General features: G+C 37.2%; 1 protein-coding gene and 2 long non-coding RNA genes across 6 annotated transcripts; 1 reads left to right on the top strand and 2 right to left on the bottom strand.

The window, feature by feature from the left end:
• Positions 1–7,915: 7,915 nt before the first annotated feature.
• On the top strand, positions 7,916–55,588 carry LOC102156162. Of its 3 annotated transcripts, XR_005373971.1 has the most exons (5): positions 7,916–7,975; positions 8,891–9,037; positions 10,158–10,284; positions 15,236–15,387; positions 55,267–55,588. It is a non-coding gene; the product is annotated as an uncharacterized LOC102156162 (long non-coding RNA). The 3 variants fall into 3 exon arrangements; XR_005373970.1 differs by lacking the exon at positions 7,916–7,975 and having other exon boundaries at positions 8,854–9,037; XR_005373972.1 differs by lacking the exons at positions 7,916–7,975; positions 10,158–10,284 and having other exon boundaries at positions 8,854–9,037.
• On the bottom strand, positions 20,743–40,434 carry LOC111091123. Its single transcript, XR_005373973.1, has 4 exons — positions 40,141–40,434; positions 35,501–35,571; positions 22,554–22,852; positions 20,743–20,904 (listed from the first exon to the last, which is right to left on the bottom strand). It is a non-coding gene; the product is annotated as an uncharacterized LOC111091123 (long non-coding RNA).
• Positions 54,797–104,841, bottom strand: QRFPR (pyroglutamylated RFamide peptide receptor). 2 transcript variants are annotated; one of them, XM_038564762.1, is made up of 7 exons: positions 104,254–104,841; positions 83,037–83,150; positions 64,751–64,909; positions 61,739–61,800; positions 57,566–57,801; positions 56,279–56,376; positions 54,797–55,515 (listed from the first exon to the last, which is right to left on the bottom strand). In XM_038564762.1, the coding sequence occupies exons 1-7, from the start codon at positions 104,591–104,593 to the stop codon at positions 55,175–55,177; spliced, it is 1,350 nt and encodes a 449-aa protein (XP_038420690.1). In that variant the 5' UTR covers positions 104,594–104,841; the 3' UTR covers positions 54,797–55,174. The 2 variants fall into 2 exon arrangements, with proteins under 2 accessions (XP_038420690.1, XP_038420691.1); XM_038564763.1 differs by lacking the exon at positions 83,037–83,150.
• Positions 104,842–121,896: the final 17,055 nt, after the last annotated feature.

Raw genomic sequence — 121,896 nt, 5'->3', positions numbered from 1 at the left:
TGTACATATTTATATATATATAAAATATCCTATTGGTTCTATTTCTTTGGAGAACCCTGACTAATAGAGATGGAAACAACTTTTTTTGTATCCAACACTTAGGACTATCTCTCCACTCCTCTTCCAATAAACAAGAACATGTTTATAAAAATAGCCTTAGCTGCCAGCTTAGTAAGAAGTTAGGAGGTTAAGTTACTGAATAGATGGTTTAAGAAATACATAAAAATGGGCTGTTCCTGGACTGGATCCAAGTTAACCTCAACTCAAGATGTTCTCTGACTGCATGAAGCATCACTTTTAGTTAGAAGCTTCTGCCAACTGTCCTGAGATTCTCTATTCAGAGACTCTGTCTTCAATAAAAAATTGAGATTGAGAAGTTAAAGAAAGACAATCACCCTGAGACTCTTTGAGTTTGAAAGAACAGCATCCAAGAGAACTATAAGAAAATATTACCTTCAATGTTAGAGAGTTATAAGCAGTTGAGAAAGAACTTGGAATAAGATACCTTAGAGGATTCAGAGCAAGAAAATGATAAGGGATTAGATTTGGGTCTACGTGATATCTTTTGAAGGCCATAACTTATCATCAAAACCAGAAAACTTTCACAAAAAGAGAAGGAAGATACTACTAACAATTGTTTTGGTTAAATATATGTAAAACTGGGATTTTGGGGGCAAACTGAAATGTATACACACCCTACATGTAAATCAAAGGACACTTCTTTTCGACTTTGCCCACACCAAATTCTCTCCAGATTGCCGAATGCCAAAGAAGAGATACAGGAAAGAAAGACTGATACAGTGAGCTGGAGGTAAATACCATATATATATTTATACACAGAGAGAGAGAGAGAGAGAGAGAGAGAGAGAGAGAGAGAGAGAGGCAGAGACACAGGCAGAGGGAGAAGCAGGCTCCATGCACTGGCAGCCCGACGTGGGACTCAATCCCGGGTCTCCAGGATCGCGCCCTGGGCCAAAGGCAGACGCCAAACCACTGCGCCACCCAGGGATCCCTAATACCATATATTTTTAAATGAAGTTTATCTTTAAATCAATTATAAATAAATAGCTATTATAAATAGCTATTATAAAAGATGGGGGAAATACAGAAAGACAGAAATAGAATCAACAAAGATTACAGTGTATGACTATCTGGGCTTTTAAAAAACTCATGTGTACCTCTAATCCTATTACATTTAAACTTATATATCTAATTTTTTAAATTTAAGATGTAACAAAAGTATTTCTATGTTGGCTCAAATTGTTTGAAATGTGATTCAAGGAGCTGCATAAAACCTTACTTAGTGGCAATATTCTCATTTCCTAAGCCACTGTCTTTTTTTCCCAATATTTGGATTATTTTAAAATTTTCACTACTCTTATTAATGTACAAGTCAATGTCAATGAGCATCTTGGTACCTAGTACCCTTTTCCCCTTGCAATATATTTCCTTCCTTAAATCTTTAAAAGTTAAATTACCAGGTCAAACGTTTTGAAGACTTGATACTTTTAATTTACCTCATCTTCCAAAAAAGTGTTGAATGTTCTGGCCAGTGATCTCTGAATACATTTATTTTACCTTGAATAATTTATCCACCTTAAGCATTAGCATTTAAACTTTTGCTCAGTCTAGAGGAAAAGTTATTGTTGTCTCAGCTTGCATTTCTTTTATCGCAATGAAATCAAACACTTTTCCATTGTTATTCTAACCAGTTATATTTCCTATAATATAGAAATGGTCAATTTTTTAGTTTCAGGATGCTTTTACCTCTTAAGAAAAATTGAGGACCTATAGTTTTTGTTTATGTGGGTCATATCCTTTGATATTTTGCCATATTGGAAGCTAAAACTGAGAAGTTTTAAAACATGTGCTTATTAATTCATTGAAAAAATAAATCTATTATGTGTTATAACACATAATATTTTAATGAAAAATAATAATTTCTAAAATAAAAAAAATTTTGAGAGTGGAATTATTTTAAATTTTTACAAATATTTTAAATATTTGATTAGAAGACAACTGAATTCTCATACTTGCTTTGGCATATAATCAGTCACAATATGTTTCTTTTGTTGAATTATATGCAGAAAATTCAGTGTCTCACCAATATGTACAGTTGACCCTTAGACATTACAAGCTTGAACTGTGTGGGTCTACTTATACACAGATTTTTTTACAGTACAGTATTCTACATGTATTGTCTTTTCCTTGTGACTTTCTTATTTTCTTTTCCTTAGCTTCTTTTATTATAAGAACACGGTATATAATGAATATAACATGCAAAATATGTGTTAATCTACTATTTATGTTACCAGTAAAGCTTTTGTCAATAGTAGGCTATTAGTTACATATGCAGGGTGTCAAAAGTTAAACTTAGATTTATGACTTCGCTGGGAGTGAGTCCCTAACCGTTGCCTGTTCAAGGATAAACCCTAGTTGGTAAAGAAGGGATATTTTAATAGCCTTTTCTGAAAAAAAAAAAAAATGTGTCTTTTCTTTTTTAATGATAACACCAGAACTCAACAAGTGGCTATTTCTTAAGGATTACTTATAAAAAATAATCTGAAATCATATCAATGAAACATTAATGTCCTTTTCGTTAAAATACATTAGTGTTTCTATCCTTTGAGTACATTTTTTTACTCAAGCATAATTTTAAAAATATTTCCTGCCTTAGCCATTTAAAAATATTAGTTCACTGAGTAATGCAAATTTTCTAAATGTTATATTTCATGGAAGGGGAGGCAGGTAGGGGAATGGGGTGACTGGGTGATGGGCACTGAGGGGGGCACATGATGGGAGGAGCACTGGGTGTTATACTATATATTGGTAAAACAGAACTTCAATAAAAAATATATTTAAAAATGTCAAAACTCAAACTTGTTAATATAGCCACCAATATCATTAGAAAAATGTTGAAGAACTGGAAAGATATCAAGTTCACAATGATAGTTTTTTATTTTCCAATATTCTAATTTTTACTTGAAAGCTCAGATTTTATCATTGGCAAGTGACAGGCTCACTTCCCTCAATTTCAAAAAAAAAAATGTCTGCCAAATTTTGAATAGCCATAATTTTCTTGTCATTTCTTTCAAGTAAAAATGTTTCATGAAAAAAAAATGGCTAGTTCAGCTTGCAATTTAAATAATGACAAAGTGTTTTCCCAAGGTGCTATTTTACTTTGGTACTCACAGGAAATGCTTTACTCACACTTCCCATTTTGTCACATAGAAAATTAACAATATACACCCTCAGAGATTAAGATTTAATAAAACTCATCAATTTTTCTTCTTCTTCTTTCTTCTTCTTTCTTCTTCTTCTTCTTCTTCTTCTTCTTCTTCTTCTTCTTCTTCTTCTTCTTCTTCTTCTTCTTCTTCTTTGTAAATATTTTATTTATTTATTCATGAGAAACACACAGGGATCCCTGGGTGGCGCAGCGGTTTGGCGCCTGCCTTTGGCCCAGGGCGTGATCCTGGAGACCCGGGATTGAATCCCACGTCGGGCTCCCGGTGCATGGAGCCTGCTTCTCCCTCTGCCTGTGTCTCTGCCTCTCTCTCTCTCTCTCTGTGACTATCATAAATAAATAAAAATTGAAAAAAAATATTAAAAATAAATGCTTTTAAAAAAAAAAAAAAAAAAAAAAGAAACACACAGAGAGAGAGAGAAGGGGGGGGGGGGGGCAAGACGCAGGCAGAGGGAGAAGCAGGCTCCATGCAGGAGCAGTACTCGATCCTAGGACTCCAGAATCACGCCCTGGGCTGATGGCAGCCACTAAACCACTGAGCCACCCAGGGATCCCCCACTTTTACTGTTTCATCAAGGACATTCTTCAATAAAATTGGCCTTTTCGTTTTGCTTCATTTTGTTTTGTTCTGTTTACTACAATTGCATAACAGTGAAAAATGCAATGATGATGACTTTGGTGCCATTGTCTTGCTTCATACTCAGGCACTAACAGCTTACCCACCATTACTTTTGTACAATGTTCAACATAGGGAGCCTTGGGGACCTTCAGGGTCCAAAGGCAACACAGTGAGATCACTACTACTAAAGTGTTTTTTTTTTTATGCACATCCTTTCCTCATTTGCCCATCAGAGGTTTCCTGGGTATAGATTCAACATATTAGTTTTTTTGCTATAATATTTGCTATCAAAATTATTGTTTGTTTTCACATTACAATTCTGGCTATGTTCTTGTTTTTTATGCAGATTTTTAAGCATTTATATACTCTTATCCATTGGATCTTTTTTGTGTGTCAATGCTATTTCTTGCTTTCTTTTTTATTTAAAATTTTATTGATATATTTGTCAATTCACATACAGATATAAGAAATAATACAAGAGATCTCAGGAGCCTTTTACCAAAGTTTCTCCCCAATGGTAGCACTGAGCAAAACAAAACATTTTTGCAAAAAAAAAAAAAAAAAAGGTATAATATTGCAACCATGATACTGATATTCATACAATGCATTGGTTTTATTCAGATTTTCAAGTTTTATTGTATTCATTTGTGTGTTTGAAGTGTGTGTATTTACTTCTACATAATCTTCTCACATGTGTAGGCTCCTGTGTCCAGTCAAAATACAGAACAGTTCCATCACTTCAAAAACCCCTTGTATTTCCCTTTTATAACCACATCCACTGCCTTCTGCATCCCCTTTTTCCCTATCCCTAACCTCTGAAAACCGCAAATCTGTTTTCCATTTCTAAAATTTTCTTTAAAAAAATGTTATATGAGTGGGGGTGCCTGGGTGACTGAGTCAGTTAAGCATCTGCAGCTCAGCTCATGATCCCAACATCCTGGGATTGAGCTTCACTTCACTGTTCAGTGGGAAGCCTGCTTCTCTCTTTCCCTCTGCCCCTCCTTTCTACCCATGCTCTCTCTGTCTCTCTTTCTTTCAAATAAATAAATAAAATCTTTTTTTTAAAGGCTATATAAGTGGAACCATAGAGCCTAATCTTTTGGAAGTGGCTTTCTTTCAACATACTTCCCTAAATATCCATCCAAGTGGTTCTGTGTTTCAGAATTCCTCTTTATTGCTGAATGGTAGTCCATGGTAAGTATGTGCCACAGTTTAGCCAGTCTCCCATTTAGGGGTATCTGGACTGGTTAGGTTTTAGCTATTACAAATAAAGTAGCTATGAACATGTGTACACAGCATTTTGTTTACACACAAGTTCTTATTTCTTTAAGATAAATATCTATGAGTGTGGTTTGTGGATCATGTCGTAGTTGCATGTTTAGTTTATATATATATGTGTGTGTGTGTGGTAAAAGATACATAACATGAAATTTGCATTTTAAATCATTTTTAAGTGTATACACTTAAAATTCAGTGGCATTTAGTATGTTCACATTGTTGTGCCACCTTGACTACCTCCAGAACATTTTCCTCATCTAAAACTAAAACTCTTCACCCGTTAAATAATAGCTCCCCGTTATCCCTTCTCCCCAACCCACTATATAATTACTATTCTACTTTTTGTCAATAAATGGGCCATTCTAGACACTTCCTATAAGTGTAAACAAAATATTTGTTCTATTGTGTCTGGCTTACTTAACTTAGCATGTTTTCAAGGTTTATCCATGTTGCAACATGTGTCAGAATTCCATTCCTTTTAAGGCTGAATAATAATATATCATTGTATGTACATATTGTTGTGTTTATACATTCATCCACACATGGATGCTTGCATTGCCTTCACATTTTGGCTATTGTGAATACTGTTGCTTTGAATGTGGGTGTACCAATATCTCTTTAAGTTCTTGATTTTAATTCTTTCAGGTGTATACCCAAAAATGAAATCTCTGGACCATGTGATAATTTGATGTTTAATTTTTTGTGGAACCACCGTACTGTTTGCCAGTTTGCCACCATTTTACATTCCCGCAAGAGTTCCAATTTCTCCACAGCCCAACCAGCACTTGTTTTCTGCTTTTTTTTTCTTTTAATAGTAGCCATCCTAAGGGCACTGCATATTTAGTTCATTTGAAACTGCCAAACTGTTTTCCAGAGTGACTGTGTCATTTTTCATTCGTTCTAGGAATATATGAGTGATTCAGTTTCTCTGCCTTGTCTTCAGCATTTGGTGTTGTCACTATTTGTTTTTTGTTTGTTTGTTTGTTTTGTTTTAATTTCAGGAATTGTGACAGACAGGTAATGTTATCTCATTGTGGTTTTGATTTGCATTTCTCCAATGGCTAATTATGTTGAACATCTTTTCATTTGCCATCTGTATATTCTCTTAGATGGAATTTCTCTTCATGTCTCTTATTTTCTAATTGAATCTTTAATGTTGGACTTTGAGAGTTCTTTATATTTCTAAATACTCATCCTTTATCAGATATATGGTTTGCAAATATTTTCTCCCAGTCTGTAGCTCTATTTTCGCATCTTCTTCGTTTGGTATTTTCCAAAGAAGAAAAATCTTAATTTTGATGAAGTTCAAATTATCAATTTTCCTCTTACATATTCTGCTTTGGTGTCAGTCCTATGAACTCTTTACCTAGCCTTACATCTTGAAAAAGATTGTCATTATTTTTTTTATAAAAAATTTTAAGACATTGTAAAACAATGCATATTGTGAACATTTTATGGTTTTATGCTTACATTTAAGTTGGCAAGTTATTTTGAGTTATTTTTGTATAAGATGTGAGGTTTAGGTTCATGTTCAAATTTTTGCTTATGAATTTTCAATTGCTCTACCACCATTTATTGAAAAGTTATTCTTCTTCCACTGGATTGTTTATTGTTTTAAATTGATAAACCATTTTATTATTTGTCAAATTTTCTTATATCCCCATATTTTCAATTTTATATCATGTTTTGGTAGCCTACAAAATCATTTAATTTAACCTAAAAATTTACCTTTTCAAACAATAATGCAATATACAATGATATTGGCATTTACATTTGAACATACATCTCAGTTTGCTGTTCAAATCCAGTGTCATTTAATTCATGTACCACTGAAAAGTTCAAAGAATTGAGTCACTTACCAGCTATTTCCCCTTTGATAATTGCTATTTTTTGGCTATTCTACTTTGCTGAGGAAGGTAGTCTGATTATGCCAACAATTAAAATGTTCTAAAATAGGTCCTTTTCAATATACTATAGAATAAGGGAAAGTTGGAACATTAAAGTAAACACAATTCTCAAAATTTATGATTCTAGATGTTTATATTGATGTTATTTTTCTTTGTACTTTTTTTTCAGAATAAAATGTGAATTTTGAAAGAAACAAGTTTTAAGAGCTATCTTCTCAGTGCTCATGTTAACAGGAAGAGTACTGATAATGGCTATAAGCTATTTTAACTACTGTCAAATTCTATGCCATTAAACCCACTGGATTGTTTTTGTACCTCTGTCAAAAATCAGTTGTGTATTTTTGTGTGGGTCTATTTTAGGTTCCCTACTCTGTTCCATTGATCTAAATATCTATTTCTCTGCTAATACCATACTGCCTTGATTACTATAGCCACATACTAATAGTGAGTCTTGTCCCACTTTATTTTTCTTTGTCAAGATTGTCTTACCTATTCTAAGGTCTGTGCCTATTCATATAAATTTTAGAATAAGCTGGTCTATGTTTTAAAAAAAAAAAAGCTTGCTGGGATTTTGATAGTAATTGCATTGAACCTACAAATCAATTTGGAAGAATTGGTATCTTTGCTATGTTAAATCTGCCAGTCCATGAATAGGTCAATCTTTTCTAGGTTTGCTTTAACTTTTTTATCTCATTTGTAATTTTCATCATGTGGATCCTAAAATGTCCTTTTTTTAAATACATTTTTTTAAAGATTTTATTTATTTACTTGAGAGAACGAAGAGTGAAAGAGAGAGAGAGAGAGAGAACACAGAGGGAGAGATAAGCAGATTCTCCATTGAGCAGAGAGCCTGACATGGGGCTTGATCCCAGGACCCTGAGATCATGACCTGAACTGAAGGCAGACTTAACTGATTGAGCCACCCAGGTACCCCTTAAAATGTTCTTTGAAGAATATACATAAGAATTTCATTTTTTGGAGTAATTTTAAATGGCATTCCATTTATAACTGTGGTTTCAACATGTTTAATTGTTAGTATACGGGAGAATGCTTGATTTTTATGTGTTGATCTTATAACCTGGGATCTTGCTGAATTCACTTATTAGCTCTAGGATTTTTTTTTTTTTTTTTGGTGGATTTTTTTGGGATTGTGTTTGTAGACAGTAATGAAATAATATCATCTGTAAATAGGGAAAGTTTTATTTTTTCCCTTTCCATATTATATGCCTTTTTATTTCTTTTTCTGACCTAATTATAGTTGCTAGAACATTGAGGACTATGTTGAATAAGAGTGGTGAAAGTATACATATTTCTACTGCTTTTAAACTCAGACAACTTTCTCCGTTCAGAGATTTGATAATGGCTTCTATGTTCATCTAATTTTGTTTCTCCTTTATTTTTTCACTACTTATGTATTTATTTATTTATTTATTTATTTATTTATTTATGTAATTACTTATTTATTACTTATGTAATTACTTATGTAATCTTTAGAATTATTTAAAGCCCTTCAACTTCAATATTTTCTTCTATAAAATTGGGCTATTAGTATTTGTCATTAAAGTTAGTAGAAAGGAATGAGTAAAACAAGTAACTCGAATATAATTTGTTTCAGCCAACAGTTGTTGGACTTTGAGAGGTGAAATATGATAGCACTTTACCCAGCCCAAGTTCAGTAGCAAATAGAAAAGTTGTAGAAGTCAGGCAAATGAAATAAAAATAAAACCTTTACTACTGATAAAGCTTTGTTGGTAGATATGGCTTGGGGTGGAAGTCAAATGACACTTTTGTTCTCTCTGCAAGACTCACCTTGGAATATTTACTTCCCACCACCCCTGAAAGAAATAGGAGCCTCCAAAATAGAAGCATTTATCCAGCCTTGCACTGGTCTGCAGGAAAGAGGAAGAAAGGAACAAAGCACAGGAATTTTGATAGATTACCACTGCCTATCTGAGGGACATAGACTGCTGGCTGTTAACAATCAACCAGGTAACTGTAACAGGTTTGAGGACTGTTTCCTGAATAGTAGTGGTGATTGCCTCTGTTATTATTAGTAGTACTGATAAGCTAAATAAAGTTAAAATTTATATTGGTACATTGCTTAAGTAGAGGATAGAATAGCTTTTTCTTCCAAATAGCTGGTCAGTTATACCAATTCACAAGTTCTTTTTCTTTTCCAGACATATATCTTTTAACTCCCTTCAATAAAAAATAATACAGTCTGTTTTAGGGCTTAGGTATTACTTTTGTAACTTTATTTCCAATTGTGTTGCTAATGCTATAGTTTTTACCTTTATGTATTTTAGTAGCTTATAGAACTAGCTTCTGTCGCACTGTCACTACTAATTATATCAATTATTAAGAAATTTCTTTACTACCCTTTCCTGATTATTCTTTCAGAAAATCTGTTTCTATAAAGAATATAACTTTTTATCAGTCGGAAAAGTAATTTTCTCTTTTCTAATAATAGCCTTGATTCATTGACCCATCAAATGTACTTGACACTTGAAAGAGGACATTGGTTTTGTTAGGAGGAAGCTGAAGGTCAGTTCCACTTGTCTCACTATTATAGGCTGCTTTCAAAACCTTTATTGCATATGTATGGGTTTTTCCATTTACAATGTAAATTCATCCATCACTCTCTTGTGGTTTAAAGAACCCCAATTTTCTTTCCTGCTGTCAGTGTTTGAGGTCACTCTGATGCAGAGAAATCAAACCTGCTGTGATAATTTAGGTACAACTACCATTTGCAGGTAATATGTAGTTGTTACTGTAATAAAAACTAGAGATACAAATGCTTGCAACAATGTGTTAGGTTAAGAATGTCACTGAAGCAGAAATTGGTACCCAAAAAGAAAACTTACTTATAACTCAAGGATTTCTGGCTACTGTTCCAGTGAAGTGATAATAAGATAGACCATTCATAGTGTACTTCAATTAAGGTAGAATTCTTGCTATCAGTTTATCTTGCCAAAATGTCATTATGATAAGATAATATTATCCTGAATAAATCTTGCCCTTGTACAGTTCCCTTCCCTTTGAGTATGGATGGACCCTGTGAATGTGATGAGATGTCACTATTGTGATTAATTGTGGGTTTTTCCTCCAGAATGCCACCAAGTCTTCACAGTGAAGAGTCAGCAAAGACCTCCTTATGAGTCTGACAGAGGGAAAGGAAGGGTAACCACTCTGAAATACGCTGAGAGCGTTCTCCATAAGAAAGAGCTACTATCCAGGTGAAATGCTTTACCAAAGCCTCATCCCACCAGGGAAGAGAGCATTAATCAACTTCAATCCTCTCACCTAAAAAGGAAAAAAAAAAAAATCTAAGGAACACTCATAAAGGTCATCACCTGGGGCACTGGCCCACTAACAGACTGAAATTTAATTATAAGCTTTTAGAATGCTTTCCCTTTCAATACCTTACCAAGCTAGCAATAAGACTCCAGAGTAATTACAGTGGATTACAACTAAAAGAGCTTCAAGCTTCACACTCTATTTAAGGAAGAATTTCTAGGATTCCCAAAGACAACAGGGGCAAAAACAAGAACACTAAAAGAGTTTAAAGTTTCTGGTATCTATAGTTACAAAAAAAAAACCCAATAAATGTAGGTCAATTTCTAGCCATGCTAACATGAAACCACACAATAAATGCCTTCAGATTAGTTGTTACCCTATACATCATGTCTGGCTTTGAACAAAAAAATAGCAAGGTATGATAAATGGCAATAGTTTCAAGAGGCAAAGCAATCTTCATAACTAGACACAGATAGGACAGAGGAGATTTAAAATAATTAATTATTCAAATGTTAAGAGCTCTAATGGGAAAACATAGACAACATGCAAGAACATAATGGCTAATGTAATCAGAGAGATGGAAACTCTAAGAAAGAAGGAAGTGCTAGGAAAAAAAAACATTCTGTAATAGAAATAAATAATGTATTTGATGGGCTTTTCATCAGACTGGCACATGGCCAAAGGAAGAATCAGTGAGGTTTAAGATATGTCAGTTGAAACTTCCAAACTGAAATACAGAGAAAAAAGAATGAAAACAAAAAACAAAAACCAGGACATTCAAGAATCATAGAACAATTTCAAAAAGTGTAACATATGTATAAATGGAATATAAAAGAAGGTAGAAAAAAAACAGAAGAGACCTTTAAAGCAATAATGGCTGAGAATTTTCCAAAATTAATGACAGACACCAAGCCACAGATCCAGGAAGTTCTGAGAACATCAAGAAGGATAAATACCAAACAAAGAGACAAAAAAAACTACACCTAGGCATATCATATTCAAATTACAGAAAACTAAAGATAAAGAGAAAGCCAAAGATATCACAAAACTACAGGCCAGTATCTCTGTATAGATGCAGAATTCTTGACAAATATTAGAAAACCAAATTGGACAATACATTTAAAAGATCATTCTCCATGATCAAGTGGGATTTATTTCAGAGATGCAGGGATAATTCAACACCCACAACATGGAGAAAAGGGAACCTTTGTGCACTATTGGTGGTAATGTAAATTGGTGCAGCCATTAAGGAAAACAGTATAGATGTTCCTCAAAAAATTAAAAATAGAATTACTATATGATCCAGCAATTCCACTCCTGGGTATTTATCTGAAGAAAATGAAAATACTAACTTGAAAAGATATATGGCCTTTCATGTTCATTGAAGCATTGTTATCAACAGCCAGGATCTGGAAACAACCTGTGTCTATCAATTGATGGGTAGATAAAGATAATTTATATAATAATAATATAAAGTATAATATAGTAAATATTACATACACACAATAGAATATTATTCAGCCATTAAAAATGAAATACTGCCATTTATGACAACATGGATGAAACTTGAAGGCATTATGCCAAGTGAAGTAAGTCAGACAGGGTAAGACAAATACTGTATGATCTCACTTGTACTGGGGATCTAAGAGACAAACAAGCAAATAATATCAAGTTTATAGATACAGAGAACAGATTGGTATTTGCCAGAGGCAGGGATTATATGGAGGTAAAATGCATGAGGGGAGTCAAAAGGTGAAAACTTCCAGTTATAATTTAAATAAATTATGTTATTATGATGTAAAGTATGGAGACTGTAGTTAATAATACTGCATTACATATTTGAAAGTTCCTGAGAGAATAAATCTTAAAAGTTCTCATCATAAGAAAAATAAAATCTATAAGTATATATGGTGAAGGGAGTTTAATAATTGTGGTGGTCATTTTGCAATATATACAAATATCAAATCATTATGTTGTACACTTGAAACTAATAATGTTGTGTATCAATTACACTTCAGTTTTTAAAAAAAAACGGAAAAGTGCCAATGTTTTTAAGTTTAACTGGTGATAATCTGTACAGGGTGGATTTCATGTCCTCCAATGGTGCAGGTAATCAAATACTGGCATTTTCTAGGCATATATGCAGGCTCCATGGGAACCTCCGAACTGCAGTTTCTTGACATGGGGAATACCTCCCTGACTGACCCAGATGAACCTCTCCCCAGCTCCCATCTCTAGTGGTTTATCCCTGAAGTAATCTTACCCTTGCAGGAGATCACTACTGAGTGGAGCAATTTCAAGAAGATTGAATTTACACAGTGCCTGGGTGGCTCAACAGTTGAGCATCTGCCTTTGGCTCAGGTCATGATCCTGGCTGGGATCCTGGGATAGAGTCCTACATCAGGTTCCCCACTTCTCCCTCTGCCTGTGTCTCTGCCTTTCTCTCTGTGTTTCTCATGAATAAATCATTAAAATCTTAAAAAAAAAAAAGATTAAGTTTAGCTTCCTTTGGTGGTACCTACTTGGCCAATAGGAAACTCCTCCATAAAAAAAAAAAAAAAAGAAAAGAAACTCCTCCATATTCTTACCAATAAATTTTCTCTAAGTGGGGCTGCTCTCACTACTGCCATGTCTCCTTGTCTTGCCATTATAAGCTTTTGCCATCAGCCTCCTGACTTCAGAGTTCTTCAGTTAGAAGAAAAGACTAGTTCTATGTTCATATTTCCTAACCCTAGGGAACACGCATCACTTACACTTAAGAGTTCTTCCACTGAATTCATTCATGGCTGGGGTAGGGATGATTCTCAAATTTTGAGAATTTAGATAATTCTTATTTGGGAAATCCTCACAGGCTTGAGACAGGGATGGGGAGAAAAAAAATCTAAATATTCTCCACGCCTGTGTAATCTCTTCCCTGAATTCTCCCAAAGAACTAGATGTCAGGGTGAACAAAGGACTGTGTTAGCCACCTCTGAGCAGGTCCATAGAAGTATGTCTTGCAGCTTTATTTAGACAGCAAGGGTACCTATAACCCATTCTCCATAGCTTTAGAGCCCTACAAATATTCCAGGACAACAGAATAAATGTCCTTTCCTCTGGACTTTCTCTCCCTGAGTAATGCCTGCAGTTGATGAATAAGTAGCTTTATATAATATGTTGCTAAGCAGCATTCTGTGAGCTTTACATGTACGAATGCCTGATGCCTTCTTTTTCTAGACTATAAGGATTTAGAACATCTTATAAAGATATATACAAACCAACAAAAGGTAACATAAATTAGAACTGATGTAAAGAGATAAGAAGGTAGTAACATATATTAGAGCCAGAAATAAAGCTAATCTGCAAATGTACTCCATGAAGTTCTAAATATTTGCAAAACAGAAAACTCAATTTTGGCTTTAGTTTTTGTTGTGGGAAAAAAAAAACAAACAAACAGGAAAAAAAGCATGATGAGTTTCATCAGTTATCTAAAAGATCGATGCTCAGGTGCACGTCTAATACCAACAAAAGGCCAAGGAGTTTGTCCTCAGGGTTCTCATTAGGAAGAGACTCTAAAATGCAATTCATGATTTCTCTACAAGTAAACACAGCTCTATGACTGACTATAGGTGATTAATTAATGTTATTCCTTTTCTTCCTGTTTTATTCTATGATACTCCCCGGGGTTGGGTACAGAAAGGACAAAATTAATATTGATGCCTTAAGAAAAGTCAAGGAGAATGCCATTTGGACACAGATGAAAATCAACACAGACCTTATACTTGGGAGTTTTCAAGTCTAAATAAGCTTTCTTAGGAATTAGTTCTTCAGGTAATGACAATTTTAATTGTCAATAATCTAACAATAACTCATACAATTTTAATATGGAAGCACAACTTTTGCTTCCTTTTTTTTAAAAAAATATATTTATATTTATTTATTTATTTATTTATTTATTTATTTATTTATTTGAGACATAGAGAGGGAGAACAAGCAAGGGGAGCTGCAGAGGGAAAGGGAGAAGCAGGCAACCCACTAACCAGGGAGGCCGATGTGGGGCTCGATCCCAGATCCCCAGACACCTAACCAACTGAGCCACCCAGGTGCCCCACAACTTCTGCTTCGTAAACTTAGTACAATTTATAAGACTTAAAATTTCCCCAACACACATTTCCCCAAACACTATAAGTTGTATAAGAACAAAAAACTTGCTACTTATTGAGTATGCAAATATGTAGCATTCTCTAAGCAGCAGAAAATGAGATTCTTTTACTCTTGTTATGAGTATTTTTAAAACCCACCTCTATAGTTGAAATGTCAAATTACTAATCCAAATTATTAACAACCATAATAAAATAATGCCAGAAACCGATTTCCCAAGGGAAGAAAATGTTTGAAGTTCTTAAAGGATACAGAATGAAGCTATTAGAATGAGCTGCTCTGGAGTTAGTTGGTTGTTGTGATCTAGAGAAAGAATTTCACAGGGTCTTAACTTTCAAATCCTTATCCTGCTGCCTATGAATACACCAGCTCCTTGAAAAGTACATGAATAGAGCATACACTAAACAAACAGCCTTGCATGATTACCAGCCGGTGTGGATTCCAAAGCACCATTTTCACACCAATCCTAATGAGGTAGCTTCCACAACATGTAAGCATGGAGATAGCACCTGGTTATTCATTCCATGGCTCCATTTCCCTGATCCCATCTCAGTCCCCTCTTGGCCTGCCAAGGACGAACCAACAATATAGTATAGCTATCTAGAAGAGCAGAAGTTTTGGGGTATTCTCTTCCTTTAGAAGAGTATTTGCCTTAGTCTAGTTTTATTCAAAACCCCCACATTGTATCTCCTTATCGGTTATCCAACTGAGAGCTTCTAAAAGTTCAATTTTTCTTTGACTTGATTTTAGAGAACTTCCCCTGCATGGTGTGGAAAAGAGGCTGGAAGGAGAAGACTGGCATGTCCCAGCACTTGACGGCTAGATTGTGTCTCACACAATGTTGCTAGAGCTTGCTTACAGCATCTGCCAGCTGTCTTGTTTAGAGCATGATCCTAATAGGGGTAAGTGATAATAATGTTTAGATCCCTTATCAACTGGGGAATTGAATGGGTTTATCTCAAAGGAAGAACAGTCAGGAATTGACTGCATTTTTCTCTCATCACAGCCTTTAGACATACATCTTTATTGTCAGACGCTGCTGTTGAAATCATCTTAGACCCTATAGTTTTCAGTTATGCCTCTTTCTAGTAATTACAACTTGTTTTCAGGCTTTAAAACTTCCTAGTCCAATCCAATGCAGAAGTTCAAATTTATACTCGTATAGTCAATACAATAATATTACAGTTCAGTTTTGTCCTGTGGCTTGGAAACTTCAATGTGGAATAGGGATGACTTGTTATTCCTAATGCCTTTCCAACTCTGCTACTTTCATGTCTTGCTTCCTTAAGAGTATGTTGTGGCCAGAAGATACTGGTAAGGGAAAGGCACAAAGCTCCCGAGATCCCTATAATGGATGTGATAGTAGTGCCCTGTAAGTCAGGCAGAGCCAGATGCCCTTTGAGCATATTTGTGATTTTCTTTGGGGGGCTTCCTATGTAGTTTTCCAAAACAGTGAACAACTCTTGGTTCAAATAAGGCAACGTGCAATCTTCCCTTTATTTACTCAGTAGTTCCGTTCCTGCAAGATCAGGCTTTGTTTAAAAGGTGCCAGAATTTCCGGGTGTTTACATGTGCAGTGTAGTTCTGGGTTCAGAGAATTATGAAGAGGTTTTTCACCAATGAGTTATTTGAAGGCTGTGGGGGAAGTGGGACGATTCTCTGTTGTGTGGGACTGTCTGATGCACTGCAGGGCGTCAAGCATTCCCACCTCCTCCCACTAAATGTCAGAGGCAGCACTCCCACGCCCCTTTACAGCCAAAATTACCCCCTCAAATTTCCAGAAATTCCCCTTTGAGGAGTTGTACTGCCTTCGTTGAGACCTCCAGCAGTTAATTTTTGAATATGGAGACAATTATCACCGACTGTCTTCAATCTGAGCTTTTAGCTGAATATCGAAGACAAAAGTCCTGACTAAGAAAACCACCTCGAGGGGTTTCAGATTAACCTACACTTGAGTGCTATCTGCTAAGAATATGCATTCTTACAAAATTACATGAGGTTAAACTTCTACAAGGGACCCAACTCAGAATAGTTAGATAATTTATCTGAGGTGATTCAACTACTAAATGGCAGCATTGGAATTTGAATCATACCCTTCTGATTCTAAAACATGAAAATAACTAAACTATGCTTACGTAAGAAAACCAGAGCAAGTGAAGACTAAGACCACGTTATAAAATGGAGCCAGGGATAAAGTGTATATTCATAAAATGTCTGCCATAAAGTTCAACATACTACCAGATGGACCACAAATTTTGCTCTGAAATAAAAAAAAAAAGGGGGGATCCCTGGGTGGCGCAGCGGTTTGGCGCCTGCCTTTGGCCCGGGGCGTGATCCTGGAGACCCGGGATCGAATCCCACGTCGGGCTCCCGGTGCATGGAGCCTGCTTCTCCCCCCGCCTGTGTCTCTGCCTCTCTCTCTCTCTGTGATGACTATCATAAATAAATAAAAGTTTAAAAAAAAAAAAAAAAGGGAAACATTTTTACCTACATGATTCACAAAATCTAAAAGATAAACTAAAGAGTCACTATCCCTAACTTTCTGACTTCTGTGGCTCTAATTGCCGATTGGCTTCATTTAGCATTCAGTGTATATTAATTCATACAGTTATTTACCTTGACACTTGTTTTCTCTCCTGGCCTTCACTGTAGGCTACTTGGAGCAAAGACTCTTTCTTTTCGTTTTGTATTTTCTAGCATATACATAAAAGAAAGTCTTTAATCCAGTAAGTCTTTGTTGTTGTTGTTGTTATTGTAAGAAATTCTAATGTGTAACATAGACAAATAATGTAGCTGTCCTAAGTGATGCAGTGGTAGTGGTCCAACCAACCCCCTTCTTTCACCTATTTGTGTACACACACACACACACACACACACACACACACACACACGGGCCCCTTCCCTCTCCACCCCTGTTGCAGGCACATCAAGCACCATAGAGAAGAGGGAGCACCTGCAGTGTAGTTTCAGCAGGATGGCCAGCAGCTGCACTCCTCTCCAGCAGCCCTCTTCCCAAAGGCAGGGCTTGTCTCTGCAAGGCAGAAAAAGTCTTTGCACTACCGCTTGTCCCTTGATGCTTAATCAGACTTTGTCGGCTTTCACTCTGCTCTCTCCTCTCTAAATTGTTCCTTCACTAAAGTCTTTCCAGTTCTACCCCATGAATGTGTTATTTGCTCCCTGAGGGGCTCCAACTGAGGAATAGCAACTCACCCCAAATCAGTGAAAACCTGCTGCCCAAAGCTAATTTGCTGAATTACTAAGGATTGTTTTCCTCGGGATTTTTTCTTTATTGTGGCTTCTCCTACTCTCTCTGCCCTCCAACTTTGCTGCTCTTCCTCCCCCACTCCAACCCCTGTGCCTGCCCCTGCATCTGGCCTTGACATTTCCTCTTCTGTATCTTCACTCCATCCTATACTCACTTTATGTTACTGTTTAGGAAGAAATGATGTGTTAGGGAGAAATGAATTATTTAGCCAATTGGCTTTAAATGAATGTGCCTTGGCTAATTGATTTTCAATGAACTGATTATTAGAGCACTGTTTTTTGTTTTGTTTTGTTTTGTTTTTTAATATTGGCTAGATTGGAAGCAAATCTACCAATATTAGATATTGGTATCTTATATTGGTATAAGATATATTGGTATATATATATTGGTATATCTACCAATATCTAATATTGGTAGATTTGATTTTTTTTAGAACTTCCCCTGATCTCACTTTGAAAAGTATTAGAGATATAGAAGGTTGATTTTGTGAAAAAATGATAATACTGTTGATGATGGTCTCAATTCCATAATCTCTCTAGAGCCTGCATTCTCCTCTCTGTCCTCAGTATTGCTCATTGGTATCCTGAATCTCCTTGGCACTGGCCTGGCTCCACACTGTCCCCACATTGCTAATTTTAGAAATTCTTTCTAAAATGCATATCTAACTACATCTCTTTTTTGCTCAAACTATGCCAGTGGTTTCTTAATACCTATAGGCTACAGGCTAAACCCTTATACATGGTAACAAACTCTTCTATGACTCTCTGTTCCTGATTATCTCAGTCTGATTCTATGTCCCACTCCTCCCTATATTAGCATCTATTGAACAATTTGCAGTCATAATAAGACTTTCATGGACCTGGAGGAACTTGCCCATGCTGTTCCTCCTGCTTGGAATACCCTTTATGCCCCATTCTTCTGACATGTGTGTCTTCCTTGCCTTGATAAGGGATCATGATATTACTGAAGTTTTGGTTGCTGTATGTTAGGTAATAAATAATCCCCAAATGTTGGTGGATTACAACCATAATCATTTATCTCATGCTGTTGAGTTTTCAGATGAGCTACAGAAATTCTGCTTCAGACTGAGAGTCAGGTTTATAGCCTCTCCTCATGTCTCTCATTATGGGATCTATGGATACTCAGGGCATATTTTTCTCCTGGTGAGCGGCAGATCCAGAAAAGCAGTCAATCACTAAAATAAATTTAAAGATTTTTAATACTTCATTGCTCGATGCAAGGTACATGGCGAAGCACAAAATTGCTGGAGTGGAGTAATACACTCTCCCTATTCAACACCCAGAGTACCAGTACAGTTGACCCTTGAGCAAGATGAGTTTGAACTCCGTGGGTCCATTTATACATGGATTTCTTACAGTACAGTATTATAAATGTATTTACTCCTCCTTATGATTTTCTTAACATTCTTTTCTCTAGCTTACTTTATTGTAAGAATATAATACATAATACATATAAAATATGTGTTAGTTGACTATGTTATTGGTCAGGCTTCTGGTCAACAGTAGGTTAATAGCAGTTAAGTTTTGGGGGCATCAAAAGTTACACATGGATTTTTGACTACACAGCGGGGGTGTGTGTGACCCCAACACCATGTTGTTCAAGTGTCAACTGTAATGTCTCATGAAAAACGATATGGATGCATAATTTTGTTCTAAGGAGGCAGTAAAGACCTGGAAACCATCATTCAGTTGGTCTTAATCATCTTTATGAAGCTTATCCCACTCCTCCCAGACCCTCAACAGAAAGACTGCTTCTTTCTTGTGGATCCACTTCACCACAGACATAATTTTATGATAGCATCTTTTTTTTATGATAGCATCTTTAACATATTTAGTAAATTTCCTTCCTTAAACATCTTCCTTCCTCTATTAGATGATAAAATCATGCTTTATTCGTCTTTGTATTCTTAAGGTTTATCACAGACCCTGGCAGACTTTTAATGTTATTGAATTAATTATTTAATTTTGTCACTACATACATTGAACAAAAAAGCATAAATGAATATAAATAATCTAAATGGATTGTATAAACCCTTGACCACAAAAAGAAAAGCAAGCTGTAGATCTTTAAATCAAGCTCACAAGGAAAGGAAGGTCTTCTATTATACATCTGTCTTTGAAAGTATAAAATAAAGAAATCCAAGGCAAAGGCTGTTGGGTGGATTTACTATGAGAGAGAAGGATGCTTTCTTATAGGGAAATGTAGTAAGGGTCTGTTAGGAGGAGAAATTCATTTTTTAAAAAAAGATTTCATTTATTTATTTGAGAGAACGAGATGGAGATAGCAAGAGGGAGCATGAGCAGGAAGGGAGAAGCAGGCTCCCCACTAAGCAGGTAGCCAGACATGGGGCTTGATCCCAGGACACTGGGATCATGACTTGAGCTGAAGGCAGATGGTTTACAGACCGAGCCACCCAGGCTCCTCAGGAGCAGGGAATTCTTAAATGAAAAATAGTCCTCAGACTAGACTTACGAGAATATTTTGTGTAGCCCTTTAAATGATTTAAATGAGGAAGTAGCTACTTTTAAAGGAATCAGTCTGCTGATTTCTGCTGGAAAAAAAGAAAAAAGAGACATTAATTATATGTTTTTGTAGATAATGTGACAAAAATATCTCTAAAAGATTACATAGTGTTTATTTGTAAGATGGGATTAAATAAAACTGTAAAACTTCATTTTAATTAAGATTATTTTTAATATTAACATCCTATAACATACCTGTGCACGAATGCAATAGCCATTGTTTATTCAAACTCTCTTTGGTCAATATTAATTATGATTTGTACTTTTTACCAAGTCCTCACTTATTATATTTCATTAAGTTAAAGTGGCTTGTGTGAGATGAGGGAAAGATGAATCAACAAGAAACTAAAGATTAAAATATCAAATTCCTCTGAATTCTTTTGTTCTTCACAAGACTTATTTTCACTGTATTCCAGGTCCAAGGAGGAAGAGATAATAGCGGAGACAAATTAACTTACTGCAATACTCTCAATCAAGGTTTTAGTATTTTTTTCCCCACCATCCATAAATCTGAAAAGTTGTCACTGTAGAATTAGGTCCCCTAGAAGCCAAGAGTTCAGATTGCTTAACAAAGTCCCATTTTTCCTTTGGGGTTGAGTCTTTCATCTTTCCTATTGGAAAAAAAATAAAACAAAAATAAAACTATCTTAGTCTCTCTTAAATTCTCAAACTTCTAGCAAGAGTTTGCTTGGGATGCCTGGGTGGCTCAGTGGTTGAGCATCTCCCTTAGGCTCAGGGCATGACCCCAGCGTCATGGAATCGAGTCTGGCATTGGGGTTCCCAGTGGGGAACTTGCTTCTCCCTCTGCCTGTGTCTCTGCCTCCCTCTGTATGTTTCTCACGAATAAATAAAATCCTTTAAAAAAAAAAAAAAAGAGTTTGCTTGCTTTTAGCGTCTATTTCCTCACCAATCATTCATATCTCAACCCACCTGGATCTGATTTCTACCATCTTCACTTCACTGAATCCACTTTCATCAGAATCACCAAAAACTCCTTGAGTGTTCTCGGGGATCAGCACTCAAAAGTCAGTTTTCATTATTCATCTGGCTCAGCATCTTTCCTCCTCAACAGAATATTTTCTCCATGACTTATCTCATCCCTCTCTCCTCTCCCCTCCCCCTACTCCATGGCTTTAATTCTTATCTCTTTGCTAACAATATCAAAATTCATCGTGTCTAGTGAGACGCTGCTGGCCCTGGCCCCCAGCCCCAAAGGAAAGGGCAGTCACAGCCCACCAGAGATAGCTACATGGTGCTTCCCTAAAAGCTCAAACTCAGTTTATTCTTTATAGCACATGGTGGCAGTACCATCCACGCATCTGACCAGGTCAGAAATGTGGAACTCCTTCTTGGCTCCCTTCTCTCCTTTGTTCATTACTTCCAATCGGTTATTGGTTTTCCTTCCTTAACATCTCTTGAATCAGCCCATATTTTTTGTTTTAATGGCTATTCAAAAGGGTCAGATTATCATTATCTGTCATCTGACATACTGCCTTAGCTACTGACCAGCTCACGCAGTCTCAGAAACTCCCAAAGCTTGTCTATGCTGCAAACAGGATTTTTTCCTTTAATAGAGATCTGATTTTGTTACATCTCTGCTTTAAGCCTTTCTGCAGCTCCCTATTGTCCTCACAATAGAATCAGTAAATCTTAAATTGCTCTAAAGACCCTCATTATCTAACTCAAATGTGTCCCTGGTCTCATCAGATACCCTGCCTGCCAAGCCATTTCCCCACATAAGCCTAATTTTTTCAGACATACTGAATGGCTTTCATTTCCTAAAATGCTTTCTCTTGCCAGGACTTTAAATATACTGCTTCCTTTGTCCTCCGCACACTACCCTTCCTCGAATCAGCTCAAATAGCCCCTCCTTATGCACCCCTTCCTGATTCACAGGAGGACATGCCCTACCTTGGTGTCCAGGGCTGTCTGCCTTTGCCCCTATAGCACAGCACTTTTCACCCTATACTGGTTATTTTGCTTGATTGTTTATCATCCCTGTTTATCTGTAAGTTCCTTGAAGGCAAGGAACATATCTTATTAATTGTTAAATCTTCAGTGCTTATTAAGTATTTACTGAATGAATACAAACATGAGGATATAACGAAAAGGTCGATAAGAAGCTAGATATATGAAAATGAAATTAAGCTCCTTTGGTTATCCTCTAAGAAAGAAAACATAGTGTTCACCATCTTGATGGCTACTATAAAAGTTCTTTATCTTACAATTTACAAAGGGTAGTTTAAAGAAATCAACCTACCTTTGCTTAAATAACACACATGCTCTTAATGCATCCCTTTTACTCCGTCTGCTTCTCTGTAAAATGTAACTTTTGCTTTGAGTCTCGATGTAAAATTAGTCTTGGGCCTTTATCTGCATTACCTAAGTTTTGCTATTTTTTACTCCGAACTCCTGGGACCACATGTGTGGTGGTTGTGTGGTATAGTTACTTGGGAGCACAGACTATGAAGCAGGACTATGGGTATCAGTCTTGGCTTCTCCACATACTGCTGTGTGACCTTTGGCAGATTATTTAAGTTCTGTTTTTAGTGTCTTCAGCTATGAAATAAAAATAATGGGATTATTGAAAATTTAAATGAGTTATTAGATGTGAAGCACTAAGAGCAAGATCCAATAACTAGTAAATGCTCTATATATATATATATATATATATATATATATATATATATATATATATAATTTATGCACACTTAATGCTTTCAATACCCTCTCTTATTCTCTGCAACTGCCTCTCTAGTATTCAGCAGAACTCCTTGTGGTCAGTACCATGGTCTAAACTTCTTTCTACTTCTAAGCATCTAGACTAGGAGGAGGAGCATACTATTTCACTGAATCTTGATTATTATTTGATTTGTAATTTGGGTGTACTTATTCACCAACTCAGGATACAAATATATTCCTATCTCTTAGTTGTGTGTCTACAAATGGACTTCTTCCATTTACCCTCAGGGACTCGTGCCCTCTAGAAAGAGCTTTACTTCCAAACACCAGGCAATGGTTTCTACAAGGATATTTGGATCCTATATGCTCTGGTGGCTGTAATTACATCAGCGTAGGATGTCCTTGCTGGCCCAGATTCCTATCCAAGCCTTGATGGTCAAGGCTCCAAGATCAGACCTACAAGCTCAGTCATTGTTCTTAAGTGCTAGAGTCCAGCAGAGGGTCTTCCTTACAAGCCTTGTGCAAGAATCAACTCCAGGTCATGACCTTTGGGTCATCAGTTTAGATCATTCCTTAAGGACTCAAAAATTATCTTTTGTCCCTTCAGGTTCTAGTCAGGGACACCACATTCTACTGTGCCCTATTTTCCTAACCTCAAATTGTAAAGAGCAGAGGTTGAGAGGAAGTATCTCTGTCCTTCTTTCCCAGAAGGTTTTTTGCACTCCTTATGCAAATTTATCCAGCCCTTTCCTAAGCTCTGCACAGCAAAGGGCAAGTCTCCATTTAAAAAAAAATAAATAAAAACAGGGGTGCCTGGCTGGCTCAGTCAGTAGAGCATATGACACTTGATCTCAGGGTTGAGAGTTCAAGCCCCATGCTGGATATGGAGCCTACTTCAAAAAAGAAAAAATAATTGCCTGTGAAAAAACAAAACAAAATTATTGAAAAGTCAAGAGTCTGACTTTGAATCATACCTCCAAGTTCAAGGAGTATCTCTTGGCCATTCAGAATATTTTCCTCCATGAAACCCTCCATTACAGAAATGTTGGTTAAAATGACTTGGTGGAGTCAAGGAGTTAATGGATAGCTGCTAGCCTTCTCTCTCTCTCTCTCTCTCTCTCTCTCTTTGCTAGGCTTTCTTTAAAGGTTATTTTTAACAGCCACCTTTTAAAATGCAAGATGGTTCTGATTCCTCTGAACTGTTTCTCACTTAGTATTTAATGCATCACATGAGCATGTGAACTAGACTATAAAATGCTATAAAGCAAAAAATAAAATGCTCTGTTGATAGGAGCTGGACTTGGCTGGTTTTTAGTTTTTAGTCTAGTTTTTATCAGTATGAAATTAAAATGTAATTATTGCCTCAATTCTGAGTTTTAGTCACAATATATAAATGAGGACTCTGCCTCAAATAACACTTCGTCTGCAAGAGTCATGCTGTCTTCACCCCATTCACTTGGGAGAAATGTAATTATTGTTGTTATTCTTCATATACCACACACACTTCACAAAAAAAACACTGGCATTTCTGCACATAAGTAAGAAATGAGTTGGCATTATCATGTTCCTGATTTGATGACAGAGGTAAGAAAAGTATGGAAAGACTGTTTTTTTGTTTTCACTTACATGCAAGAAAAAGCATGAATTTGGCTTAATATAGAAAGCAGGACTCTCAAGAACAGTGCTGGGTGTGTAGCTTTCTCCTTGTTAATCATAGTTAAGATGGTTCTGAAGTTGTCTCTGAAAAACTGCATAATCATTTACACTTTCCACAGACATGTTTTTTCTCCCCACTCCTCAAATTAATGGTTGAGGTCAAATTTAATGGGGGTTCCTAGGGCCTCTGAGGAAGCCAGGGAAAGAAGAAGGCATGGTCTATGGGCTGTTAGAGGGCACAGCTGAGCCTGGACAATAAAGAGGGGAGCAGAACAGACCCAGCAGCCACCTCCCACTCCTAGAATGGAGACAGTATTTTGAGGAAAATAGACAAATGTGTTTCATTTCCTCCTATGAATGCTGCTCCCTCGAAGTCCCTAGGCTAAGTCCTAAGGTCCCTGTAGGAAAGGAGAGGGCACACGCCTCCAAGAGTAAGAGGTCTACCATCAGCCTTGCCTCTTATAGGTAGCCTTTTCCAGGCTATAGCAAGACAATAGTATGAAAGCAGTCTGTGTGTATATCTAAAAAACTTTCTAACTTACTCTAATTTAAATAAATTAGATTAAATAATTTAAATAATTTAAATAAATTAAATAAATATTTAACATACCAAAATCCTGGCCTCATAGATCTAAATGGTTAAGTTTTTTGTAGGGGAATTCTTTACCTGAGAGGAAGAAGAATGGGAAGGTATGCCTCTTATTATTTTGCTGCCTTATGGGAGGAAAATGGGCATAGAGGACAAAACAGGTAGAAAGACACCACTTCCAGGAGTCCTGTCTCTGAGCAAAAGTTTTTAACACAGACTCCATGCTAAATAATTTGAAGGCAATGTACAACACCCACACACCCATACTGCTACTGCTGCTGCTGCTGCCACCACCACTACCAACAGAGACTTTTGAACTTTTCTTATTTTGGGCATGCCTAGAGTTGCCGCATGGCCTAGAGTCAAAGTTCCAAAGTCCCCATTAAACTCCGTGGTTGTGAATGTGTTAAAAACATCTTGTGTTCCCTCAGGAGGGACACACACAGTACACAGTGGCCCAGGTCAGTCAGCTTAGGTGAAGGAGGAGTGCAACAGCCACATAGGCAAATGACTCCGGATCCAAGGCCACAAGTTGAATTGGAGCCCAATCTCAGGAATAGAAATTAAACTGGTAAGAGCCAAAGTAGTGCCAAGTGGGGAAGAAGGAGCCCTGAGAAAGCTGAGTTCATTAGCCAAAAAATTCAGCTTTATATGCTATAGATTGTACAGTAATCAGGTGGAAGGAACATTGTGTGGCAGCAGAAGAGTTGAGGGCTCTACGGGGGCTGATGCAGGGATCCTTGAGACCTCCCTCTTCTCTGTTGCTATGAGGCTATCCTAGCTCCTCACTCCCCACCATACACTGTTGGGGAGTCTTTCAGTTTATCTGTTGACATGTCTCTGTCTAGAGCACTGGGGTGGGGAAGGAGGCAATTCCTGAAAACCTAAGTGGTATTCAAGAGAATATGTATATTATTAGATCAAACTTTGTTTTCTGAGTTGAACCAAATGCTTTTCTCCACAGCTCAGATAAGTAGGATCACATAAAAAGATCAAACAAGTTCTGAAAAGGAAGAAATTATATTTTGCTTGAACAGCCAAGTTAATCTATACTGTGCTATACTTCTCTGAAAATACCCAGAAGGCAGTTTCTATCCTCTCTTAAAGTGATTGACTCTTCACAGATAACTGAATCTGCTTCCAGAAATGTCCTACTTGTTAACTGATGTGCCCATTTTCCCCCAGTAAAGGTTATTGGGGTGGGGGTGCTTCATGATTGGCTAATGTTTATTTCATATGCTCTAAATTTCCTTCCCTCTAAGATGCATCCTGTTTGCAAAGGAACAAGCTGTACTAGGAAGAAAAGGATATCTACTAGTTCCACTCTTTCATCAATCAAAACAATACATGCCTTTAAAAAATAGTCTTCAGCTACTTTTCTGGTGAAAACTGATATTACAGCTCTCATTTGTGGGGCTGATCCTCTAGGCAAAGCCAGGCTAAAGCAGTCTGTGCTGGATCCAGGCCACTCACAGCTCTGTTACTTAGGGAACTTTGGGGCTGTGGTTGATTGCTCCTTAGTGACATGAGCTCCCTGCCGCCGTGACTTTAAATTCAGCAATATGAAAACAGAAACCCTGATCCACTTAGCTATATTGTCCATGTGCTTTTCTTTTAGATTATTATCTAAAATTTTGTTTTATTAAAATTTAGCTCCTTCAGGCAATTTTCATTTGACTTTGGTTGATTGAAGAGTGAAATAGGTCAAAGGGATAGATTAAATACAGACCTACATGGTCTTCATTTCTGTATTTGGTTATTACACAGTGTAGAGGAATTGAGTCATGAAAAAAGTTCACGTTTGGAAAATTATTTGGGGGGTGGACATGCTCCAGTAACTTCCTGGTATCACATTTATCGGGGCTTCTTGTTTGTGTAAAGTTATATAAAGTTAAATGTGCATTTTCCCCCTTTTCTTTATTCCAATAATAAGTAACAAGTTCTCTTTGAATGAGATGCTCCAAACCATTCAACCTCACTAGACCATGTAATTTGTGATGGCCATTTACTTATCTATCCTTCGTGAACTTAAAAAATACCTACTGAGCACTCAGTATGTTCCAGGCATAACCTCCAGAAGTTAACAAAATCTAATCCCAGACTTTGAAGAGTGCAAATAGGGAGAAGAGTATTCTAGGAATGATTGTGAACATCGTGGATCTCATTTTGGCCAAATGGTGAGACATGTAAGCAATACACCAGCCTGCATGAAATGCCATCTCTGTGTCCATGAATGAATGATTTGGGTTCTGAACAACTTGTACATAAAGTTCAGAGATCAGATCTGAATCAATGCCATAACCCCATTCCCCAGTTTATGGGTGCCATGACAAACCATTTTGACTAATTTACAAGATATTTTTGGAGTACACAAAAGCAAATGCTGTAGGTGTTTGGGAACAAAGGATGTCAGGGCAGTTCCTCTAAAATATCATTGTCAAAAAAATAATCCATGGTGTATAGCAAGAATGACCCTAATTGGTGGCAAGTGACATATGTTTGTTGCCTTTAGAGCTTTTCCTTAATTTTGTCTCCCTAATCTTCTCTATTGCCTGCCTCTTCCAGCCAGGGCACCTCCCTTACTTTCTGATTACATGCTTGCTTCTGCCACTCTTATGCTTTCTTCTAACTCTACATTCCAAATTTGAAAATCCTTTTTTTAAATTTACCTATCTCCCACCTTTTAGATTTCAGATTCTTTTTCCCCCTAAACACTTCCTTCTCACCCTCCCTCCACCGACTTCAACAGGGAGTCAGGAGCACTGAGATTTAACACTAGTTCTGCCACTGTCTGGCTGTGTGACAACTCTGGACAACTTATTAACAACGTGGGGTCTCATTAGCCTCATCTGTCAAGGGAGGGGACCTGAATCACTGGTCTCCAGGCTCCTTTCTGGTTCTCTGATCTTATGGGTCTATGAATTTTCCTGGAAGAGTGAAGTTCCAGAAGCTTTGTTAATGGTTTTACAGTCATTCTTTGATGTTTCCTAAATGCATCTTCCTCTCATCCATTGGGTAAGACAAACACAGAGCTATTGGGACCTCTGTGGCCCTTAATCTTATCTTTTGTGGCTGGTTGCTTCCTAGAATTCAGAAGGAGAAATGAAGGGTGTCTTAAATACTTTCAGACACATGAAAATATTCAATGATGAAACATATGCTTTTTTTTTTTTTCACTGCTACTTATTGCTATTCTCCATGGTATTTTTATCTGTCCAGAAACACAGGCCCTAAGACATACCAGGAACCATTTACAGATGTAGCCACCTCCTTCACAGTACCTTTGAATGGAAGATTTAAACCTCAGACTGCCTGTGTTCTTTTCAATCCAGCTGGGATTTGAACTTATCTCTGCTTCATCCTGCCTCTAGGTCTCATTAAACCAAAGCACCACCTAGGCCTGGGCTCCTCTGAGGCTCAAACTAATCCCTTGGATGTCTATGGTAATCTGAGACAGAATCTTTCCTTCAGTTTGAAAACTTTTTCTTTATACCTGGATGTCGATTTTTTAAACCCAAAGTCTACTGAGGTTCTTCCTGCTGACTGATTTCTCTTCTAAAACGTTTTTTTTTTTTTTTTTTAAGATTTTATCTATTTATTCATGAGAGACACAGAGAGAGAGAGAGGCAGAGACATAGGCAGAGGGAGAAGCAGGCTCCATGTAGGGAGCCCAATGTGGGACTCGATCCCTGGAGTCAAAGGCAGGCGCTAAACCGCTGAGCCACCCAGGGATCCCCTCTTGTAAAACTGCTTTATGCACTTCTATTTCACATTCAGGCCACAGTTCTTGAGACCTTCATTTTTCTGCATGGCTCTGACAGACCTAGTTCCAACTTTAGTCTTGATGGATGCATAGATGGACCTCTAACTGGGGCCAGAACCCCAGAATATCTAAGAAATGTGAGTTGGACCTTGATGTTGGAAACATCTGGCAGAAACTGAGTTCCAAGGAGGCTCAGATATTCTGATACAGTTCCTGAAGGGCATGCTCAGGCATCATTCTCTTGTCCCCAATCTGCTGTTAAATTTGTTCACCTCCTCTGTAAGGTTTATTATCTATGTAACAGATTGTACTTATTCAACTAATATCAAAGGTCATCATCTAATGATTAAGCTGTAGTTTGGACAGGCCTCATATAGATCTATGGGATAGTTTACAAGAAAACAAAAGACATCTCTTGTCTTCTAGTATTTTTCCAAGATCTTAGGAGGGTTATAGTTAAAGTTCCCATATATCCTAATTAACTGGGGACAGTCTCAATTCATGCCTCTTCTTCTATTGTCTTTAAGAACACAGCCTCTTCTTATTCTCTAAAGTGTCCCAATTTAGATAATAAATTATACAACCCACCTAGTTTTGGCATTGTGTAGGTGTGCTGTAAATGTGTGGCTAAAATCCTACCTTCTTATCTCTGCATGCTGCTTAAAGGGGCCCACTTAATTACATGTTGAACTTGACAAATGACATAGTCGCTCATATTTCTAAAGCATATTTGGCTTGTGATAGAAAACAAACTAGTAAAATGAGCCTTGCTAAATTTCTTTGATGCCTTGTGGGGGAAAAAAAAAGCTGAAACTTCTAACAGTAGAGAACTAGTTGAAAATAATAAACCATTCAGTTGAATCTGTTCATGAGAAGATTAGAAAGGAATTTTTCTGATATAATACAAACATGACCTGCTGTATTCCTCACCTCCCTTTGCAACCTTATACACACCCCCACATAAACCTGAGAAGGTTGTCTATGAATGTTTATACAGGCTGATAGATAGCTCTTCATGAATTCATGTTCAATCAAGAAACTACACATTTATGATCCACTCTTAGTGTATTTGGACATGATGATGAAATTAATAGTCAGTTCCACCTTTGTCAAAAAAGTAAACCATTCAGCTGAAAAGACAAATTTAAAACTTTGTTTCAACAAGCATAAATCAAATATTCTAGAGTTACAGACTTTGCTTAAATATGATATAATTGGGTGATTATGTACAACCTAGTCATCTTTTGGGAAAAAAAGACGGCTTTCTGATAATGGCCCCTATTTTATTTACAAAAATGCCGGGACATACTAATGTCAAGAGAGATATGGCTGTGTACTGAGTTGGAAAAAGCACTGCTATCTAATATTAATAATATTAACAATAACTAAAATTGTTTGGGTTTCCTGAATGTAGGACATCACACTAAACACTTTATGTTTATGTAATTCTTTCAATCCACAGCAACCCTGCATCAGACATGCTAGAGAGACATTGTGGGATCATAGTTGTCAAAGATCTCAACCTATCTACCAACAATAAGTAGTCATAATTCTTTTTGTGGATTATTTTTCAATGATGTATCCTAATGATTCTCTGCTTCAGTGCTGGGAAGTATTCTCATGAGAGGGGATTACTGTATGTGGAGATTATAAATTATTTGTATTAGTCAGAAGGTAGGTAAATGGAGTGATAATAAGTGAGATACAGTAAAGGTTTTCCCTATACATGCCATTAGATGATAGCAGAGAAGTTGCTAGTTAAAAATATTGTGAATCTGAATGTGAGGACTGAAGTATTAATCAGAGGAAAATTGTATGTAGTATTGAGTGAGAATTATATGTCAAGCAGAGAACAAGAGTTTAAAGAGGTGGGTGGGTATTACTGGAAAGCCTCAGAAAAATCCCCTACATGGGTCTGAGGCTGCCTTGACACTGCTGTCTCTGATTTTTCCTTCTAAAGGAACAAATTGGGTTCAATAAGCTATGTCTTTTATCTATTGTTAAACAAGGTATGCCATATTTTTTCAAGAGCAAAGCAAAGCAAAATGAAACAAATCTTCCTTTATTACCTGAGAGAGATGAATAAATAATTTCTGAAAATCTATTTAAAATTTGTTTATAAATCTTGCCTAGAATTTTATATATAAAACATTTATATTATATATTCTAATGGATTCATAATCTAAACAAATTTATATTATTATATGTCCCCTAAAGGGCTATGAAAGACAATAAATCTGAAGCCATTTCTCCTAGAAGTTCAAAAGAATGCTTTTTAGGTCACAGTGACTCTAATAGAAGAAAAAATGTCTGCATAGTGAAGGCATATTCTCTTATTAATCATTCCTGAGAGTAAAGGTTTTATAAAATATGTTGCAAAACTAATAAAATGAGTCAACTTTAAAATGTATGATGCTGTTCTAAAATGGGCTTAGGTATTGAATACCCTAGGTTAATTTCCCTTCCTTCCGTACAATTAAGTGGGTCTCAAATGTTTGATTGGGGCTCCTTTAAGTACAAAGTATATGTAACATGTTTGCTTTTTGGAGAAAAATCAGTTTATAGCTAAATAAGCCATTCTGGCATTGGTCTCTATGTAAGTAACACTCATGTAGCTCATATGGTTATGAAGTGGTTAAATAAAATAATAACATTTGGAACATGAGAAGTGGAATTGATGAATTGGGAAAGGAAAAGTATTCTATGTGAGCTATGATTTTCAAAAGAAAGAGAGAGCCCTTTTTCATATTGGAGCGAATCTAAAAGCTTTGTTTTCCCTTTTTGAAAGTAAACATTAAAAGAAATACTCTTCTTGCCACTAATAATATCACAGAGAGAAATATAGTCATGGAAAAATAAAGTTAATCTGGACTAATAAACTGCAGATAGTATTTGCAGAATATATTAGGCAAGAACAATCCTTAAATTCCAGCATTTCATGCTTCTGTACAGTGGCTGAAACACAGAATTTTCTCAGAACAGTTTCTCAAAACACTATTCTCGATGTGTGACATTTCAACAATTTACAAATAGAAAGAACTTTGGATTCTCTGCAATTGAAAGTTATCTTCCAACAGAGTCCTCATAACAGATAAATGGTATAAAAACCAGAATAGAATGAGAAGTAGCAGATGAACTGGCACATGCACAGACCTCAGAAAAAAATAAATCATACAAGAAACAAGAGAGAATCTAAAATACTATAAAAACACAAAATAAAATGGTGGATCCAAGGGGGACATGAGATAAAGTAGCCAATAGGTACGAGCTTAGAGAGAGTCCAGAAGTTGTGGGTAACAGTGAAGATTTTAAGTAAACATGATTAATATAAAGAAAGCTGAGGAAAATGGATGAAAAGATGGAGGAAAGCTGAGGAAAATGGATGAAAAGATGGAGGATTATAATAGAGAATTAGTTTATAAAAAAGAATAAAATATTCTAGAAATGCAAACTACAGAATTTGGAATCAAATCTTTTGATGAGTTTAAGAGCAAATAGGACACACAAGACCAGGTTTGTAGATTCAAAATGGGTCAATAGAAACTATGTAGGAGGCATAGGCAGCAAACAAGAGTGGAAGAAACCAAACGCAACATATAAAAGATATAAGATATGATTAAAATATCTAACATACACATAACTGGAGTCCCAGAAGGAGAAGAGAGGCATTGGGACAAAAGAACTATCTGAATAAGTAATGGCCAAAATTTTTTCAAATCTGGTGAAAAATAACCCACAGATTCAAGAAATTCAGTGGATTCTAAACAAGATAAATACAAAGAAAACTTCAACTTTCATTGTTCTAAAACTAATAAGAGAAAAATTCTTAAAACAGAGGGGAAAAAACCCACATTACCTTCACAGAAATACCACTCAAAAACTATGTGCTAGAAGGTACAGTTAAAGAACCGAATGAGAAAAAAACCAAACCAAAACAAAATCTTCTAACCTAGAACTCTATACAGAATGAAAATATTCTTCAAAAAATGAAGAAATAAAGACTTTTCATATAACCAAAGCTAAAAAAATTGTTGCTATAGTAGACCTACAATAGAAGAAATACTAAAGATTGTTTTTCATGTCAAAAGATAATGGCCCCAGATGAAAAAAATGAAAGTACAGGAACACAAATTCAAGAGTTTATAACTTATGCAGAAGGAAAAAATGGGACAATAGCAAAAATAATATTAAGAAGATAAATGAAAAAAAAAAAAAGAAGATAAATGAAGTTAAACTCTTATAATCTTCTTATAGTACTTAGGTCTTTTACTACTTTTTACTACTCTTGTGTTGTCATGATTGTATTTGGTATTTCTAATCTCTAAAATATGATGCAAAAATGTATAACAAAAATAGTTAACAAAACATAATAATAAAATATAATTTATTAATGCAAAAAGAAGTAGTATCCTTAGTCAGTAAAGAATAGAAGGATATGACTCTTTTTTAATTTTTTTTCTAATACAAGGTTGAACTATCTGAAGAGCTTCTACATTGGGTTTTTCATGTTTTTTTAAATATACTGTTAGAAACACTATATCTCCGTTTTCTTTTCCACTCCATATCAGTATGCCCACAGCTTGAGAGTACGCTTCACTATTAGTCTACTTATTTATTTTTAAAGATTTATTTATTTATTTATTTATTTGAGAGACAGAAAGAACAAGCAGGGGGAGGGGCAGAAAGAGGGAGACAAGTAGATTCCCCACTAAGCACAGAGCCCAATTCAGGGCTCAACCTCAACCTGAGTTCATGACCCCGAGATCATGACCTGAGATCATGACTTGAGCTGAAATCAAGAGTTGGATGCTCAGCCAAATGAGCCACCCAGGCAACCCTCTATTAATCAATTTAAATTACACACTGGTGTGTATTAGATTCTACTGCCTTCTTCATTCACTTGACACTTGATGTAATAGAAAATTTGCAACACCAAGACACATAAGTGTGCAGCATGCTCCATAGCCAGTGATCAGCTCATAAGGAATTGGGCCAACACGTCTACTACTATACTACTCTGAACGCACCCAATATTGTCTGATCTTGGAAGCTAAGCAGGGTATGGCCTGGTTAGTACTTGGATGGGAGAACTGGGCTAGCACAAAGATGATTATTATTATTATTTTTTTACCTCAAGTATGTTCTGTCCCACTTTCAGATATCATTAGAAGATGAGTAGGATTCTACTCTGAAAATGTATTAAAGTGGACTTGAGAAAAAAAGCAATTTTGATCAAGGTGTCATTAGAAGGCAATAAAGGGAATTAGATGCCAAAAATCCAAATTTTTACTTCTCACCCTCAGCCTATCTTTTTACCCATTTCCAGTTTTGTAAGTGTACTGATTTTGAAATTGTAGCCCGGGAGTATAGCCATATTTTTTCTGGTTTCTAACAGCAATTTCTTATTCCTTCTTTACAGGCCAGGCTTCCAAGACTTGTCAAAGTCTTGGAATAATTTATAGAGCATTTAGAAATGGAGATTTTCAAGTTTTGCCTAAAACGCAATTACATTGTAATCTATGTGAATGGGGTTCAGGAAATCATTGTTTTCAGATATGGAAATCATTCTTCCAATCTATGTTGTTTATTTAAAAGTACAAAAAAAGCAAACAAAATTTCTACCTACCAAGAATGTACATGTGCTGTACAAACTATATTCTGTGCCGCACATAACAGATCATAGTGCTGAGAACACAGTGGACTTCCCCCAAAAGAGCTGACCCACAGAATCATGGTTGGGTGAATCTTTACTAAGCATGTCTATTTGATAGTGTTATTAATGCAACTGCATTCCTTTACAAATATGTGGCTCAAGTAGATTTCCAAGTAACTGGGGTTTTCTAAGAATTATTATTCTTCCACCCTATTTTCAAATTTGCTAGATTTCAACAGTTGAAAGGAATGCACAGGAGCCAGTGTTTCTATTCAGTTACATTGTCTGGCTTTTGAATAGGTTAATGAGCCCCAGGATCTATCTTAATTTGGGTGTTATTGCTCACATTCATATTCTACTTTAATTTTTCTTCCAAAAATAAAGTTTTGAGGGAATGATTCATTCCATAAAGCAAAAATCAGAAAAATACAGAATTCACGTTTTGTTACTAAGGTAAGAAAGAGTGTCAGGGCAAGAGGGGGGCAAAGCAGGAGTTCAACTGAGAATGAAAAACAGCTCCCCCAGTGTCATGGCTTCCTCTCCCAGGCAACTCCTCGCCCTTCCTACAGGCTAAGTCGGCCTCTTGAGCAGAAAGGCCTATTTTTATACCAGCCCAGGTGAGCTCTGAAAGAAGCAAAACAAGGCATAAACTGGGCTGTCAAGAGCATCCCATTAAAGGTTAAGGCACTGCACCTTCTCTCTTGCTGACAAACCCACTTGTGCATTAAGCCAGCCAGATCTTTTTTGCCTTTACTTTCCAGACCGTAGAGGCAACTCGCCAACATTTAACCACAGACCAAACCTGGAAAAACTTAGCTCCGACCCAACCACGTGCTGGAGTTGCAGATGATCCTTAAAATTAACCTGTTCTGAGTCCTCTTCTTGAAGGCCAATTTTTATGCCGCTGACCTACCACTGTGCAGCAATGGCGCCACCTACAGAACAATGTGTAAAAAAATGACAAGTGCCTCAGAGATGGCGGTCAGATTTGGTGCAGAGTGGAAAAATATAATTTCTAAAAACCATACCATTTTACACTGTATTTTCTGTATGCACATGGTAAGTTTAACTATCTTTACATTTATAAGGCAGTACTGCATTTTTTCATTATCAACAGATTGCTTTATTTAAAAATGTGAAAAAGAGATAAAAATAAAATATAGAAAAATAATAAATTTGGAATGAACAAATCACAATCCATGTAGTGTGTGAGTCATGACAAAAAGATGGAGTCTTGAAGCCAACAATTTCTGGGGTAATCTCTTGATTCCTCATCTTCTAGATTGGAATAGAGAAAGTGGCTTCTAGTCAGGCCAGTTAGACTTTATGAGAGTAATTCCTGCAAATTCAGCCTAGAGCTTGCTCCTCTAGCCCTTCCAAAAGTATTAGGAGTCACCTCAAAAATGCTATTTAACCTCTTTTAACATAAATTAACTAAAGGGTGTTCTGCTGCCATCAACCAAACCCTAACTCTATATGATGACATAGAGGTGGAAGAGATTAATGACAGAAGAGAGTCAAGGGGGCCTCTGCTACAGCTGCTACAGAAAACCAAGTGCTCCCATGATTGTGTTTCTCTGCAGAGACAGCACAAGCAGCAGAAGTGGGGCTTTTCCTAAGTTCCAATTATGATCTTAAATAATTATGAGTCACAATTACAAAGGTAGATACATAAGTGTAATAGGTGTGCCTCCTAGAACCCAGGCTGATGGTAGATCACAGGAAGCCTGGCCTCTAAAGGCATCTAAGAAATGTAGTCCTTATCTTCCAGACTGCAGCGTGCAGTAAGGTCCACTTCATGCAGGTGGGAATGGAGCCAGTGAGCCAGTCTTCAGTACCAGCCTCACAGGATTTGGCCTAAAATATTTTTTGTTGTTGTTGTTGTTTTGTGATTCAGCAAATTTTTCTTTGAGAAATTATAAGCTTGCTATAACCATTATATTTTTTGTAGGGCATATTAATATAAATATATGACATTTAAGTTTCAAAATATTCAACAGAATGTCACCAAAAATTCTTGTGTGCCACTGCTGAGTACCCTAGTACCTGAAAAAGTGCTCGCTTTAGATTTAGGTCTAATCCTGCTCTACCTGTATTAGGCTCAGAAAGCTTTAGCATCCACTTTCCCAGGAAGATTCAGTCATAATGCTTATAAACAATTGCCAGATCAATTACCCAGTAGCCCTAAAAATAATAAACTATTAGATAATTTCTAATTTTTCAAAGTTTCTAATATAGTAACTGATCTCTCTGGAAATCTTATATGTTTAAATATATGTCATTTGACAATTATTCAATGAGGTAAGCTGGGATTTCACTCAGTAAAAAAAACATGGAGCATAGTTTATAATAAAGCCAACATTGGTATCAATAGAAAAAAATGCCAAAATTGCTTTCATTTTTTTAGTTCTATGCTTATGATTTATGTACTTCTCTTTCTCTCTTTCTCTCTCTCTCTCTATATATATATATGTCTTATATATATATATATATATATATATATATACACACATATATATGTGTGTATATTATACTCCAATAAAACATTTATAATAGAGATAAGTATCAAGAGATTTCATTCAAATCAACTTGGACATAGGTGGATGAAGATAAACAAGATAATTTCTATGGAAAAAATGTGCAATGAATGCAGATTAGCTATTCTGGCAGAATGAAAAGACAGCAAGAAAAAGATGCATACAACTGTGTTCTGGGAATCTCAATACAGAGTATTGTTTTTCATATCCAAGAGTCTCCTATTTTGCACATAATACAAATGGATTTGAGTCAAAAGAGAAAAATTATTGAAAATTACTCTTCATTCAGTGTTCTCACTTGGGTATTTTTCCCACTGATTTGAGTGAAGAGTGTATATATATATATATATATATTTTTTTTTTTAATTATTCCATCCCCTCATGTCATATAATTTGTTTCTTCTCCTTATGGCTTCAAGTAAATGTTTGTTGCTGTAGCATTATAGTTTCAGACATTTTAAGTGTAGGTGTCCTTTCAAATACTTGGAAAATATAAGTACTTTTTATCTCAAAAATATGTCATGATGTTGTAGAGAGGAAATTGAAGTAAAACTTTAACTGAGAACGCAAAAATGCCAATACTAGAAGCTATGCAAACATGAGTTATGTGAAGGAGAGTACAATAGAAAGTTTCTAAAAAATATATAAAAGCTGAAAGGAGCAAATAGCATGTTAAAAAAGATACCACTGGAGACAGATATTGTATCTAAAGAGAAAATTACTCTTAAAATTTGTTTACATTTCTAACTGACTAAAGTTATAAATAAAGTATAACAAAAGCATTAGGAAATCTGTCTATGTCCCCACAGTATCACCTTGAAAATTGATAAAACCAGTGTGGGCAAAACTCTGGATCCTGCTGGTAAAGATAGTCACAGAAACATTTGGTTTTTCTGTGACAGCTAATACAGTGGTATCAGGGCTGAGTTCCTCATTTTCCAGTGTGAAACAGCAGGTCATAAGTTGTCCATTCTCATGGAATGGATAGTGGCAGAAATTGTGTGGTGTTGGAGCCAGCAACAAGCACTGGCTTCCCAGTTCCCCACCTGTCAATGTTGGGTAATTAAGAAAAAAAAGGGGGGGGGGGCTTGATTTATTTATATATGTGAGGCTAAAGTCTGTATATTCTGCTGTCAGTAATTGAATCCTAATAGATGTAGGATGACAGAACAATAAAAGATTAATCATAGAAAATATGAATGATTTTAAAGTTTTGAGGAAGAATTGTGGCCCGTTTTCAGAAAATTTAGGATAAAATCAACAACCATGTGTTTTCTCATTTTAGTGGGGTCTAATTCTGGGAAACTGAAGAAAATATTAATGTATTTAGCTCTATATGTCTATGTAGTAGAATGGAAGGTGGGATATTACTATGAATTTACAGAACTAGAAAGGATCGTAAGAGAATACTATAAAAATTATACACCAAAAAATTCAATAACTTAGATGAAACTTAAAAAATTCTAAGACTTGGAGCACTTGGATGGCTCAGTCAGTTAAGTGTCCAACTCTTGATTTCATCTCAGATATGATCTCAGTGTTGTGGGATTGAGCCCCACATTGGGCTCTGCACTGAGCTTGGAGCCTACTTAAAATTCCCTCTTTCCTTCTCCCTATGCCCCTCCTCCCCACTTGTGCTCTCTTTCTCTCAAAAAAAATTTTTTTTTGAAGAAAGACAAAAACTACTGAAACTGATCCAAGAAGAAATTTAATATCTGAATAAGCCAATAATAAATGAAGAGATTCGATTAGTAATTTTTTAAAAATCTCACAAAAAATAGCCCAGGCCCAGATGGCTTTTGTGGACGAGTCCTACTAAATGTTTAAAGAGAAATTAACATATTCACAAACTCTTCCAAAAACAAAACAAAACACAGAAAAATGGGAACAAGTCCCCAATGTATTATACAAGGCCAGTATGATCCTGACACCAAAACCAGATAAAATAATCACAAGAAAATAAAATCATACACCAATATCCATTATGAATATAGATGCAAAAACCTTCAACAAAATGCTAACAAACCAAATTTAGTGACATATAAGAATTATACCAAGTGGGATTTATCCCAGGTATGGAGTGTTCATTCAACATATGAAAATTAATAAATGCAGTCATGTTAATGGAATAAAGGACAAAAGCCACATGAACATCTTGATAGATATTACATGAATAGAAAGGAAATTATTCAATCTAATAAAGGACATTTATGAAAAACCCAAAACTAATATCATACTTTCTGGAGAAATACTAATAACTATCCCCCAAGTCAGGAATAATGCAGGATATCCATTCTCACTATTTCTATTCAACATTATTCTAGAGGTTCTGGTCAGGGCATGAGGAAAGAAAAAGAAATAAAAGGCGTTCACATTGGAAAGGAAAAAGTAAAACTACTTCTATTCACAGAAGACATTAGTTTTTATATAGAAAAGCTTAGGAATCCACAATAAAAACAATCAGAGCTAATAAATAAGTTAAACAAGATTGCTGGGTACGTGTTCAATATACAAAAATCTGTTGTATTTCCACACAGTAGCAATAAGCATCCAGGAAAGCATATTTTTAAAATTTTGTTTATAATTATGTCAAAAAGAATAAAACATTTAGGACTAAATTTAGTAAAAGTACAAGACTTGTACACCAAGATTATAAAACATTGTTGAAATAAATTAAGGAAGACAAATAAATAGAAAGACATAAATAGATGAAGACATCTATGTTCATGGACTGAAAGATTTAATATTGTTGAAGTTGCAATACTCCCCACATTGATGTACAGATTCAGTGCAATCTCCATCAAAATTTGAACTTTTTTTTTTTTTTTTTTGCAGAAATTTAAAAAAATCCTAAAATTCCTATGGAAATGCAGGGGAACCAGAATACCCAAAACAGTCTTGAAAAGAGAGCAAAGTAGGACTACTCATGCTTCCAGATATTAAATTTTACTATAAAGTTTCAGTTACCTGTGATCAACAGTGGTTTGGAAGCAGATGGTCCTCCTTCTGAAGGTCAATAGGAGTCTAACACTACATCATAATGTCTCTGCCATTCACCTCACCTTGTTTTATCACAGGGGCATTTCATCATCTCACATCATCACAAGAAGAAAGCTGAGAGTACAGTAAGTTATTTTGAGAGAGATACCAGATTCACATAACTTTTATCCCAGTATATTGTTATAATTGTTCTATTTTGTAATTTAAATGTACTTGCATTCTTACACCAAATATGAATGGCTTTATCTTTTTTTTTTTTTTTATGATAGTCACAGAGAGAGAAAGAGAGAGAGGCAGAGACACAGGCAGAGGGAGAAGCAGGCTCCATGCCCCGGGAGCCCGACGTGGGACTCGATCCCGGGTCTCCAGGATCGCGCCCTGGGCCAAAGGCAGGCGCCAAACCGCTGCGCCACCCAGGGATCCCTGAATGGCTTTATCTACTTGCTATACTTTCCATTGTATTTTTTCCAAATGTGAGGCAATAAAGATATATAACATCAGAAAAATAGTACTTCAATTTTAGTGGGCAAAATAAGAATATCTCCTTTTGTTTTAGGTCTTGAGTTTTACATTCTCAATGATCTGTGAAAGTAAGGCAATCATTAGATAAAAAACCCAAAATAAGGATCCCTGGGTGGCGCAGCGGTTTGGCGCCTGCCTTTGGCCCAGGGCGCGATCCTGGAGACCCGGGATCGAATCCCACGTCGGGCTCCCCGTGCATGGAGCCTGCTTCTCCCTCTGCCTGTGTCTCTGCCTCTCTCTCTCTCTCTCTCTTTCTCTCTGTGACTATCATAAATAATAAATAAAAAAAATTAAAAAAAAAAAACAAAATAGCCACTGGAGATAGAAATTTGCTTCAGTTATTCCAATGTAAGTTATTCATTTACCTAAATTCTTTTATTTTTATTATGAAGCCCAACTCTATTCTTTTTTAGCAAAAGAAAGCTTATAGTATACCTCTTCTATTTTCATTTAATTATGTGTGTATTTTGTTGTTGTTATTTGTTTGTTTTAGAAATCATGTTCCTGGAAAAACTCACCTCCAATTGACTAGGCACTTAAATCTATACAATAAGGTACACAGTTCTGTAAAATAAAATATAAATAAATTTAATATTTGCAGATGGAGTAACCAGTGACGCAATGTTTAAAGTAGCATCCTGTCAACCTGGTGAGATAGAGATTATGTACTTAGAGTTAATTTTATTAATGTTAACTTCATTTTATCTAAAGCAAATACATTAATATGATATTCTTTACATTTCTGAGTTTTAGGCTTTAAACTTTCAACTACCACAATCTCATTGAATCTTTATACCCTTATTCTATAATAAGAAAGGTAAGATTCGAAGACATCAGTGAGTTATCTAAGCCAATTCAGCAAACAAGTGGTAGAGGTGGGATTTGAACCCCAGGATATGACTTTAGCCCATGTTCTATCCACTATTCCACAGATGACTAAGTGGACAAGAGATGGAAATGGAGTACAGGGAAGGTATTCCAGGTTGTCATGAATGTCCCGCCTCCCAGATTAAAAGGCTCTTTGGTCTGTGGCACCTGAGTGGCTCAATGATTGAGCATCTGTCTTTGGCTCAGGATGTGATCCCAGGGTCCTGGGATCGAGTCCCATGTCAGGCTCCCTGCGGGGGAGCTCCTCCCTCTGCCTATGTCTCTGCCTCTCTCTCTGTGTCTCTCATGAATAAATAAATAGAATCTTTATTAAAAAAAAAAAAAGTTCTTTGGTCTTCTTAGAATGAGCAGAAATGTCCAGATGATTATCACCCCTTGATAAAGTCCGAGTGATAACTAGTGAATTAACCAGGACTCCTCCATCTTTCAGTTGTTCCCACACACCATCCTGAATGATAGTGTTTATACTCTGACTCAGACTTTTTGTTCATCCCTAATCCAGTTTCCTAAGCTAGCTAGAACATAAGTTTCATTAATGGAAGATCTGAGACCTCCCATCAAAATTTTAAGAGTTTCATGATCAAGAGACATAAAATGGTAAATTAAGAGAACTTATTATAAATTTCTGAGAAGCAACTATTCAATGTCACAGTCTCTGTACTCCCACACAACTTTCTTATCTTCAATAAGGCTTTAATAAGTATTACATGCACGCTAAAACTGCTGGGTTTCTGCTGTGCTGTGACTCAAGTTGTTTATAAATACAAAATAAGAATAAACTCATATGACCCTTGAGGATAAAATAAGGATACATGTCAATTCAAATCAACAATTAAATATTTTACCGCTGCGAAGTGCAAAGCTCTATGCTTTGTACACCATATGTATATGTATAAACTATGTGTACATGTATATGCCACAAAGGAGCCTACAAATTAATTGGCAAGATAAGACATGAATGCAACCCACACAATATTAAGAAATAATTAAATAGCAATTTATGTAAATGATACCGCCCCCTACCCTTACATTATGTGGGAACCTGAGATCCTTCCCTCTCCTCCCACTCCCCATAACCAATGCACTAGAGAATCCTGTCTATTCAACCTGCTAAGTATCTCTTCAATCTCTTTGGTTCTTCCCATCTTGATACTAATGTGTGTCTCTTAATAATGTCTAGCCTTCCCAGTAGGCATTACTACTCTCTGCTATCACAAACAGTATCTCGTTTGTTTTACCACTTTATTCTCAGAATCTAACAAAATTTCTGATATGGAATATGTCTCAATGAATGTGTTGAATAAAGGAATGAATAAACACTCAGAAAATATTAGGGTATTAGTAAACCAGGATCCTTTTACATTTTGAACTCCAAGTAGTCAGTAACACAATCATTCAATAGCTTTTGTAAATGAATTCCACACAAAACCCTGCACACGGATGTTTAAAGAAGCTTTATTCATTCAATGCCTTACATCTTTTCACGTACAAGTGACAAAAAAAAAGTTCCAAATGGCTTAATGAAAATTGAGTTTATTAACCTGTATTTCAGCATCTCAAAAGCGGATTTCCTTTAGTGAAGCTTGATCCAGGACCTGGTTTCTTTTTCCGTTTTGTGCCTCACCTCTCAGGGGAGGTCTTGTTCTTAAGTCACTGTTTGGCATTATTCACAAGATGGTTGCAACTGCACTTGTCCTGAATCCAGCAAGAAAGTGAAAGTGTTTCTACTTCAAAACTGACAAAAATGCCCTGGGCCTGACTCTCATTGGCCAGAATTGGATCATGTGCCCATCCTTAAACCAATCACTGTAGCCTACACTAATCATGGAACATTTCCAGAGTTGAGAGTGGAGACAATTCTGGTCAAACACAGTCTAATTTGAGAGAAGGGAATTCCCCAAAAGAAATTTTTCCCATAAAAAGGATGAATGTTTTCAGTATGGCAAAAACAACAAACAACAGATGCCCACTTCAGGCTTTTACATCCACAAAATTATTGTGGATTATTTGATTTTTGTTTATTTTGATTTTTTGCTTTTGATTATTGTTGCTACCAGGGCAGAAAAATACTGTTATATGTAGGAAGCTTGTAAGAGAGGAAGAAAGAACTATAGCAAACACCACATTCCCCCAATGGTGCAGATGAAAGGTTTATTTTAATATACGACTCAATACTTAGAACAAATAAGATCAAACAATGCCTCAAATCTACAAATATAAGCCCCAAAACAAGATTAGGAAGCCTTGGAAGATGAGACTGAGGCCAGAACAACCTGGTGTAGCACAGAATGTGTTTCTTTATCCACCCTGTATAGGGTTACTATTGTCTGACTGAGAATTTGATGATTTTCTGAAAAATGCTTCCACATATATTCATATATTTACAATTTTTCAGATTCTGGTAACCAGAGTGGGTAAAATCAGGTGAGCAGCCCACTCATCCCTCACTTTTATAGAAATCTGTGTGTATATTTTCATGTTACATAAGGACACAAAAGCAAACAAGATCTCAGACAACAATAAAAGGCTTGGAAGATAAATTGAATTAGGCCAAGCTCTTCAGGGAACCCTACAAAAATGTTTTGTCCTTCCTATAGGAAGATGATGCAGGAAACAAAAATATGTGGTTAGTTGCTTCTCCCCACCCCCCAGTAAGTAATAACTTCTTGGATGTGATTCAACCATGTATTCTTATCCTATCCCTCTTGTGATATAAGTGTGCACTGATGAAAGTCGAGCTAAGGATGAGGATGTCACCTATAGTCATGGAAACACAAAGCTTTGATCAGTTCTTGGGCATTTTTTTTTAAGATTTTATTTATTTATTCATGAGGGACACACAGAGAGAGGCAGAGACACAGGCAGAGGGAGAAGCAGGCTCCATGCAGGGAGCCTGATGTGGGACTCGATCCTGGAACTCCGGGATCACACCCTGAGCCAAATGCAGACGCTCAACTGCTGAGCCACCCGGGCTGCCCATTCTTGGGCAATCTTAAGAGCTAACATTCTTCCTACAGAACGTTGAGAACCTCAGTGAGATTCCAGTCTCAAGGAACCTTGTTTTGATCAGTGAGATCAGAGCCTCAAAAGAGAAAAACACCCTCTTCCTTTTCCAAGGAGATGATGAGGAAGAGATGGTGCCCAAAGGCTCAGCCACATCAAATTTCCAATGAGAAAAATGATATCAGACAACCCAAAATCTCATCTAGTCACGGAAATCTGCCCTCTCAAAGTTTTCTGGGCCACATTGCACACTTTCTACCCTCCTAACAATAGAGGAGGGTAGAAAGCCCTCCTACAAAGCCACCCCTATTATCTGGGTCTGATGACAGAATGAAAACCTTTCATGTCTACTCAAAGAAAATCAATTCTTTTCCCCTTTACTACCTATTTTCTTCTGCTTTCTCATCATTTTTTTTTCCTGTTATTAAAAAACAGAACAGCTGTTATATTTTCAAGAAAATACCTCATACTTTAGTGTTCCCCTTTTCTGCTGATCTGAATTTCCCAGACAACCTCATTTACTCTTTGGCATTATTAGAAAAATTTATAAGATCATGATATTTTGGGATCCCAGGGTGGCTCAGTGGTTTAGGGCCTGCCTTTGGCCCAGGGCATGATCCTGGAGACCTGGGATCGAGGCCCACGTCCGGCTCCCTGCGAGGAGCCTGCTTCTCCCTCTGCCTGTGTCTCTACCTCTCTCTCTCTCTCTCTCTGTCTCTCATGAATAATTAAAAAAAAAGACAATGATGTTTAATTTCAATTTGGCCCACCTGCTCACCCAGAAACTCTTTCCATCATCTCTTGTTGACACATTCCCCATAGTTGACTATTCTAGATCATTTCCATACAATTTAACCCTCTAAGCACTATGCCCTATTCATAGTAGATGTCTTTGTTTTATAACAAATCTTATTAGATTTTTTTAAAAGATTTTATTTATTTATTCATAAGAGACACACAGGGAGAGGCAGAGACACAGGCAGAGGGAGAAGCAGGCCCCATGCAGGGAGCCCGATGTGGGACTCGATCCCGAGTCTCCAGGACCACGCCCTGGGCGGAAGGCGGCACTAAACCTCTAAACCACCCGGGCTGCCTTTATATTTTTGATAGAATTCTCCCTCACCACCTCCAGGAATCTTTCTTTGCACTACTTCCCTTATCTAGAACATTCTTTAGTCCCCAAACCATTCTAACCCCACAACTTGTCTAAATATTTCAAATATCAGATCTTGTTGTCTTACTTCTCCTTAACTATTCTAGGACCTTCTCTAAATTATCATAGTGATATTTGGATCTCTTTTTTGATACAGTTTTTGCTGTCTAGTGTTGTCTTTACATGTGCATGTTCTGTCTTCTTGAGTAACTAAACATCAAGGCAGAAATCATATGATAACTCCTACCGTAGTGTTTCAGAGTTCACACATAATAAGTCTGCATTTTAAAGCATAAACAATCATTCTACAGGCATAAATATGTAAGTTTTGCAAATTTTATAAATTCTTACTTTATCATGTTCTCAAAAGTTCTGAAAATGGCTAATTAGTGAACTTATGTGTATGTACTTACTTTCAAGATGACCAGTTAGGGGATCCCTGGGTGGCTCAGTGGTTTAGCACCTGCCTGTGGCCCAGGGCGCGATCCTGGAGTCCCGGGATCGAGTCCCATTTTTTTTTTTTTTTTAATGATAGTCACACAGAGAGAGAGAGGCAGAGACATAGGCAGAGGGAGAAGCAGGCTCCATGTACCGGGAGCCTGATGTGGGATTCGATCCCGAGTCTCCGGGATCACGCTCTGGGCCAAAGGCAGGCGCCAAACCGCTGCGCCACCCAGGGATTCCCCCGGGATGGAGTCCCAAATCGGTTTCCCAGCATGGAGCCTGCTTCTCCCTCTGCCTATGTCTCTGTCTGTCTGTCTCTCTCTCTCTCTCTCTCTCTCTATGTCTATCATGAATAGATAAATAAAATCTTAAATAAAAAAAAAAAGATGACCAGTTAGTTTCACTCAAAGCCCACTCTATGGACTAATAACTAATAAGTAGAGCTAACTATCTTGTAAGTGCAGATTTGGCATATAGAAACCACTCAACAGGGATCCCTGGGTGGCGCAGCGGTTTAGCGCCTGCCTTTGGCCCAGGGCGTGATCCTGGAGACCCGGGATCGAATCCCACGTCGGGCTCTCGGTGCATGGAGCCTGCTTCTCCCTCTGCCTGTGTCTCTGCCTCTCTCTCTCTCTCTCACTGTGTGCCTATCATAAAAAAAAAAAAAAAGAAACCACTCAACAAATATATTTTGGATGGATAGATAAATGGATAGAATAAAAATGTGATGACTTCATCCTCATCAGAAAAAGGAATTCAGTTGACATTGTGATAAAATGGCCAGGGTTACCTGAGGGGGAAAGGAGTAAACAAGGATGGTATAGTCTAAATTGGGGTGCTGGCAACTCTGCCCCTTGAGGGACATCCTCTCTTTCTATAAACTCATAAAGAGGGCAGCACCTGGATGCAGCCCCCTATTCAGGCCTCCTGAATAGCCAAGATCTTTAATGCTGTAAGAAGGAATATGAACATGCAGAGTAAATTAAGGAGATATCCGAAAAATATAGTTGCTATTAAAGGATGAAGATAGAATAAACAATCTATATAGTCATGCAACTTCAACAGAATGAGATCAAGAATTTAAAATAAGCATAATAGGGGCACCCAAGTGCCTTATTCAGTTGAATGTCTGACTCTTGATTTTAGCTCAGGTCATGATCTCAAGATCATGAGGTTAATCCCTGCATCAGGCTCTGTGCTCAGCGCTCAGCACTGTATCTGCTTGAGATTCTCTCACTCTCTCACTCCTTCTTCCCATCCCCTGCTCTCTCTCTCTATTAAATAAATAAATAAATAAATAAATAAATAAATAAATAAAATCTTAAAAAATAGAATAAACATATTAAATATCCTTCAAGAAATGTTACAGAGCTCACCTATACTTCTATTAAATTTTTTTAAATTTTTTTAATATTAAGGAGGATTCTGGTGATATGAAAAAGAAACTGACAGTTACAATGAAAAATCAAGTGGATATGCTCAGTATGAAAAATATGAAATTTGAACTAAAAATATTATAAGCCAGGATCAAAAGGCAGAGTAGATAGAGAAAAAGAACAAATTATTGAGCAACAATATCAAATTAGGAAACTCTCCCAGAAGACATCAAGGAGGTTTAAAGAGATGAATAAAATCATTAATGAAAAATTGATGGAAATAGAGAGTGGAAGTAGAAGTGTCAAATCCATAGAATAGAAATTCTAGAAGAAAAAACAAAAATAAAGACAGGGAAGGAAATATTTGAAGAAATAATAACTAGAGCTCTCCAAAAATAAATTGAGAAACCTCAGATCCCATAAAATTTTACCATCATGTATTTAGATGTGTACTTTTTTCTTTGTTACCCTTAGAGTACTTTCAGTCTAAGTCAAAGAGCAAATTTTAAAAGATGCCAAAGAGAAAGACGGTATCTCAGACATCCGAATTCTTAACAGCTACATTGATGTCAAACACAACATTACAGATTTAGATGTACTGAATGACATGAACTGAGAACTTAGACTTGTATATCTACCTAACCATCATTTAAGTATAAACATATGAGGAAAGATGTCCAGGCATACATGTACTGGATATTTTGTCTATCCACCCAGAATTATCCACTCTGCATCACTCTGCTCCACGCCTGATCAAGGGGGTTGCCTTGCCTCTCAACCGTGTTTGGGGAATGGAAACCACTTGCAGATCAGAGGGACTATGACTCAGGTTAGTGCATTTCTGCTCATGGCACCATCATGGCCTGGCTCATGCCTCCACCCACAGTCACAACTTCTATAGGTAGCTCCCCACACATAGATTTTTCACTGTCCCTCTAATTTTTTTTTCTCTTTCTATCCCTCCTTCTATTCATCCTCCTCCATCTTCTCGTTTGCTTTTCAGGCTTTGAGATAGAAACACTGCCTTGCTGTAGGTAGTAGCTGGTACTGTACCAACGCTTCTGTTTTTCTGTACCCTGCTCTCTTCTTTGTAAACCGTCCCTTTATTAATCTCCCCTCAAATTACTCAGTTTGAATGTGCCATCTGTCCCCAGGCACCACTAAATGATAAACAGCCTCAAGAGGTTTGCCACACAAACATACTTTAGGAAACACTTTTGAAGGAAACTTTTTTTTTTTTTTGGTTCCTCTTAAATATATGGAGGATAAAAATGAGTAAATTATCTATTTTTAATTTCAGCAATATATTTTTAATTTCTTAGAGTTTTATTCACCCAATTTTTCCCTTCTTGTAGCATGCTTTATTTATGGTTTTATCAAAACAGTATCTTTTTTTTAAATTTTTGTTTATGATAGTCACACACACACACACACACACACACACACATACACAGAGGCAGAGACACAGGCAGAGGGAGAAGCAGGCTCCATGCACCGGGAGCCCGACGTGGGATTTGATCCCGGATCTCCAGGATCGCCCCTGGGCCAAAGGCAGGTGCCAAATGGCTGCGCCACCCAGGGATCCCAAAACAGTATCTTTTTAAATCTGAGAATAGTACTAATTAAATTCATTTCTAAATTTTCTTTTGTTATCTTGAGTTATTTGATTACTCTAGGGTTAGTTTTCTATCACTATCATAGTCTTGTTCCCTCATTTTTCAGGGTTTTCTAAAATGTATAACAATCCTTCAAGAAGGCAGAAATGACAACTGATCAAGAACTTTGTAAACATGGGCTGATGGTGGCAAGCAGCTTTGATTAGGATGATTGAGTGTGGATTCATCACCCTTGGGCACTCTGTCATTCCAGAACCCTGTGGTTTCTGCCAATAGCCACACTAATTGCTGTAGTTCTCCAATTTAATTCCAAAGGAAACCTGTGTAGAGGGGTGGTGGGAGGAACTGTTAAGTACAGAGAAGTAAACACCTTTATTGTGGCCATTTTGTATGTGGTGAGTAATGAGATGGACTAGGATGGCTACCTTTTCTCTAGACAAATCATCAAGGAATCATCTCCTTTTTACCCATCTTTTTCTCTCACTCTCCCACTCAGAGACCGCAAGTCTCTCTAGGATTCTGCTGAAGATGTGGTTTCCTCTTCTTAATCTGGTCTTCTCTGGGTGTATTCTAACCTATAACTTCCTCTGTTTTTCTTCGTGATTATGATGTTTATAATCAACACCTGAGTTCTGTTTTCAAGAAATTTATTGGAAAATTCTCATCCACTGTGACTACCCTTTGTTTTTCCTCAATGTTGTGGGTTTATACATTTTGTTACTCTTTGTTATCATTCTGGTATCATAAATATGCTTATACAGTCTGTTATCTTAAATAAGAAATTCTTTAATTATTTTTGAATTCATTCAAGCTGGTAGAATTTAGAGAAAACCTGTGACACTTGAAATGTCTACTCCCTACAAAGAAGCTCTATAATTATAGATTTCCCAGATGCTCCTTCTCACTGAAATCTCCTTGCTAAAAACTACCTTTGCCAGCTCATCAAAATATTTCTTTTAAAAATGGTTTCGGAACACCTGGGTAGCTCAGTTGGTTAAGCATCCAACTTTTTATTTTTAAGATTTTATTTATTTATTTGATAGAGAAAACCAGAGAGCACAACTGGTGGGAATGGCAGAGGGAGAGGGAGAAGCAGGCTTACTACTCAACAGGGAGGGAGGGCTTGATCCAGGGCTCAATTCCAGGCCTCTGGGATCATAACCTGAGCCAACGGCAGACACTTAACCAACCCAGACACCCCAAGCATCTGACTCTTGATTTCAACTCAGGTCATGATCTCAGGGAGATTTAGCCCCACACTGAGCTCCATGATGAGCATGGAGCCTGCTTGAGATTCTCTGTCTCCCTCTGCCCCTCCCCACAGCTCTAGGCATGTGTGTACTCTCTCTCTCTCTCAATAATAATAATAAAATAAAAATAACAAGGTTTCTTGATAGGTAGGTTTTCCTAAGTTAACACAGTTTTGTGTTAATATAGCAATAGCCAAGGAATCTGGCATGGTGACCAGAAACCAGTGTAGTCAGAACAATACTTCAGTTATTCCTATCTTCTCAGGATTCTAAATATACAAATTGAAATATTTTATGCCATTTTATCTCATTTCTTTCCGTCTTTTTTCTTTCATAGATGAATCATAATCTCATTTCTAGAAGACAAAAATTTGAGCATACAAGAGGATAGAGGGCCTGAGATATAAGTCAGTAAAGCTATACATGTTTTTAAAGTATATAGAGTCACCTAATTTTATGACTTTCTTCTCCCTATTCTCTCATTTGCCAGCCAACCCTCTTTAGCCTCATCTGGTTCAGAGTAGAAAGGATTTTCTTGATTTGAAATGGAAACAGGGTGTCTAGGTCTGACACATAGAGGAACTCCAAAAATATTGTTGAATAAGTGAATGAGAACAACATCTAAAAAAGGGTAGCCAGTCTACACTTTTTCATGAGTGTGTCTGTTTCAACATTTCATGGACTCCTGCACACTTATAGCTACTCCATTTGAAATGCAGCTGAACTGTTTAATCTCTGTTCATAGCAAAAACTTCTCAAGATTATATTTAAAGAGCCTGCTAGTCTGACATATAATGGAATTAAACAGCTGCAGGCTGATTTGGGGGCTATAAAGCAAAAAATCACGTTGAGGCTACTTTGATGAGCTGCGAATATCAAAACAACTCTTTGTGGAATGATGAAGAAAGGAATTGTGTTTTTATAGACCATATGCAGAATGGAGAGAGTCAGGCTGAGTATTAGAAGGAAATTTTTTGTTTAATTTTCACATATCACCATAACTCCACCTGCCACACATGGCAGTAAACATGGTAATAAATAAAACATACAAATATATAAAATCATGTAACCATGACCAGAATCAAGATATGGAATATTTCTGTCATTCAAAGATGTCTCTCATGCCCTCTGTGGATTTAACTGCCTAAATTTAGCCAGCCCCTAGCCCATTTGCTATTCCTAGAGTTTTGTCTTTTCTAGAATTCATGTAAATGGAATCATAGAGCATATAGTATTTTCTTCTTGGCTTCTTTATCTTTGTCTTTGCATGTATCAGTAGTTAATTCCTTTTATTGCAGAGTCATATTCAATTGGATAGAATTACCAAAATGTTTTTATTCATTCACTGGTTGCTAAACATTTGGGCTGTTAACAATTTTTGGTTATTTTGAATTAAGCTGCTATGAATATTCATGTATAGGTCTTTTTTTTTTATCAACGAAGTTCGTTTTATTAAATTCTTTCTTCTAGGCTTCCTACTTTCAGTGCCCTATGAAATCTTTGCCTTGCCTAATCCAAGCTACAAAGATTTTATTCTATGTTTTATTCTAGAAGCTTTATTAATTAAGCTTTTATATTTAAGTCTATGATGCATTTTGAGTGAATGTATGTAGTATAAGGATCAAGTTCCTATTTTTGGTACTTGGCTATTCAATTGTTTCAGAACCATTTGTTTCAAAGATTTTCCTTTACCCATTGAATTATGTTGCCACCTTTGTCAAAATAAGTTGACCATATATGCGTGCATCTCCTTCTGATATCTAGTCTTCTGCAATTGTTTATATTTCTATCCTTAGGCCAATGCCACATTCTGTTGATTATTGTAATTTATAATAGGTCTTTGAATCAGGTAGTATAAACCCTGCAACTTGGTTCTTTTTAAAACATATTTGGACTTAGAGATTAGTGTTTAGTCAAACTAGTATGCATAATGCTGATGTCCTGATCCATAACAAAGTAAACTATGATAAAAGAAGTGGGTTTGTCTTTCTTTCTCTTTCTCCTTTTTTTTTTTGTTTCTTTTTTTTTTTTTTTTTTTTTGGTACAGTGGAAGAAAAGACATAGCTCTTTTTGACACAATGATCCATAATGAAATAAAAGGTTTAGAGGTCAGAGCAGTGATGCATATCTTTTCACTGATTTCATATACATTTTACCCAAATGCTAATGAATGGTTTTAATGACTAGCTTTCTCTACCCCTCCACAACCCTATCTCCTGGATCCAAAGGGACCTTTTCAATTTTCACTTCAAGCACAAATTAAGGGGAAATCAGATGGAATAAAATGAGTGACAGCCTAAGGCAAAGGAAAAAAGGTGGGGAGGAGAAAGCAGATGCCTGGGTGGAGGACAAAGGGCCTAAGAGACTTAGGGGAGTGCAAAGTCCGAGGAAAGTAAAAGAAAGACCCGTAACCAGGGCTCCTTTTGCAAATCCAAGGTGAACTCTCTCTAAGCTCATAAGCTGTGTTATAGTTTTGGCAGGACTCATTGCCCAGACCGGACTCAGAGCTGCTTTGGCTAATTGTAACAGTTTCTCAATAATGGATTGGACCAGTTTTCTCTTCTAAACCTGTATAATGGAGTAAGAAGATTGCATGTTTAAAGGACAAAAAAATAAGTGCTCTATTTTTGATTCTGAAATGGCATTAATTCAATGTGAAGGGGAAAAAAATCTTTCATAGGATGTCTGGACATTTTAGAGTAACTATTTATAATTTAATATCTAAATGTTTTTAGATCAAGCAATGTTTAGAAATTTAAAAATCTCTAACATTAAAAATTAAATGGTCAATAACAGTGTTGATTTGTCTGTTCTTCATCAAGCTCTATTTGGAGCATGTGTCCATAAAATTTAGGAAGAGTCAGGTGGATATTTTCTTTTTCTTTTTTTTTTTTTTATATTTTCTGATTAAATAAGGACAATCAAAAGCAGAGAATCTGATTCATTTTTAATGGCTTAATGATAATTATTGTTTTGCTCCAGGGTATCTAGCCATAATAGGATGCACACACACAACCCATAAATCCATTTCAACACAAACCAAATCATCAGTTTTCTTCTCTTGACTTTGTTAATTTTCTTGTCCTATTGCCATTTTTTCTTAATACCATGCAATGTTTCATTTTTGTACCATGATTCATGCTTATATTGACACACCTATAAAATTAAATGTCTATATTTTGAAAGATCCCAATGGCCTGAGTTCTCTGGGTTCCCAAACCTTGAAGCTTCCCAAGTGAAATACTCTGAGAATCCTTGAGCTTCTCTTCCTTTTTAGCCTTCCTGGCAGAAAGAGTAAGTGCTAGAAAACTGGAGGCAGAAGAAACATGTTAGCCAAGAGGCTGTGAATGGGCTTTGGGAATCTCAGATGTTAAAGGGGAAGTGACAGGGCACTGCGATGCAGTCACTGGTTCCATGACATTTGAGGGTAAGAAGAGAAGACTGGAAAGAAGACGGGTTAAGTTTAAGGGAGACTCAGGTAAGGAAAATGGGTAGGGAATTCTGTTGTTCATCCTGGCCTCACTCTCTTGGGGGTCAATCTTGGGCACAGTAAAATCTCATGGGCTTGGAACGCATTCTCTCTCTCATCTGCTAACTGTATCTAAAAATCCTTTTATATAACAGTCTTTCGTTCCCTTATTTCGTGAAATGAGGGATTGAAAAATATAAATATTTGAGATAGTTAGATTGGTGTATGTATATTACAGCCAACCTATAAATGAGGATCCCAGAAATATCCTTCTTTTGAATAGAGAAATGAGCTACAAACCAGATACATGAGGAAAGCTGCACAGGGTAGAGGACCACTCTCAGGAAACAAAAGGGAACAGAAAGGGGAGACCTGGAACAAGTTTCTGAATTTGAGAATGCTTTAGAATATAAAGTGCTGGCAGGAGCCCTGTGAAGCAGAGGAAGGACCACCCCAGTTCACAAAGGAAAATACAGAGATGAGAAGTGGTTCAGTGGCTTGCCAGTCATCAGGGCAGCGGTGGGTGGTAGGGCTGTGAGAGGCTCAAACTGGGGCATATGCTTCTAAATCTCATTCATCTGTCATTTTGAGGACAGACCTTATTTACAAGAGACTATACCACCAAGCTTCAACAGTGCACTTAAAATTACATTACTGTATTCAACTATTAACTCATTCAAGAGAGAAGGTTTAATCTTTAAGTTATTTTCTCATCTCACTTAGCAATACATAGAACGTCACCTTACAGGGGCCCCTCGGTGGCCCAGTCAGTTAAGCATCCAACCTTTGGTTTTGCCTCAGGTCATGATCTCATGAGTCCTGAGATGGAGCTCACTGTTGGGCTCCTCACTCAACGGGGAGTCTCCTTGAAATTCTCTCCATCTCCCTTCCCCAGTCTTCTCTCTAAAAAAACAAATCTTTAAAATAAAAGAGTCACATTACATTGACTGAATTGGGGGAAAAACTACTACCCAAGAACATGTATTTCTGTACAAGTTTTTTCTTTAAGTTGATTTTTATAATCTAGAAGGATGGCTTACTAATTTTTCAAAACTGTGTTTTCATGTATATATATTTTTTCATGTATATTTTTAATGAAAAAATGGTTTGTTTCCTTCTTTTCATCACTGTGAGAATAAAAAAGTCTTCAACCTTTGCTCAAATAATTTTCTCTTCTGATTAAGCTATGAATGGTACTAATTATGAAAACAGTGTTATAATTAGTGCCCACTGCCTAAAGCAGAATTCTCAGAAAGTTCAGAACTGAACAGGGCAAGATGTCATTTGAGATATTTTTTCCCCTCTGGTTGTTCACATAATTTGACTTCAATGTTGCCATCACTGAATGCTTCTCCTTTGGTCTCCTCTACAGGATTCTCTCTTCGGGAAAATATTGCTTTCTTCTGCATCATTGTAATTCCTGAATTTCCATGTCTACGTGCTGGAGATAAGGTTTCTTTTACTATGCAATAACAAACTGCAGATAAAAAATTTTTTTTGAAGTTTTCATTCATAAATGCATAAACAATAGGATTACAGATGGAATTGGAAAATCCAATTATTTGCACTATAGCAAAAATCATCTTGATTGTTACATCATCATATTCCTTTTCAAAATTGCCTGAAATAAAAAGTAATAATATAGAATGCATTATGTTCTAATGAGCACGAAATAAAATTATCATCTATCTTTACAGAACACTTATACTTTAACAAGCGGTTAAAGGTGTGAAAAACTCTGAAGACAATTTTGGGAAGAGCCATCTGATGTCTGAAGAAAAATAAGCTCTGTGATGAGTCCTCATTCTTGGAGAGTCTTGGCTCACAAGCACAGCCTGGCACCCAGCACAGATTTAGGGAGCTTACTGCATTTCAATTTGATTCCAAGCTTCATATAAACTGGAAGCAGCAGTTACCATTCAAATGTTTGCTTGTGTTATAGAAACACAATCACCTGAGAATTATCTTAAGTCCCAGATTATCAAAGGTAATACACTGAGGATCTGGCTGAAATCATAGGTGTTATTAAATTCACGTGGTTCAAGTCAATATTCTAAATCTAAACAGAACATTCATAGGATTTGGAGAACAAAATGGAGAACATTTCCCCAGTTTGAATGGCTTTGGGAGAACAGGAAAGCATAGCATGAAAGAAGACTCTCCAAAATGTTTCTGTACCTTCTGTAATTATTAAATATTTGGTCAAAGTCATACATAATTACCTACCATGTAATGATCTGGTGGGCCTTGAAAACATGAAAGAAACCCATTAAATGTTTGCTATTTGATTACCCAAGTGAATAGCAACAAATTTCAATGATTCATTGTCCATCTAACAGGAAATGAACTAGAAGTCTTACCAAATGAGAATGAAAAGCACTTACTGTATTCCATCATCATGTGAACTACATGGAAAGGTGCCCAGCACACAGCAAAGAGAGCCACCACTGTCACCATCATAATGACAGCTCGCTTCTTCTTCCTGGACCCATAAAGATTATATTGCATTAGTTAACTTCTTGGCAAATTTGTCAAATTGATATCAAAATTATTAAATAAGGTTTGAGCCTAAATCTCTCAACCATAATTTTTCAAATATTAATATAGCTTATGATAGGATAATTGTGGGCTGTTTCTCATCTGTTCCCATTGCTATTACCTCATCCCTATATTTTTCATATTATAAACATCCTTATGATGTATGCTCATGATATGTCTAGCACTCTGCTAGATGCTTTCCAGGGATGATATCATTCATCTTCTCAGTAAGCCATTTGACAGATGCAGAAACTGAGGCACAGAAGGTTAAGTAACTTGCAAAGTCAGACGACCAGTCAGATATCCAAGGCATTTAAACTGTAGGGGTTAGTGTGGACTTAAAGTTAGGCAGCTTAACTCAGTGCTTAAGCCCTTATTCACTTTATGTTGAAGAGCACTCTTCTGAGGAAGTGGGAGAGCTCAAGCAGTTAAGTCCCAAAGTTCTCAACAGTCCAGCACTCTGCAGACAGGGAGGATTGCTTCATACAAACTGGGCACTAGAGGTCGCTGCACACTTGAAGAAATGAGAAAATACCGCCCCACAAAACATAAGGCTTTGGTTTTGGTTTTTGTGTTTAATAGCCATTCCATGTAGATTATAAAATAAGCCATATTGACTAGAAGTGCCATATCAGTAAATTAGGTTTAAAATTTGTATTAATGAATATGATCAGAAAAGAAAGACATTATTATTATGTCAATAATAATAATTTAAAGTAAATAGAATACTCTGGTCACCAAAGAACTTTCATACATATCTCATGTATTTTAGCATCACTTTTGGGTAGGAGGAAGTGAGGATGGATATTTATTAAGCTCCCTGGTACCCATGAAGAAATCAGGAGCCCTAGGATTAAAGAGACTCATCCACACCAAGTGTCTGGTGTGGTGGGAAGAGCACCACAGTTCTTCCTGTCATGTCATACTGACATGTAGATGAAAATGTAAGAATTATCTAAATTCCTGCCATACCTAAAAGCTCCAAAGTTCAAAGTCAGCCCATGCCTAAACACAAATTACAAATGGCAGTTTGGCTAAATTTCCCAGGAATTCAGAGATCCCTGGCAACTGCTCCTTCAAGCCTGACTAATTATAAATATTTTAAACAGAAGTGAATATTTCATTAAACAGACCTGGTTATTTTTGACATTTCTTTTCCATGAATAGTTCGAAGCACTGAGCAATCCCCCACTCTTTTCTTTATCCAAAGTTCATAACCAATTTTACTGTATAGGATAAGCATCAGCATAAGAGGCAGGAGGAAGAGGATGACGAGGATGAAGGTGGTATAGATCTTCTGGTGTGCAGGGCTGGCCCACTCTTCCAAACAGCAGATGTGTTCTTTTTCATATAAGAAGTCATACTTAATCTTTAACATAAGAACAATTCAGTTAGAGGAGCCAGAGTCACCATCAAAAAAACAGAAAGCAGCCAAGTTGTATTGTAAGGCTGCATTTTTCAGATCCTATGTATTTACTGTGGGTACATATCAGGTGAGATACAATTTTGATTGTTCTTTTGTTGTGAAGGTCATTTTTCCATTTCATTCATTTCTTATATTCTTAATGGTTTTATACTTCCTTTTTTATTTTTTTATTTTTTTCCTTTTCTATTTTTAAGTGGAATTGAGATCAATAGCTTGTTTATTTTTTAAATCTTTCTCAACTTTTTACCTTAGAGCCATAATTTTCCAATTCAGGGAAAGAGCTATATACTCTTTGACCAAAATGTGTATGTATACAGTCCAGATAAAGAACATTATTTCCAGATAAATAATATACTACAACAACCAAAGTATGTATGAAAACAATGTTTTGTACTTGCATGTCACCTACTTTAATGTTACATTATTTTGCTTCCTCAATTGTTGAAGAGTCAAATTTTGACAAGGCATCAGATGTCTTTGAATTGATGGGTACTGAACGCCTATATTCTGTTACTGCTATTTCAGATTGGAACAATCACATTGCTTATAAAGATTTTAGAACGGTAACTGATAGCTTTAACATTCTGAGATGAAAAATAAAGATTCTGAGATGAATAAGAAATTGGGATTCAAACTATTGTCAGTCTACAAATATTCAGACTCAGCTATAAGCCTTTGAGGTAGATATTTTACAGAAAGGCAATGTCTCTTTATTAACACTATTTCTGACAGACTCATGAGTTCAAAATATTATTAATAATAATATCAGTAATAATAGAAAATGCTAATAAGGGACAAACTAAGCAAAGCATATTCAAGAGTCATTTATCTAGATAATAAGAACAAAAGAGAATTTAGCAAAACTATTGCCATTTTAGTCATGTTAGAGCTTTCCAGATGAAGAAAACCTAGGTCTTAGACTTATTTCTTCCTTCATTCCTGCAAATTTTATCACCAATCTTTAGTCAATTGAATTGGGGAAAAAGCTTTCTGGTATACTCATCAAAGGTAAGAGAATTCAAGCTCTGATCTAGGTGTTTTTTACAAATACAACAAGAGATGAAAACACTTATTGAATAATAATTTGAAGATCCAAACTCGCTGGGAACAGGATATAAAGTGAAATTCATTCTGACTCCATGTTGGCAAAGGCCGCAAAGGGCAACAACCATGGGGGCAACATATTGGCACATCTTAAAGCATAAGCTATACTAGCAGTCTCCAAATAGGTGCATGCTGCTCTGGGGACAAGCAAAACACCATGGGCAGATGGTTTTAAGGGAGCCAGTTTCAGATCTTCTATTCACAACCATACAGTTCACTAAAATTCTACTACCTCAGGATGCCTGGGTGGCTCGGTCGGGTAAGCATCTGACTCTTGATTTTGGCTCAGGTCATGATCTCAGGGTCCTGGGATCTGACCCTGAGTCAAGCTCTGTGCTCAGTAGGGAGTCGGCTTGGGATTCCTTCTCCCTCAGCCCCTCCCCCTGCTCATGCTCTCTAACGCTCTCTAAAATTAATTAATTAATTAATTTTTAAAAATCTCGAAAAATCCTACTACCTAGGAGAAGTCTGAGACTGAGCATTGTGCTGGCTCTCCATTCCCAGTTTCTTGTTTCTAATTCCTCTTCTCCCTATCTATATGTCAGGTCTCTTACAATGAGACAATGAAAAAGGAGGTGGTTTGAATTACTGATGTCAATGAAGCCACCTTGATCAAGAAACCATAAATACATGATAGGGCTTTGTGCTTTTCCCTATCTTAAACATATTTCTATTCAGGGTAAAGCTTGGCATTAGAAAAAAAGGTGCTTTGACAGGTATTGAATGTTGTGAAATCACATGTTTCATACAGTGAAAGGACAGAAATGATGACAATTTTAAGTTAACCACTTTGTTACTTCCATCCCCCGAACATTGTCAAATACATCTCTCCTGAGAAAGAGCCCAGTGACAGCAAAGCAAAGAGAACTTCATTAGGTGGAAATGGTGAACTCGGGGGTGCTTTGTTTCATCCAGGTGAGAAATTCAGGCTTTGTGCATGCTCACACACTCTCTCTAGTAGAAATTTAGAAGTGAGAAGCTGGCTGTGGGGATGCATATTAATACATTTATCTGGTATGAAAAATGAAATCACACTTCTTCCTGACAGAAATTTGATTTGGCTGATTTGGCTGATAGTGAGGAGCAGCTTTGCCAGTTACATATGCATTTTCTACAAAGTAAATAACTTACATATTTAAACTATATTTAGAGCATATGATAAAATAATTTTATTTAAAAAATAGACAAATCCCGTTGTGTCTATGAGCCAGGAAGGGACCCCACAAATGAGTACTGGGTTGGGTCACTTATGAGAGGACTCCATTGGTACAGGATTCCTAATGGGATAAGGACAGCTTTGGAGAAAAGAACAGACCACATACAACTATGTGTGGAAGCTCAAAGGTCTTGATGAGCAGCCTGCTGGAGAAAGGAATAACAGTCAGAAGCCTCAGTGTTGTTATCTTTGGAAAACCCCACAAGTAAAGAATTGATCATGGGCAACAGTCACCTGCAGAGAGCACAATACCCAAGGACACCAGCCCCTTCCTCTCCCCACCCTTCTCACCAGTGCACAAGGAGCCAGAGGCAGTCAATTGAATGGAAAAAGAGAAATGCACAATAAGGAAGCAGAGAGGAAGGGGATCATGCCCCCTTTCCTAAAACAGCACAAGCTGAGGAGAGGGAGACATTTTGCATCAATTGAGAGTGTAGATTTATGTGATTATGACACTGGGCGTTTTAATAACAGAACTAACACTGTTGTGGCTGCAAGTCACCAGAGGAATGTTGCTCTCTGAATGGCTGGAAGAGTAACAGGGCCTGCTTGGGGCTGCATCCACAACATTGGGTCAGAGTACTAGGAAGTCCTCAGATCACATTTTTAAAGGTAGCAAGGGACAGAATAAAATTACCTCCTGCTCTCACCCAAGTCCAGATCATTCAGTATACTGGTTACATAAAAAAATCAAGTCGTATTTTAAATGTGCCCTTGCCTGAGGGCTCATTTACTATCCTTGCCAGTGGACATCGCATATCCAGTAAAATTTCACATTTATCAATTTAAAAAGGTATAAAGAAAAAAAATAAAAATAAATAAAAAGGTATAAAGAGGATAGACAGTTCAAAAAATTATCTTAGTGGGGTGTGAACAACTCTCTACTGCCTTTGAAGGCTACTGTCTGGGCTAGATCACTTAGGCAGGAAATACTGAAGTATGCATGCCCTATCCGAGAGACTGGGTCGCTAAAAACAGCACGGTGCTCCCTCTACTGTGAATCCACATGCAATGCTGGGCCCATCTGATAAAGGTGGGAGGGAAGGAGAGAGTTCAGATGAAATGATCCTGTGTCACGTTCCAATTCAAATTTCAATGTGTTAATATATGGGAGGCAGATAAGAAAGAACTTATGAAATAGAATCAATTCATAAGCAGATAATTACTAATAATAATTAATAATAATTAATGACAAATTCTTAATGTGATTTCAAAATTTTAAAAAAAATCTAGAGCAACCATTGAATTCTTAAAATGTAGTAAGATTCTGGGGGTCACTAGGACAGGCATGCTCAGCTGGCAGGAAAATGTACAAAGTGATCCTGGTGAATTTTCTTGTAAGCCTGAAAGTCTTAACAATATAAGATCAAGGGAGAGCTAGATACACAGAGGGGGGAAAAAGTCTCAAAACAAATCATTGCACTTGAAAAGTTTCCAGTGAAACTTTTCCAGTAGCTGGGGTCATACAGATTTGCAGGAAGAAAGTGGATTATCATTGAGAGGGCTGGGAAACATCTCAATAATATGACTCTCAATAATCAACCCCAGCCCTGAATCTACCTCAAGGCGTTGCACGTGCCACATGGGCGATCCGACGATGACCGCCACCAGCCAGACCACACCTGCCAAGACATTAAAATCATGAGAATATGGTTCAGTCAGCAAAGCAAAACACATGCATGCTTATGCCATAAAGCAGATGGTCTAAGCATAAAGACTCCTTATATGTGATCATCTCTGCCCTGGAACAGTGCGGTGGCCTCCATGTTCTCACAGCCACTCTTTCACTATCCTCAAAACTGCTGCTGGAATAGTCTTCCTGAACCATTTTAAAATGCTTAATTAAAACTCCTTAAACATTAAAAAAAAATCCTGACTAGTATTTCAGTGCCTATAAGATAAAACTCAAACCCTTAACACAGTCCCTGAGGTTCTCTTACTTGCTTCTCTCTCCTCTTACATTTCTGTCCATGTTCTTCAAACCAGGGTCCTCTACTGAAGAACTTACAGAATGCATTGTGCTGCTCTGTGCCCTACAGTGTCACTCTGGATTAGTACCCTTTTCCCAACATCTATCTGTGAACTTATATTCCAGGACTTGACTCAAAAGTCACTTTCTTTAGGAAATCTTTGAAGTCCACCATCATTTCCAGATAGAACTGACTGCTAATTGGCCGTTGTCTCCATGTGCCGTCTAGAGTGACATCCTGTTGCTCTTGGTTGTTTCTTCTCAACTTCCTCTAAGATCATTGAGGGCAAAGACAATGCAATTTGGTTTGTTTGTTTCCCCAAATACGAGTCCAAGGAAAATTACTGGCCCTTAGTAGGTGTCGATCAAGCACCTGCTGTTTGGTTGTCAGACATGATATAGATCACCATCTACCATCTCTTCTTAAAATTGAGTAAAATTTGTCTTAAGCATCACAACATGAGTATTATTTCCTTATTTACAAAAACACTTAAAACATCAGAAACCAGAGTGCTCTTTCCAAATTCCTTGGCCTCCACGTTTTGTTGGGGGAATTGCTTTAATGAGGTGCCCTCAGCCACACACAAAAGAGAATCTGAATAGTTTAGGATGAAGCTAGAACCAAGAGACCCAACATCAATTCTGAGAGCAATTTCTTAGCTCAAATTCTTCTTGTTTTTTCTGTATTGGGTAACACCAGTGAGAAAACAGTGTATTGCCTTGGGTTTCAAGAAACTGAGACTCACTTAAACTGTAACTGGTGTTTCTCATAAGGAAACACATGAACTGACACTGCCTATAAAAAATCATTATTAGGGGCGCCTGGGTGGCTCAGTGGTTGAGCATCTGCCTTTGGCTCAGGTCATGATCCCAGAGTCCTGGGATCGAGTCCCACATTAGGCTTCCCATGGGGAGCCTGTTCTTCCCTCTGCCTGTGTCTCTGCTTCTCTCTCTGTGTCTCTCATGGATAAATAAATAAAATGTTTTTTAAAGTCATTATTATTCAAAGATTTAAGATAGTTCTAAGACTCATAAATCAATCTCTCTTTACATCATCACACACATCTATTCCGTTTTGGTCCAATCAGTATCTCATTATGCTATCTTTTGTCCAATTACTTTTCCGGTCTTTAGTAGAAATGAGTCTAATTTGCTTAGCTCATTGCCAATCCTTCTGGCTCTACTGCCCATTCAGGGAGAGAAGGGCCAGGGTTAGATTCATATTACTGGTATAATCTGTGAACCCATCGGTAAGTGAGTCTAGCAGGTCGCTGCTGATGGGGGCAAGGCAGTTTCAGCTAGGAGGTACTGGGCGTGAAGACAAGACTGGTTCCTAGTGTAACAGAGCTAGAGAGACATCAGGCAACACTGCACAAAAGCCCTACAGGGAGACGAGCCTTCTTGGTTTAAAATCTTTTCTGTCTCTCATGACTTTTTTGAGTCGAAAGTTCCATGACTGCCTGTTACTGACTTTGCCTTCAGATATTGGAACTCTCCCTCTCTTTCCTTTTTTAATAACTTCTCTCCTCCATGTATGCCTTTTCTCACCTGCTTTCCACATCCACACATGCTTTTCAGATATTGTGAAGCCGAAAGATGTCAATTATTAAAAGGGAGATGAGGCCTTTGAATTCTTTGTAGGTAGGATGTGCCAAACATTTGAAACTAACTAAAACTAAGGAATATTTTCCCTGTTTTCTCACTATTTGGCATTTCAAAGCCTTCAGGAATTCTTTCCCACACTGGCTAAATTCCAACAGCAGAAACAAATATTTACTCATTCCTCTCAAGATATTAGTAAAAATTGCTCTTTTTGGTTATTGCATTTGTCACTCTCTTAACCTTTCATTGGTTAGCTATCAGACATTCAAACCACTGGGAAGTGCATTAAGATTTTAAATGGCTTGATTATAACTATCAAATGGAATGTTTCCATCTTACTGTGCTAGGCTTTAGGATGTTGCTTCGAGGTCACCACCTGTCAAGAAGTACCTGCTCATCATGACTTGCTGACTCAAGACCAGTGACAGCAAGCCAAGGATTCAGAAATGCCTGGAACAAAATTACAAAGTGGATGGAATTTGTCTTCACCAGGTGCCTCCAGCACTCAGCACCCAGGGTTCTCATGACCCTGGTGGCTTTCTGCTGTTGTGACCATTGGGGCCACCTCTGAGCAGCACCCTTGTTGTCTACCTTTCTAAAAAGCACCTTTCCTTCTCCTATCAAAAGCTATCTGCTCTAAGAAGGGCATTTTAGCTCAGATGCCTTTTACCTCAGGATGACAGTTTCCTAATCTAATAAATGTTAATGTGGTAATGCCACTAAAAGGTTATCTTAAATTAGCTGAAAGTAGTGTTAAAAAGTTAAGACTTAAACTGAAAAAGTAAGGCTGAAATGAGAGATTTTAAGTGTGGGAATAGGCCTAAAGGTGAAAAGGAGTGGGGGTCAAGGTAAATGGGGAGAGGTCTAAAATCCCAGTTGTACCGCATGCCTACAAGCTCAACAAGAAGCTACTAGTCTGGTTCCTCAATATGATTCATCTTGAAGAAATTCTCTGTGTTCTGTAATAAAGACTGGCAGTACTGCCACTGGTGCCTCCTCACCTAACATGGTGAAAGCTCTCCTGTTGGTGTACTGTCCCTTCATTTTAAAAGGATGCACAAGTCCCTGGTGCCTTTCTGCAGCAATGCAGGTCATGGTGAGAATTTCTGTCACGACAGCAGTAGACTGGACAAATGGCAGCATCTTGCAAATGAAGGCACCTGCAGCAAGGAAACAGGACAAGGTAAAATCATGAATAGAAGTTTTCTCTGTGTTTTTGTAATTGTTGCCATTAATTCTGAGCCTCTGTTAAAAATTTTTAGGACTACATAATCGCATTATAGACTCAAAATAACCGAGAAAGGTTGAACTGGCTGATATTTTCTCGAAGTTCCTAAATTATAGGTGATTACATGTAAGAGGACAATGAAAAGGCAAGTAAGTATCTGATCATTGATAATAGGCAGAAAAAAAAATCAACATGAGTCTTGTTCAAGAAAGAGCAAAGTCAGTGTGAATTGGTCTCCTGGAGTGTCAACTACACAGTAATCGTGGATTATTTCTTCCTTTTTGGTTCTCTGCCAAATTATAACAAAAGAAGAATTCTCATCAGATTCATATTTCTTTTTTTATTTTTTGTTCTCCTTTGACTTTCTGCCCATGACCTTACATGTGGATTACATCATTACACCCTTTAACTGATTTAGCTTTCTCTAATGCAAAGGTCTTAAACTGATGGCCCCTGGGCAAGATTTGGTCTGCAAACATGCTTTGTGTGATTTACAGAATCTTCTTAAAATATGTGAACACATTGCCAGTATTTTGAAATGTTCACACTATCTGTCTTGCCCCTTCATCATTTATTTGCAACCCTAGTCTGGTATCTCTGCTCTTGAACCTATCTGCCTCATCACTATCAAATTAATTACTCTGAATTATCAGAAAATCAGAAGATCAGAGAATATGAAAAGTTGGAAGAGACCTCAGAAGTCATGGAGTGAGTGCAAGCTCTCCCCAAAACCAGAAGCTGTCTTTTCAGCTTCTCTCACAGACGCTCTGCCAAGCTCTGCTTGAGCACCTGCAGAGAAGGCTTCCTTGCCAGCGTACTCCCATCTCAGACCAATATTTGGCTCTTCTTTTCTGCCTAGAATGATCTTCCCCCAGAGAACTCTCTCACACCATTCATCAAAGTATTTGCTCAGATGCCTCCTTCTCAATGAGGCTGACCTGCTCTGACAGCGTATCTGTGACCTCAGTCCTATTCTCCTTCCACCTCCTCTCATCCCTTGTCTCTTATTCTACTCTTTTTCCAAAACCCTTTCACCTTCCAACAGATTACATAATTTACTGATTGGTTTCATTATTTATTAAAAGTTACCCCATGCCTTCCAAAACGTAAACACTCCAACAGCAAGGATTCTTGTCTGTTTTCCTCACTGATACATTTCAAGCATTTGGCATGGCACAAGAGGGCTCTCAACCAACATTCACTGAATTGAAGATAATGAGTAACCCAGGAGGCTTTTAAACCTCTAGAAGTGCCTCCATTCAACTTTAGGAAGACTCTCACTGGAGAAACTGTTTTTTTTAATAATTCCACCCACTTCTTCCAGTTTCATTTTCTATTTCTTAGTTTTAGAACTAACCAACCATCTTTTCCAGACATCAGCTCTTCATATATTTGAAATAAGCTTTTCATGTCACTCTTAAGTCTTTTCTGGTTGGCCCAGCTGTTTCCCATTTGACGCACTAATCAGACCTTTCAATTTCTTGCACATCTTCCATGACTTTCTCTGGTTAGTAACTATATGGTCCTAAAGGAAGGAAACCCACTGTCCTCAAGATGAGGTCTGGCTAAAGCAGAAACTGCAGGAGTATATTGCCTCTTTGGGTCTGAACACCTTTTTCTATGACTGTAACTAAAATTTACATCAGCCTTTGGTGCTAGAATTTTCAATGGTTGGTTTCTTTTATACTTGAAATCAATCTGAAGTAAACTGTTTAACAGAAAATTATTGTTTTCTTATAGAAAATTATTGTTAATCTAAGATTTTTGTGACTGAGAAAGAAATGTATTCAGATATCACTGTAGATACGACCTTTCCAGTCCTTTTTGGAAGTTCCAAGTTTTAATCCAAGAGCCAATCACCCTCATTCTCAGCCTCTGTTCCAGTTTCCCAAATCCTAACCCTGTTCAAAGTTTCTTTGTCTAGCAAGATAGTTTATATGCTAAATGAACAAATTTATTTTCAATACTAATGTATTTCACTGTTTGAATACTGATCATTACCTTAAAACCTGTTTCAGATGTGATATTTGAATAGAGGTATATGTAAATTATTCATCTGAATATTTCTCCTTTGTCATTTTTTAAAAATCTGATGAGTTTCTTCTATTCTTTCAACCAAGTTGTTTATTTTTAAAAAATAGTTAGATAGGCTGAGGTTAAAAAAAAACACCAGAAGAACCTTTCCATGAAAAAAACATAGACTTTGGGATCCCTGGGTGGCTCAGCAGTTTAGCACCTGCCTTCCGCACAGGGCGTGATCCTGAGATCCTGGGATCTGGTCCCACATGGGGCTCCCCACAGGGAGCCTGCTTCTCCCTCTGCCCGTATCTCTGCCTCTCTCTCTCTCTCTCTGTGTGGTCTCTCATGAATAAATAAATAAAATCTTTTTAAAAAGAAAAAAACATGGACTCATTATCAACACAATTTAGGTGTAAGTATCCAAACAAGTAAGAATTATTATGGTAATGTCCACTGTAGTGTTGCCTCATGGTAGTGTTATCCATCCTGAATATATTCATCTTGTCTAACATAATAGCAATGGGAAATTGGTCAACTGATTCCCTGCTATCAAAACAAACTCTGATCCTGATTCACCTTATCTATTAGTTAGCACTCTGAGCCTCAATTTCATTATTTGTTAAAAGGGATTAATAACACCCATTTGTCATAGGACTGATGTGTGTGCTTTATAAAATCACATAATACCCAGCACAGGATGTGTTCTTTAATAAATGGAAGCTCTTTATCATCCAAAAACCTAGTTAAAAGAATCGAGGTAAATTTGGTACATGCAGAGCTAACAGATTCTTTGTGGATGGATTCTAAACTACCCACTAGAGGACATCTAGTTTTATAACATTTCCCAGAAAGAAATAATGCGGCTCAAAAAACTCAAGTGATTTGCTCATGTCCACAGAGCTGTTTATTGACAGATGAGTGTTTGTGCCTACGTCATCTGACTCCAGTTCTTTTCACTGTGTCACCTTCACTTATCTTAACACACCTATGCTATCTGGGAGTTTTCTTGTCTCATAAATGTCTAATAATCTTGTTTAAAAATCCACTTGAGAACTTTGCACCAAGTTGTAGTGACTCTATAATCCATTATCTTACCCTTCTAATGCATCCAGACAGCATTTGCCCAACTTATTACTTCTGACATTTCTTCAACTAATACTCTAAGAAATTATCTTCAGGGTTTTTTTTAAAGATTTTATTTATTTATTTATTTAGAATGCAAATAGGGGGAGGGGCAGAAGAAGACAGAGAAAGAGAATCTCAGGCAGAGTTTGTACTGAGGCAGGAGTCCCACACAGGCTTGATCCCAGGACCCTGAGATCATGACCTGAGCTGAAACCAAGAGTCAGATGCTTAACGGACTGAGCCACCCAGGACATCATTTTCCAAGGTCTAGAAGACTAAAGCAACATAGGTATTGAAGAGTTTGTATTTTTTTTCCTCTGCCCTTCATTAAATTTCCAACCCTCCCTTCCTTTTCCAGCTCCTTGCACTGGTAATCTCTCTGATGACTCTTTAGTCAGCTCTTCTACATTTTAGTCTTCCCAATGTAAATTCCCAGGTCTGAGCTACTTTGCAAGAATGTGTCATTGGTGACACTTCTTCCTATAAAGGGCAATTTTAAACTGAGGTAATCCTAGAATTCCCTATATAGACCACTGTTTTCTTGGAATGTCCTTCCCTTTTTCCCTTATGGGATTATCTGATCTTAATATCAGCTTGCGTTTCTTAAAGTCTGCTTGGAATGGCTGTTTCTCATAATTCGATTATCCAGGGTCCACCTGTATTTTCTAGCAGCAACACAATCTCCTCTGGTACATAAACTCTCTCCTATGTGGGCAGATAAGGTAAGCAGCCCTCCTAGGGAAGACAAAGAATTCTCACAAAGAATCTATCAGCTTCCAATGTTCCAAATTTACCTCAATTCTTTGAATCTGTTGAAAGAATGCAACAAAAGTGGAAGGGGGGATTGAGGTGCTACAGTGCTATGTTCACTGGATCTTGAGTGTTAACAGACCACAGCTTAGTTACTGCTGCTGACTTCTGAGAAACCTTGGTTCCTCAGTAACGGACCCATTCCTCCAGCTTTACACTGATTCTATGAGCCTCCCACACCCTTCTTGTACCTTCCTATCTCTTAAGCCACTTAGCTATCAATAGTTGCTTATGACAAAGTAAACTTCTTTGATATACTCTATTTTTATTATCTTTCCTCTAGAAGATGGATTTCCTAAAATGTAGAAATCTCTGGATAGTGTTCCTTCTGTGTATATTGCTAATTCTAAGATAACACAGTCCAAATCCTACTATTACAATTTACCTCCATTGCTGCTTCCATCTCTACTATGTATAGCTCTTGCATTAGACGCTGCAAGTTTCCTTTGACTACTCGATGAGGAACAAATGCTTTGGTTTTACTATTTATTGCCTTCTACTTCCAATCTTACCTTATTTATACAACCTTATTTTCTAGAACATGAGTTCTGTTCTGGACATGAATGGTGCTCACTGTATCTACTCAATTCTGCCCTCACCTCCTACGTACACAGTGTGGGTCTTGTGACTCAAATAGAAACAAGACCTCATTATTTCTAAAAATGATGCTTAGAAATTGGGAACAATTTGACTTGCAGTTGTTTTCACCCTAGTGTAATGGTGATTTTAAAACTGACCCAATGGGAAAGACAGAGTAAAGAGAACAGAATATTCACATGTAGAAAAATGAAAAGATTCTTTTAATTTAGGAAACGGCATCATGAACTATAATTGCATAAAAGTATCTAATGATAGCCATTCTCTGAAGAATTTGTTCCCAGGTTGGTAAAAAAAAAAAAAAAATGTAAATAGACATTTGCAGTTTCTATTATTTAAAAAAGACTACTTTATATAACCATTATTTGAAACAATGCTTTAAAATATTATAAAATAATCTAGCATTATAAGTCCTTAATTTCCTGTGCCAAAAACAAAACAAGCCATATTCAAACAATCGATGCCCACTGGCCCAAATATAGCCTGTAAGTTTCTAGTTTTATTCAACATGTTTCTTAAGCAGATATCAATGAGCAAATTTACCAAATTCTGAATCCTTCCTCATCTCCTTCAACCACACCTTATAGTAGGAGAGTGGGGAACAAATTAAATATAGTCAAAATCAAAATTCTTATACAAGCTGTGGCTGAGAACCACAGAAGAGTAAACTATGGAAGGCCCTCCAGAGAAGAGCCAGGTTGAGGCCTTTCCATCAGTGTTCCTTATAGCTCTGTGTTTCTAGGGGTACTCTAGAAGCTTCCAAGAAGGAGGAGAGGCAGGCTCAAGGCAAGAAGGGAGAAGAGGTTTTATGCTCTGACCCTGCTTCAACTGAAGCACTTCCAACTGCATCTAGTTTAATTGTTGAAGTTCCAGGATAGAAGCCACCCATAATTCTAGAGAAGTTATAAACCCTAAAGAGGTCTTATTCAAAATACACTATAATATTGTGTCTATTTGAGCCACATAACCCAAAGAAAATAGTTGCTAAATATTTTAAAAGAGATGTGTGAGAGATAAGATGACAGAGGAGTAGGGGACCCTAATTTCACCTGGTCTCTGGAATTCAACTAGATAGTTATCAAATCATTCTGAACACCTGGGAAATCAATGGGAACTCAGAGAAAAGAATTGCTACAATCTTACAAATAGAAAAGTGGCCACTTTTTAGAAGGTAAGAGGTTCAGAGATGTGAATCTGGGACAATATATAGGAAGATATGGAGGAGGTTAGGGAACTTGCTTAAGGAGGCCGCCGCAAAGTACTATAAGCAGCAGAGTGCAAAACTAGAACTTTTAGAAGTCTGCTACAGTGGGATACATCCTGGTTTAAAGGTGCTCAAGTGGCAAAAGAGGGTGGAGTCCCAGGTGCTACAATATTCTCAGGATCCCCAGGGTCACAAGAAGAATGGGAGTGCCTCAGTGTGGCAGAGTTCCCAGGCATCAGATCAGGAAGCCAGCTGAAAATAGTTGAGTCTAGGTTCTGGCTTTCTGCACAGTGTTGCCATAAACTGCAAATTGCTGCACTGTCATGGGACCACTCTCTGATCAGGATCCCAGCAAAAGGCAGAAATCCAGGGAGACCCCACCCCGCCCCTGCCCTGGGAGGAATGGACAGGCATTGTTCCATGAAGCACAGGTCCCGAAAGTTCGGAGACTCCAACGGGGTCACGTGCCTGAGATAACAGTGCTTGGTCAAAGGCTGGGTGAATACAGAGTTTGGTTGGAAACAAGGGAGACAAGAATGAGGACTGCATTTCCTTGGGGGTGCGCTGAAGAGTAGGAGGATAAAGACAGGGGTGCTGTTATATTCATTCTGCCTGTCCGTGCTGAAAGTCTTCAGGGAGCAAAACATAGTGCCCAGATACCACATAGTGCAATCTGGGGCCACTCACACTGAGCCCAGTCCCCTAGCAAGGGGAGTGCAGTTCCACCAGGGCAAGGACACCTGAGAACCAATACAACAGCACAAGAGAACCCCCCTCCAGAGGACCAGCAGGAACAGCCAGTTAGCACCAAGTTTACTGATCCTAGAAACTGCAAAATTTCAGCTCTGGGGGAAAATAGTGGTTCTTTTATTATATTTTAGCCTTTCAATTTTATTTTTTCCAGCTCTTTTCTTATTTTTTCCATTCTTTTAAAAAATTCTTTTCTAGGGCAGCCCGGGTGGCTCAGCGGTTTAGCGCCTCCTTGAGTCCAGGGTGTGATCCTGGAGACTGGGATTGAGTCCCACGTCGGGTTCCCTGCATGGAGCCTGCTTCTCCCTTTGCCCGTGTTTCTGCCTCTGTGTGTGTGTGTCTCTCATGAATAAATAAATAAAATCTTTTTAAAAAACTTCTTTTCTAAAAAGAAAAGTTTAGTTTCTTCTAAAAACTTCTTTTCTAATTTTTATTTATATATGTACATATACAAATATATATATGTATGTTTCCTTTCATTGTATTTTATTTATATATATATATATATATATATATATATATATATATATATATATATATATATAAGTTTTTCTTTCTTTCCTATTTTGGGATCTAGTTTCATTTAACAAACAGACCCAAAATACACCAGGATCTAGTTTATGGTTTTGTTCTGTTTTACTTCTTGTTTGATTTTATCTAGTTTTGTTTCTGTTTTCTTCTGGTTTGTTTTGTTATTTTTCTGGTGTTGTTGTTATTTTTGTCTTTTCTCTCTCTTTTATTCTTTTCTGGACATAATTACAAGATGGGAAAACACACCTCAAAAGAAAGAAGAGGAGACATTCCTCACTGCCAAGGATTTCATCAATATGGACATAAGATGTCAGATTAGAATTCAAAACATGGATTATAAAGATACTAGTCAGGCTTGAAAAAAATAGAAGACAGTAGGGAATCCCTTACCATAGAAATAAAATTAACTACAATCTAATCAGGTCTAAATTTAAAATGCTATTACTGAGATGCAGTCAAAAATAGAGACTCTAAAAGCGGGATAAACAAGGCAGAAGAGAGAGTCAGTGATATAGAAGACAAAATGATGGAAAGTAAAGAAGCCAAGAAAAAGAAAAAAAAACTACTGGATCACCAAGGAAGATTTAAATAAATCACTGATACTATATGATAAAATAATATTTGAATAATAGGGGTCACATAAGATCAAGAGAGAGAAAGAGTGGTAAAAGGTTTATTTGAATACATTGTAGCTGAGAACTACAAGGTTAGAAACATATGGCTGGCAGCAGACCTGTCCACAGAGATCTGGCAGGCCAGAAAGGACTGGCATGATATATTTACTGTGTTAAATGCGAAAAATATGCATCCAAGAATACTTTATCCAGCAAGGCTCTCATTCAGAATAGAAGAGGAGACCAGGAGTTTCCAGAACAAACAAAAACTAAAGGAATTCATGAACACTAATCTAGCTCTGCAAGAATATTAAACAGGATCTTTTTAGTGAAGACAGATCCCAAAAGCAACAAAGACCAGAAAGGAATAGAGAAAATCTACAGAAACAGTAACACTAAATCCATATCTTTCGATGATTACTCTGAATGTAAATGAACTAAATGCTCCAATTAAAAGACATAGGGTATCAGAATGGATTAAAAAAATCAATATGCTGTCTACAAGAGACTCATTTTAGACCCATAGACACCTCCAGATTGAAAGCAAGGGGGTGAAGTACCATTTATCATGCTAATGGACATCAAAAGAAAGCTAGGGTAGTGATCTTTACATCAGACAAACTAGATTTTAAACCAAAGACTCTAATAAGAGATGAGAAAGGACACTACATCATGATAGAAGGGTCTATCCAAAAAGAAGATCTAACAATTGTAAGCATTTATGTCTCTAACTTGGGAGCAGTCAGTTATATAAATCAATTAATAACAAAATTAAAGAAACATACTGATGATAATACAATAATACTAGGGGACTTCAACACCCCACTCATAGCAATAGACAGATTCTCTAAGCAGGAGATGAACAAGGAAAGAAGGATTTTGCATAACACACTGGACTAAATGGACTTCACAGATATATTCAGAGCACTTCATTCTAAAGCAACAGAATACACATTCTACTCAAGTGTACATGGAACATTCTCCAGAATAGATCACATATTGGGTCACATATCAGGTCTCAACTGGTACAAAAAGATTACAATTATGCCACGCATATTTTCAAACCACAATGCTTTAAAACTTGAACTCAATCACAAGAGAAAATTTAGAAGGAACACAAATACATGGAGATTAAAATGCGGGCAGCCCGGGTGGCTCAGCGGTTTAGGGCCTCCTTCAGCCCAGGGTGTGATCCTGGAGACCCGGGACTGAGTCCCACATCAGGCTCCCTGCATGGAGCCTGATTCTCCCTCTGCCTGTGTCTGTTCCTCTCTCTCTCTCTCTCTCATGAATAAATAAATAAAATCTTTAAAAAAATGCATCCTACTAACAAATGAAGGGGACAACCAGGAAATTAAAGGAAAAAAATTTTTTTTAGATTTTACTCATTTATTCACAAGACACACAGAGAGAGAGAGAGAGAGAGAGAGAGACAGAGAGGCAGAGACACAGGCAGAGGGAGAAGCAGGCTCCATGCAGGAAGCCCGATATGGGACTTGACCCCGGGACTCCAGGATCATGCCTTGGGCCAAAGGCAGGTTCTAAACTGCTGAGCCATCCAGGGATCCCCTAAAGGAAAATTTTAAAAAATACATTGAAACAAATGAAAATGAAAACATGACAGTTCAGAACCTTTGAGATGAGGTAGAGGTAGTCCTAAGAGGGAAGTATATAGTGATATAGGCCTTTCTCAAGAAACAAGAAAAGTCTCGAATACATAAACTAACTTTATACCTAAAGCAACTGTCAAAAGAACAGCAAATAAAGCCTGAATACATCAGGAGGAGAGAAATATAAAGATTAGAGTAGAAATCAATGATATAGAAATAATACTAAAAAAACAAAACAGCAGAACAGCTCAATGAAACTAGGAGCTGGTTCTTTGAAAGAATTAATACAATCAATAACCCCCTAGCCAGACTTATCAAAAAGAAATGAGAAAGGATTGAAATTAATAAAATCATTAAAGAAAGAGAAGAGATCACAGCCAACACTGAAGAAATAGAAACAATTATAAGATAATATAATGAGCAATTATATGCCAACAAATTAGGCAATATGGAAGAAAAGGATGCATTCTTAGAAACAGATGAACTACCAAAACTGAAACAGGAAGAAATAGAAAACCTGCACAGACTATAACTGGCAAAGAAATTGAAGTAGTAATAAAAAAATCTCCCAGCAAACAAGAGTTCAGGGCCAGATAGCCTCCCAGTGGAATTCTATCAAATATTTAGAGAAGAATGAATGTATATTCTTCTGAAGCTATTTCAAAAAATAGAAATGGTGGGAAAACTTCCAAACTCATTCTATAAGGCTGGCATTACCTTGATCCTAAAACCAGACCAAAAAGGAGAATTATAGATCAATATCCCTGATGAACATGGATACAAAAATTCTATCTTGTATCTTGGATCTATTCTATCTTGATGCAGTAAATACAAAACATTGATCTTATCTTGATACAGTACATATAAAACATGATACAGTACATATAAAACAACAGTACATATAAAATATTATTCACCATGACCAAGTAGGATTTATTCCTGGGCTGCAAGGGTGGTTCAGTATTCCCAAATCAATCAGTGTGATACACCACATTAATAAAAGAAAGGACAGAAACCATATGATCCTCTCACTAGAAGCAAAAAAAAAAAAAAGAAAGCATTTGACAAAGTATAGCATTCTTGATAAAAACTCGCTGAAGTGTAGGGATCAAGGGAACATACCTGAATATCATAAAAGCCATATATGAAAGACCACAGTGAATATCATCCTCAACAGGGAAAAACTGAGAGCTTTTCCCTAAAGTCAGGAACATGACAAGAGTGTCCACTCTCATCACTGTTGTTCAACATAGTACTGCCATAGTCCTAGCTTCAGCAATCAGAGAACAAAAAGAAATAAAAGAATCCCAATCAGCAAAGAAGTCAAACTCTCACTCTTCATAGATGACATGATACTCTATGTAGAAAACCCAAGACTCTAAAATTGCTAAAACTCATATAGCAATTCAGCAAAGTGGTAGGATATAAAATCAATGCACAGAAGCCATTTGCATTTTTGTACACTAAAAATGAGGCAGAAGAAAGAGAAATCAAGGAATTGATCCCATTTATAACTGTACCAAAAACCATAAAATATCTAGGAATAAACCTAGCCAAAGAGGTAAAGGATCTGTACTCTGAAAATCATAGAAGAATTATCAAAGAAATTGAAGAAGACACAAAGAAATGGAAAACATTCCATGTTTGTGGATTAGAAGAACAAATACTGTTAAAAGTATATGCCACCCACTGTAATCTACACATTCAATGCAATCTCTATCAAAATACCATCAAAATTTCTCACAAAGCTGGAACAAACAATCCTAAAATTTGTATAGAACCAGAAAAGACACTGAATAACCAAAAGAAAATTGGTAAAGAAAACTAAAGCTGGTGGCATCACAGTTCTGGGCTTTAAGCTGTATTACAAAGCTGTAATCATCAAGACAGTATGGTCCTGGCACACACAAAATAAATAAAAAATAAAATAAAATAATAAATAAAATTTAAAAATTAATTAAATAAATAAATAAATAAAATAAAATAAAATAAAAGACATATATCCATGGAACAGAATAGAGACCCAGAATTAGACCCTCAAATCTATAGTCAACTAATCCTTGACAAAGCAGGAAAGAATATCCAATGAAAAAAAGTCTCTTCAACAAATGGTGCTGGGAAAATTGGACAGCCACATGCAGAAGAATGAAACTGGACCACTTTCTTACACCATACCCAAAAATAAATTCAAATGGATGAAAGACCTAAGTGTGAGACAGAAAACCATAAAAATCCTAGAGGCGAACACAGTAACCTTTTTGACATCAGCCATAGCAACTTCTTTTTAGATATGTCTCCTGAGGCAAGGGAAACAAAAGCAAGAATGAACTATTGGGACTTCATCATGACAAAAAGCCTTTTGCATAGCAAAGGAAATAGTAAAAAAATAAAATAAAATAAAAGGGAACCTGTGGAATGGGAGAAGATATTTGCAAATGATATAACAAATAGGGGCTAGTGTCCAAAATCTATAAAGAACTTATCAAACTCAACACCCAAAAAACAAAAAAATCCAGTCAAGAAATGGGCGGAAGATATGAACAGATATTTCTCCAAAGAAGACATACATACATATGGCCAACAGACACATGAATAAATGCTCAACATCACTCAGCATCAATGATATACAAATCAATACCACAATGAAATATTAAGTCACACCTGTCAGAATGGTTAACAACTCAGGAAGCAACAGATGTTGGTAAGGATGTGGAGAAAGGGGAACCCTCCTGCACTGCAGGTAGGAATGCAAACTGGTGTAGCCACTCTGTAAAACAGTATGAAGTTTCCTCAAGAAGTTAAAAATAGAACTACCTTACAACCCAGCAATTACACTACTGGGTATTTATCCAAAGGATACAAAAATAAAGATTCAAGGGGGCACCTGTGCCCCAATGTTTATAGCAGCAATATTCACGATAGGCAAAATATGGAAAGAGCCCAGATGTCCACCAACAGATGAATTGATAAACAAGAGGTAGTATATACATACATACACACACACACACACACACTATGGAATATTACTCAGCCATCTTGCCATTTGCAATGACATGGATGGAACTAGAGGGTATTATGCTAAGCAAAATAAGTCAGCCAGAGAAAGACAAATATCAGATTCTCTCACTCGTGGAATTTAAGAAACAAAACTGATGAACATAGAGGAAGGAAAGGAAAAATGAAAAAAGATGAAACAGGGAGGGAGACAAACTGTAAGAGATTTTTAACTATAGGAAACAAACTGAGGGTTGTGGAGGCAAGGTGGGTGAGGGATAGGGGTGGACATTAAGGAGGGTACATGATGTAATGAGCACTCAGTGTTATACGCAACTGATGAATCACTAAATTCTATATCTAAACTAATAATACACTACATGTTAACTAAATTAAATTGAAATAAAAAATCTTTTAAAAGATGATATTTAGCTCCTCTAGGCCCTGTGCTTACTGATGTATATTTTAAAATTATCTTGTCTATGTTTTCAAAAAATCTTTCTGGGATTTTAATAGAAATTACATTAAACCTATTGATTGATTTGGGGAGAACTGTTATCTTTAATATCTTGAGTCTTTCAATCCACGAACACAGTATAACTCTCCATTCTTCTATTCACTGACTTCCTTCATCAGCATTTTCTAATTTTCAGCATGTACTACCTGTATGTTTTTGGTTCATAGTATACTTAAGTATATTTCTTTTCTTTTTTCTTTTTTCTAAGATTTTATTTGTTTATTCATGCTCTCACAGAGAGAGAGGCAGAGACACAGGCAGAGGGAGAAGCAGGCTCCTTGCAGGAGCCCGATGCGGGACTCGATCCCGGACCCCAGGATCATGCCCTGAGTCAAAGGCAGATGTTCAATCACTGAGCCACGCAGGCATCCCAAGTATTTCATTTTCTTTGGAGTAATTATAAGTAGTATTGTATTTTTCATTTAAGTTTCTGAATGTTACTTGGTAATATATAGAAATACCATTAAGTTCTGTGCACTGATCTCGTATACTGTGATCTTGCTGAATTTACTTATCATAGGAATTTTTTGTAGATTCCTTGGAATTTTCTATGCAGAAAATAATGTCATCTGCAAATAAAGGCATTATTTCTTCCTTTCCAAACTACATGTCTTTTATTTCCTTTCTTTGCCTCCCTGCAGTGACTTGAATTTTGAGTGCTATATTATGTAAGAGTGGTGAGAACAAATATTCTTGTCCTGTTTCCAAACTTAGAACAAAAGTACTGTTTTTTTACCATTAAGCATAGTGTTAGCTGTAGGTTTTTACATTTTACATTTTCTTCAGCAAGTTGAGGAAGTTTCTATTTCTAATTTGCTGAGAATTTTATCATGAATGGTGCTGGATTTTGTAAAATGTTATTTCCTGAGCAATTGCTGTGATTATATGATTTTTCTTTTTTAGCTAATTACATTGATTGGCTATGGTGGATTATATTGATTATTTTAATCAATTTGAGTCAGCCTTATACCTACAATAAATCTCACTTGATCGTCCTTTTTTTTTTTTTTTTAAGATTTTATTTATTTATTCATGAGAGAGAGAGAGAGAGAGACAGGCAGAGACACAGGCAGAGGGAGAAGCAGGCTCCATGCAGGGAGCCTGATGTGGGACTTGATCCTGGATCTCCAGGATCACGCCCCAGGCCGAAGGCCACGCTAATCCGCTAAACCGCTAGGCCACAAGAGCTGCCCTTGATTGTCCTTTTTATATGTTGTTGGATTCTATCTGCTAATATATTAAGGATTTTTGTATCTAAGTTCATGAAAGATAGTTGTCCACATTTTTCTTTTTATTGTACTCTCTTTCTGGTTTATTTATCACAGTAACAAACACCTCATAAAATGAATTAGTAATTATTCCCTCTGCTTAAGTTTTCTGAAAGAGTTTGTGTAAAAGTAACATTAATTCTTTAAATGTTTCATATAATTTTCTAGTATAATTATCTGGACACGGAGATTTCTTCTTGGCAGATTTTCAGATGCAAAGTAAATTTGTCTCTTTCTTTTAAAAAATGTATTTTATATCACAGAATTATGAGCAATAATAATTGCTTCTCCCCAGAGCTTTTAATTTTCTTATAACACTCTCTTCAATAACTTCTTTGGAAAGGTTTTGGAGGTTATTTCCTAAATTCATGAATGTAGTTTCCTCTATCTTAGACTCATAAAGTAATATTTTTAAACCCCTATTCATTGGCTTCTCAACTTCCAACAGTTTATCTCGTTCCTCACTTTGCAAGATGATACCCCACCTGCTTCCTCCTTTTCTTTCTCTCTTCTTCCTTTAAACTTCTATCAGTTTAGCTTTACCTTTACTTTAAGGACAGGGATAGCTTTCCATTCTGTCTCATAGGCATATTAATTATTCTGTGCTTGACCTACATTTTAGTTATAACAGATTAATACTATAAACAGCATTTTCATTATTATAACTAGTTCAATATTATAATGACAAAGCCAACTTGTATGCTCTAAATACATTTCTTTTTCTGATTTTTATAATTGTGATCCTTGTTAACTTACTTATAGCTCTAAAGTATGTCATATTTTAATCTAGGCCATAACTTTCTTGTATAATATTTTTGTTTATTTAATTCTTCCCAGAGTTTTTGATTTCATTTGTTTTTTCTAGTTGGAAGAAGAAACATGTACCTTCATCAACACAATCTAGTGGTTTAGAGTATGAGCTCTGGAATTATTGCCTAAGTTTGGATCCTGTGTCTACCACTAGTTAACTGTGTGACCTAAAGCAAATTGTCTTACTTCCTTATTTCTTGTTTTCCTATCTTTAAATGTTAATGATGATAATACTACTTGTCCCATAAGTTGGAAGATTAAATGAAATAATAAGTATAATGTGCTTAAGACAGTGCCTGGCACTATGTTAAAGTATATTCATGAATGTTAGCTACATTTATTGCTGTTATCATCCCCATCATCACCATCTTCATCATTTTTACTATTATATCTCATCATTTTACTATTTTATCTCAACATAACATTTACTGCTTAGAATCAATTACAAATGGCGTTAGGAAAACTGGGCAGCAACATGCAAAAGAATGCAACTGGACCACTTTCTTATGCCATACACAAAAATAAATTGAAAATGGATGAAAGATCTAAATGTGAGATAAGAAACCATCAAGATCCTAGAGAACACAGTCCATAACCTTTTTGACATTAGCCATAGCAAAGGCTTACTAAATATGTCTCCTGAGGAAAGGGAAACAAAAGCAAAAAATAAACTATCAGGACTTCATCAATATTTGTTCTATGAAGATCCTTCTAGAAGACTACTTACTTCCAATTTTTTAAAAGATTTATTTATCTATTTTAGAGAGAGAGAGAGAGCACGAATGGGAGGGACAGAGGGAAAGGGAGAGATAATCTAAAACAGACTCTGCCCTGGACTCCACACTGGACTCTCCGACATGGGGTTCATTCTCATGAACCTGAAATCACTACCTGAGCCAAAACCAAGAGTCAGATGCTTAATCAACTATGCCACTCAGGTATCTCTACGGACTTCCAATTTTGATTATTACAGTTTTATAGGGGTTTGGGTTTTTTTTTTCTTTTTTAAGACTGTTGTAGAGCTGTTACCTTAACACCCATTTTCACTGGATTCCTTTGTCATTTCTTTCATTTCATGGCTTCTTATTCCTTGTGTTTTACATGAACCTTTTCAAGTAATTTCTTCAAAATAATGATTTTAAAGTAAGCTCATTAAGCTCTTGGATATCTGAAAATGGCTATAATACAACTTTAAATTCAATATCACCTTCCTTTGAAGACCTTGCTTTATTGACTTTTAGCATCTACTTTTGATGTTAATGCATCTTTATTATTCACCTGATTTTTGCTCCCTTCCAAGTATCCTGCTTTACTATGTGGAAACTTTTATTGCTCTCTTTATAATTGGAATTCTGAAATAGTGTGGAGAAATGTTGAATGATGTGTTATTTTTAGTCTTCCTCTTTGGCTCTATGTGCACCTTTTGAATTTAGAGACTTCTAACTCATCTATTTCTGTGTTTTTCTTTGAGCATCTTTTTGTGTATGTGTGTGTAACTCCTGTTAATCAGATGTTGGAATTCCTAGGTTGCTCTTCATATGTTTGACACTTTTGTTTAAATATATTTTTTGCTTTATAAATTCTCTTTGTCTGTTTGTTCCAACATCATGGAGATTTTCTTGTCTTTGTCTTCTAGCTGTTATAATTTATATATAAGTTCAGCAATCATGTTTTCACTCTTGAGAGCATTTTCTTATTCTCAAAGTGTTTCTTTTTCAGAGAAACTTACTAATGATTTATGAATTCAGTATCTCCTTAAATCCAGATATCTCCCACTCAACATCATTAACCCATTCATGAAAAGAAGACATTCTGTGTGGGATCCCTGGGTGGCTCAGCAGTTTAGCACCTGCCTTTGGCCCAGGGCGCGATCCTGGAGACCCGGGATCGAATCCCACGTCGGGCTCCCGGTGCATGGAGCCTGCTTCTCCCTCTGCCTATGTCTCTGCCTCTCTCTCTCTCTCTCTCTCTATCATAAATAAATAAACATTTATTTTTAAAAAGAAGACATTCTGTGTGAAATATGCACTGGTAACCTATTTTCCATCATTTAAAAAGACAAATTAAAGTCCTAGCAGATTTCCTTAACTGTAACTTGTGACTGAAACACAGTGAAACCCTCCTTCACTATATAAAATGTTGAAAATAATGCTCTTGACTGGAAAACAGAATGGTTGTTATAAAATGGTTTATATGCATGTTTCTCTGTATGCAGCATTCTCATGATGCATCATGAGTATTTTTTTCCCAACAAGGCAGGGCAAACAGCACACATAAATTAATATTAATAAATTAATAAACATGTTAGAAGAAGGTAAAGGTAAAATTTGCAACAAAAATAGGGCAAATACCTTGGATGTCCTGTAGTTCACGAAGAAAGGAACACAGGAAACATGAAAAAGGAGGAGAGCTGAAGTATAATCATGGTCACTGGTACTGGAAAGTGATATCATGGGTAAGCAGAATTGCAAAGGAACAATTTCAGGCAAACTATGAAACTCAGAAGCTTACAGATTCTTTATCGCTCCTGTACTGAAGCAGGGGTACTAAATGGATCTTCAGGGAGGCAGATGACATTTGAGCATGAAAAACTACAGAATGGAGCTTTATTTACTGTCCTCTAGTTATGTTTATAGAATTCTTTGCATAGTGCTATAAGGAGGATCAAGCAATAACATCTCCACCAACTTCATTATCACTGTGTCTGTATAGCCCACAGATTATTTTCAGCAAGCCATGTCTCATGGTTTAATTGAATGCTTTCCAAGTTACCATTAACTCTTCCAACTGATATTCTAACCAAGTTCAGTACTCGCTAATTTATCAGTATGATATTTAAAGAATTCTTCAATATCTTCTTCATTGACCTTTTCTCAAAGCCAGTTTTCTTTGCAAGAGTTAATGAAGAATTGCAAAGAATGGCTCAATTGCAAAGAATGTATATAATGATGTGAAGCTTCTCTCAGTGTCAGCAACATTTGGCACACACATTTGTGGACACTAGGCATGCTTTTCAAAACATCTATTGGTAATTTTGATGTCTTCCAACTATATTTGGAATATAGCTAAATAATTTTTCTCTGTATCATTTTTAAATGTTTTATTAATTTTGGGGACATAAGTTTTTCTTATATAAGTATCAGCTTAAAAATTGTGGTGCTGAATGATACATTTATTGTAGAAGTTTGAGACTTAAACAAATAGGGGCACCTGGGTAACTCAGTCCTTTAAGCATCCATCCAACTCTTGACCTCAGCTCAGGTCTGGATCTCAGGGTCATTATTTCAAGTCCTGCATTAGGCTCCACAACCAGCATGAAGCCTCCTTAAAAACGAAACAAAATCAAACAAATAATAATTCCACCGAGGAAATATCAAATGAAAAGACATTTTTTAGGATATATCTGTAAATATAAACACACTACCTTAGAGTTTTATTTCTAAATTCATTTATAAATAATCCGTATCTTCTGGTTTCATTTATCTGTCTTGTACCCTTTTATTCTGCAAACGTTACTCAAATTATCTGACAATTCTTAGTTGTCTTTACATATTCAAGAATGTGGCAATATGAAAAATAACTGACATTCTGTGTGTACATAGGCTGGAGTGGTACCCTGAAAGACTTTGATTTAGGATGAGTAGGCCTTACAGATTGCAAAATCTTCAGGTTTTTAATTGTGAAGCCAAAGCTATACCAGTTAGGTAGTTCTGCTCAGAGTGCTTCCTTCAATTACTTTATAAGACTCTTCTGGGTGTATATTTGTACCAGACAACAAGTTCAATAGAGTAAAATTGTGTGTCTCCTGTTATTTTTCTTCTAATTTTCATTATTCTAATGGCTACAAGTACTATTTTAGAAAAATAACTGAATTGTTTTTTTTTCCTCTCCACTAGTGGCAGTAATTAGACTTTCAAATAACAGAATTAAATGAGCCCAAGTTAAACATTAGAGGAATACAACAAAAAGCAGAATTACTGTGGTTTCATTACATTAAAAATGTTAAATAACTCATTGTCAAGTAATGTAGGAGGAATTTTTTTGTATGTATATTATAAAAGATATGAAAAAGGTCAGATTAGGCATTAGAAAAAATTCTTTGAAAATAAAGCCAACAAAATGTATTCTGAAGCATCCTTCCCAAGAATTGCTAAATTAAATTTTAGAAATATTTATGCAGTTTATTTACTCAGTTTCTCCAAACATACAATAATCTCAGATTAGTATAAACTAATCTCAAATAGTGAAAATGCTAAACAAATTATATGTCAATAAGATGTAAATTATTAAATTTATGAATACTTTAAAAGGAAGTGGAGAACTAACTGAAATCAAGCAGTCAACAAATAATATATACATGTGCACACACATACACCCAAACATTAAAAGGTTTCTATTTTTCTGAAAATATATGCAGGACAAAACTAAAATATAATACACTAAAATGGTCATTATAATTCTTTCTAGATGTCGGAATATATAATTTTTATTTAGATTTGTTTTATGTGTGAGGATGTTTTGGACTGCAAATAAAAGAAAATTCAACTCAAGTAGATGAAAAAATAAGGAAAAGCTATTATTTCACATAGAAGGCACTCCAGAGGTAGGAAAGTAACAGTATGGTAAATTCCACAGCAGAATGATTTCATCACAGTTTGAGTTCTCTCCATTGGGTTACTTTGTGCTCCTCAGCATGGTTTTACTTTTGTTCTTGGGATTGTTCCTTTGTACAATTAAGATGACTTCAGTATCTCTAAGCACTGCACCTCAAACAATATTCAAAAAACAAAAGGGTAAAGGGAAGTATATATTTTTCGCAAGCCCTTCATAAAAATGAGGAAAACCTCAGACCCTGTGAACAAAATGGATTGCATGTCCATTTTTAAACTCATTATTGACAAGGAGAATGAAATTAAATGAAATTAAAAATATTGGCTTAAATTAATCAAATTCAACTCCTAGAGCTGGGAAGGGGTCCTAACCTTCCCTAAAGAACATGCCCACCCAATACCTGAACATATCAGGTTTGGGCTAGCAAGGAATAACATCAAACAAGACCTAATAAATGAAGAGTCATTATATATGTATAGGGTGATTGTGTTATTTTCCTAATGCTGCTAGAACAAATTACCACAATCTTAGTGGCTTAAAAGACACAAATTTATATCTTACAATTCTGTGAGTCAGTTGTTTAAAATGGGTCTGTGGGGCTACATTCCTTCTAAAGACTGTAGGAGGGAATCTGTTTCCTTGCCTTTTCCAGTGTCTAGAGATTGCCCACATTCCTTGGCTCATGGCCTTGTATCATTCTGATCTCTGATATAGTTGCCACATTTCTTCTCTACCTCTGACATTCCAGACTCCCTTTTATTAAATACTCTGTGAATGATTGGGCCAATCCAAATAATCCAGGATAATTTCCCCATCTCCAGATCCTTTTGCCATGTAAGGATATAAGGTAATAGAGTATAAGGTAATATAGTAGTAGGTTGTGGGGATTATAGTGTGGAAATCTTTGAAGGACTATTCTGTTTTCACACCAAATGTTAATATGACAAATTATACAGTGACTTGACATTATAAAGATGTCAGTTTATCTCCAAAACTATAAACAAATTGAACACAATACCTATCAAAATTCCAGGGTGATTTTTTTTTTAGGAAATTGACAAACTTATTAGTTTTAAATGTATATGGAATAATAAAAGTCCATATATAGCTAACTCATCTCTGTAAAAGATAGTCAAGGAGTAGGGGACTTTCCTTATGCAATATTTAGATATGCTAATGACCTTTGCAATAAACGCTGCAGCATACAGGCAACTAGACAATGTTTCAAAATTGAAACTTAAGAAGAAGGTAGGAAATCGATTTATAATTAAAATGGCACCACAGATCAGTGAATAAATTATAAGCTGTTTGTTTATTAAGTGCTGTAAAGAAGACTAGCTCTCTACATGGAGAAAAATAAACCCGGATGCCTACCTTATATCATATACAAAAATATACAAAAATGAACTTTAAATAGATAAATTATCTGCTGTAAACAAAAGTATTAGGTAAACATAGCAACCTGGGTAGAAGTCAGATGAGCCCATTTCTGAAGATAGAAACAGTCACCATCACTTAGTTACATTTTCAGCAGGTACCTCTAGGGAGATATTCAGATCCCCCTTCCCAAAAACAGGGAATACGTGTCTGTTCCAAGAGCTAGCCCCAGGTTTTAGGCCCTCGAAAGCACTTGTGGAGGCTGAGAATATTAAGGCCATTCCACTTTAAGTTCAGCGTTAGCACAGGTACAGCCACCCCAGGCCCCTGTGAATAAGAGCTGAAATTTACATTATTTCAGTTATAGGGAAAAAAAAAAAAAAAAACACAGCTTACAGCTTAAAGTCCTAGAAAACCCCATATTAGGATGAGAACAGAGCCCAAGCCAAGGGCATGAAGCCCCATATTAGAATAAGAACAGAGCTCAATGCCCATGGCAGAAAGTCCCATATCAGAATGAGAATGGAGCTCAATGCCCTTGAAAGCCCCATATCAGAATGTAAACAGAACTTGAGAAATTCCTCCCCCCTTCTGGAGTTCCCCTAGACCAGCCCTTAAAACTCAGCTGAAACCCACCTTGGGGTCCAAGTCCCTGCTCCGCTGTGTCGGGTATACTTGGACCCAAGCTCGAGCTTGTAAATAAACCCTCGTGTGTTTGCATCAGTGTCGGCTCCTTGGTGGTTTCTCGGATACGTAATCTTGGGCACAACACACTGGCTCTCAAACTTGGCTACGTGTTGGAATAACCTGGAAATCTCTAAAAGAAATTGATGCCTAAATCTCACTCTGAAAGATTCTAATTTATGGAATATGAGTGACACCTCAGCGTTTTAAAAATTCCCTTCCCAAGTGGTTTTAATATGTAGTGAAGTTTGAGAACCACGAGGGTGGAAATGGATTTGAAAGCGAACCTTCATTTCAAGGTCTATCCTTCTAACATTACTTCCAATTGTGGGGGGCTGGGGAGGTCTTGGAAGGATATTCTTAGTCCATCATATTGATTTTTCATTCTATATTTTGTTTTCTCATTCATTCATGCATTTGTTCATTCATCACTTAAGGCTTTTTAAATACAGACCAAGACAAAACATAAACACCTCCAGCTGTTCTTCATGGAAATGATACAGGAAAGTTTGGTTCTTGTTTCACAAAGAATGAATCTCACGGACAAAGGAGAGTGAGTAAAGGGATAGACGTTTATTAAGTGAGGATACAGAGAAAGCTCTCAGAAGTGAGAGGTGTCCCAATGGGTTGCCACTGGGGGATTGTAGGGTCGGTCTTTTATTGAGAGCCTAATCAGGGAACCTAAATTTTTTTTTAACATATCCATTAATATCATCATTGAGTGAGGACTAGTGATAACATCTTTAATGACTTACTTCCTTTTTAGGGTCCGATAATTCTTTGTTGATCACAAGTAGCTGATATAACAAGACATCTTCCCCACCCACACCTAGAGCAGGGTGGTCTGGCTTGTTCCATTATCTCTGGTTTCCTTACACCTCAGCGTTTTTGGGATTTTTGTGGGCCTGCTTCTGTGGCCCCCTACCTAGCCCTGCTTAGCCCCATTTGTCCCTAACTCAGAAAGAGAGCAGACATTAAACAGTATTCTACAAATAAACATTTAGTTACAAGGTAGTATTCCAAACGATTCAGTTTGAATAGACACAAGGATAAAGGAATCAAAATATTTAAAAACCAAAAGCAAGATGTTAAAGTTGAGAAATGATAAAAGAAAAATATGCATTTAGGCAATAGTGACAAGTAATACCAAGAATGCTGTCTATTATTTATCATCCACATTACAAGGGATACAAGTGAAGATGTGCTGGTAAATGTTAACAACCAGCTCTCCAAATTAAAAAGAGGAAAAGATCCTGATTTGTAGTGTTTGTTAATTTCCTTGACGTAAATAATTTCACCATGGCCATTTCCAAACTACCAATACGGTATGAACGGATGTGGAGCTGCAAAGAGACACACACAGTTGGTTCTCATGAACTGATGCAATCTAGCTCTAGTATACCATTAGACACCTGATAGTGTTCAAATAAATTATAACTAAAAATAATGCCAACTTATATATGTTTTATGGCCTCTTTTTTGGTTTCATTTTCTTTTTTGTTCTTTCTCTGTCGTATCTGAATCACTATTCTCAAAAAGACTAATTAGAGGAGGTTTACATTTTATAGATGAATTCTTGTGATAGTTAATTTGATGTCAACTTGACTGGATCATGGGATGCCCACATATCTAATTAAGCAATATCTCTGGGTGTGTCCGTGAGGGTGTTTCCAAAAGAGAGCATTTGAATTGATGAACTGAGTAAAGCAGATGGCCCTCCTCACTGGAGTGGGTATCATCTAATCTTGTTGAGAGCCTAAATAGAACAAAAAGACAGAGGAAGTTTGAATTTGCTCTCTGCCTGACTGCTTGAGCTGAGAAATTGATCTTCTCCTATCCTAGCATTCCCTGGTTCTCAGCCCTTCAGACTCAGACTGGAATCCACACACAGGATCTCTGGCTCTCAGGCCTTTGAACTACCTACCACCATTGGTGGCTTTCTTGGACTTCTGACTTGCAGACAACAGATTGTACAACTAACTATGGGAACCAGTTCTTATAATAAAATATAATTTTTTAATATACATAAAATTGGTTCTGTTTTCCTGGAGAAGTCTAATATGTTATCTTTCATCTATTTCTCTGTACTGCTCTCATTAACTTCTGGAGTTTTGCAACAGCATGAAATTCCATCTCTGTTCTCTCCTGCTCTCTCTTCTTTTGTCCCTGTTTAGTACCTTATACCTGTGAGAAGTGTCCTTGGCTGAGCCACTGATGATGGTGTTCAAAGTTAAAAGACTAACTTCCTCTCTATTAACAGTTATTCACCACTTACCATGTGCTGGGTACTGTTCTAGCAAGCATGAATTCCAGCCGTAACCATCATAAAATCCTTGTAGCAACACTATAAGGTAGTTACTATCTCCAGCTGAGAAAGAAATGAGGACTAAAGCAAATTCCCCTCAGGTCACTCCTATATTCCATAGTGATGGAGCCAGCAGTCTGGCTCCACAGTCTATTCTCTTTGACACCATAGAAGACAGCCCCTAAATCACAGGTTTTCAATACTAGTGCAGGCTTTACAAAAAAGTGAGTGTTCAGTGTGTCTCAATGATTTGGAAGCAACAATGCTATTTCTTTTAAATTACTTCACTACCTGCCAAATTAATACAACTCTATTCTCTACTTGTATGTATATTTAGACTGGAAGATGTTGATTATCGCCATTCCTTCTCTGCATCTCATCCCTATGTTCTTCACATTTCCTATTGCTCTCCCCCTCTGTTTTTCTAACTGCTAGTTTTGGGTAACATTTTTTCTAAAATTTATTTGAGTGGAGGGGCTCCTATGATATAATTTACTAATCTCTAACTTCACACAGTTCAAAAATTAAAATATAGTATCCAGAAAGAGTACATACTTCTCTTTTTTTTTTTTCAGTAAAAGCTCTGTTTTTATTGCAGTAATAAAAAACAGAGCTAGGAGGCCCTCGGTAAAAATCATATGTAAGACAGCCATTCTTCCACTCAGCCACCACTTATGTCTTCTGACATAATCTAATCTAAGCAGTTTGCCTTTGTCACAGTCTCATTTATACCCACACATTCCAAGATGGATAAAGAACTTACTACTTTATTAGCAACTAATCACAGGTAAATCAATTTTTCAATTATCTGTGTCCCTTTAAACTGTATCATCAATTCCTCCAGTTTAGTAACCCAATTGTGAGAGTTGGGTGGAAGGAAATATAGTCACTGTGTAGCAATAGGCCCAAATCATGGCCCTGCTGAGCCCTGCTGGGTTTAACCTGTTTATGGTCCACTGTACTTGCTCTATCTAACCCAACTCCCTTGCCATCAGTGGTTTGGGGGGTTTTCTTTGTTTTGTCTTGTTTTTTTTTTTTTTTAAGATTATTTATTTATTTATTCATAGAGACACAGAGAGAGAGAGAGAGAGGCAGAGACACAGGTAGAGGGAGAAGCAGGCTCCATGCAGGGAGCCTGACGTGGGACTCGATCCAGGGTCTCCAGGATCACACCCTGGGCTGCAGGTGGCGCTAAATTGCTGCGCCATCAGGGCTGCCCCCAACAGTGATTTTGACCACAATGCGCAGTAAGAAATACTTTAACATTATACACACACAACTAAAGGTATTTCTTACTATGTGTGTATATATATATTTATATATGTGCATACACACAACCAAAAGTTGTATCATGTAAATGTTCTTTGATATTCTCTATTCTAATATATTTGGTTTTTTTCTCAATTGATAATTCTGACTCACCAAAAGACTTCATGACTTAAGACATTGCAACTCCTATTTCGAAATTCACTGCCCTAGACAGTGATGCCTCTGCTCCAAAATGAAGTTCACACTCCTTAACATAGCACCAGAAGGCTCTTCATGATCCGTCTTCCTTTCTCTTCAGTTTCATCTCTCACCACTTCCCCTTTGAATGCTAAACTCCAGGCCTACAGAATTACTTATAACTTTCAGGAAGCCTGATGTCTCTCAAAATCTTTACAATATCTACACCATGTACTATTCACCCTTGTGTCTCAGTTCAACATAGCGGTTGGTATCTACTAGGCATTCAATAAATAATAGGTGGATTAGTAAATACATGAATGAATGAACAAATGGAAAAGTTCTATCAACATCTATTTAAAGAATATACTTTGACTATAAAATACCATCAATTTCACTCTGAAAATCCAGACTTTGGCTACAGAAAGGAGAAAAAATATTCAATAACCTAGAGGTTTATTAAGAAAAATCGTAATTTCTGAAATCCAGAGTCAACGGTTTCATAAAAGCTTATTTACTTAGGAAATTTTCACCCATTTAATTTGGGTCATCTTGATTTGTTTTGTCATCAATAAATCAAGCCCACAAGTAAAGTTGATTGCGTACTAAATTTTGTGCCCTTCTTGGGATAATGATGACTTAGAAAAATAAGGTGCAATGGCATAAGTCCTGGTTACTGTAGTAACGGCTTTTATGGTATAATAGATAATTAAGGAGAAGTATTTAGCCAATCTATTTGCTAATGGGAAGTGCTCAATAGGTAGCCTTTCATAGTTGGTCAAAATAATCTATCCTGTGTTCATCAGAAGCAAAAGTGGAACACAGCCAACAGTATATTATAAACTAGCCTTGAACTTCCTTGTGCATATGGACCACATGGTTAATTTCATTAAAATACAGATTCTGATTCAGTAGGTCTGGAATGGAGTCTGAGACCGTTTCTAACAAGGTTCCAGGTGATGCTGATGCTGTTGGTTCATGGAACAGATTCTAAGTGACAAGAAAAGTACACAGTATACTGAAGACTATTTTGCTCCTAGGGAATATTATTTCCTGACACAAACATTTTTGTTACCCAGGTAACTGGGCCACAAGTGGGTCCTATGACTACTTGACCTAATGACTTACTGTGTCTTCAGAGCTGTTTTAGCAGAGGAGAAGCCTTCCCTTGGACTCCTTCTCCGACAATGAGTTTCTTTCCCCTTTTCGAATTAAAGGAATCAGTACAGTGTGTATCTTCTAGTTACCAGTGAAGCAGCCAATTTTTATTTATCTCTTTTTGTCAGAAACTTAAAAGAAATTAATAACTTTGTTAACTACTCTATAGTGCTGAAAACATGGGGAAAAGATATAGAAGAGCCATGCAGAACCCAAATAGCTCAATATAGAATTTTGACTTGTATGATTCTCACTTAATAATTTTCTGTTAGGGATTTCCTTAAGGTTTTTAATGGAAGATAATCAAATTCCATTCTTATATAATCAGTTTTACATCTGTCAGTAACATTTGTAAGTCAAGATTTTCTGACAATATTAGAAAAGTGTGGGTGTTTTTTTCCCCCAGTTCTCTTCCTTTTTAAAAGGTCTTTTTCTTTTTTTTTTCCTTTTTGCTATACACTTTTCTCCAGGAAGAGAAAAAAAAAAGGCATAGGTGTACAGAGTTACTTTAAATACAGAGAAAATCTTTCTTTGACATGTTTACTACAAGAAAGACCATTGAAAATGAAGTCTGAGAAGGATATAAAGCAAAGCCAATTTAGAAAATAACCAAGGTTCATACTTGGCTGACTTAAAATTCTCATCATTGTTATTGAAATATTGTTGCAAATATATTACAGACAACTGTTCTAAAACTTTGAGAATTTCACAGATAATTTAAAAGAAATGAATCAATTAACCTCTCTGGAATCCATATAAGCCTAGTACATTTTGCAGCCTCTTGCGATTTCCTAAAGAAGGAACCCAAACTACATCTTAACTCAGGCCCATCCTGCCAGGCTAAGGCAATGACCTTCTCTCCAACTCTGTTGAAAGATAGGCCCAATATGGGGCACATGAACTACTTGTCCCTCCTAGCCCTTTGTTGACTGAACTATAATTGGATCCAAAGTCTAAGTCAGTCAAATTCCTTCTCTTTGGGCTTAAGACATAAGAAATAGAACAAAAGATAAAGCCAATGGGTATACAGAAAAGCCTGTATTGTATGGATGGAGATTTCTGTGATTTGTCTTGCATAATTGACCACTGTGACCTACACATATGCAGGCAGGCTAAAGAATGTTGTTCAATGAGGCTTGTGCTACATGAGTGACCTCGGGAGCCTGGTTAGTTGACATTAGCTGGCCTCCAGATCAGAATTGGCCCTTCTGGTCTGGATGCTAAGAGCTATAAATCTTGCATTACATCCCCTCCAGCTCCAGGCTGGGCTGGCCCCCAAGAATGGGATCTGGGAAGGGAGGCAAGCACACCCTTCAAAATGTAATGACATGTTAACATAGGAATGCAGCTCCCTCTAAATTGCATATAGGAGAACAAATGTTTAACTTCAGACCCTGGCATGTGTCTTATAAATATGGCCCTCATAGGGATGGTCAGTTGGAAGTCTCACCTGAGGGGAGGATGCTCTGCCCAGGCCTCTGAATTGGAACTCCATCCTGGCTGTATCCACTGAGCTTCCCCAGCTAATGAGGTTGGACATTATAAGTACCCAATCTGATATAACTCTGTCTTATTCTCCTCTACTGGTTACTATTTCCCTCATCTATCTGTAGATTTCCCTTTTCTTCTGCTTCTGTTAGATTTTTATAATATCAATAAAGTGTTTTTTTTTCCCCCTTCAAAGCTGAGAGGAGGGCCACTGTGAATCTTTTCTTCAGAACAGAGCCATGAGTAAGAGTGGGAGCCATAAGGGTTATGAGAAGGTGTTTAGAAAATCTAAACACAAACAAATATAGCAGGGGCAAAATTAGTCTATGAGTTTTCCTAGGTTCTTCCTCTCCTCCACTCTTTTCTCCCTAACTAAAAGACATATCAACTGGATAGTTCCCTCCATGGGCCATTTTATTAACCAGATTGTGTGAAATAATTTGGGTCAGAAATCAGGATGGGATATTTGCATAAATAAGAGTGAGATTTAAGGAGAGAGAGGGAAAGGGTAGGAGGTGGGAGAGATTGAGAGAGAGAAAACAGGGAGGGGGTAGGGGAGAGGAATAGAAATATGAACAGTGAAGAAGGAGAAAGGCTCATGAGGATGGAGGGAAGGAAGTAGGCAGTAAGAATGTCCACAAGGAATTGGAGCATATGTTCATAATCAAGGGAGGTTTCCTTGGGTTGGGATGGGGAAGTTGAGAGACCTTGAGGTCCTGCATTACAAGATGATGGTGGGAGTTAGTGACAGCTTTATATTAATACTAGTGTGGCAACTTTGTGTCTACGTGTGCTGAAGGCTTGAAAAGACATGATCTTTGCAAGGTGAAACAAGTTCTGTGGCACACTACTTAGTGTAATAGTAAAGACCTGAATGAAATGAAAGAAGGAGGTTTTAGGCAATAATTTTGTGAGTTAATGAATTAAAATCTTTTAAAATTTCTTTGAGACATGTAAGTAAAGAATAAAATTATTTTATATTAGTGTTGGTCACTGGACTAGGGCTCTTTGAATTCGACACTTGGTGCACTAGGATTTATTCAGCTTTCCAAGAGTACAAAGCAGAAGGTGGAAGATACAGGATAAAAAAAATATTGAATAAACTGAAAGACTGACTACTATGGTAGTAAAAAGCAACCAGATTTAATAAGCAAGGCTTTGTCTACTAGTGGAGTGAGGTAAAGTCACATTTATGGCCGAGCCCTGGAAATTCATGAATTCTTCATGCTGAGCTCCACACAGCTGCTATTTTAGGTCCCTCTTCAGTTTCCATGAGACCTACCTGTTACTGTCCTTAAATTCAAAACATCCCTCTCTTCTTTACTGCTACAAAATAGGCTTGCTATAACTCCAATTATTTGAGGTAAATTGAATCTTCATTTCTTGCAACCAAGAAAGGAAAGATATACAAAAGATAAATATAATCTCATTCTTCTTTATATCACAAAAATAAATACAACTGACTCCTTAAAAGCATCAAATATTAGTATAATGACAGATAAGGTGATATACATTAATACATTCAAAAAATATTTATTGAGAAGTACTAAGTAGTATTGAGAGCTTTCTATTACTGGGCAATTAAATGCTGGATAAACAAGAGTTGAAGTCTTTGACATTCTAGGAGGACACAAAAAAAAGGCAAATTGATTTTATCTTCAAAGTCATAAAGTTCACATGTATTATTTCCTCATCACTGAAAATTTAATTGAATAACGTGCTCACTGAATTAACCAGCTGTTTTTGCATCTTGAAAACACAGTGTGAAGATCTGTATTGTATACCTAATGATTCTATTTATAAGTAATGTAAAATTTTAACAGGATCTACATCTTGCTCAGAGTGAAGTTTTACTTCGTTAAGTCTTCATTTGTTTTAAGCATTAGACCAGTGCTAATTCCCAAGGCTTCATCACCTTGCTTTTTTTAAAAAAAAGTAAAACTGTCCTTTTAAAATACATTTCCACTCTTCCTTCCTCAGACCCACTGAGGAAATCACTGCTTGTATTAGGTTTATATTTACACTTAGATTGGATTTTGACCCAAAAAAGTCCTCCTCATAAAAATTAATCCTTTATTGTTTATAGTAATGCAGTAAAGGAAAAGTTCTAAAAGGCCAAGCATGTTGCTCTATCTGTGGAATAGCTTGACAGTACTCCTAAACCAAAGTCAATATGGACTTCTACAAATATGTATGTGTTAAGGTTCCAAGCATCAGTAGACAGGTGAGCAGAGCCAGAGCATCAATGTGCAGGAGTCCATTCTCAGGAAGGTTTCTGGGGAGAAGACCAGGATAACTCTTCATTTCAGAAATTTGTCCTCCAGGTCCCAGAAACCATATCTGAGGCCTAACTTGTAGGCAGCACTGTGCACAAACAGGGCAGAAGCAGGTGATGAAACACACAATGCACTGCAGAAAGAGAAATCATGCCTCATTCCAGTAGAGCTAATGTGGCAAAAACCCCAACATGGAAGCAGAGTTCTTACTCTTAAATCCTGGCAGCAGCACTTCCTATTTATATGAACTTGGGCAATGTCCTTAATGTGATAGATTAAAAAAAAAAAGTCTCTAATTTCTCCTGTCACTGTCTGCAAGCTCCACCACAAGCCACCCCACTGACCCCCAGCAATGTGGTTTTGTCAGGTCACATGTATTATCAGGTGGAGGGACCTACTTCCGTACTCTTTGAATCTGGGCTGTGACGTGATTTGTTTTATACAGAAGTGACATTGGTGCAACTTCCAATCCTGGGCCTTGAGAGGTTTTGAAGCTTCTGTTCTCACCATCTTGGAATGCGGTGCCTCCACATAAAGAAATGTGGACAATCCTGCTAAAGAAGGAAACTACATGGGACAGAGATAACCTGTCACTGCTGAGGTCTGGCCACCAGATGGTCTGGCCTCTGTCGGGCCACCAGATGAACATAGTCTCATGAGTGATGTCAGGTGAGACTAGCAAAAGAACTGCCCAGCAGAGACAAGCTGAATTGCTGGGCCACTGAATCATGAGAAAATAAAACAATAGTCTCTTTAATCCACTAAGGTTTGAGTAGTTGGCAATGCCAAAAAGATAATTGATATACTAACCCCATCTTTTTGTGCCTCCATTTGCTCCTCTGTAATATGGGGATGATAATATACTTGTCGCATAGTGACCTCTAGGAGTTTGGTATTCATTTCATTATTATTCCCATTTCTCTAAGGTACAGAGTGAGGCTCTAGTACCCAGAATTGCCCAGATCCTAGCAATCTGAGCAAGTACTATGGAACAGTCAAAGGACAGCAGTCATGGAACTGATGTCACTGCTTCACCCTGATTCTGGTGGGCATATTGTGGTGTTCTCATATGCCTTTTTCAGGCTATGAGCTAAGCAGCAAGTATGGCAGAAGGAGTTGAGGGACTCAGAAGTCCTACATTACAAGACTGGGGCACAAGTCAGTGAGACAGCTCTGTATTAATGTTAGTGTGGCAACATTGTGCCTACAGTCTGCAGTGTCCTGGGAAGACACATGAGCCTGGCAAGGAACTACAACATCTACATCATCAGCCCCAACAAAGCTTTTACTACTTCAGCCTCTTTTCAGGGTGTATAATTGCTTCTGAAATAAATGAAAGCAAACACTATTTTATGTTTTCTGAGTACAAACGATTAATTTGGATTTTCATTGTTTGAGTATAGAAGTAAATATTTTCATGGTAATTATTCAAGACTTTAGTAACAAGAATAAGTTATACATGAACAGGATTGTTAATAATTGTTTTATATAAATGTATATCATATGTCTTTGGGAAATTAATATTACAATTATAATTTTTTGACTCTATCATCCTTATTAACTATAAATCTATTGCACACACAAACATGCCTAACATTTTAAATAGAAATACTTTGCAAATGTAAACAACAATCAGCTTCCTTCCATTAGGTACCTACCACTAAGTGCCAAGTTCCTTTACACATAGGTCATTCTTTCTCACAGCAGCCCTATAAGTTAGGCATAGCTTTTCCCAAATTTATAGGTGGGGAAACTACAGCAAAGAGAAATAAAATAATTGTTCCAGTGTGAAACACTGTGTTTGCACTCTGCAAATAATGCTGCAGATATTAAATGCATCTCAATTTCACAAAGAGGTTTTTAAAAAAAATTTTTTTTTTACACATGCATTGAAAGGGACCTTAAAGTTCGTTTCAGGTTTTATAGGTGAAAGTTTGCATAGGTGGAAGTGTATAAATGTTGCATACTTCACACTGAAATACAATTGGAGATCTTAAGAACTGGATATGCATTACAATTTTTGATAACATACAACATGATGTAAAATTTGCAACTTTGTTGTAGTTTCTGCCACTGCATCGACCACTGGAGGGCAACATCATACATAATTTTATAACTTCTCCGCTTGGTCTCCTAATAGGGGTGGACAGAATGCAAAGAAATGTAGTTAATAGTTAATTCAATAATTTATGAGTCATAAATGGTGCAACAGGATGAGAACCCAGTATTGTCCACTCTAGAGTACATACTCATTTTCACTACACCAAACTGTCTCTCTCTTTTACTTCTCCCAGGTTATGAGAACACATTATATTTTAAGGAGAATTCCACTAGTCCTTAATAATCTGCAATCCTTCTGGTACTACAGGTGACATATTTCTCAGAAACACAGCCACAGGAAGAACAAATTTAGTGTTGCCTACACAGATAAAAGCAATAAACACTTGAGTATTTCAGAATCAATCATTAGAAATCAATCCTTAATTTTAAAATAGGAAATAAAACAACAAAATAATCTGTGAATACACATTTGAGTTGAAATAGGGAGTTTTTTTTTTTTTTAGATTTATTTATTTTAGAGGGATGGGGTGGGGAAGAGCAGGGGAAAGGACAGAGGGAGAAGGAGAGAAAATCTCAAGCAGACTCCATGCTGAGTGTGGAACCAGACTCCGGGCTTGATTCCAGGACCCTGAGTTCATGACTGGAGCAAAAACCAAGAGTTGGATGCTTGACCAACTGAGCCACCCAAATGACCCCGAAATGGGTAGTTTTAAAGAAAAAATGAGCTAATAGCTCTTTCTTACTACCTGACAAAGACAATCCAAAAATGAAACTGCAATACAAAAGATGTGAGACAATATTATCCTCCTTTTCTTAAGTTATTTAAGATAGGCTTCTCTACTTGCAAACAAGAATCCTAATAAACCAACCACTCGTCAAAGAACATGCTAAGCTATGCTCTAGAAAAGCAAATGAAAAAGGGAATTCTTTTTATTCCTTCTAAATGCACAATGAAATTTTCAAATTTTCTCTTTGCCAAATTCTTTTGTGTCCTGATTTTAAGTAAAATGCTGTTGTCCTATGTAGAGAGACTCATACAAATCCCATTGCTGTTACTACCACCCTCCAGCTTTCTGAGAAAACTTAGTGAGTTTCCTGACTACAGCATCTTTTCTCTTTAAAGAGTGCACATAATTGATTCTAGAGAAGATTACCCAGAGACTAGCCCCAGGGCACAATTTTTTGACTTCCAAACTACTGTTGCTGTTGGGCCTTCTCTTTGATTTACTTCTTTTATTTTTTTACTACTCCTCTACTTAAGTGAGTCTATTCTTTGTCAATAGCTTTCATCATTACCGTTAAAAGGTTTTTTAAAAGCCCCATAATAATAAAAAAAAAAAGCCTCATAATACTGTTGATTCTACATCAGTTTTACCATATTTAAATTTCCCTGGGGATGCTGACATTTCTAAAATGTTAGAGAAAAGGGAAAATTATTATTGTTATGTTTTCTAACCACTAAGCAAATAATAAAATAGACCTGAAGAAGTTCCAGTCTAATTCCTTTGCTCTGAGCTGGCCCCCTAAATTAAGATCTTTTCACCACATAATAATTCAATAACTTCCTTTAAAAAAAAAAGATTTTTATTTCTTTATATGAGATAGAGAGGCAGAGAGAGTGCACAGGCAGGAGGGAGAGGCAGAGGGAGCAGGAGAAGCAGGTTCCCTGCTGAGCAGGGAGCTAATGCCGGTGGGTGCGAGGCTTGATCCTGTAATCCTGGGATCCCAGGATCATGACCAGAGCCAAAGGCAGAACCTTAACCAACTGAGTCACCCAGGTGCCCCAACAACTTCTTTTAATAACCCATTTCACAATTTATCAGGCTGAAATCTCTAAAAACTCACCTAGATTTTTTTTAAAGTTTTTATTTCTTTAGAGAAAGAGAGAATGAGAGTGGATTGAGCGGGAGAGGGAGAGAGAATCTCAAGCAGACTCTGTGCTCCATGGGCCTCCATCTCCTGACCCCTGAGATCATGACCTGAGCTGAAATCAAGAGTTGGACACTCAACCAGCTAAGTCACTCAGGTGCCTCTCACCTAAATTTTTTGTGCAGTATACAGTGAGTGTTCTTTACTTTCCTACTTTCTTTCCCTCTTACTGGGAGGTTCTTCCTCCCAGTAAAATCCTTTTTTTACAAATATGAAATCTTATGCAAAACCCAATTTATTATAAAGAGAGAAGGGAGCTGTTTTGTTGAAGCCTGCGAGCCTGCCTGCCTGTTCCACATTCACCCACACCAGCCACCAAGGCTCTGGGTAACATGGACTGAAAATCTTGCTGTGGGGTGTGCTCATTTAAAATTAGAGTTTTATTCTCCAGGCGAGAAAATAATTATTTTAGTCTTTCGTCATATGTAAGGGATCCCAACATTATAATCATTTTTGACTTCTTTCTAAATCTACCTTGAAAGACTCCAAAAAGTTTAGGGCTTTAGTGAAGATGTGGTTGGCTGAGTAAAATGGGAGAATTGCCTCCGAGTTCCACGTCAGGCTCCATTTTATACAACTTACTTGTAGATCTTCCAAGCATTGTAACTCCGATTGCCATTTTTTTCTGTATAATATAGAGCAAACTTACACTGGTGTAATTGGCAGGCACTGTGCCTCTTAAACACCTTACATCCAATATTTCATTTCACCTCCACAGCAGCCCAAACCTTGATGCTGTCAGCATTTGCACTACTTCAGTGGTTCTTGACCTTGGCTACAAATTATATTATTGGCGGATTTTTGAAAATCCAATACCTAGGTATCACACGCAGATCAATTAAATCAGAATTTCTAAAGGTAGAAGCCAGGCATCATTTTAAAGACTCTCCGGGTGATTCTGTATGTTCGCAAGACTGAACTACCACTCTAAAAGGAATTTAAAATTTCTCAGCTGCTGAGAAAATTAATTTTGACATTTTCTTACCCAAGCAAGTAGTCTTCAAAAGTAGTAAATATACATGAAAGTGCACTTCTCCCGGGGAGGCTGCCATTACTTAGGCTATGTTTGGAACTCCTTTTTTGTAATTGCTTTTAGTCAATTTACCAGTCCTCCTTAGAAAATTCTTTTCAGTGCCCACAGCAGGATTGCATGGAGGTGCAGAGAGCTCTGGGTGCACCTGAGGATACCATCCCTCCCCTGGCTGTGAGCTTACCCAGGATAAAAACTAGGAGAATCCTGTGGCTCCTGGCAAGGCCATCAGCACCTCCCCCTCTCAATTCATTAATGCTGAGAGCCATAAAGGAGGCTAGAATGAGTATTGGTTTTCTACCTCCTTCTGGGAATTCTTCAGACTTAATCCCTCCATGTTTTAAGATCACATTTAACTTCAGTCACCATGAGTCCCATTCTCCTAGACTAGCCCTTGTCTCTGGACCCAGTCCAGGCTCTAAACATCCCCATTCTGACTCAAGCCTCCCTGTTCCTCAACACCTGCCCTGTGCTTTCTCCACAGTGTACTCTGGAACTCTGACATCAACAAAATCCCCTGCCTTCTCCATTTTTTCTTTGAATGCCACCTTCCCCTTCTTGCTCTAACTGAAACCTAGCAATTATGGATATAACTTTTCTACACCTATAATATCCTGGTACACATAGCAGATACCCAGAAAAAGCTGAATACAAAAATGACTCAGAGTACTATTGATAATAGTTTAGACCCTGGGCAGAGAGACAAGGTAGGGTGAAAGAATGTTGGATGCTAACAAAATATCTATGTGTAAATGCCTAGTCTGAGATCAGAGGAATTACAGCTGAAGATAATTAGATCCTGATTACAGAATCATCAGCAAAGGAAGGAGGGTCCTGATTGGAGCCTCTAGGCAGAAATGGATGATGAAAGAAAAGACCATGTGCTAGGCTTCAGCGGACACACACTCAAAAACTAAGAGGAAGTGTGCGAGCCTTCAAAGAGCAGAATATAAAGAAAGAGATAGACATAAAGAAAACTAAGAAGGAAAAGACAAGCTTACGGAAACCTAGAGAAGAGACAATAATGTTCTGGGGCATTGTTCACAAGCAAAATCTACTATATGGAATTTAGTTGAAAAGAAAAAGGAACATAGTGAATTTGGAGGAACATGTAGATATTTCCAAGAAAGATATTAAAGGAGAAGTAAAAAAGAGACAAAATGAGGAAGAACAGGCTGGAGATAAGGAAACATAAATTCCCTGGCTGGCCCCAAGAGTACAATGAGCGAGTTCACTGCTGGATTGGCGAGCAGAATGCACACAGGACTTCCAAGACCTCACTCCTAATTTCTATGACAACACAACGCACTTTACTTTTTAAATCTGAACTAAATGCAAAAAAAAAAAAAAAAAATTTGAACTAAATGCCAAGATCATAAAATTCAATATTCTCAGCTTCTCTGGAGAAGAAAAGGAAGAAGAAAGAAAGAAAGAAAGCAAGAAAGACAATAACAGCAACAACAAAAGATCTGACAATTCAGGGCATACACCCCTACCTGCAGGGCCGCCTTTAGGGGAGGTACTGAGGCTTTCCTCTGCCACTGTTGCCTCCTAGAGGTCCCTACTGTTTTATTTATAGTTCCTTCTATACCCCTGAAGGAATTTGAAGGGTATTCATATTTTAGGTTTAGCATAACTGATACTTTTTCCTCCCCAAGTTGCACTAACTTCTTACCTTTCTGTCTCATTTCCCACCATTGCTCACATATAAATTATATATTCTTGAAATGACTTACATGGTGTTCTTAGGACTTCATCACCTTCTTTCTTTCCTCCAAACTTTGAATTGACCCCTGTTCCTAGAGTACACTCCATCCTTCTTTCTCTGTTAGAATCAATCTGAATCATTCTTCAATATGTAACTCGAAAGCCTCCTATTTGGGGACAACTTCCTGACTTCTGTGCTCCTACAGCAGAGTGGATCCTTTTCTATTAAATCCTATATTTGCTCATTTGGGGATATTTTCTATTTTCTGAGACCCAAAAAGGGATCAGATAAGCTTTATTCAGCTTTTGTATTACCAAGGTAGAATGCTTTGCCATCAGGATCCTCAATAGCTTTATAAAATAATGAATCGTGATTACCTTTGAACTATTACTCTATCCTCACTCCAACCTGTAAAATACATGCACAATACAGTGTCCTATTTCAGCAGTTAGAAGCTATAGTGCAATGTCTTCCATGAAGTAGGAAGCAAGGAAAACAGAAAGTTTAAGAAAACTTTGCACTGCCCACTTAAGTCCTGGAGATGAAAGATCCACCCTAGAGTATTCCTCAGGCATAATCTCCCAGTATGGCTAAGGTCTAAACATCTGCCCCATTCCATTTCCAAGCTTCCAAAATTCCTAATACTGTGTTGAAAAGCTGAGGCCCAGATGTGTTGAATTAACATGTATCAGAGCCAAAGTAGTAATCCAGTCTCTGGATTCCCAGTATAACATCCCACATTTCTTATGTTCACCTTTACAAACAGAGCTATAATCCTCCAGCAATACATACGTGCTTCACAAATCTGTCTTCACAAATCTGTAAAAATGAAAACTCCTCTCAAAAAAATAAGTTATATATGATGATAAAAGTTTACCCATTAATTTTATGGGGTGAGTTGCACCAGGCAACTTTAAAATGCCCAAGTACGAGGATTTCATCAGAGTGCATAAGAAAGGCTGTAACCCATAAGTCAGTGTAACTTCCTGCATTATGTGTCACTCTCACATCAACACTACGTTCTCTAACGTTTAGTGCATTTCTGAAAATATTTACATTATAGATGAGATGGGAATCAAATATTTTAGCCTCTTCATCCACTAACAAAAAACCCAGTGCAAATTAATGAAAAACAAAAAGCAATGCAAGCGAAAGAAATTGGAGATCTCAAATTGTTAATGGTAGGATGAAAGAAACTCTCTGTGAGATTAAAAGGAAGCAGCAAAGGAGTGGAAATGGCAGGGCTTGAAGAGATAATGATCCATTTCTCTCAAATCCTCTCTGTATTTGCAACCATTTTCTAAGAATTTTGATGTGGTCTCAAGAATGCACCCTTCCATGGCAATGGGGTTACAAGCAGTGCTTCCTCCCCAAGGCACACCATTAAACACTCATGACTGGGACACCTGGGTGGCTCAGCGGTTGAGTGTCTGACTTTGGCTCAGGAGTGATCCTGGAGTCCTGGGATCCAGTCCCACATCAGGCTCCCTGCATGGAGCCTGCTTCTCCCTCTGCCTATGTCTCTGCCTTCTCTATGTCTCTCATGAATAAACAAATAAAATCTAAAAACAAACAAACAAACCACTCATGACAATAGAGGACACTACTGCTTATGGACTAGAAGATGCTCTATAGCCGTGTGTCTGTAAAGACTGGATCATTTGGGGGAAGTGCCTTATTTTTTCTCAACCTCCAGGTACTGCTCCCAGCTCAAAGACTCTGAATGGCTTCTCTGCCCTTTCCACTCCCCTTTTAAGGAAAGGGGAGAAATCAATGTCTCCTTTATCAATCAGGAGGGGGTTATGTCTTCGCTGTTCCCTCTCCCTGCCTGACTCTGTGAATCCAATCTTGAAAGAAAAGGACTAATTCTAGATTGCCCCCCCCTTCCGCCCCCCGAATACATACATGTAAGTTGGTTTCACCGGTTTGGATGCCACAGAAGCAACTGTGGGGTGAGCCTGGAGGCTCACTTAAGAGAAAAACGTGGATAGGGGTATTTTTATTATTTGAAATACTTTAATCTTACTTTTATAAGAAAATAGAAAACAAAATCTAGTACGATTATGGGAAAAGGAGCTCAAACAACTGATCAGCGGTGCGCACCCCCCTCCCCTGCCTTGTACCTTTCCTAACATTTTCCTGTGTCTTTAAGCGACAAGTTGGAGAGACGTTAGACCGAATCGACTGGCCCAAAAAACTTCTCTCCGAGGGGGCGCAGGTGAGTTGGTCCTAAGAAAGAGCCCCGGATTCGTTTGGTAGAGAGAGAAATGTTAGGGAAGGAGGGGCAGGAGAGCCCCATGGGAGGCTGCGGGGGGGGGAGGGGGGGTAAGAGGGTGCGGGCGCGGCGGGCTCACCTCCCAGCCAGGTGTCGGAGATGTTCTGGAGCATGGTGACCGGGATGCAGAAGAAGGCGATGAGCAGGTCGCTGAGCGCCAGGGAGCAGATGAAGATGTTGGTGACGGTGCGCATGGCCCTGCGGCGGGTCACCACGTAGACCACCAGCGCGTTGCCGAAGAGCGCCAGGGCAAAGAGGAGCACGCCCGTGAGGACCAGGGCCAGCTTGGCGCGCCCCGGCAGCTCGGGCGTGTAGACCAGCGGCCGCAGCCCGTAGCGCGCGATGAACTGCTCGCGGCTCAGGTTGTGGCCCCGCAGCAGCCGGGACAGCTGCTCGGGGGTGACGTTCAGGGACTGCATGCCGCGCTCCCCGGGGCCGGGCACCCCCACCCCGCCGCCCCCCGGACGCGCCGACAGCCCGGGCTCGGTCTCCCGGAGGTTCGGGGGACCCCGGGCGGCGGGGATGGGAGACGCGAGGCCGAGGCGCGGGGCGCCGTCCCGGTACCACCAGGGTTCGTCCGCGAAGAAAGTTCCCTCGCTGGTCCCTAACGCGAGTTGCTGGGGCGGTCGGGAAGGCGGGTCCCTACGCCTCCCAGTCCCCAGCCTTTGGGTGCACGCGCGGCCCGGGCTCCAGAAGCCGCGGAGGGGGTGGGGCTGCAGCTCTGCCCCCCCTTCCCCCCGGCCCGCCCCCGCCCGCCCCCGCCGGCTCCCGCGGCGCCCACCCCCGCAGGGCCCGGCTACACCTCCAGGGCGCCCTACGGCCCAGGCCCGGGGATGCTCCTGTGCCAACCAGTATCAGGGCTTCTACTGTCTCACGGTTTCTTTTCTTTTCTTTCTTTTTTTTTTATAAATTTATTTTTTATTGGTGTTCAATTTGCCGACATACAGAATAACACCCAGTGCTCATCCCATCAATGCCCCCCTCAGTGCCTGTCACCCAGTCACCCCCACCCCCCACCCTCCTCTGCTTCCACCACCCCTGGTTCGTTTCCCAGAGTTAGGAGTCTCTCATGTTCTGTCTCCCTTTCTGATATTTCCCACTCATTTTTTTCTCCTTTCCCCTTTATTCCCTTTCACTATTTATATATATATATATATAGAAACGACAAATACCCAGCATTTGCTTCGACGTGGATGGAACTGGAGGGGATTATGCTGAGTGAAGTAAGTCAATCGGAGAAGGACAAACATTATATGGTCTCATTCATTTGTCTCACGGTTTCTCCTCTGACGAAGTAATGTGGGCCACAGCTACCCAAGGCAACATGAGATCTATTTTTAGTTTTTCCTGGATTTTCAGAGAATAATTACAGCACGCAGAAAATTGCAGGCATAAGAGCACCTGGGTGGCTGGCTCAGTGGTCCAGCGTCTGCTCTCGGCTCAGGTCATGATCCCAGAGTCTTTTTTTTTTTTTTTTAAGATTTTATTTATTTATTTATTCATGATAGACTTGAGAGAGAGAGAGAGAGAGAGGCAGAGACACAGGCAGAGGGAGAAGCAGGCTCCATGCAGGGAGCCCGACCCGGGACTCGATGGATCCCGGAGTCTTGAGATCGAGTCCCGCATTAGGCTCCCATCAAGGAGCCTAATTGTCCCTCTGCCTGTGTCTCTCGTGAGTAAATAAATAAAATCGAAAGAAGAGAAAGGAAGAAAGAAAGAAAGAAAGGAAGAAAGAAAGAAAGAAAGAAAGAAAGAAAGAAAGAAAGAAAGAAAGAAAAGAAAAGAAAAGAAAAGAAGAAAAGAAAAGAAAAAAAGAAAAGAAAAGAAAAGAAAAGAAAAGAAAAAAGGAAAGAAAAGAAAAAAAAGAAAGAAGAAAGAAAATTGCAGGGATAGTAGAGAGAGGTCCCATGTATCCTTTATCTATTTATAGATATTTATCCTTTATCCCATTGATTATATCTTACTTGATTATGATACAATACAAAACCAGGATTTGACATAGGTAGGATGTGTGTGTAAGGTCTGTATCATTGTATCCCAAGTGTAAATTCCTGTAACCATTCCCAAAATCAAGATAGAAAACTATTCTTTCAGGACAATGATCTCCCTCCTGCTATCTCTCTGTGGCCGTACCAAGTCGTCCCCCCCTCCCCTCCCCAAGTCAGTCCATAGGCCTGGTAATCACCAATCTGTTCTCCATTTCTATACTTTTGACAAAGGGTAATATAAACAGAGTCACACGTTATAGTAGCTTGTTACATTCATTTTTTCCTACTCTGCATAATGCCATTCAGATCTACCCAAGTTGTTAAGAATATCAATACTTTTTCCTTTTTTATTGCTGAGGATGTACCACACAGTTTGTTTAACCATTCATGTTTAGTAGGCATTTTGGTTGTTTCCAGTTTGGGGCTATTACAAATAAAGCTGCTATGAAAATCATGTACAGGTTTTTGGGTGAACATACTATTTCTTTCTCTAGGAAATGCCAAGAAGTTTGATTGTTGAGTCTGTAGTTTATATTTAGGTTCTGAAGAAATTGCCAAATTACTTTCCAGAGTGGCTTACATTTTACATTTTCTGTAGCAGCATATGAGAAATTCAGTTTCTCCACATCTTTACCAGCATTTGGCATTGTCACTAGTTTTTTTGTTTTGTTTTGTTTTTGTTTTAGCTGTTCCAAGAAGTGTATAGTGATATTTCCCTCAGCTTTAATTTGCATTGCTCTAATGGTTAATGATGAACATCTTCTCGTGTGCGTATTTGCTATCCCAGTATTTTCTTCAGTGAATGTCTTTTCATGTATTTTGCCCATTTTCTAATTGAATTGTTTGGTTTATTTGCTATTAGTTTTGAGGGTTCTTTTTATATTCTAGATACCCATCTTGTGTCAAAGTGGTTTGCAAATATTCTTCTAGTCTGTTTCTTGTTATTTATCAATTTAGCAGGGCTCTCACAGATCAAAGTTTTTAATTTTTAATCAGTCCTATTTATCAATTTTTATTTTTTTGATGTCCAATCTAATAACTCTTTAGCAAATCCAGTGTCCCCCAAATTTTCTTCTGTATCTTTTTCTAAAAATTTGATAATTTTACATTTTTCATCTTAGGCTTTCTGTTCTGTTCCATGCATTGATCTTTGTATCCAACTACTGCCATGCCACACAGTCTTGAAAATTGTACTTATATAAGTATTGAAATCAGGCAGAGTGATTTTTCCCACTATATTCTTCTTTTTCAAAATTATTTTAGATACTGTAGGGCTTGTGGCTTTTTGTATAAATTTTGCAATAAATTTGTCTGTGTCCACAAGAAAAGCCTTGCTGAGACTTTGATAAAAATCAGTATCTTTACTCTGTTGTGTCTTCCAATCTGGGAATAGAATGTGTCTCACCGTATTTTTAGGTCTTCTGTGATTTCTCTCGTCAGCACTTTTCAGTGTTCAGCGTGTAAGTCCTATATATGTTTGTTAGATTTGCACTTAAGTATATCTTTAAGCATTGATGCACAATATTGTATTTCTAATTTTCAGTTCCATGTATTCATTACTATAGAAATATGGTTTATTTTGTATGCAAATCTCAAAACCTATCATGTTACTGAATTCACTTAATAGTTTTAGGAGATTTTGTTGTTGTTTTAAATTTCTTGGGATTGTCTACTTAGGCAATCATTGCATTTGAGTAGAAGGGCAGTTTTATGTCTTCTTTTCTGATTTGTATGTCTTATATTTCCCTTTCTTACCTTATTGCAATGGCGGCTAAATCTTCCAGTGCTATGTTAAGTGGTTGTGATAAGAATGGGCATCTTTGCCTTATCCTCAGTCTCAGAGGGGAAAACATTCAGTCTTTTGCTAGTTAGGGTGAGGTTAGCTACAAATGTTCTTTATCAATTTGAGTATATTCCCCTCTAAATTTGTTGAGAGACTTTATCATAAATGATGGTGAATTTTGTCAAATACTTTTTCTGTAGCAATTAATGCAATCATTTGTTGTTTTTTCTTTCATCCTCTTAATGTGGATCACATTGATTAACTTTTGAATATTGAAGCAGCCTTGAATATCTGAAATAAACCCTGTTTGGCCATGGTATATTGTTGTTTTTACATATTGTTGAATTTTTTGTTGTTGTTGAATATTTTTTAAAGAATTTTCATGTCTAACTTCATAAGTAATACTGGTATATGAGTTTCTCTTTTTGGTACTATCTTTGTCTGGTTTTGGCATTATAAAATAAAAGAAAGTATATATCACTCTCTGCCTCAAGTTCCTGGCACAGAGCTCCTAAAATTCTTGTAATTTCCTAAATGATAAGAATACTATGAGCATCTTTTATTCTAACATTTGATCTTTGATTCCAGTTCCTTACACAGAGCTTTTAGATCCCTTAGAATTTCCTGGCTGATAGAAATATCTTTTGTTCACTTGAGATGACTCTTGGTGAGCTCCTGGATGGGGGCTTGTCACCAGAAAGATAAAGCCATGACTAGGAGATTGGAATTTTCAGCCTCATCCCCATTTGGGGATGGACTTAATAATTAATTGTGCTTATATAATGAGGCTTCCATAAAAATTCTAATAGTACAGAGTTTAAGAACTTCCGGATTACTGAACACATGAAGGTCCTGGGAGGGTAACACTCCTGGCAAGGGATGAAAGCTCTGCACACCTTCCCTCATACCTTGCTTTATGTACCTCTTCCTCTGGATGTTCATAAACATTCTTTATAATATTTTTTATAATAAACCAGTAAATGTAAGTTGTGCCCTGAGTTCTATGAACCATTTTAGCAAATTACCAAATCAAAGGAGGGGGCAATGGGAATCCTGATGTATAGCTAGTAGGTAAGGCATACAGGTGACAAATTGAGACTTGTAATTGGCATCTGAAATGGTGTGTGTGTGTGTGTGTGTGTGTGTGTGTGTGGTGTCTTGTGTAACTGAGCCCATAAAGTGTATGATCTGACACTATCTCTAAGAAGATAGTGTCAGAATTGAATGAAGTTGCAGGTAGTGTCAGAGAATTGTGTGATGTGTAGAAAACCTATATACCTAGTATCAGAAGTATGCTAGTGGTATTAGTGTGAGTATAAAGGATAGATATACAGAGGTGTGTTTTTCCTTTATAGGTATCCAGGTAATATTGGCTTCATAGAATGACTTGGGAAATATTCACTTCTTCTCTATTTTCTGGAAGAGATTATGTACCATTAGTATTAATTATTCTTTAGAAGTTTGATAGAATTTTTAAATGAAATCATCAGGGCCTAAAGATTTCTTTTTTAGGATTTTTCAAATATGACTTTAGTTACCTTAATAGTATAGGGAGGTTCAAATTATTTCCTATTAAATTGTAGTAGTTTGTGTTCTTTTGAGGAATTGATAGATTTTATTTGTCAAATTGATGTGTATAGGGTTGTTAATAATATTTTTTTGTTATCCTTTTGATGCCTTCAGGATGAGTAATGATAACCTCTGTTTTATTTTTGATATTGGTAATTTTATCTTCTTTCCTTTTTCTTTGTCAGTCCTGTTAGAAGTTTGATAATCTTGATATTTACAAAGGACTAGCTCTTTGTTTCATTGATTTTCTTTATTATATATCCATTGATATCACTATTCATTGATATCTGCTCGTACCCTTATTATTTTCTTTCCTCTACTTGCTTTCAGTTTATTTTGCCAATCTTTTTCCAGTTTCTTGAGATGCAAGCTTGATTTACTTCCCTGCAACTTTTCTTCTTTTCTAACATAAGCATTTAGTGCCATAAATTTCCCCCTCAGCACTGCTTTAACTCTCTATGTTTTTGTACATTATATTTTCATTGTCACTCAATGTATTTTTTAATGTACTTTAAGACTTCTTTTATGACCTACAAAGTATATAAAAGTCTATTATTTAGTTTCCAAGTGTTTGAAGATTTTCCTGTTGTCTTTTTTTTCTAGTTTTATTTCATTGTGGTCAGAGAAGATATTTTGTATTTTTACAACTTTTTTTTAAGATTTTATATATTTATTTTAGAGAGAGAGCATGAGTGGGGGGAGGGGCATAGGGAGATGGAGAGAGAGAATCTCAATCCGACTCCGTCCTGAGCGCAGAGCCCTAGATGGGGCTCAATATCATGACCCTGAGATCATGACTTGAGCCAGTATCAAGAGTCAGAAGTGTGGGGCACCTGAGTAGCTCAGTCAGTGGGCATCTGCCTTGGACTCGGGGTCCTGCGATCCAGCCCTGTGGCAGGGAGTCTACTACTCCCTCTTCCTCTGCTCCTCCCCTCCGTTTATAATCTCTCTCTAAAATAAATAAATAAAAAATCTTAAAAAAAAAAAAAAAGAGACGGAAACTCAACTGACTTAGCCATCCAGGCACCCCATGTGTGATTACAATTCTTTTATATTTATTGTGGTGTTTTTCTACTCCAGGGTATGATCTGTCTTGGTGTACATTCCAAGAGGCATGTGAAAAGAATATGTATTCTTGTGTGTCAGAAGGAGTGCTCTATAAGCATTGACTAGGTCTTCTTGGTCGATAGTGTGGTTAAGTCCTTCTATTTTGTTGCTGATTTTCTCTCTTCTTATTCTATCAATTGTTAAGAGAAGGTCTCCAACCTAATTGTGGATTTCTTTATTTTTCATTTCTGTTCTGTTAGTGCTTATTTTACAAACATTGTAGTTCTGTAGCCTGCTGAATATACATTTAAGACTTATGTCTTTTTGATGCCTTGACTCTTTTATCATTATATAATAACCCTGTCCATCCCAGATCATTACCTTTGCTGTGAAGTTTATTTTATGTCATAATAATATAACCATTCCTGCTTTCTTTTAATTAATGTTTTCATATCATGTTTTTGTTCATCCTTTACTTTCAGCCTACTTATGTCATCACATTTAAATTGAGGTTATTATAGACACTCTTGCCTTTGGTCATTTTGTTCTTTTAAATCCACTCTGCCAATCTCTTCAATCTCTTTCAGCTAGTATATTTCAACCATTTACATTTGATGCAATTATTGATATGTTAGGGTTCAAGTAATCCATTTTATTTTTGTTGTTATTTTCTGTTTGTTCCATTATTAATTTTTATAATTTCTATTTCCTCCCTGTGAGTTACATGAATATTCTTAAGATTTCATTTAGATTCATCTATAGTGTTTTTGCGTATATGTCTTTATATACTTTTTTCTGTAACTGTTGTAGGTGACACATTATATATACATAACTCATCGTAGTCTAATATGTCAATATTTACCCATTTGAGTCAAGTATAGAAACCTCACTTCTTTTATGTCCCTTTATCCTTTTCCAGATACAATTGTTTCAAATATTGCCTCTACATAAATTTAGAACCACATTACTTAGTATTCTCATTTTAGCTTCAACTATCAAAACTAATTTAAGAAATGCTAGAGAAGAAAAATCTATTGTTTTTACTCATATTTTTACTCCTTGTACTGTTATTTCTCATTGATATTCCCAGATCCCTCTTATTTCCTTTCTATATAGAGAACATCCTTAACCATTCTTTTCAGGTACGTCTGCTGGCAATAAATTCTCTTGGTTTTTCCTTTGTCTAAAATGTATTGATTTCTCATTCATTCCTGAAGGATATTTTTACTAGATACAGAATTTTAAATTGATGGTGGTTTTTGTTGTGGTGGTGGTGGTGGTTTTTGTTTTGCTTTCTTTTATTTAGCATTGACAAAGCCTTTGCCACTTCCTTCTATCATCTATAGTTCTGGTAAAATTCATTATCATTCAAGTTGTTTTTCTCCTATAGGTAAAGTGTCATTTCTCTCTCACTATTCTCAAGACTTTTTTATTGTCTTTAGTTTTCAGAAGTTTCAGTATGATGTCTTGATGTTGATTTCTTTGAACTTTTTCTATTTGGGATTTGCAAAGCTTCTTGAATCTGTAAGTTTATGTCTTTTGCCATATTGGGGGAAATTTTAGTCATTGTTTCCTCACATTTTTTTTCAACCCTAACTTCTTTCTCCTCTCCTTTTGGTACTTAGATAACATGAAGGCTAAATATTTTTTATAATCCCACAGGTTTCTGAGGCTCTGTTTTTTTCTTTTTCTACTCTCCCTCCACTTTTGGTCTATTTTCTGTGTTATTCAGATTGGATAATTTCTACATTTCTACCTTAAAGTTCATTGATTCTTTCCTCTTCCCCCTCTATTCTGCTTGAGCCCATTTACTCAGTTTTGCCTTTTGGTTATGGTATTTTTTTTTTTCAGTTCCAAAATTTCCATTTGTTTTTTCTTTGTGTCTTCTATTTCATTACTGGCATTTTTTCTTTTCTTTTCTTTTCTTTTGCTTGCTTAAAATGTGTTTATAATTGCTTGTTGAAGCATTTTTATGATGCCTGCTTTAAGATTCTTTTTTTTTTAAGTTTTTTAAAATATTTATTTATTTGAGAGAAAGCAAGCAAGAGAGAGAGAGAGTGCATAGAGAGAGAGAAGCAGACTCTTTGCTGAGCAGGGAACCCATATGTAGGGCTCTATCATAAGGAGCCCAACTTAGAAATCATGACCTGAGTTGAAGGCAGACACTTAACTGCCTGAACCACCCAGGTACCTCTAAAGGTTTTATTTTTAAGCAATCTCTACATCCGAGATTGGGGCTTGAACTCACAACCATGAGATTAAGAATTTTGCATGCTCTATCGACTGAACAGCCAGGTGTCCCTGAAATTCTTGTCAGATAATTTTAACATCCCTGCCATCTCAGTATTCATGTCAACTGATTTTCTTTTGGTAGTAAGTTGAAATGTTGCTGGTTATTGATATAATGAGTTTTTTTTTTCTTAAAACTAGAAATTGGAGTCTATGTTATGAGACTCTGAATCTAATTTAATTCTCCTTTTGTTGACATCTGCCAACACTTTTCCATATAAGGAATGGAAGGTACTCTTGCATTACTACCAGGCAGGGGTGGAAGTCCAAAAATATAAAAATTCATAAATTTGCTTTGAAACACTCACCTGTCTGTTTTGCAATAGAAATTTTGGCAATTCAAGGTGATTTCTCCAGATACTGAGAAAGATATAATGAAATTTTGTGGAAAATTATTTTCATCATATTCATCCCTCCTCCCCACTCTCACCTCCCAAATGTGACTGTATTTAGAGATAGGATATTTAGAGGTAATTAGGTTAGTGAAGTCATAGGGATGAGGCTCTAATACAATAAAACTAGTGGTCTTACAAGAGGAGAAAAAAGAGAAGTATCTATCTCTCTCTCCATGTTCATGCACCAAGACCATGTGAGCACACAGTGAGCAGGTGGTCATCTAAAAGTCAGAGTTTACACCAGAAACTAAATAAGCTAAAACCTTGATCTTGGACTTTCTAGCCTCCAGAACTATGAGAGAAAATAAGTTTTTGTTGTTTAAGTCACATTGTCTAGGTACTTTGTTATGCCAGCCTAAACAGACTAAGACATCTCTATTTTTTCTATTTTTGCCTCAATTCTTTCCTTAATTTGATACGAATCTTGTAGCCATTGTTCTCTCTCATTAGCTTTAAGATAACATAAAAACTGAGAAATATAAAAACTCAGAATATGAATATTCAGTAATCCTCATACTGGTCCACGTCTGGCATTATCTAAACCCAACCCTGGTATCTACCACATATTAATGCAAATGTCTGGGAATGTTATAGCAATTTTTAAAAACAAGCAACAATGTCGTGCTATTATATACAAAATGTCTAGAATTCCAAAAAAGCAATGGTGAATGAAGAGTAATATTGTAACTATTGAGGGAAGTCCAAGAAAAGATGTGCTGATGATTGTAATCCATCTAAACCTCTTTATAGAAGTGATAGTCCACATCCATGAACCTGGTTCTCTGGGCTTGGGTTGAAGGGTTGGGTCACAGAGGGCAGCCCTCAAATGGTGCAGAGACCACAGAGATGGAGGACATGCCCTCCTTCTCCCAGGCTTTCAGTATTGGGATCAAGGAAGGCTAGCAGCTCAGCTGCACACCAATTCTAACCTTAGGTGATTCATAGAAGTCTCAGGATCTCTTAGAGGGTGAAGTGAGTCTGATGTCAGTATATTCAATTCCTTATGCGATGTGGACATGTTATTATGGCCAGCGGTAGTGCTGACCTGGCTGCCTTAGCCCTAGGTATATGCAGCACTCTTCAAAAACAGGTGAAGGGGTATTAGAGATCAGAGAGGTGTGAGAAGGAAAGATTAACTCTCTCAGGGGCTCCATGGGAAATACTAAAAAGCCCCATAGAAAATTTTAATTGAAACAATACATGATTGTTGTTAAAGTTGAATTGGAGCTAAATACGGAAAAAGATAAAGTTCACCGTTAATGTTTCAAACTCTCTGTTTTCTTCCCCTTATTAATATTGCACAAGTCTTCATTTCCATCACTTATCCACACCTCTTCAATCCTCACTCCCCATCCTCTCTACCCACTCCATCTCAGCTCTCCACTTCCAATCTCCATCCAAGTGAAATTATTCTTATTAAGGCTACCCAAGTCTGATTTCATAGGGCACTCCCACTATTCCTGACCTTCTTCTCCATCTCAAACCCACAAGCTCTTTGTGGTCCAGTTTATCAGATCACTGCTTACTGCCTGAAAACTGAAAAAGTAAATTAATATTTGTTCCTCTATTCAGTAAATTTTTTAGATGTCTGTAATATACCAGGCAATGCATGCATCATTGAAAATAGTTTGGTAAAGAAGAAGATGGAACCCCTGATGGGCAGAGCACTGTAACCTGCACATAGGGACATAAAATATAGCCAGCCTTTAGGCAGCTCATAATCTAGTTCAGAAGTCCGCAAACTACACCCCTGGCTGAACATGGTTTACTACTTGCTTTTGTAGAGCCCTTAACACAGAGTGGTTTTTACATTTTCAAATGATGGAAAAACAATCATAAGAAGAACAATTTCATGACAGGAAACTGCATAAAATTTAAATTTTAATGTCTATAGAAATTTAAAAAGTTGGAACACAACTATGCTCATTGTTTACAGATTGCCTATGGTCGCTTTCATGTTATAATGGAGGAATTGCATATTTGCAAGAGATTGTATGGCCCTCAAAGCAGAGAATATTTACAAACTGACCCTTTGCAAAAAAAGTTTGCCAATCTTTGATCTTATTAAAGAGGCAGGAAAGACACAAATATGCATAGCCTAAAGCAATGTAGTAAAAGCCAAACCCATACATAGGAAAGACTTGTTCTACAAATTCAAGCAAGGCAGATCCACAAATGCTCCATAGAGAAAGTAGAGTGTAACTTGGCCTAGAAGAAAGCATAAAGATGAAAGACCACTCATTTCACACTGAGGGAATAGCCTCCCCAGGGTCACTGAGGTATAAATTATCATGCTAGAGATAGGGAATGCTGAGAAATATAAAACAGGAAATGTAGATGGGGTTGGCTTCTGATATCTATGCGAGGACAGCAGTGAAAGAAGGTCCCTTTAAAAAAACAAACAAACAAAAAACACCAGCTGATCAAGTAAAGGGGAAGCATTGAAGAATCTCTCCCTGTTAGGGAGAACAGAAAGTACTTGGATAAATGTAAAAGAAGAGGTGAGTGATACTTTATGGGAATGTTCTAGAGTTTAACTTACCAGACAGAGAGTATAATAATAAAGTCCTTCTAAGAAAAGAGTACAAAATTGTCAGAGATGAGGGATTAACTAGACATTGGCTAAAGGTATAAGTAGTCTAAAAGCAAAATATATAGTAAGTGTTTTCTTCATCTGGCTAAGAATTTTGTTACTCAAAAGAAAGAGGTATTCTGGTAGAACTGGTATTCTATTCTTCGTTGTGGACAATATGAAAAGAGTTGATGGTAATGTGAGAGTGACAGAAAACTTGAGAAGATTGCTGTTGTCAACTGCAAGTATGAGATGAAGTAGGACATGCTATATACAGTCAGATGGGAATTCTAAGTTTCCAGAACCCAGTTAATGATGGTTTAGAAAGGCCCATGTAATCTCTTGGTCTGAATTTTTAGTTAGAAACTGGCTAAGGAGAGCTGAGCAGCTCCACAATTTAAGTTTTTCACAACATAGTATCAGAGTATCAAAATGAAAAAAAACAAAACAAAACAAAAGAAGCAGGCACAGAATATCATACCAATATATCAATATCATAAGGATGCGTAATATCAATATTCAGAACTCACTACAGAACAGAAATCCATTTGATTATGAGCAGGAATTTCATTTGACTACTCATAACGAGAGTGGTTTTGGGAGACCTACAATAAGCTAATTTACCAAAGTGCTTACAGCAAAAAAGAAAAAGAGAGAGAAATAGACAAAGACAGAGAAAGGGCTTTTTCGAAGTTGAAAGCTAGGTCCACTAATTGGAAATAAGATCATGTAATTGTATATATGGATATTTTTATATCTATGTTAATTACTATAAAAGAAAATTAGAGATACCTTGTGCCTCTTTTTTTAAAGATTTTATTTATTTATTCATGAGAGATGCAGAGAGAGAGGCAGAGACATACAGAGGGAGAAGCAGGCTCACTGTGGGAAGCCTGATGTGGGACTTGATCCCAGGACCGTGGGGTCATGACCTGAACCAAAGGTGATAGATATATGTATATCTATCACATATATATATATATATACATACATATATATATATATGTGTGTGTGTGTGTGTGTGATATACACATGCCATGGAATATTATTCAGCCTGAAGAAGACTGGAAATTCATGCATGCTACAACATGAATGAACCCGGGAGATATTATGCCAAATGAAATAAGCCAGTTACAAAAAGATGAATACTGTATGGCCCCACTTATCTCAGGTACTTAGAGTAGTCAAATTCATAAAGACAGAAGGTAGAATGGTGATTACCAGTGGCTAGTGGTAGGAAGAAATGGATCACTGTTGCTTAAGGAGTTCTGGAGATTGGTCACACAACAAGGTGAATATATTTAACACTAATGAACTGTACACTTCAACTTGGTTAAGATAGTACATTTTATGTTATTTACATTTGATCACAATTTTTGTTATATTTATTTTTTAAAGATTTGTTTCTTTATTTTAGAGAGAGAGAAAGAGCAAGTGAGAGCAGTGGGAAGGACAGAGAGAGAGAAAAGAAGACTCTGGGATGAGCGCAGAGCTGATGCAGGGCTCAATCTCATGACTCTGAGTCTACAACCTAAGCCAAAACCAAGAGTCAGATACTTAACCAACTGTGCCACCCAGGTGTCCCCATAATTTCTTCTAAAGGAAAAAAAAAATCACATTAATAACAGTATTTGAACCATACTTTATCATTTAAAAAATTTTTCACATCCATATGAGGCAAGTGCTTTTATTATCCTTGTTTTTTAATCCATGTTTTATTATCCTTGGTAAGTGAAAATGGGAGGCATAGAGAATATTACGAAAACTTGCTCAAGGTCACACATTGAAAACTATCAGTTGATTTTCAAAATTCCAGAAAATTAGATTCTTAAGTACATACTACCAAGCAAAAAGCTGTAAACTTATTAGGACAAAAGAAAAAGGAGAGGGAGGTTATGGAGGCATGCGATTGGTAATGAGAAAAGCCAAGCAGATAATTATACCAGCAAATCTAGACCATAGGAAGCTACAGCAACTGAGTAGAATATTTAGCTGTCAGCTTCCTGACAACTAGAGAGTCCGGGCCAAAAAGAGTATTGCAGTCCTCATTATCTAAAAAAGTAGAGAAGCATATTGGTGGTATGTCAGAAGAGACCAACCATTTTGAGGCTGGCTCTAAACTTGGAAGGAATTTTATGTAAGAAACATATGCATAATGCATGATGTCTTCAATAGCAGTGGTCATTCTGCACATAGCCATGTATAATAGCAAACTTGATGCAAGTTAGTGGCATAATTCAAGTCACAGTCCCATAAAGCGATTTGTATGGAAATCCAGAATAATAAAATGTAGGTATGCTACTTTCTGGTGATTTGACTAAGTAAGAGAAAGCTTAGGGAATGTGTGTAATGATTCATGACTCATAAATTACCAGCCCTGAATATCGATTGATTTGTCAGGCTTTGACCAGGAGCTATGTAGGAAATGGCTCTGAATTGAGATAAATGAGGTAATCTCTGCTCTTGATTGAAAAGAGGTCCATGTGCTTTGGATACAATGCATCTACCAATTCATGAATTAGTTATCCAAGTTAAGGGCTCAGCTGTGTGGCCCTCCTGTTCAAATAGACTACCCGCCCCCCCAATTCTGCATGAAGTCAGCAACAGATCAGTACACATACAGCATAAGGGGGACTAACGGTGTCGTGGAAGAACCACTGCTGAGAATCTTTAGGAAATTAGAAGACAGTGTAGACTAGACATGTGTACATGGGTCAAGCTGAATAAGATCAGTAAGCAGAAGCACACTGGAACCCCAGAGCTAGAGAAAGTCACTGGGACAAGTCTCAGCAGTTGACATTAAAGCAAAAAAACTTCTGGGAAGATTGGCAAAGACATTCTGAGGGGCCTAGTAATAGGCAGAGGGCCATGAGAGCAAGCCTGTAGGTATCAGCAAGATCTGGCTACTGGTGGCCAGTCCAAGCTGGGGGCGAGAATTAGGGGCTTTGACTACAGACCCCAGAGGTCTGGCAGGGACTAAGAAAGGGCCATTATCTCAGATTGGGGCCTGTATCAGAGGCTGGAACCTGAAGGTAAGTGTACAGAATGGAAAAAATAGAGACAGAGTTCTTAAAACTAAGATATAAAGAAAGGTATGATCACAGTAGTAAGTCAACAGCCTATCCGAGGGTGGGGTTTAAGGCCAGACTATGGTCAATGACTGTGGATATGCCAACTTAAGAGTGGCTTTCTGATGCTCCTGGTGGAGGAATGATTTAGGGCCCTCAGCTAGGCTCAGATGGCAGTAGGCACTTAAGTGGCTCCAGCTGCAGGTTTTCAAGGGCTTCATGTCAGTTACTGATCATTATATGGCAGAGTGGAAATAGGTTTCAGAGAGAAGGCAGCAATGGGAGCTTCACTCTTGTTCTTGGGGTCTAAGACAGGGAGAACACCTGTTTTCCTCCTCATGCTACGTACCCCAGAGGAGGATAAACTCTCCTCCCTGGGTCTTGCAGGTGCATGAGCAGTTTGTTTCTGTGCTGAACTTGGGTGTCCAGAAAGCTGAAAAGAGGCAAATCAGGAATGTTGGAGAGACGATTAGCATAGCTTAAGAATACCCATGACATAAGTTACTGGGGAACACTCCTTATGTTCTGTGACAGTGGGGCTCTAATGAGAGCAGGAGATTCATTTGGTTGTTTGGAAGGGAGGAGGGGAGGAGAATCACTTGTTTAAGAGCATGAAAGGCAGGACAACTATATGAGATTTTCAAAGCAATGCACATTGCCAATATTAATGATTTTAAGCTCAAGTCCCTGGTACATAATATAGGACTTAATTTCAGTTACATAAATATTGGGAAAAGAGGTTTGTTCTGAGTATAGAGCAATAAAAAATAGAGCAAGCAGTTACTAATAAGACTGGTATTTATGAGGGAAGTTTTCATTATCAGCGTATTTTTGTATGTAAAAACACTCAGAAATGTGCCTATGTGTGCCTGCTGCTGCCTTTGTACAACTTCTCTATTTAAAAATATAAAAATAGGCAGGATAATAAAAGAATTAAGAGCCAAAGTGATGGAGCAAAAATCACTACTCTGCCACTTACAGCATCGGTGACTTTGAACAAATCACTTAATTTCTGGCCATTTCCATCAACTAGCACAGAGGTAGCAATAGTGGATCACAGTGATAATTAATTGAGTTTATATTCATAAAATACAGCAGTACCTAGTATGCAGCAGGTATAATATACCAAGTGTTCTCTATTATAACTAATATTTTAAAAAATCTCCCTATAAATCAGCGGTTCCCAAACTCAACTACATATTGAAATCCCCTGGGGGACTTCAAAATGTATGACACCTGGATCCCACCCCCTGAAATAACGGATGTAGCTGATTTGGTTGCATCCTGAGTCTTAGTGTAAAAGCTCCCTAGATGTTTCTAATGGCTAGTCAAGCTTAAAGAATCACTAAAGAACTCCCTTGCTTTAAGTAATGAGGGTTTTGTTTAATTAGATCATTATTATAGTAAATGAGTCTAATCCATTCACGAATGATGGTTAATCAATGTGCAAGTATAGAACCAACTAGAAAGTATCAGCCTTATGGCCTAAATTTGGGAAGTGATAGCATTAGGTCCATAATGCTTGTTTTATAGATTCATACTATGAGAATGACCATAAAAACTGTGCAAACCAATAAATTGTCAAATTGATGGAGCAAAGGATTAAGTGAGCCAGATGCTGTGTCAAGGGAGCCACAAAGGGGGAAAGTCCTCTCTCCTTTGTGTGTGTATTCCTGCAAAGACTATACACGAAGACTATTATTCCTGTGGGTCATTTTAGGATGAGGGTAATACCTACATGCTGGTGTTCCCATGATGGTGTAATGATGATGTAGCCTGTATGCTATTGGTTTAAACAGAAATTCTCCCCCAAGGCCACTTCTGAGTCACTTCTTGTACAAAACTAGTTACCCAAGCTACGTTTTCCAGAAAATGTCAGCATGTCATGGAATGGGAATCAATTTTTATCTCAGAGTCTGATAGAAAATGGTTCTTTTGGCCAAAGGGAGATGGAACAAGTGCTTTCGTCACCTATTAGCACAGCAGAATCTAATGATTACAGAGCAACCACAGCCATGAACTAGCATGTGGTCACAGGGTTCTTAGGTTCAAGACTTAGGAAGCTGCAGGATTCCTGAGGTTGGCAAGCAAAGCAGCCAGCCAGAATTTTGTGCAGCATTACAGAAAGAAGCGACGCTTTCCAAAGAAACTGATTGCATGCTGCTTAAAGACCAAACTTGGAACAGAAAGCCAAGAAGCTTTCTGATTTATATTAGGAACTCTGAAATACATACGACAGCCACTGACAGGAGAGCCCTTCAGCTGCATTGGTCAAAGACTGTGGCCTGGGCAGCCCAGGTGGCTCAGTGGTTTAGCACTTGCCTTCCGCCCAGGGCATGATTCTGGAAATCCGGGATCGAGTCCCACATTAGGCTCTCTGCATGGAGCATGCTTCTGTCTCTGCTTCTCTCTCTCTGTCTTTCTCTCTCTGTGTCTCTTATGGATAAATAAAATCTTAAAAAAAAAAAAAAGGCTGTGGCCTTAGTGAGGCTTTTAGTCAGGTGGTGGAGGCCACACACACCTACTGTGTAACCTTCTTGTAAGTCACATACATGATTAAATGTGTAATCCCTACCGCAGAACGTGTCTATATTCAGCAAGTCCAGGTGAGGCAGCACAGCACAGCATGACTGATCAGACTTCCCAGGTTTGAATCCTGACTCTTGTACCTGCTGGGGGAACCTGGGCAGCTGCTTCTTCTGTAAAAGAAATCATAAAAGTACCTTTTCTCAAAGAGCTCTTATGAAAATCAAAGAAATTCATATTTGTAAGCCACCCAGAAAAATACCTTCACATTGCTATACATACTTGCTTCTTAAATAAGTAAATCTTCATCCTCAAATTAGAAGTTCCCTTCTGAGTTTATGTTTAGACACCTGAACCAGGAACATCCTATCTGATCATTAAAATCTCAACTCTGGCATTCAGAAGTTAAAAAAAATAATAATAAGATAAGCAGTGCTTCTTTCAGTAGCCTGCTTTGCCAGGATTATTTCTACCTGAATTAAGAG

The sequence above is a fragment of the Canis lupus genome, chromosome 19, assembly GCF_011100685.1.
Source record: "Canis lupus familiaris isolate Mischka breed German Shepherd chromosome 19, alternate assembly UU_Cfam_GSD_1.0, whole genome shotgun sequence".
Lineage (NCBI taxonomy): Eukaryota > Metazoa > Chordata > Mammalia > Carnivora > Canidae > Canis > Canis lupus.
The sequence above is the reverse complement of the archived record's forward strand: the minus strand, read 5'-3'. Positions and strand labels throughout refer to the sequence as shown.

Bases quoted from the DNA above. Each gene is read 5' to 3' on its own strand.
- QRFPR (XM_038564762.1), bottom strand. From the start codon at position 104,593: ATGCAGTCCCTGAACGTCACCCCCGAGCAGCTGTCCCGGCTGCTGCGG. The intron at 83,151-104,253 runs GTGAGCCCGCCG...TTCGTTTTTAAG, and splicing joins CTCCGACACCTGGCTGGGAG to GAGGCTTCATGCTGGTTGTG. The intron at 64,910-83,036 runs GTGCCCCTATTT...TCCTTGCTGCAG, and splicing joins TAAAGGACTGAGTTACCCAG to GTGCCTTCATTTGCAAGATG.